We start from the raw sequence: 144179 nt of genomic DNA, 5'->3' as shown, positions 1-144179 counted from the left end.
AGATATATACCATTGCAGAGAGTGAGACTGGATTTAAAGACACAGTAGATGGGTGAAAAATGATTCAGCAATCAGAGATATATACCTGTGGAAGAGAGGAGAGTTTGATGTTATATCCATTCAATGTCAAACTGCAGTTTCATACTTCTCAGAATATTATTATACTTAGCAGAATATTATGCTAAGCAAACAAAGAATGCAAGCAACCTGGAATGCAAGCATCCTATACTATCACTAAATTTATACCCAGAGAAGACAAGAGACCAGGCCCTCATTTAGCTCATAAAACAATTAATCTAGGACACTTAACACATGTGGATCAAGTTCTGAACAGAGAAAAAGAAACTCATTGAGGGGCAGAGATGAACATTAAATCAGGTAGGACAGAAAAAGGTCAAATGTTACAGAAAGAAACAGACACATGCAATACTAGGGCAATTAACAGATATATACCATTGCAGAGAGTGAGACTGGATTTAAAGACACAGTAGATGGGTGAAAAATGATTCAGCAATCAGAGATATATACCTGTGGAAGAGAGGAGAGTTTGATGTTATATCCATTCAATGTCAAACTGCAGTTTCATACTTCTCAGAATATTATTATACTTAGCAGAATATTATGCTAAGCAAACAAAGAATGCAAGCAACCTGGAATGCAAGCATCCTATACTATCACTAAATTTATACCCAGAGAAGACAAGAGACCAGGCCCTCATTTAGCTCATAAAACAATTAATCTAGGACACTTAACACATGTGGATCAAGTTCTGAACAGAGAAAAAGAAACTCATTGAGGGGCAGAGATGAACATTAAATCAGGTAGGACAGAAAAAGGTCAAATGTTACAGAAAGAAACAGACACATGCAATACTAGGGCAATTAACAGATATATACCATTGCAGAGAGTGAGACTGGATTTAAAGACACAGTAGATGGGTGAAAAATGATTCAGCAATCAGAGATATATACCATTGCAGAGAGTGAGACTGGATTTAAAGACACAGTAGATGGGTGAAAAATGATTCAGCAATCAGAGATATATACCATTGCAGAGAGTGAGACTGGATTTAAAGACACAGTAGATGGGTGAAAAATGATTCAGCAATCAGAGATATATACCATTGCAGAGAGTGAGACTGGATTTAAAGACACAGTAGATGGGTGAAAAATGATTCAGCAATCAGAGATATATACCTGTGGAAGAGAGGAGAGTTTGATGTTATATCCATTCAATGTCAAACTGCAGTTTCATACTTCTCAGAATATTATTATACTTAGCAGAATATTATGCTAAGCAAACAAAGAATGCAAGCAACCTGGAATGCAAGCATCCTATACTATCACTAAATTTATACCCAGAGAAGACAAGAGACCAGGCCCTCATTTAGCTCATAAAACAATTAATCTAGGACACTTAACACATGTGGATCAAGTTCTGAACAGAGAAAAAGAAACTCATTGAGGGGCAGAGATGAACATTAAATCAGGTAGGACAGAAAAAGGTCAAATGTTACAGAAAGAAACAGACACATGCAATACTAGGGCAATTAACAGATATATACCATTGCAGAGAGTGAGACTGGATTTAAAGACACAGTAGATGGGTGAAAAATGATTCAGCAATCAGAGATATATACCATTGCAGAGAGTGAGACTGGATTTAAAGACACAGTAGATGGGTGAAAAATGATTCAGCAATCAGAGATATATACCATTGCAGAGAGTGAGACTGGATTTAAAGACACAGTAGATGGGTGAAAAATGATTCAGCAATCAGAGATATATACCATTGCAGAGAGTGAGACTGGATTTAAAGACACAGTAGATGGGTGAAAAATGATTCAGCAATCAGAGATATATACCATTGCAGAGAGTGAGACTGGATTTAAAGACACAGTAGATGGGTGAAAAATGATTCAGCAATCAGAGATATATACCTGTGGAAGAGAGGAGAGTTTGATGTTATATCCATTCAATGTCAAACTGCAGTTTCATACTTCTCAGAATATTATTATACTTAGCAGAATATTATGCTAAGCAAACAAAGAATGCAAGCAACCTGGAATGCAAGCATCCTATACTATCACTAAATTTATACCCAGAGAAGACAAGAGACCAGGCCCTCATTTAGCTCATAAAACAATTAATCTAGGACACTTAACACATGTGGATCAAGTTCTGAACAGAGAAAAAGAAACTCATTGAGGGGCAGAGATGAACATTAAATCAGGTAGGACAGAAAAAGGTCAAATGTTACAGAAAGAAACAGACACATGCAATACTAGGGCAATTAACAGATATATACCATTGCAGAGAGTGAGACTGGATTTAAAGACACAGTAGATGGGTGAAAAATGATTCAGCAATCAGAGATATATACCATTGCAGAGAGTGAGACTGGATTTAAAGACACAGTAGATGGGTGAAAAATGATTCAGCAATCAGAGATATATACCTGTGGAAGAGAGGAGAGTTTGATGTTATATCCATTCAATGTCAAACTGCAGTTTCATACTTCTCAGAATATTATTATACTTAGCAGAATATTATGCTAAGCAAACAAAGAATGCAAGCAACCTGGAATGCAAGCATCCTATACTATCACTAAATTTATACCCAGAGAAGACAAGAGACCAGGCCCTCATTTAGCTCATAAAACAATTAATCTAGGACACTTAACACATGTGGATCAAGTTCTGAACAGAGAAAAAGAAACTCATTGAGGGGCAGAGATGAACATTAAATCAGGTAGGACAGAAAAAGGTCAAATGTTACAGAAAGAAACAGACACATGCAATACTAGGGCAATTAACAGATATATACCATTGCAGAGAGTGAGACTGGATTTAAAGACACAGTAGATGGGTGAAAAATGATTCAGCAATCAGAGATATATACCATTGCAGAGAGGGAGACTGGATTTAAAGACACAGTAGATGGGTGAAAAATGATTCAGCAATCAGAGATATATACCTGTGGAAGAGAGGAGAGTTTGATGTTATATCCATTCAATGTCAAACTGCAGTTTCATACTTCTCAGAATATTATTATACTTAGCAGAATATTATGCTAAGCAAACAAAGAATGCAAGCAACCTGGAATGCAAGCATCCTATACTATCACTAAATTTATACCCAGAGAAGACAAGAGACCAGGCCCTCATTTAGCTCATAAAACAATTAATCTAGGACACTTAACACATGTGGATCAAGTTCTGAACAGAGAAAAAGAAACTCATTGAGGGGCAGAGATGAACATTAAATCAGGTAGGACAGAAAAAGGTCAAATGTTACAGAAAGAAACAGACACATGCAATACTAGGGCAATTAACAGATATATACCATTGCAGAGAGTGAGACTGGATTTAAAGACACAGTAGATGGGTGAAAAATGATTCAGCAATCAGAGATATATACCTGTGGAAGAGAGGAGAGTTTGATGTTATATCCATTCAATGTCAAACTGCAGTTTCATACTTCTCAGAATATTATTATACTTAGCAGAATATTATGCTAAGCAAACAAAGAATGCAAGCAACCTGGAATGCAAGCATCCTATACTATCACTAAATTTATACCCAGAGAAGACAAGAGACCAGGCCCTCATTTAGCTCATAAAACAATTAATCTAGGACACTTAACACATGTGGATCAAGTTCTGAACAGAGAAAAAGAAACTCATTGAGGGGCAGAGATGAACATTAAATCAGGTAGGACAGAAAAAGGTCAAATGTTACAGAAAGAAACAGACACATGCAATACTAGGGCAATTAACAGATATATACCATTGCAGAGAGTGAGACTGGATTTAAAGACACAGTAGATGGGTGAAAAATGATTCAGCAATCAGAGATATATACCATTGCAGAGAGTGAGACTGGACTTAAAGACACAGTAGATGGGTGAAAAATGATTCAGCAATCAGAGATATATACCATTGCAGAGAGTGAGACTGGATTTAAAGACACAGTAGATGGGTGAAAAATGATTCAGCAATCAGAGATATATACCATTGCAGAGAGTGAGACTGGATTTAAAGACACAGTAGATGGGTGAAAAATGATTCAGCAATCAGAGATATATACCATTGCAGAGAGTGAGACTGGATTTAAAGACACAGTAGATGGGTGAAAAATGATTCAGCAATCAGAGATATATACCATTGCAGAGAGTGAGACTGGATTTAAAGACACAGTAGATGGGTGAAAAATGATTCAGCAATCAGAGATATATACCATTGCAGAGAGTGAGACTGGATTTAAAGACACAGTAGATGGGTGAAAAATGATTCAGCAATCAGAGATATATACCATTGCAGAGAGTGAGACTGGATTTAAAGACACAGTAGATGGGTGAAAAATGATTCAGCAATCAGAGATATATACCATTGCAGAGAGTGAGACTGGATTTAAAGACACAGTAGATGGGTGAAAAATGATTCAGCAATCAGAGATATATACCATTGCAGAGAGTGAGACTGGATTTAAAGACACAGTAGATGGGTGAAAAATGATTCAGCAATCAGAGATATATACCATTGCAGAGAGTGAGACTGGATTTAAAGACACAGTAGATGGGTGAAAAATGATTCAGCAATCAGAGATATATACCATTGCAGAGAGTGAGACTGGATTTAAAGACACAGTAGATGGGTGAAAAATGATTCAGCAATCAGAGATATATACCATTGCAGAGAGTGAGACTGGATTTAAAGACACAGTAGATGGGTGAAAAATGATTCAGCAATCAGAGATATATACCATTGCAGAGAGTGAGACTGGATTTAAAGACACAGTAGATGGGTGAAAAATGATTCAGCAATCAGAGATATATACCTGTGGAAGAGAGGAGAGTTTGATGTTATATCCATTCAATGTCAAACTGCAGTTTCATACTTCTCAGAATATTATTATACTTAGCAGAATATTATGCTAAGCAAACAAAGAATGCAAGCAACCTGGAATGCAAGCATCCTATACTATCACTAAATTTATACGTTTCACTAGCAAAATATTATTAGTAATCAGAAATCGAAACCTTATTCCAAAGGGTTCACTTATGTTTTCTTGTAAATGTTGTTACTGACTTTGTTAATCTCTTTGTGTTGCAGTTCTAGCCCAGGACTGCCTAGAATACAACTATAAGCAGGCTGTTTATGACTCACATTTAGACTGTGACACAGAATGGGAAACCAGTGGACTGAAATAATGTTTTGGGAAATATCTGTACTGTTCAAAAGTATGAACCAGTCATGTATAAATATAAATGATACAGGGAATATCATGACCAATTGTGTAGAACTGAAACTATAATAATTACATGTTTGGAGTACATGTTAGAAAAGGATGTGGTCAAGGAAAAATAAAAGTTTAATTGATAATAGTCAAAAAGTCAAAAGTTATATGCATCAGGTACAACCCTTTATGATGACTTGCTCTGGCCATTACTTATTGCTGAAAAATTTCCACCTTAATGTCCATGGCTCCACACAGTGCACCTGACAAAACCACAGTCACTTGCGGTATAGGGTCCACTGGATAACAACTATGCCCACACTGTGCTTCTAAATGGTATATATCCCTCATAACACAGGTTACCACATTGTGCCCCATCCATATAATATACATATACATATATATACTGCAACGCCTTAATATCTGAATAGATAGAATATATACAGCTCCCCTGGCCAATTCAAAATATATACAGTATCCTCCTGAAATAATTATATAATATATAGTGCCACCCTCAGTTAGTTAAAGCAACACTCAACGTAAATTATGTCATATAAAGAGACCCCTAAATTTATTTTGGTATTGACTGCGGCCTCCTTGAATTAATTATATGGTTTACTGAATTATATTAAGTACTGTGTCCCTCTATTATTATATTACATACAGCACCCCAAAATTACAAATCACAACCCCACAATTAAATATATCATATAATTCAGCACCTGAGTAAGAGTGGTTTCACATTGGCATGTATGCTCCGCTTCCGTTGCCCATTCGTTGTGTTTTGCTTCTGTTTTGTTTCCGCATCCGCTAAAAAAAAATGCCCTGCCATCAGATTTTTTGCGGTCCCGTTGACTTTTAGTGTATGCCGTGATCCACATCAGTGAAAATCAACGGACAGGTTTAAAAAACAGATCAGTGAAAATAAAAGCTAGTGTGAAAATACCTATAGAAATTAAAGGAAACCTACCACTTAAAAGTGGTAGTTCTAACCAACAGATACATGACACCAGCATATTTTCATTTTTATTATCATTTTTCAAATATACATAACAGACAAGTTATCATGCACATATGATAGGATATCAACAGTTTAGATCTTCCATTTGCGAATCAGAGTGCAAGGTCTAACAGTATAATATATTTATAGTAGTAAAACAAATACCAAGGACGGCATCAACACTATGCCTAACCGATCTAGAGGGGTTGGGGAGAGGGGTACAGACAAAAGACAATCATACATACTCACTATAATAACAATTGACACTGGGGTAGAAACTAAAGGGGTGACCATATCACTCTCCTCCTCCTGCTCGTTCTTCTATCCAGTAGCGATCCCAATGTTCCCATGTTTTGTCGAATAATGGGATACGATTATTCAGGGAGGCAGTCAGATATTCCATACTGCGAGTTTCCCTTACCCTGGAGAGAAGGTCCATTCGGGAGGGGGGGGCTTGCCTTTTCCAGAATCAGGCACCTTGCAGCTGTGAGTATGTGCAGGCTCAGTTTTGTGGTCGCCTTGGCCATGGGCTGAGGAGAAACATTCAGCAGGTAAAATAATGGGGAGAGTGGAATGTCCACCGCTACGACCTCTCAGAGGAGAGCCTTTACCTCCTGCCAAAAAGGCTGCACTGATGGACACGTCCAGAAGATGTGTTGAAGAGTTCCCCCAGCTGAGCCACATCGCCAGCAAATATCCGGCGTGTCTGGAAATAGCCTGTGTAACAAGGATGGGGTATGATACCATTGCAACATCAATTTGTACTGGTTCTCCTTATGTGTAGCACACAAGGAGGTTTTAGCCGCTCTATTCCAAATCAGTTGCCATGTGTCTAGAGATATTGGTCCCCCCACTATGCTCTCCCATTTGGCCATGTATGGGTGTGCGATAGGTTCATCTGAGCTTGGGTGTAATAGCATCATATAGATGTCCGATATAAGACCAGAAGTGTGGGTAGCGGTTTTGCAAATGTGCTCAAATGTGGTGGGCATAGGTTGGTTCTTAAGTTGAATTTGTATGTAAGTCGAAACTGTATATTTTATAATTGTAGTTCTAGACAAATTTTTATTTTGCCCCACTGACAATTGGAGTTTCAAACTTTTTTGCTGTAATTGGACGAGGATTATCAATAAAGCTTCATTACAGATGCCTTACAGCTGATTATTGTATTCTGAGACTGTAGTAAAGCATCCAGAGAGCTTCACCAGAGGTCAAAGGGGTCAGAGGGGTCTGTCTGTGACTATGGGTCATCTTTAAGTCGGGTGTCCTTAAGTAGGGGACCACCTGTATAGCCAAGTCCAGATTTACCTGAATATCCTAAAACAGATAAATCTCAGAAGAAGAAGTGGCCAGAAGAATAGATAAACTATACACACCACATATAGGTTCAAACCAAAAGGTACATAAAAATAATAAGCAGATCAATCCAGAGTGGGTAGTAAATAAGAAAGGTAATAATGAGGTAGCATGGAAGGGGAAATTTGACAGTCATCAGGTACTGTATGTTGTGTCATCATGTGTCAGGATCATGCTATCAATCAGTTACATGTGCTACAGTAAAAGCAGGCAGCGATTGCACAGCGATTGGTCACATGATGACATCATATGAATCAGACCCCTACCAGAAATGCTCATTCGTAGGAATGTGGTGGTAGTGGTGGCAGCATCATGAAATCAAAGTTATTACTCTATATGTGATTCAGGAAAGCTGACAATGAGTCACAGAGATTACATTATATCTAACTGAAATTGTGCAGGAAACTGAAATGATGAAACACAGAGTGATCTTAAACAAGGGTTTTGGAATGTGTGAGCGGTGTGTATGTTACTAACCTGTGAGCAGCAACTAAACTGTAAAACATCTATGAATTACATGGGAATATGACCAGATAATATAGTATACAGTATCATTGGGCTTCAATATCTGTTATTGCCTGAAGATCCCATTGAAGCTTTATATAATAGTATCTCTTGGTGTGGCCTTGTGGGGGATTAATGAGACAAGTGATGTGGAATGCATATGTGTTCCAAGTACAAGGCGTGGACCATGATGTCAGCGCAACTGTTTAGCTCATTCAGGAAGACAAAACCAGCAGAAACTTTCCTGTACATGGACCTCCGCTCTATGTCACCAATTACTTATATTCAGCCTGCATGACTGATCCTCTGCCCAAATGCCCTGGAGTCATATGCAAGTTGTGACTACCTTTGTTTTGTACCCGTGGTACCCCAGTGTTTTCACGTATAATTTGGTTGGCAATTTGAATTGTCGATACATAATGAAATGTACTCTACATGAAAATATGACTCCCCACTGGATGGAAGGAAAACTTTAAGTAGAACTATACTTACCACTATTTTTGTCCTCTCATCATATACTGCAGAGGGCGGTGACTGGCCACAGCAGACTTCTCCGCGCTGCAGTCGTGTAAACAAATACCGAAAGGGAATGACCAGAGGGCAATGCTGAAAGTGACATCCGGGAGAGTGGATAAGTATAGCTATTTTTCTTAAAATTTTTATTCCCTCAGTTTCCTCTTATAAAACCATTTTCCTGTTCAATTGTTAAAACAACAATCATTTATCAGCAGCTATCCATAAAAAAACAAAAACTAGCCACATAAGGGTATAATTATAGTCTGTTACCAAAAAACTTTTTAAATAATTGGAAATGCCTATTTCTCAAGGGGATTTTCTAATATACTTGAAAATAATAGCACAATGACCAAGTGTTGCTCACATCTCCTAGTGTTGACCCAGGGCTAAACAAACCTACACATCCACTACACATACACCTATTTAGAAACTAAGCCAATTTACACATAACGGTCGATAAAACAAATTTGATCTTTATTGAAATTGTATAAAAAACATAATTACAAAAACACAATCTGCAGGTACATATGGGAGTGGTGGTGAGAAACCATCACATCAGAATGTGATGGTTTCTCACCACCTCTCCCATGTGGTAGTGATCTTCTTATATTTGTTATCCTCTAAAAATCTGGCGGGTGTTTCCAGAGCCCCTCAGTACTGTAACTTCACAGGCTGTTACAATGAGCAGAGCAGGTCTCCCCTCCCCCTGCACCTCTTGCAGCTAGATTACTCAGGCAAAGGTATGGAGGAGAGGGTTGGGCGAGATATGTTCTGCTCATTGTAAAAGCCTGTGAATCAGCAGCACTGAGGGGCTCTAGTAATGCCCCCAGAACCATTTAGTCTTAAAGGGAACCTGTCACCAGGGACCTCATTTTCACTAAAGCCAGGTTGCAGAAGCCCATCACATCTGCAGTGCAAAAATGCCTCTCTGCCTTCTCTAAGCATTTGCATTACAATATAATTATGTGTTAAAACTTACCTTGCACCCTGACAAAATCCTGGGGTAGTCACAGGGGCTGGGCTTTGGTTTGGATGCATCTGAAGAAACAACATGTGACTTGTCTGTGTTACTCACTCCTCAGCTTTTGGCCCCTACCTTTGTGCTCCTGTACAGCTCCCCCCACCACCACTGATGTCATATCACTCTGTGAAGGAGCAGGAGGAGGAGCTGTACAGGAGCACAAAGGTGGGGGCCAAGATCTGAGCAGCCTGCAGCACAGACAGGTCACTTGTTGTTTTTTGAAATGCATCCAAAGCAAAGCCCAGCCCCTGTGACTTATCCATGATTTTGTCACGGTGCAAGGTAAGTTATAACACACAATTATACTGTAATGCAAATACTTAGAAAGGGAGAGGCATTTTTGCACTGCAGGTGTAATAAGCTTCTGCAACCTGTCTTTAGTGAAAATGAGGTCCCTCGTGACAGGTTCCCTTTAATTTTAAAAGTTGATTTTAGAAAGAAGGAGACCATGGATAACAAATATAAGAGTAAGTGTCCTTGGTTTATTCATGCTTGATTTTGATGGTGGATTACCTTTAAACTACTAGAAGCAGCCTGCAATGCCATCTAAGTGCGGGATCACATCCCATATGGAAAATAATACTCAGATTCTCAAAAGGCCCAGAGTTGTTTTGTTTATAATTAGAGATGATCGGACCCAATGTTCGGGGTTCGGCTGTGCGACCCAGACATAATGCCGGATTGGCGGCCAAATAGACACTTGGGCAATTTGACGCCCCTTGCAACTAGCCATGGCTATCTTTTTTAATAAATATATAACAGTGGATCAAATGTTATTTCATAAATACAGAATCACATATTAAGCAGCTCCTTAAAGTCACTGCCTATAATCAGAATTGTGTGTTATAGCGAGCCGTGCACCTGTGAGACATCACATGACCATGAACAGACATCTCTCCACTGGAGCAAGCAGAGATCTAAAAAAAAAAAAAAAGCATGAGGAATTGGTACAGAAAATATATTATATAACTTTTTATTATAAAAACATGAACCTTTATTTGCTAAAATTGCACAACCCCTTTAACTTGCAAATAGTTTATTTATTTTGGTGGCGTTTATGGTGCCAAGGTATTCCATGGTACCACACCTAAGATCATATACAATCAAATAATCATTAACATGTGTGTAAAGTAACATAGTTCTACAGCATTACATTTTTAAGAGGTCTATTATAATATTTATAGAATTTTCGGACCATGGGAAGGATGTATACTTTTCAGCATGAAGGCTTCATTTTCTGTGTTTGTTATTTCAGAAACCAGTATGTTCCATTCTGCTGTGGTTTAGGATATAAATGACTGAACTTTATAGTTCTGGCGATGGGCCCGTAATATGACTCTCAGGGGACACAAAACAAATAAACAATTGCATATTCCACATTCTGGGGCACATCTGGGATAGAAGTGGTGATGTCACATACATGGAATTGAAGCCTCTGGAAGGTGCAGTGTTATTTTATAATGTTGAAATTCCACAGAGACCACCGGGCCTCACTACCTCATTGAATTCATGTATCCTTCACTTTTCATATACACAGGGGCCAAGTCATGTGAGGAATGTATACTGCAGCATATGTCTGGCAGTAATTACATTCCGCAAGAGTTGGCGCTCTGTACTCATGAATTTCATTCCCTTTTTAGGGGGAAATATCATTTTGGCTATGAAGTGTATTGGGCAGGTCTAAGGCTGAATTGTTAAAAGAACAAGTATGTACAGTATAACTTTATCTTGTGATGCATAACAAAGCAATGGAAGTAAGATCTTATGTCATAGTGAGAACGCTATAAAATGTTAAAAAATGTCACATTACCATGGGGTTTATCATTTATCTGGAGTCTACCAGCTCATACATTACTCCTCAAGTTAAATGCCATTTTATATGCTGTTATTTCCGAAGCAGTGTACGGGCTGTCCCCGAATTAGGAAATCAGACGACTTCTAGTTACTGACAGACCCCTCTGCCCGATGTGGCCTCTGGTGAAGCTCTCTGAATGCTTTACTATAGTCCCAGACTGCAATAATCAGCTCTTAGGTGTCTGTAATGAAGCTTTATTGATAATCCTTGGTTCCATAATAGCACAAAATTTTGAAAATCCCATTTCACGGGGACAAAAAAATTGATTCAAACAGGGTTCAGCGATAGCAATGTGTAAACACAAAGTACTTGAGCACTTTCTCCACAGGAGGACGTACCACTGACAATACTCACAAAAGATGGCCAGCACACGTGATTTTGATTTTCCAAGTTTTGTGATGTTCTGCCCAACCTTTTTAATCTATAATATCGTATATTTTGTGGTAGTAATAAATGTGAAGATGCATACAGACGAGAAGGACAATGTACAACGACACGTGCATGCCTTCTGCTTTGTGACAAGAAAAGAGAATACATGCACCATCAGGTACAACCACATTCCTGGTGAAAGTCCATGTGCAAACATTTTCTCAACATTTTCTAGATTTCGTCAATTTTATTTTAAATGACAGATGTCTGGAAAACAGGAATTCATTTTTGGTAAGGTTATGAAGTACTTTTTGTGGGCGATTTGGTTAGTTGTGGTCCTCATTTTAGACAAAAACACATATACACATTTTTCTGCTGCTAAAACATAATTACTGTATATACTTGTAGGCCGAGACCCCTAATTTTGACACAAAAAAAAAAGGAAAAACCTTTTGACTCAAGTATAAGCCGAGCGTGGGAAATGCATTGGTCACAGCCCCCTGAAGTATATAGCCTGCCACCCCCCCCCCCAGTATATAGCCTGCCAGCCCTCTCGAGTATATAGCCTGCCAGCCCCTGCTTGTAAGAATAAAAAAAAAGTTAACTCACCTTCCGATGCTCCCCGGCATCCAGGCGGTCTGACCTCGGCTCCCAGTCCGTTGCAGGCACCATGACGTCAGCCGCAAGCGTCAGCGTGCGGCTGAAGTCATCGAACATGAAGTCATGTCGGACAATCGATGGATGCCGGGGAGCATCAGTAGGTAAGTTAACTTTTTGGGTTTTTTTTCTTGACTCTAGTATAAGCCGAGTTAGGAGGTTTCGGCACATTTTTTGTGCTGAAAAACTCGGCTTATACTCGGGTACATACGGGTAGGTTTTACCTGAGTTCCAGTGCCTGCCATAATATCTTGTATATAAAGGGATCATTGTTTTGTCTGTTTAGTAAGCACCAGATATCTGGCACTTGGACACAGTTGAATGGTAAAATATGTTTATATGTTTTATCACATCTTTGCCTTTATTCTGTTTTTTATAATATGAAACGGTAAACATGACCTTTACTAGATACATATTAAAATATGAATAAGCCCCAATGAACTTGGACAACCAATTTTTATGGACAATAGGTAATTTGTACAATATATGTAGAGTTGTACCTGTCCTCCACATAGAGAATAGCTGCATATTTACTGAAAATGCTTGCATAATGTTTAAAAAATAATATTTTTTACACCAAACAAACCCAATATCATGTCTTGGTGTGTAGTAAAATGTAGCCTCTGTAGATGATTGACGTAATGAGACTTCATCCTCTCTAGTCAAACTGGATGCAAATACTTTATCTGTGGATGAAAATGATATCTATTTTTAGGGTATTTACATAAGATTGGCACAAGTATATCATGTAAATGAATAGTATTTAATGCATATGTCATACCCAGATGTTATATGCAAACACTAAAGTAAAGAATGAAAATTTGGATAGAATTTTAAAAGAATAGAGCTACTTCTGCATTTATCCTCTGCCATGATGCAACCGCTTCTGACTACCATATAACAATAATCAACCACCGACAACACATTTTACAATATCAAAGACTGTTTCTTCTTCCGTCTCTTACACTTCTCGGAAAACTTCTCCTTTTCTTTTTTGTCTTTTGGCTTCCACGCTGCTTTGTATACAGAAGCTTAAACATCAAGACCTACGGCATAATCCTGCCCTACCACACCATTGGGGCCCCCTCGATCCAACATAGGTGCGAATCCTAAAAGTGGCATCTAAGACATATATTATCATAAATCTAATTAACACATCTGGAATCACGTGATAAAGTAAGAGTAAGTCTGAAGAGAAAAACAAAGTGAGTTGAAACAATCTAAAAAAAAAAAGTTACAAACTGGAATTGGAAAGTTTGTATGTTAAAACACTTCATTATATTGATTTCTCAATTCATTTTAGTGAAATTAAAAAAACTTTCCAGTTAAAACAAATAATTGGATATCACCTGTTCCATGTACGTCATTGACTCAGTAAATGTGTACGTTTTTAATATATATATTTAGACATGAATAAATCATCCCCATCGCTTACATTCATCTGTCCTCCATCTTCTACTTACAAGAGCAAGGACTTTATTTAAGTATCTGTGGTACACATCATAAACATTTACTGCATGAAATACGAGTTTGGATATGTTTCACATGCATAGTATAGTAACTTTAGTGCAGTGCTATTTTTTATTTCTTGTTTTGACATAATTTACAAGTAAGTTCATGAAGATTTCACAGGGTTTCTTCTGTACCAGCTTTAAACATCAGATAATGTTATGTCCTCAAGGTGTTTCCATGGCTTCTGTGCTGCAAACAAAGTGCTGAAGCTGAAGCCTGTGTATTGTCCCCTGACAGCTATGTTCACGCCTGCAATCCTAACCCATGTGACTACACTAAGGCCCCATGCACACAGACTTTTATCCAATATGGAACAATTATTTAAATTGGTGTCCAATGATGTCTGTACTGTCCACGTGTCTCTCACCTCCAGGTTTCTGTACCTTGTGTCATGCCTTTATCTATACAATATCATGGACACTGTCTACCTTGCAGTCATGTGAATTGCAAAAGGTCTTAAAGGAAATCAAGCATGATAAACCAGGGACAGGTACTTATACATCCAGGCACCATGACTGTGGTAATCTTATATTTGTTAACCATGGGAAGTGCACACTGTAATAGCCTGTAAATCTCTGGCAACACCCCCACAAGCTCTTCAGGCTCATTAGCAAAATTTTAAACGCTCATTTAGAAGGAAGGAGGCTATTGATAACAATTTAATAGATTACCACAATGCGCCTAAGTGTGCTAGTAAGTGTCCCTAGTTTATCATGCTTGATTCTGATGATAAATTTCCTTTAGACCACATTCACACACACGTGCCCACCGTACCGTAGCCCGGGGCGGGCACACTTCGGACATGTCCTATCTTTTCCCCAGGTATGGAACGGTACGTTGCCGCATGTGTGCGGCACTGTAGTGCTCCGTGCACCCATTCCCGGCCAATGGGGGACATATATATGACGGCCGTATATACGTCCCCCAGCGCCTGACTGAATGTAGCCTTAAACTGTAGCATCAATCCTGACATAAGGTTTTACATTTAAAATAGTTTTTTTTAGTGTTTCATTGGCAGCAGATTACAATAGGCCAATTACTTACATTATAATTAGAGGAGGGTAACAATTTCTGTTCTGTTATCAATAAGACAGGATAAGGAAACATTTCACACATGGTTTGAATCAAATAGACAATATAAAATGGACAGTGTTAAAAATCCTTAAACCATGGATACTGGTGTCAGCTGCTATTGGGATGAATGAGTTTATGAGAATGTTGTATTAAGCCACAACTAGCCAAACACTTTTACAAAAATGTAGTAAATGGCTAAATTCACACCATGTGGACCACAAAACCACAGCTTAATACATTGGGTCTGTTTTCCGGAAAATGCCAGATACCAAGCTCCAAGACTGCTTCTCTGCAGTCCCATTGACTTTGGACTCTGTATATTAGATGGTGGCTGATGGCTGCAGCAAGCGGCAGAATTTTTATATATTAAATTATTTTTATTCCATTCCCTTATAAAGAATGGCTGGACCATTATACAAGCTATTATACCTCCTGTGTCACCCCCTCATCCTCATAGACTGTAAGCTCTTGTGCGGAGGACCCTCACTCCCAGGACCGCATCTGCCAGGAGGCAGGGTGAAGTCTCTGCAGATTGCGGACCCCCTTTAGGAGCTGCATTTCGAAAGTAGCAAAATATGCTTTACATTGTTAATCATCATTATTAATGTAACACTTTCCACTTACAAATGAGTTTTCAAAGCATAATGCAGATGCATAATGTGAATGCAGTCTTACAAGCCGCAGCGGACAATCAATTGAACAATTTTTTTGTAATTTATGGATTCACTAAGGGTGCGTTCACACAAACGTTTTTAAACACATCACAAAAGCTGAGAAGAGGAGATTTGCCTATGTCAGAATAGGCATATTCCTGCATGCTTACTACGACTATGTAGTCTATCTGTGCATTGGTCTATTCATCTCCCCCAACATGTGACCCAGGTTTAGCCAACACATATTAAGGGTGCGTTCACACACTGCATTTTAATTCCATTTAGAAATGCAAGAAGCTTTTTTACCTAAACATTTGCAATCCGGTATGAACATCGGTAAAAAGTGCACATAAATGTTTCTTGTTCCCAATCACAAGCATTTAAATTTAAATTCATCTGTGATTGGCACTAGCATTTCTAAACCCACTCATAACACAGTGGGGCAGATTTATCAAGTGTCTGAAAGTCAGAATATTTCTAGTTGCCCATGGCAACCAATCACAGTTCCCCTTTAAAATATTCATGAGCACTGGTAAATTGAAAGCTGAGCTGTGATTGGTTGCCATAGGCAACTAGAAATATTCTGACTTTCAGACACTTGATAAATCTGCCCCAGTGTGTGAACGCAGCCTGAGAGGACAAAAACATTATATACTATGAGGGGGACTATGTCACTTATTGCTAGCACTTGCGATCATTTTCCCTAATCCGAAACCTTCACGCCACAGCGTTAGTTTCCCCCTCGCCTGCGCACTCGCTGCAACCAGCGAATTTTTTACATGCGAAAATTCCCCTGCAGTGTTTATTTCTACACCAAGCAAAATAATTTTTCTTCTCAGTGACAATTGGATTTTCAAAATTGTTTGTTGTGATGGGAACAAGAATTATCAGTAACACTATGAGGGCGCATTCACACGATGCGTTGCATTTTTGACGCATTCCACTGGCTTCAGCCTGGATTACATGCTAAGGCTATATTGCGTTTTAGCAGATGCAGTGGAAACGCAATGTAACCTTTGCATGTAGTCAAGGCTGAAACCAGTGGAATGCGTCATAAACGCAGCGCACGCGCGACGCAATGCATCATGTGAATGCGCCCTTAGGGTGCAGCCAAACGGGGCATTCTTAGACCATTCTCATATGCACCATGCATTTGGCTGGTTTTAATCTGTCTCACAGCTGCCTGCACTTCTAGAAATGAAGATAAAAAGGTTCAAACCAGCCAAATGCATGGTAAACATACAAAACGCATGCGTTTTCACTCCGTTTAAAAACGGTCCAAGAACGTCCCCTGTGGCAGCACCCTAATACAGACAACTTACAGCTGATCATTGCAGCCTGGGACTATAGTAAAGCATCTTAAGAGCTTTACCAGAGGTCACATTGGGCAGGGAGGTCCGTCTGCAACTAGGGGTCATCTGTAAGTCAGGTGTCCTTAAGTAGGGGACCACTTGTAGTCACTGACCTGTTACACTCAATCCCAATGCACAAAGGAAGGGGCTAGGCAGTGAATATAATCTTGAGCTGTCTAACGTTAAATTACCTGACTGGTAAAAACAATTGCTCATTGTTGTCCCTGTTTTGCACTTCCAGTTTGTAGCCCCAAGATTCAAAAAATGGATGTAGAAATACAGATGAAGTTAACGTTGACCAATATGATGGATGTACAGGAGATTAGCTAATTATGACTCTTCATAAGATTGCATTATGTTCCCAGAATGTAACACATATGAAGCATCGTGCTATTTTGCAATTTATTCAAGTTTTGTAAAGGTTAACAAAAGTTTATTGAATTAAAAATACAAAACAAATCTCCTCTAAGGGAACCTGTCACTATTGACCTCATTTTCACTATAAACAGTTTGCAGAAGACCATCACACCCTTCATTGTGTGTTTTTCTTACCTGGCTTCCTGACAAAATACTCAGTTTAGTCCCAGGGGTTGGATTTGGTTTGCATGCATTTAAAAAAAAACAAAAAAACATGTGCTGCTCACTCCTCGGCTCTCAGCCCCCACCTTTGTGCTCCTTCACAAGACAGAGCTTACAGCGTAGTAAGCTGACATCGGGGGGGGGGGGGGGGGGGAGCTGTACAGGAGCACAAAGGTTGGGGCTGAGGAGTGAGCAGCCAGCACAAACAAGTCACATGATTATGATGGTATATTTCCTTTAAAGGAAACTTATGCAGATTGATCAATATATTACTGTCAGAAACCAAATCTGAGGACAAATGCACAGGGCGTTAATTTGAAATACCCTGACAGGAACCGGTTCAGGAACTGAGAACGTTTTATTCAGCCATTAAATTCTCTTTCCGCAGTACTGTAGCCTGGCACCCAGCATACTTGGGCAAGTACCAGGGCCCAGAGAGCTGCTGGGGATAACACACGCACTGTGGAGCAATATCACAGCCGCTGTGCACATGTTCACTCTTCACTTCCTGGGAGGACTGAGACAATGCTGTGACCTGCACTGCACCCCCCCCCCCCCCACTCGTCTTAACTCGGACAAGGCACAGTACTGTACAGACACAGGCTACTGAACTATTCAGAGTCCTATGTGATGCAGTACATTATAGTTTAAGAACCTCCCCCCCCCTTACCTGTACACTTGGAGCTGCAGATAAAGCTGAAATCTGGCATCTGAGAAATCGGGACGAAGAGGTGGGGGAGGAGAACAGTGAAGATTGCTCTGTGTGACACCAGGGCTTGCTGTAGACACCACAGGGTTTGTGATGACATGTATGGATGTGTATTACAGATCCATTTATTGGGGCATATTCATCAGGGCCTCTGCGTCACATCAGTGGAGTAATTTATCAGCTTATTGGTAGCAATTGCTACTATTTTGCCCTCTCTGGCATGAGGGGGTGCGCGGGCCGGCCTGGAGTGGGCCGGCGTGGGGCGTTACTGTTACTCGCTGCTGCCGGCAACTTTTCACATGTGAAAAGTCGCCGGTTGCGTTTTTTTCTAAGCCAGGCCCCGCCTGGCGTAGAATAAACGCTGCACAGCCATCTGCCCCAATACATCAGGAGGCGGAAGCCTCATTGATAAATATGCCTCATTGAGTGTATTGTATGTGTGATAATGTGTTTATCCGTATGTGTGTCTGTCTGCAAGTATCTGTCTGCCTGTCTGTGTGTGTCTGCCTGCATGCAACTATGTCTGTCAGTATGTGTGCATTTTCCTCCATACATGTGTGTCTGTCTGCATGTATTTGGCTGCATGCATGTCTGCCTGCATGTATCTAGGTTTCCATGCATGTATGTCTATCTGCATGTATCTGTGTCTGCATTTGTGTGTTTGTATGCATGTCTGTATGCAGGAATCTGTCTACCTGCATGCATGTGCCTGTGTGCATGTAGCTGTACCTGTCTGCATGTGTGTCTGCCTGTGTATATGCCTTTCTGCGGTTGTATATTATGAGGTTCTGCAGCAGCTGAAGTGCGTATTATGAGGTTCTGCAGCAGCTGAGGTGTGTATTATGATGTATTGAAGGAGCTGAAGTGTGTATAAGGCTACATTCACACTAACGTATGGGGGACGTATATACGGCCGACGTATATACGGCCGATATACATCCCCCATACACTTCTATGGGCGCACGGCACCCTACGGGAGCGGTACGGTGCCGCAAACGTGCGGCACCGTACCGTTCCGTACCCGGGAAAAAGATAGGACCTGTCCTATCTTTTCCCGTAATACGGCGCCGTGCGCCATAGGTTGCTATGGAGAGGGGTGGGGGTGAGCTGCGCTCACCTCCTCCTCCTCTCCCCGTACACTGCCGTTGCCCGCTACGGTACGGTACGGGCGGGCAACGGCAGTGTGAATATAGCCTTATGTTGTTGTTCTGCAGCAGCAGTGATGTGTATTATGAGGTTCCACAGCAGAAGAGATTTGTATTATGACATTCTGCACCAGCAAAGTTGTGTATTATGAGGTTCTGCAGCAGCAAAGTTGTGTATTATGAGGTTCTGCAGCAGCAAAGTTGTTAATGCTGCCAAGTGAGTTCACTGCAAAGGGGCCTACTGAGGCTGTGCAGCCCACTGAAACCAACCCTGACTGTAGCTGTAGTCATATATTATAAAATCTAAACTGGCACCAGGTAAACCATGCACAGAATAAACACCAGAGTTGGAGCTGCTCTTATGTTGACCATATAATCTGGTTTATAGGTTCGCGGCAGGGAACACCTGTTTTTTAGCTTTTAAAAAAATGAATTAATATCAGAAATTCTACATAGAAGAAAACACATTGATGAAACACAGCCTATGTGCCAAGAGGGGTTTGTCTTACTGACCCTGGTATATTTATAGTATCAGAACTGATTATGTGGCCCTCATTCTAAGAAAATGAATCGTGGTACATTGCTACAATCCACCAAGCATGTAGACTAGGTTACAAGAGACAGGAAGTAAACGGCTGCTATAATTAGTACTAACTCTGTCTAAACAGTTTGTACATTTTGTCTTTAACAAAAGGCCGCAATGTGCAGACCACACACTGAAACAAGACATAATCTGCTACAATGGTGCAAACGCTACAGTCATTTCGAGAGTTAACCAAGCAGAGAATTCATTATGAAGTAGATAGGGAATAGTGCACTTACAAATGGTCTTTCATGTCTCAGGTTTCATGGTAATCATATAGGGGCATTTTGTCTCAGCGGTGAACATAACATGGCAGAACAGAAAAGAACAGGGGAGTATTTAGGTAAATGAAAAGAAATTCAGTTTGGAGTTTGGGCTTATAGGGTGACACGGTGGCTAAGTGGGTAGCACTTCTGCCTTGCAGCACTGGGGTCCTGGGTTCTAATCCCACCCAGGTCACCATCTGCAAAGAGTTTATATGTTCTCTCTGTGTTTGCGTGGGTTTCCTCCGGGTACTCCGATTTCCTCCCACACTCCAAAACATACTGTTAGGTTGTTTAGATTGTAAGCCCCATGGGGACAGGGACCAATTTGCCATGCTTTGTGCAGTGCTGCGTAATCTGTAGGTCAGGGGTCAGGGACCTTTTTGGCTGAGAGAGCCATGTACGCCACATATTTTAAAATGTTATTCCGTAAGAGCCGTACCATATGCACATGCCCCCCAGTAGATTGGTAGTCCCAGTGTTTCGGGTGCCCCTGCGATCTAGGTCTCAGATCGCAGGCACACCCGTGCCCCTATCCGAGTTCACTCAACTCACCACTTTCTGGCTGCCATCCCAACTGGCCAGGGCCAGTGCGCTGCTGATTGGTGCTGCCCACTTCCCGGGTTCCTATAAAGACCGGAGGCTCCAAGCATTCCCCGCCGGATCTTAGTGCTTCATGTCTATGAGGAAACTTTCACAGTGTTTCCTTCCCAAGTGTTGACCTCCCAATGTGACCCTGGACCTGTTCCTGATTCTGCTCCTTCGCTGCCATCTCTTGCTCCGTCCCCAACCTCACATCATTGCCGCCAGCCTTGACCGTCTGCATGTTCGTGACCATGAAACTGTCTAGTGATCCTGTACCTCGACCTTGGCTGCCACCATGGACAAGGCGCGCCTGTGGAACGACCGGGTGGTACCATGCTGCAGTAAGACCATCCTGCTTTGTGGCAGGCTCTGGTGAACACTGGGTGCCACTTGGATTCCGGTCCCTGGTGTCTGCTTACATCATTGTCCGCGGTGGTCCAGGGGGTTCACTACTCCAAATCCTGACACCCGCCACATGCCTCCCAGTAGATGGGTAGCTACAACACATACTCCCAGTATATAGGTAGCCGCCGCACATGCTTCCCAGGAGATAGGTAGTCACAGCACATGCTTCCCAGTAGATGGGTAGCCTCAGCACATGCTTCCCAGTCGATGGGTAGCCACAGCACGTACCACTAGTCGATGGGTAGCCACAGCACGTACCCCCAGTCGATGGGTAGCCACAGCACGTACCCCCAGTCGATGGGTAGCCACAGCACGTACCCCCAGTCGATGGGTAGCCACAGCACGTACCCCCAGTCGATGGGTAGCCACAGCACGTACCCCCGTTGATGGGTAGCCACAGCACGTACCACCAGTCGATAGGTAGCCACAGCACGTACCCCCAGTTGATGGGTAGCCACAGCACGTACCCCCAGTCGATGGGTAGCCACAGCACATACCCCCAGTCGATGGGTAGCCACAGCACGTACCCCCAGTCGATGGGTAGCCACAGCACGTACCCCCAGTCGATGGGTAGACACAGCACGTACCCCCAGTCGATAGGTAGCCACAGCACGTACCCCCAGTTGATGGGTAGCCACAGCACGTACCCCCAGTCGATGGGTAGCCACAGCACGTACCCCCGGTCGATGGGTAGCCACAGGACGTGTACCCCCAGTCGATGCGTAGCCACAGCACGTGTCAACCAGTATATAGGTGGTCACAGCAAAAAATAAAGAATATTCACTTACCAGCGCTCCCTGCAGCCAGCTCCTCATCGCTCCCACGCTCTTCTCTTTGACCCAGGCGATGGCGCCTGGGTCATACAAAGGACGTAGGCTGCGGTAACATTGCTGCCTGTGTCCAGTGATCAGTCTAAGAGACACACACAGCATCACTATTTATTAGATTTGTCTGAGAGCCAGATGCAGCCAACAAAAGAGCCATATCTGGCTCCCGAGCCATAGGTTCCCTACCCCTGCTGTAGGTGATATATAAATAAAAGAATTATTATTATAGTAAACATATTCATGAATTTAGTGCTCGCCATTATTCCTGCTTCTGAATTATTAGAAAGCAAGGTGTAACCATTCCCCTTGTCAAATGGTGTATCTGTGTGTAGTCTGGCATTGGAAGGGGGCCTCGCTATGATGAATATATCACATTCCACGAGGGACAGAATTATTAAAAACAAAAATGTAATGAATATTGCGTTCTTTCCTTTATTATCATTTCATTGATCATAGGGGGAGATTTAACAGAAGTCTCTGAAAGCAGAACTGATCTCCAGTTGTCCATGGAAACCAATCAGAGCTCAGCTTTCATTTTACCACTGCTTAAAGCTGAGCTCTGATTGGTTCTCATAAGCAGCTAGTAAAGTTCTTCTCTCAAACACTTCTGATAAATCTCCTTCATAATGTTTATGCCCACTCAGCCACTTACTGGGTAAAGCCCCATGCACACAAACGTGTGCCAACACCTGTAAGAGTATCAACACCTGCTAGCATACAGCGCCACAGAAGTGCATTGTGTAGGGTACGGTGAGCACATACGTGTCACCATACCATGCCATTGTCAAAAACAAGGTGCAGCCTGCTGTAACTTTTGCCGGAAATATGGCGTGGCTGCCAGGGGAACGGTGAGGAGCGCTACCCCTTCCTTTCTCCAGACAAATGTATGCTATGCCCGAGCGTAGCATACGTTTGTGTGCATGAGGCCTAAGACAGGTGACCACTCTGACCAGTGATTAGTTGATGGCGAGGACCATTGATTTTTTTTTTTACTTATTACCCAAGGATAACAGGAACTGTAAAAAATGTTATTTAATTAGTTATTACAACTGTATACTGCTGTATCTGTACTAAATTATGTATATTTGAGGGGGAGAAAGAAGGCAAACAAGGCATTCTGTGTGGTCAGCAGATTGACATCCATGTGGTTGTTGAAACCTTCTGTGGAATTTCATGTGAGATTTCTCCCTTGAGAGTGTTTCACATAAGGAGTAAGGTTTGTTTTGGAACAGCATGTCCCAGACAGTTAGTGGTCTCCTCAAAAGGTTACTCAATGACATAATAGTGGGAGCGTGGAAATGTCATGTTTCTTCTACACTGGCCAAATGCATTGATGGTTAAAGTTGTCCACATGGCAACATATGTTCAACTACATCCTATAATAAATAAAGCAATAAAATGACTTTACTTCTTTTTAACCCTCCTCCTCAGTGCTGATGGTCCATATCCCTTGCCACCCTGTATAAAGCGGAAGTGATGTGCCGTATTTGACCCCTTTCCGCAATCGACCTTTTTCGTTTTCGCGTTTCCATTTCTTGCCCCCCTTTCTTAATTTTCTGTGTACAGAGCTTTATAAGGGTTTGTTTTCTGTATTCTTACACATTTTACTTCCTATTGACAACATTCAATTTTCCATGCTGTGTTCTGGGAAGAAGGGAAAAAATTCTAAATGCAGTGAAAATGACCAAAAAACACTTTTGAACCATTTTCTTCTGAGCTGTGAGCTACACTGTGAGCTACATATGATACCTCGTCTTTATCTTATGATCAGTGGAATTATGGGGATACCAAATTTATGAAAGTTTTATTAAGTTTTTAAAAAAATGAAAACTTTTGGGTGTGCAAAAAAAATTACTTTACATACTGACGATAATTACATTTTCATACTTTTGGGGTATGGAGCTGTGTAAGATGTCATTTTTTTGCAGGACGTTCACAGTAATATAATTTTTGCTGGCGGCATGTAAAGGGATAACACCACCAATTGGTGCCAGCATGTAAGCCCTCTCCATATACCTCTCGCCTTGTGTGCTATTATGTTGACTTGCAGCAAGGGGATAAGGCATAACCCTTTGGGTGCGGTCACAGGTACCGCTAGCGCTGCATTTACAAATGCAGCTCTACTTTACGGGGATGGGCCCTTCTCCCGATCGCATATGCATTTCTACACAAATGAAAATGATCGGTAACCGGAATAGTAACCAGAATAGTTTTGATGCAAGACACCGAGTTCTGGTAACCAATCGCACGCCTTTCAATAGAAACGCATATACCAGAGGGCTGAGGCGGCCCTGTCGCTAGAACTGTACTGCTAGTACAACATTGCTGTAATGTAAAGACACATATTTGAAGCAGATATGATGCTAGTTACAGTTAGGCATCCAGTATAAGATTAGGCATTACCTACAATATACAGACAGTCCCCGGGTTACGTACAAGATGGGGTCCGGAGGTTTGTTCTTAAGTTGAATTTGTATGTAAGTCGAAACTGTATATTTTATAATTGTAGTTCCAGACAAAAAAAATTTTGGCCCCAGTGACAATTGGAGTTTAAACATTTTTTGCTGTAATGGGACCAAGAATTATCAATAAAGCTTCATTACAGACACTTTACAGCTGATTATTGTAGTCTGGACTATAGTAAAGCATTGAGAAAGCTTCACCAGAGGTCAGAGGGGTCTGTCTGTAAGTATGGGTTGTCTGTAAGTCGGGTGTCCTTAAGTAGGGGACCGCCTGTACTAAAATTCCGCTACTACTAAGCAAGAGCTTATACTGCATGACTCTCCACAGTTTGTGACTTACCGTATATACCGGCGTATAAGACGACTTTTGAAGACAGAAAAATCTTCTGTCTTCTCTGGGGTCGTCTTATACGCCGGTAATCGTCTTATACGCCGGTAATGACGGCGTATAAGACGATCGCGGTCGGATCGCGCTGCATGGAGAGGGCTCACGGGCTGAGCCCTCTCCATAGCCGGTAAGTCTTTGCTGCATATTGCAGCAAAGGCTTACCGGTAACACCCGCGATCGGTGCTAGCACCGATCGCTGGTGTTTTCACAGCGTTGGCTGCCGGCAAAGCTGCCGGCAGCCTCAAACAGTGGCGTACCGATCGCGGTACCGAGGCCCGCACCTGACCCCTGTGCTGCGCTGATAACTCGGCGCAGCACAGCGGGCAGATGTTTGTGACAGCCGCGGGCCTTTCCCTTACAGCGCACGGACTGTTCTGCATCTGGTCCGTGCGCTGGATCAGGAGGGCCCGGAGCTGTCACAATTTAAAATTTGAACGGCCCCCGATACGCCCCCGTCCCACCCACCTTCCCACCCACCTCATCCATCGACGCCGGCACAGGCTTAATGACGCGCCTGCCTGCGCCGGGTCTGCTGAGGTCTATGACCCGGCACATGACCTGGCAGACGCGTCATCAGCCGTCGCCTGCGCCGATCTTTAGAAGAGAGAGAGGGCGCGAAGAGGAGCGGAATAACTAGGTAAGTTTTATTTTTCATTTTGCTTAAATCTATGGGGCCCTGTTTCTATTTGGGGGGGGAGGAGGCATAGGTGAAAGTTAGGAAATGGCTATTTGGGGGGGGGGAATATTACCTATGGGGGACATTAATCACGGCTACTGGTGGGGGGTACATTGATTATGGCTACTGCTGGGGGTGGGGACATTGATTATAGCTACTGCTGGGGGTGGGGACATTGATTATAGCTACTGCTGGGGGTGGGGACATTGATTATGGCTACTGGTGAGGGGGGACATTAATTATGGCTACTGGTGAGGGGGGGACATTAATTATGGCTACTGGTGAGGGGGGACATTAATTATGGCTACTGGTGAGGGGGGACATTAATTATGGCTACTGGTGAGGGGGGGACATTAATTATGGATACTGGTGAGGGGGGGACATTAATTATGGATACTGGTGAGGGGGGGACATTAATTATGGCTACTGGTGAGGGGGGGACATTAATTATGGCTACTGGTGAGGAGGTGTTCAATGTTTTTATGCATACCGATGGTAATGTTGTTGTTGTATGCCTTATGTTTATGAGCGACACTTTTCCTGCTATATACCTGCATGTCATAAGAATTTACATTAAAAAAAGGACCATGCTAAATTCAAATCTGCTTTTTTTCTAATTTTTACCGGTGTTTTGTATGCGTTGGAAAAGGGGTAGTCTTATACCATGAATATATCTTAAACTCTATATTTTAACAGGAAAGTAGGGGGGTCGTCTTATACACCAGGTCGTCTTATACGCCGGAATATACGGTACCTAATACAATTGCTTAGTTAGCTATGGCTGGGCTGTACCTACTTAGGCCATACCTATATATGCATCCACCAGTCCGTTTATCCAGATATCACAGTATTATCAAACAAATAATCATACAGCAGCTTTTATATTATCCATGCCACAGAGAGGAATGAGTGGGAAAGGGGAAGTGGATGACCTGAACCATAAAGAGCGGGAAAGCCCCATGTTAGATTTATTAGCCTGAAAATAAAACATATAAAATGAATTATAATTAAATTGTAATGTCAGTCAAGAGAAAGGGAAAAAAATGTCTGAAAAATGCTATTGCATTTGCAATAAGGCATTGAGTCAGTACTAAATGAAAAAAAATGCAAAACCATCTGAGAGCGAGTAAAAATGTGACTCATATTAAATTACAGGCAGTCCCCGGGTTACATACAAGATAGGATCCGGAGGTTTGTTCTTAAGTTGAATTTTTCTGCAAGTCGAAACTGCATATGTTATAACTGAAGTTCTAGACAATTTTTTTTCTTCTGTCCCAGTGACAATTGGAGTTTCAAAATTTTTGCTGGGACCAAGGATTATCAATAAAGCTTCATTACAGACACCTTACAGCCGATCATTGCAGTCTGGGACCTTAGTAGAGCATCCAGAGATCCGTCTGTAACTATGGGTTGACTGTAAGTCGGGTGTCCTTAAGTAGGGGACCGCCTGTATAATGTCAAAGTACAGCGCCACAAAGAGGACCTGTTCGGCTGACGGCTGGAAATGAAGAAAAAATTTAAAAACATAAACTTTTAGATGTGAGTGCAATCACCATTACAGGTTCCCTTTAACTATAATTTGTCAAATGATATCAAAATGGTAATGCTACTCAAACATACACATACATATACTAAAAGGTGAATAAAAACAATGTTTAGGTTATTTGTAGCTATAATCTTCTTTTACTTTTTGTTTAAATCTCTGTAACCAGATCTCATCCAGTTTTTTCTATGAAAAGAACAAATTTGGGAACCATTACCAGAAAGAAATCATATACATTTAGATACATTGTGCAAATCAGGCAACAGTTCCCAGAATACGCCACTGCTGAGCTTAGGGATTTTTTACTCGCAGTTTGAACTTTGTGTCTCCAGCGTGTGGTAATAACATTACACGTAACAGGGCTGGGCAGTGACAAAGCAGCCGATGGATTCCACCGTGTCATGTAACCCTTGCCTTGCTGCCTGGAACGTAAGTTACAGCTTGGGAATACATGTTTTACTCTGGCCCTACCCTTTGACATGACTATGGCTTTTGTTTAAGAAAAACAGCTTGCCAATTATCTGGAGAATGTAATACTTATATAACCTAAAAGCGTTTGGGGAAAAACCAAACTTCCTGTAACCTGAACACCTGTGTAATATGTATAGTATAGCATTCGCTAATATAATACTCCTAACATTGTACATTGCTCCAGGACATATAGTTCACTACATGGAGCACATCTAGCGCTCTCTTATAGGAAATGTATTTCTATAAAATAATAGAACGCCATCAACTTCACAGACTGATTGGAGAAGACCACAGCACCGGAAGGGTAAAGTTCCAACGATTTCTTTATTTACAATTCATCCAGGTAAAAAAAGTTGCGACGTTTCGATTCACATTGAATCTTTATCAAGCATAACAGACATGGTCAAGACAAACATATATATAGTAAAAACATATGTGACATCATTTCCCCCAGTGACGTAATGAGCGATCAAAAACATGAAATTTCATTAAAAAGGTGATGTTAGAAATCTCCCATAATTAATACAGGTTATATATGTGAGTTTCAAGTGAAATTTTTATATTATACTTCACAATACCAGACATTATATGCATATACAAATACTCCACATGTGAACTTCATTATCGGACACCCCCCCTCATTTTCGAGCCAGCTATCTTCAGTGCGCATGCGTAGTTGGCATGGTTGCCATAGCAGTCTAGTTCGTCATGTGATCTGTTCAAGTTGGACGTCATCATCCTTTCCGATCATGTGATCTCCTCCGGGATTCCGAGACCAGAAGGCAGACGAGGATTCTAGGTAAGTATAATGAACGAGCTATATAGCATAGATACGATTTGAGGGATTAGTCTGCATAGGTGGGTACATTTAAATAAATTACAGCACAGGCCCAGATCTACCCATAAGTCCATAGGGTACCTTTAAATCTCACAGAAGAATATTTCCCTAATTATGGACCAGCCACATGTAGGTAATAAAACGATATATCTAAATGGATCCCCACAGAAAAACAAAAAAACTTATGTTGTTAAAGAAATAACTCTAGGTTTTTCGAAAATGAGGGGGGGTGTCCGATAATGAAGTTCACATGTGGAGTATTTGTATATGCATATAATGTCTGGTATTGTGAAGTATAATATAAAAATTTCACTTGAAACTCACATATATAACCTGTATTAATTATGGGAGATTTCTAACATCACCTTTTTAATGAAATTTCATGTTTTTGATCGCTCATTACGTCACTGGGGGAAATGATGTCACATATGTTTTTACTATATATATGTTTGTCTTGACCATGTCTGTTATGCTTGATAAAGATTCAATGTGAATCGAAACGTCGCAACTTTTTTTACCTGGATGAATTGTAAATAAAGAAATCGTTGGAACTTTACCCTTCCGGTGCTGTGGTCTTCTCCAATCACTATGTTTCCATGAGGTTTTGTTGAGCACCAGAACCCCGGACTACGTGCACCTTATATCTGAAATATTACAGATTTTTGGATTGCTGCCTCCTCTCCTCTTGTATCAACTTCACAGACATCATTTGACTTCTTTTAAGGTGTTCATCCCCTATTGTAAAAAAAAAAAAAAAATGCCGTTCTATCCATAGACCACTGCTACATATAGTAAAGCAAGTGAGTTGGGTAGATCTGGTCGTGTAACTTATATCGTGAGTCATACTCTTCAGGAACAGAGAGGACGCATATAGGCCAATAATTTTATCTTTATCTTATTTTTCCAATGAAGTAAATATTAATAAAAGAGTACTGTAAAGGTCACATGTACTATACTTTTCCCCTTTTAATTAGCAAAATTCATATACAGAGGAAATAGTTGCTTAACTTTTTCCGATCACATTTTTGATTACACACAAAGTCCCAATTTCTTCGCAAGACTCATGTTTTCAGGTGTGCCTGCCACACTGAAAAAAAGCTTTAAAGGAGGGAATGTGAACGATCACAATCCAACTGATTTACTATAATTTATGTCAGAAACAGGCGTTTATGGTATATATCAACTGTACACCATAGCTGTGAAAAATGTTGTTGTTCTTGGAGCATTCACTACTTAAAGGGGTATTCCCATTTTAGCAAATAAATGTTACGGTTTGTAAAATGAAAAGTTGTCCAATTTTCCAATATACTTTCTGTATCAATTCTTTACAGTATTCTAGATCTCTGCTTGCTGTTCTGCTATAGAAATCTTCTAAGTTTAGTTCCAGTGGACAGAAATCTGACCAAGGTCACACAGTTCGTTATAACACTGTCAGTGGTAGTGTATCCCCTGTACCACCACGGACGATGATGTAAGCTGACACCTGGGACCGGAGTCTAAGTGGTACCCGGTTTTCACCAGAGCCTGCCACAAAGCGGGTTGGACTTGCTGCAGCATGGTACCACCAGGTCGTTCCACAGCCGCAACTTTGTCTGCGGTGGCAGCCAAGGCGAGGTACAGAATCGTAAGGCAAACTCAAGGTCGGGGAAATGCAGTAGGTCGCGACAAGCAGCATGGAATCAAAGTCAGGGATGTAGCAGAAGGTCAGGACAGGCAGAAGGGGATCAGAGTCAGGAACAGAATCAAGGTCACAAAGGGAAATCACTATACACACAGAGTACATAGGAACAAGCTTTCTCAATGGCAACAAGGAACAAAGATCTGGCAGGGAAGACAGGAATGGGTTGAGAATTTATCAGAATTGGCAGCCTGCCAGCGCCAATTATCGGCGTGCTGGCCCTTTATATCTCTGGAAGCAGCCAGAGCCAGCAGTGGAACGCAAAAGAAGTAAGCATAGTGGCGGGGGGCCAGTGACACTTATAGGAGATGGGTACGTCTGCGAACCCGGGTCTTGGGTCACAGGAGCACCTGTGACAAACACACAGCTCGGATTACTCTCTATGATACTAACGAACTGTGCATCTGTGTGACCATGGTCAGATTTCTGTCCACTGGAAGTAAACTTAAAACTTTCTAAAATAGGACAGCAACCAGAGATCTAGAAAACTGCAAAGAATTGATACAGAAAGTATATTGTAAAATTATATAACTTTTCATTATACAAACAATAACATTAATTTGCTGAAATGGAAATAGCCCTTTAAGGTGAAACACTATACTCTATTTTTGTGTTAAGCTTGTATGGAGGGGGCCCATTTGCTACGCTTTGCATTACAGCCAAACTGATCCTTGCCATGGAATTAATGATGTCCTTCCTGCTGCTTTTACAGACTAGAATAGACTGGTGAAAAGTGACGCTTCCCACCTAAAGGCCTAAATTGGATCTGGTCCTGGAAAACACACATCCATGTAAACACTTATGACTGGTGAACAGGTGATAGAAATACTAAAATAAGTTGCTGAAAGAAGAAGTGTAATGATCCGGAGCAGAACAATACTTCCAGTTCTGTTCCTGTATAGAAAGAGACACCTTTGGTTCCCACACAGATTACAGAGGAGGGGAGGGAGGCAGGAATTGCATGATATTTCCTATTGCGTACAAAAAAAAAGCACATTAAGTTCTGATGGCAAATATAAAGGAAACGGGAACTGTGATGATATTTAACCTTTCAGTAAATGCAAAGTGTACACTTTGTGCCTGTATGAAGACTAATGTGTTTACACAATCACATGAGTGTACAGCTGCCTCACTATAGCTTGGATGCTAGATAGAAGTATATGTAGCATTTCTACAAGTTTATCTTATTGGAGTTAATGCTTAACCAGTTATGGACACTGACAAACAAAAGAATATTTACATATCCTGTTTCCAGATCCAAAAAAATGTAATGGTTTACATATTGAGCCCAACCATCCTTTACTATTAGTATTCCCGTGGGCATGAAGTTTAGATGGCTGTGGCTTGTCTCTCCTCAGAGCAAAAGATGAAGACATGTTAAGATTGAACAGCTGGATTCTTCTTTCACCTGATATTTTCTATTGGCTAAAGTTATCAGGTTTAGTGTTAATCTAGAGCAGTGGTGGAGAATTTATAACACTGGTGCCAGAATTGGCACTCAGAGCTCTCTCTGTGGGCACCCAGGCCATCAACTTGAACAGTTCACCAGACAGCATTCAAGGCAACCTCCTGCAGTCCAAGGAAGTCCAGGCCATGCCGAGTTAAGTGCTGTTTTAAAGCGTCACATCCTGGGCTGCCCGAGATTAAAGGAGGAGGGAGAAGGTGTGGACATAGCAGGATTATCATTGTAACTTCTGTTTCAGGTCCAGCAATTCTTAAACCGAATTTCTCCTCCTTTCTACTGCATTGGTGTCTGGAAAGAGCCAATTCATTGCACTTTAGACACTCGGTGTGTAAAAGGTCCACCATCACTGATCTAGTTGGTATAATCATATATAGGCGTATCATGGCCTTACGATAAATCTCCTAATACAGTGATGGCGAACCTTTCAGATACCGAGTGGCCAAACTACAACCAAAATCTACTTATTTACCATGAAGTGCCAACATGGCCACCAATACAGTTGAAAGATGGTGGGTCATCATTGTAGCTTCTCTCCAGGAAGAATGGTAGGTCCAGCAGGATGACCTCCAAAGACAATGCAGTTCAGTCAACACCTTCTCACTTTTCCTGCAGTTTCAAACAGCCAGTGAAGTGTTGCTTTAAAATGGCACTGAGAGCAGCATCTCTTAAGTTGCTTAGGAATGCAGGAAGATTTGGTGGATGTGGTCCTGTTTGGTGAAATTGGGGCGATGGCCTGAGTGCCCACAGGATGGGCTGCGAGTGCCACCTCTGGCACCCGTGCCATAGGTTCGCCACCACTGTCCTAATGTATAATCTGGAGATGAGATGGTTTCCTTTCACATGAGGAATGGACATGGGAAAGTAAACCTATTAGCTTATTCATTCTTTCAAATGTATGCTTATGCCTAATGTAGTTGATTTTTGTGATTTCTGTGCATGAATTACCGTATATACTTGTGTATAAGCCGAGTTTTTCAGCACAAAAAATGTGCTGAAAAAACTCACCTCGGCTTATACACGAGTCAAGTAAAAAATTTTAAAAAACTCCGGTGTCCGCCACATCATAGTGTGTGCCCGCCGCAGATCGCATGGACGCGACTCTGCCGGCGAAAGAAGAGAGAAGAGGAGCTGCCGGGACCCGCACCACAGATCCGGACACCGGAAGGTGAGTATTAAGTTATTTAATTTTTTTGGCAGGGGGCTGGCTGTATACTACATGGGGCTGGCTGGCTGTATACTACATGGGGACTGGCTGGCTGTATACTACATGGGGACTGGCTGGCTGTATACTACATGGGGACTGGCTGGCTGTATACTACACCCTCGGCTTATACTCGAGTCAATAGGTTTTCCCAGTTTTTGGTGGTAAAATTAGGGGTCTCGGCTTATACTCGGGTCGGCTTATACTCGAGTATATACGGTATTACTTTGACACTTCTCATATTATTTCACTATGATGTAAGGACTCCCATCCCTGATACTGCTCAATCTGTTGAATACTGCCTGCATGTGGTTTTCATGGAGCGGGGACGGTGTGTGTTGCCTGGCCTAAAGGTCTTAATGCTTTAAAGTGGCCCTTTATTGCTCACTAAAATGTACTGACTTTGCTAAATGAAGCCAGTCATGACCTAAACCTCCTGAAAGCTCCATAAAGATGCATGTTCAAACACCTCTAGTAGAGGATTTATGACAGAAAATGATAGTTGTGCTTAAAGTTGCTTTTTGTCCACGTCTGACAAAATATTTGGGGTGAACATTAATTAATAAGTATTGCCATCTTCACTAGTCTACTTAACCCCTTAAGGACGGAGGGTTTTTCGGCTCATTTCTCGCTCTCCAACTTCAAAAATCCATAACTTTTTCATTTTTCCGTGTACAGAGCTGTGTGAGGGCTTATTTGTGCGTAACAAATTTTACTTTCCGGTAATGTTATTTATTTTAACATGCCGTGTACTGCGAAGCTGAAAAAAAATTCCAAATGTGGAAAAATTGAAAAAAAAACGCACGTGCGTCACGTTCTTGTTGGCTCAGTTTTTACGACTTTCACTCTTCGCTCCAAATAACACGCCTACTTTATTCTTTGGTTCGGTGCGATCGCAGTGATACCAAATTTATGTAGGTTTTATTGTGTTTTAATACATTTTCAAAAATTAAACGAATGTGTACAAAAAAGAAAAAAAAAATTTTGGCATCTTCTGACGCTAATAACTTTTTCATACTTTGGCGCACGGAGATGTGTGAGGGGTCATTTTTTGCTAAATGAAGCGACGTTTTCATTGCTACCATTTTGAGGTCTGTGCGACATTTTGATCATTTTTTATTTCATTTTTTATGTTATGTAAAAAGGTGTAAAAGTCGCATTTCGGACATTTGGGCGCCATTTCCTGCCTCGGAGGTCACCGCCGGCCGTAACCGTTTTTATATTTTGATAGATTGGGCATTTTGGGACGCGGCGATACCTAATATGTTTGTGATTTTTACTGTTTATTATGTTTTATATCAGTTCTAGGGAAAGGGGGGTGATTTGAATTTTTAATATTTTATACATTTTTTTTATTTTTTAAACTTTTTTTTTTCTTTTTTTTTTCACTATCTTTTAGACCATCTAGGGTACATTAACCCTAGATGGTCAGATCGCTGCTACCATATACTGCAATACTTCTGTATTGCAATATATGGCATTTTTGCAGCACATTCATTACAATGAGCCATCGGGGGGGGGGGGGTTAATAGCCGCGAACGGTGCTAGCACCGACCGCGGTTATTAGCGGCGGGGGTTTTATGCAATATGCAAAAACCCCCACCTTTGTATGAAGAGGACTCAGCCCGTGAGCCCTCTTCATACATCCCTTATACCTCTGCGCCGTAGAACTACGGCGCAGAGCGTTAAGGGGTTAAAGGAAACCGACCACTTCAGATAGGGCTTATAAGCAGCAGATGCCGTCTAATGCTGTCAGTCAACAGCTGTCTAATGTGTGTGGCCACCTTAAAGGAAACCTACAAATTCTGATAGGGCTCAGGGTGAGCTGGTGCCGGCGCTTATCTTCGTTATGTTTTTAAACTGTTTTAAAGCGTTTTAACACAATTAATGTTTATATCCGAAGTAGCTTCCCCACACCGAGGTCCGCGCATGGTGCGCCGAGCACGGACCTCGGTGCGGGGAAGCTAGTTCGGATATAAACATTAATAAAGTGTTAAAACGGTTTAAAACAGTTTAAAAACATAACGAAGATAAGCGCCGGCACCAGCTCACCCTGAGCCCTATCAGAATTTGTAGGTTTCCTTTAAGGTGGCCACACACATTAGACAGCTGTTGACTGAACACTTATGAATACAACAGCTAGTGAAATGTCACTCAGTGACATGTGTATGTGTTCTTATTAAGGAAAGTAACTATTCTGATAGCACTTCTCATCCTCAAGACCAAAGGATTGGGCATTTTGAAATTTTTTGTCTCCGACAACGATCGTTGGTATAGAGTCAGGAGGGTACTTAAAATCATTGGGTATAGTCATTTAGTGAGCATATCCAGATTATGCTATGGGGGGCATACATTGGCGCTGCGGAGAGGAGCAGGGGGATGAGCGCAGCTCACCCCCACCCCTCTCCATAGGCATATACAGCGCACGGCGCCATATTCTGGAGAATGATAGGACATGTCCTATCTTTCTACGGACTACGGAGCGGTACGGTGCCGCACATGTGCCGTGAGCCCATAGAAGTGTATGGGGGACGTGTGAATGTAGCCTAAGACTTGCCAATGGGTTGTATACTACAACTTTCTCTAAACTGAGCCGGTAGCTCGATGGTTTTCTCTGCTTACAGCTATGGAAAAACACAGGAATCGGACAGAAAGCATACCAAATTCTTTAGGTACAGAGTTTATATCCGTTAAACATACTTGGAAAGTTTTTTTTCTAATGCTGTAATCCTTTATTATGTTACTTTAGGATCAATTAATTGTTAATCTCTTATTTTTTTACCACCTACTGGCAGGATTACATGAATGTAATTTCTTTTTCTCTGGGAGGCTGAAATTGCAGAAATAACTATTGTGTTTGTAGATTTCCACAGCTATCCCTGCATTGTAGCTTACTGCTATTCCTCATGTATGGATTCCTCCAGGCATAGCTCAGACACGACAAAGATCTCTATTGAGTGGAATGACCTCACTCCTGGACTAAAGTGCCCTCCTGATATTTTAGTCAACAGCTCTTCTCCCATGCTCAGAACACATCTCTCTTTACTCCCTTTCTACACTTAAAGGCTATGTTATTTTTAGTCATGACTCTCAGCTGTCCCTGTGTCATTTAAGCAGACCGGCCTGCACTAGTCCATTTGTTTAGGCCGGATATCTTTGGATCCATTACAATAGCAGTCATGTAAAAGCGAGGCACAAGTCAAGTTGTTTTCTCTCGTCTGTCACTAGAGATCTAATGTTATCCTTTTTTTATGTTTACCTGTCAACCCAGGGTAAATACATTGCAAGGTTAAAGCCACAGGCACCCCCTTATGTTGTCCTATGATACGGACAGTGAAGGACTTCATCATTTCATCATCAGAAATGGGCAGCCACTTTTTTTTGTACATTAGTTAATTGATGATTATCTACTTAGCTATTTTAAGCAGCGTGTTAATAGTAAACAAATACGTTAGCCTCTTTGATGACTATGGATTATGCCTCTTCTCTGTTATTCCTTCATCAAATTAATACATTTACAACTGGATGTTACCATTACACTTATTTAAACTGTGAGTGCCTGCATACTCTGATCCGTGTCAGACTTTGCGTGGACAGATTACTATGGACAAGAGAAATATGATAATCCATACACAGTCCATAGTGTGTGGGTGGGCAGCGACAGGTCCGTGCGCGATGGTCGTGCACACACAATGATGTCAGCAAGTGGGTAACATCATAGTGTGTGCGTGCGACTAGTACGCATGAACCTGTTGCTGCCCGTCCACAGGAATCAAGAAGAGGACCTGCAGGGTTTATACTTGAGTATATATGGTAAATATGCAGAGGCTACCACAGATCCCAACAAACAACACACACCAAAAAAAATATGTATTTTATGCTTTATAATTACATGAATATGGCCTAACTTGCCTTAGTGGGAAAACCCCTTAAAGGCTCAGCCAGTTTATTTTTTTTAATCTGACCAGTGTCTCTTTGCGCCGTAATAACTTTTTAACACTTTAACTTATCAAACTGATTTTGAGAATGTTTTCTCGTGACACACTGGGGCAGATTTACTTACCCGGTCCATGCGCGATCCAGCGGCGTGTTCTCTGCGCTGGATTCGCGTCCAACCGGGATTCATTAAGGTAGTTCCTACGCCATCCACCAGGTGTTGCTGCGCTGAAAAGCATCGGAACGCGCTGGAGTTCACCGAGACGGGCTGAGTGAAAGTAAGTGCAAGCTCCACGACAGATTTTTTTTTTTAAATGCGGCGGTTTTTCCGAATCCGTCGGGTTTTCGTTTGGCCACGCCCCCCGATTTCCGTCGCGTGCATGCCAGCACTGTTGCGCCACAATCCGATAGCGTGCGCCAAAATCCTGGGACAATTCAGGGGAAATCAGCGCAAATCGGAAATATTCGGGTAACACGTCGGGAAAACGCGAATGGGGCCTTTAGTAAATGACCCCCATTGTAGTTTATATTAGAAGTATAATTTTGCTGATTGGTCAGGTTTTTTGGAGGTAAAAATTCAACATTTAAGGAAAAATGTGAAAAAATGTACAATTTTCTGACTTTCAAAAAAATCATACCACAAATTTTTTTTGGGTAGAAAACTTTTGCCATTTAAACAAATTTATGAATTTTAGAAGATTTATAGTTTTAGTACCAAGTTGTCAAATTGCGTGAACCACTTCCTCCTCTAAACAAGTGTGCACTACTACCTCCTCCGCACATAGCCTGCACTACTCATACTTCTGCTATCAAAACCCGCTTACAATTGCGGTTGGGGGGGGGGGGGGCGGAGATAAAACGGACAATGGGGGGCATAATGTTTGTGCAACAGTACCTATAGGATAGATCATACGTATCTCTCCAACACCACCAAACGCAGAATGGTGGCATTGAGGAGCGGCGGATATGTCCTGAATAAAATTTCATGACATGATCTAGATCAGTCATCAGACTTACATCACTTTAAACTAGCCAATCTGCACTGTGATGTCAGTGGGTGGGTGTCGCCTTGCGATCCCCATCCGCTCCTTACACTTGTCATCCTGAGACGGGGTGATGACAGAGAAGCAAGAAGCGCTCGCATCTTATATATCAGACACTGAGCGCTAAGTGACTACTCTTAGCGTCCAATATATCGGGTGTGGAGCGCTAAGGAGTTAAAACACTATTAAAATGGAAAGGAAACACTGAATTTGATGAAAAGGAAGGTATAAGGAAAGTGAAATACCAATTAATGTACATAGTGATAAAGAGGGCCTTGGGAAAGGTTCTCCTAATCGGAAACTTCTGGAGATTACCTGCAGAGATGAGGCCCTGTAATTGTTACATTCATAAAAGGTAGAACAGTACATGTTATAAAAGGTAGAGCCCATATATGTATATAACAGTAAATGTTAGAGCAACGCAGCTAAACACTGACACATGAAGAGGGAATTATTATTAACCAGAAGTGACAATGAGCTCACCATCACAGGTGTATGGCTGGATGCCCATAAGTCAAGTACTGTACAAGCAGTGACAACTTTACAATCCACTCTGACTTCAGGCTCTGGAGAGTACAGTATATCATACTGTAAATATCATATATCATCTAGCTTACAAACCACTAAAAATTATTGCTCAGCTCCCAAAGCGGTCTCCGAAAAGTAAGAGCATGCAGAATACTCGTTAGAACAATTATTTATGTGATTTCCAGGTGTAAGCACTTAGGCTGTGTTATCCTTTATGTGGCGACAGCACGGTGAACACAAAAACACAAATTGTTGGGGGTGATTTTAATTTTTAGCAAGGCTGTCATGACAACCGATCGCTGATGCCCGATGATGTACAGGGAGCGACAACCAAAAACAAGATGGTGGTGGCCACACGCCACTAGACTTTGTCTGCTGGCGGTGCCAATAAAAGAGTTCTCTCTCTTGCGGGTGTTAGAGGTAGGTGTTTGCTGCAATCTACAGCAAACCCCATGTCCGTATGGCAAGGGCTCACCACGTGAGCCCTCTTCATACAGCATTAACAGCTTTGCCTTTGAGCCATACTATTATGGCATGGGGCGTTAAGAGGTTAATAGTAGGATCCTTCACAAATAGATTACTCAGCCTTCAGAAAAAGAAATCCCAAATCTTAGCACACTATCATTTACAAAACCACCCGACCCTCTTCAACAACATAAATTTCATAATGTGTAAAGCTTATGGTCACTGTGGTCTCCAGTTCTATCAATCTTTTTCCTACTTTTTTTGCTTTCAAGGTGATTTTCAGATCTCCTTTGACCCTTTAGACTCTCCCCATTTGTTCTCCTCTCCATGATTTGGATTTGGTTTATCTTGCCGCTGTGCTGTTAAGCTTCTTATTATGATATGAGGTTAAAGGCGTATGCTGATTACTTAGATTAAACAAAAAAAAAAAACTAAAACACTGCATTTGACTTATTTTAGCTCATTGCTTTTTGCCATTTTGCCAGTATTTACTTAGCTTGTATCCCCCTGCCCAAGTCCAGAGATGCTAAGGCTACTCAAATCTTCAAGACGGCACCGTCACTTCTGTTTTATACTGTCCAGAAGCTCTGAAAACTACATCTCCCATGTGCCCCTGCTGCCTAGCGATGTGTGTGCATTCCCACTAGCCAATGGTACATGCACAAAGCAGCACAGTACAGTTCAGCTCTCTCCACTAGCATGTCCTCTCTTGCTCTGGCTGACTGACGAGTGATGGAAGCAGATCTAGGTCGTACTGGGAAGATGCCCAATTCGCATGTGCAACGTTCCTGCCAATGCGAATGGCAGAGAAATTGCGAATAAGCCCTTTTTCTATGCAATACACATAGAGGTAATTGAGCAGTGGTAGATTCTGCCTGGATAGGCAAGGGTTAAAAGAATGTTAATGTCATCATCCAATGATGTTCCACCTTTTGTAACTAGAGTGTGATTGGAGGAGGAGACCACCTGATTAGGGAGTAACTAAACCCTTAGTCAGGGGAGGAGTTAGCTCTCTTGGATCCAACTTCTGACAGAGAAGCATCTCTTAGAGCACATGCTCTGCACACAAGCCTGCTAGGCCTCAGCTCAGCAACTTCACATAGAGTGACACAGGACAATCAGGACAAAGCTGCAGCTTCCAGGATTGGACACAGCTACATCCCAGCCTGCCCCTGCATCCAGGCTGGTGACACAACTCCTGAGGTTCCTCTCCAAAATCACTCCAGTACTGCATTTCAAACGATTCTGTACAAAAAACTGTAACTTAAGTTACTTTTATGCACAACATTGCCTACGTCTGGTCCCTGCTACAGCGGTATCACCACCAAGGCGCCCCATCCATCTACCAGGGACACATACTAAAGACTTTAAGGGCTGCCCCATGGAGAACCAGCACCACAGCCTCTCCTTCCATATCATTTCTTGCCAACACCACCTGCTGGAGACCTGCCAGGCTGTAGGACAGCCCTCCGGTCCCCATACCAAGCACCGTGACATTAGCGTGCCTAGGCCGCAACCGCCAGCCACTCCGGTATTCCGGGCCCTGGCTGTCTCCAGGCTCTGAGAAAAGGCTAGGCCCCGGTGGGGGATGTTGCACATGTACGACCATGGGCAGAGAGAAACTACAGGTCATAACTATGGGAAATTGTGAAGAAACATTGGCCAGGGTGTTCCACAAAAGTAACATTTTTACAAGAAAATACTTGGAAACATGTAATAACACTGTATTATGAGCCCACTCATGTAGTTTAGGCTGGGTTCACATCACGCTATTTTTATATGCTAAGGGGAAAGCAACCGACTAGAGATGGGCAAATCGAATCGGAATCTGTTCCGAACTTCATCACGATTCCGAAATGTGCAGTGATTCGTGGGAACTAAGTTTTTTCCCCCCCTTTATAAACTAAATGGGCTCGAGCACAATGTGTTACATGGGGCAGAGAACTGGAGAAAGGAACACCCTCGATCACATGTGCAGACATCAAAGACAATCAGCGACTGGCAGGCTTCTGTGATGTCACACAGTCCTATAAAAACAGGCAGCCATTTCCAATCTCGTCATTTTACACTGCATGTGCTGTCTGTAGCGTTTGCTTGTGCTCAGTAGCTGCTGGGTTTTGTTGCTAAAGTAGATATCAAGAAATCTGTGTCAAATCCACATAGTTGCTGGGGTGATTTTTTTTTTCTCAAAGTCCAGGGTGTCAGTTCTTGTGGTTCTGTGTCAAATCCGTGTCAAATCCACATAGTTGCTGGAGTGATTTTTTTTCAAAGTTCAGAGTGTCAGTTCTTGTGGTTCGGTATACCCTCCCATTTCAAGTGCTTTTTGTTGATAAAGTAGACAACCGCTGCTTCATGCACTAGGCCAGAAAGAAGAGATGTGTAGAGTGGCACAGGAGGTTATGTTGCACTTGAAAGTAGTCAGGTGCGCATACTGAGACCGTTGAGGAGAATAGCAGTGACAGTGAAACACAAATCGATGATGACGTAGCCGATCGCACTTAGGAACCTGGTGAAGCCAGGGCTTCATCATCATCATCATCATCGGGAGAAGATGGTGTCAGCTTGCGTGAGCAGGCAGGCAGCAAATTCGCTACTGTGGTTGTGAGTCAGCAGGGTGGTAGCAGTGCGAGGACGGGAGCCAAACGGCCGCGGGGTACAAAACACGCTTCACAGGTCCAGGTAAGCAGTGGCACAGGCACTCAGCGGCGTTAGTAGTCACTCAGTGCATAGTGTTGGCGGTAAAGTCACCACCTCGGCGGTGTGGCAGTTTTTTGTTAAGACACCAGAGGAGCGTGTGTATATGTAGAATCTGCGGGCAGAAAGTGAAGCCTGGCCAGGGAGCTAACGGTGGCACCACGGCCCTGCATCAGCACATGCAGCGTCACCATCCAGTGGCCTGGGAAAAACGTGTCTCAGATGTGACAGCAGTACCTACTGGTACACATGCCATTTCAGCCAATCAAGGCTACAGCACCTCTGCCGAAGGAAGCTGTTTGCCTTTGACATCATCTCCCGGTCCAGTTGCTCCTGCTCCTCGCTACGCATGGCGGCAGCAGTCGTTGCATGAGGCCATTACAGAGAGACAACTGTATGCATCCAGCTACCCTAAGGTGCAGAGCTGACCTTGCTCCTGTCCGAGTTGTTGGTACTGCAGTCCCTCTCTTTCCAAGTCGTGAACTCTGCGCCCTTCAGAGAACTAATAGCTTGTTCCGAACCGAGGTGGAGAGTTCCAAGCCGAAATTTTATTTTCAAAAAGGCAGTACCAGCTCTTCACAAATATGTAGAACAGAAGGTGGGCCAGTCCTTGAGCTTATCAGTTTCTTCCAAGATGCACGGCTGCGCAGACGCATGGAGCTGTAACTACGGTCAGGGCCAGTACATGTCTTTTACGGCCCACTGGGTGGATGTGCTTCCCGGCCAGCCACACCAACAACTTGAACAGGAGACGTTGTCAATCTGCTGCTCCTGTGCCAATGTCCACCTCCTCTTCCACAAGTCTAAGTGCTGCTCCATCATACCACATGTGCAGGCCACAGTGTTGTCACAGAGTTCTACACCTGGTTTGCCTAAGCGAACAAAGTCACACAGGGGAGGAACTGCTCCGCGTCATGCAAGAAGAAATCAATGTGTGGCAACTGCACCGAACATGGTGTCTGCGCTGCACCGAAGGAGGGATGGTCCATGCGTCCTGCGTCCATCTAAAAATTGCCAGGAAACTGTGCATGCACTTCATCCATTCTTACAAAGCCAAGCACACCCTCCTCAAGTTGCAGTGACAGAACGGCCTCCCCCAACATAGACTGATATGCAATGTTTCCACCCGTTGGAATTCCACCCTCCATATGTTAGACCGCCTGTATGAACAGAGAAAAGCCATTAATGATTTTTTGATGATGTTTTCTCAGGCCCTTTGAAGAGGCCATGTTATAAGTCAGTCGCCAGGACTACGGGATAAATAACTTTATTCCACTGCTTCATGTCCTGGAACTCATGCTACAAAATCTGGCTGGTCAGGGCACTGGAGAAGTGGCAACTATATCTCATGGCCACATGAGTCCAGTGGGGGCTGAACTGGAGGAGGATGAGTACATTGGAGCACAAGCAGAGTCTGGTGCAATTAGTGGTTATTCTACTCAGGTGACAGGAGAGGAGGAGCAGGAGCATCCGGAGGAGGTAAAAGACGAGGCAGATGACCCAGAAGCACCGTGGCAGTATACAGTGGAGATGGAGGCCTGGAGTCCGTCAGAGTCACTTGCGCAAATGGCCCGCAGAATGCTGCTTTGACTAACTACTTTGACTACAGTCATCCCTGTGTCAACATTCGGCACAGGGATGACTTTTGACTCTCCACCCTCTTGGACCCTCGCTACCGGTCCAAAATGGGTGCCCTTTTTCTAGCTGCAGAGATGGAGGAACAACTGGCGTAAAATTGAGAAATACTGTGCATACAGTTGGCCACTGCCTGTGTGTGCCATTGTCCATCCTCTGTCTGGTCTGACCAGGGGATTCCTGTCAGTCATCACTCATGTACTACTACCACAGTTGCTGTGGGGAGATGGGGGGGTAGGAGCAGTAGCAGCTCCATCAGCAGCAGCTTAAGTCTGGAGTCCTTTATGAGCAGCTTCCTTCACCCGCCTAGTGAGGAGGGTAGCCGCCACCAGCAGCAGGACATGGAGCAGTCCCATCTTTATCAGGGACTGGAATTGTTACCCACCTCTACACTCTGTCATTGTGCCACTTTCTGACCTCCTGCTGCTGCTGGCGCCACCTCCACACCCTGTGGCCTCCTGCTGCTGCCGCCACCTCCGCGCTCTGTCATTGTGCCACACTGTGGCCTACCATGTTGCTGCCACCTCCATAATTTATCATTGTGCCACTCTGCGGCCTACTCATGTTGCTGCCAACTAACCGCTGTCTCCCTGGAACACCCTGTGATTTCCATATTGCTGTTTTCACCCTCCAGCACTCAATGACGTTGCCACTATGTTTGGTTTTCCCCTTCATTTCATCTGTCAGAAGGAATGAAAAGCCTCAGGATTGATAGCCAAAAGCAGGTCATCTCTGTTTTGGATCAATTCCTGTTTGTTTTTGGCTTTAACAATACTGATGGATTATTGACCGATAGAAAGCGGACACTGACTGATGAAAAGAAGGGCAAAATGATAAGTGACGTCAATGCAATATTACTGCTGACACCCCCTCCACTCTTTTGGCGGGTTTCTACATGTAGCAGCGTTTAACAGAACAGCTTCTGTCGTAATCTATGGAATCATCTGATTTGAGTGTAAAAAGAGTGCACTCTTTGACGTTATAGTGGGATCTTGGCCCTCCGCTCAGTCCTTTCGGGCTGGCACAGACGTTACCTTGTCAGGCTGCGTTCCCGCGTCACTTATTTGGCCAAATTGGCAACTGTAAGTGCTCATGGAATTGAAGAGTAAAGCAATTCTACGGGCAGCGGCTGTCATGTGTGTGTCATACTAAAACACAGCATTGTTGGAAGCCCAAACCACGCTCCCTATGCATATTTAAACATGGCACAACGTTCTACAACACCCTACAGGCTCTCTGCAGCCAGAAAATACCTGTTTTATAACGTTAATCGCCATGATTCGAGTCAAATTTTGTTGGAAAATTTGCCTATCTCTACCCCCATCTTGTGCAGTGACCTGATCAAACTATAAGCTGTTAAATGTTGTACAAAATAGCAGGTATCCCTTACCAATTATTATCCTTTCTCGTTAAATGTAGGAGATTCACATATTGTTTTGGTTTGTTGCATCTTTTATTTAGTATCCAAATTGCAGATCTTCCTGTGTAAACATAGGATGTGCTACCAACAATATTGGAAACCAAGTTTCATAGTTAAGGTACAGTTATTCATAGGGTTGTTTGTCTCCTATTAACTGCCCAGTGTAACTGAATGATTTTGTAAAGACTCAAATTCTGTTTAGTTCCATTTTTTCTTCAATCCTTTTTTACATTCTAAGCTTATACAGCAAGTCTCTCTGATCATGACTTGTTGCTATCGCTTCCTTTCCATACTTATGATTGAAATGTGATGTATACCATAGTTTTAAAGGGACTTTCCCCTTTGTGTTACAGCATCTTACCTCAGGTCTTGGTGTGTTTTGAAAACGGATTTCACAGAGACGCCATTGACATAAGCAAATTTTTTTTTCTTTCCCACGAGTCAGTCTGATATTACGTTAGTTCCCCTTTTATATGGTTTATGCTAAAACGCATGTGATTATTGGACTATTATGCAGTGACTTCACCATGTTTCCCAGACAAGACCTTTGGAAACTAATGGTAAAATGACAAGTCTAAAAATAATAGTTAGCAAATACTTTGAAGACAATGAAGATGTTTTGATAAAGTTATAATAAAAAAAAATGTTTAAAAAAAAGTTTGCCAACAGTGACAAGAAAAGTAGATGGAACAGTTGCTGCTCATAGGTGTAAACAGTCAGAACATATGCTATTTAACCACTTTTTGGCTTTTTCACCCAGGCCTTTCGCTCTGCTGTGAATCTTGGAGCTCTGTGTGCGTGTCAGGTTTGGTTTGTGTGATGGATGGTCAAACCAATTAGGAGCTGGGAGACGTTGAGGAACTCACTTCTCATTTCACCCAGGTGCTAGTTATACTGGTCTCTTTAGGGCGCATTCACACGATGCGTTGTGTCGCGTTTTTGACGCATTCCACTGGCTTCAGTCATGATTACATACTAAGGTTACATTGCGTTTTAGCAGATGATGTAGAAACGCAATGTGATGAAGGCTGAAGCCAGTAGAATGCATCAAAAACGCAACGCACAAGCGACGCAAAACTTCGTGTGAATGTGCCCTTATTGTATTGTTCTAGTTATTGTATTGTGAAATTGCTGTGTATTCCAACCTTGCTACTTTCTTGACTATTCATTGCTTAATATTTCAGTACCTTGCCGTCATCCTTGCTGCTATCTGTACTTCGCTTGTCTGTCTGTTTCTCTGTTTATTTTCTGAGCACAATTCTAAGTTGCCTTTGGGCGAACCCAGAGCCAGAGCCTGGCCAGTAGGCAAGGACAGACATTGTGGATAAGCACAGGGCCTGCACCTTTTTCTTTGTCTTAACATTCTCCACAAATATCTACAAGAAGACATAAAGGGGGATATTTATCAGGACCTCTGCACACCGCCAGTGGCGCAGAGGCCCTGAAATAATTGCAAATGCTAGCTTATTGCTAGCTCTTGCGATTATTTTCCCCAATCCGCCACCTTCACGCCAGTGGGGCATGAAGGGGGGGGCGCAGCCGGACGAGCGGGGGGCACTCGCTGCTGCCGGCGACTTTTCATACGTGAAAAGTCGCCGGCTGCGGTTTTTTCTATGCCAGGCCCTGCCTGGCGTAGGTTAAACGCTGCGCTGCTGGCAGCCCGATACATCAAGAGGCAGAAGCTTCTTGATGTATCGGGCTGCGAATTTGCAGCGGCGGGGCTATCATACGCTCATGCGCCAGCGTATGATAAATATCCCCCAAAGAGTCAAACAATATCACCAGGCATAAATCAATCAATCAAATGTCTCAGGTAGAAAAGGTTCTCTTAACTGGGTTCATAATGGCACTTTTTATTTCCTCATGTTTGAGAAGCAGAATAACAAAAATGACAGCAGTGCAGCATCCACCAGACGATGGACACCAGTGGCATCCGAAAAAACCATTTGTCTTTTATTTTATAAAATTGAATACAATTTTTTCACAGAATCTGTACTAGAAGCTTCTCACTCTGCCTCTGATGCAGGTGTAAAATCCAATACGAGTAAATAAAGTATACCTTACCCCAGGGGCATTGCTAGGGTCCATAAGAGATCCAGGGTATGGGCTGCGATGCATTTTTATTGAATGTTCAGTAGTGTCCATTCGTGTACCCTCAAATGAGCTTTCAAAACTAGTGTCCCCCAGAGGTCCTAAACAGCGAATTAAAAGAAAAAAAAAATACTACTTACTTGCCTTTCTACCCGCTTCTCCACTTCTTGTCGAGATGAGATGACATCATTATACCACGTCTCTGGCTCCCAGCACTATTGCCAGCTGCTTGGAGCAGGAGACGCGGTGTAATGACGTCATCATGTCTCCTGCTCACTGTAGTGAAGAACGGAGCAGCTGGCTCCGTTCTACACTCACTACAGTACTCGCCTCGATCTGCATCTGGAGAAGACGCAGATCGAGGCGGGAATTGTGGTGATGTGCAGACAGCACGATAAGTGCCCCGCTGATCCGGGGCACAGGCCAAAAAATCCAGGGCACGGGCCCTGGATCTTTTGGCCTAGCGACGCCCCTGCCTGACCCTACAGCGCACAGTCAGTAAAACAGAGAACTGATAATGAGTAGCAGTTTTACCATAATCCATTATTACAGTAAATGCTCTCTGAAAGCTAAGCAAGTAGACTCAAACTATTGTTGGGTTTGTAGTCATGTTTTAAACAATTTCTACTTGAATGAGACCGATTCAGGATCCTGGGAAGAACCATTCACACATTTTCACATTGTGAAAAATATAGACTTATTTTATCATTAGAGGGTTAACTGGAAGCATGAGGAAGTGACATCAACATACCACATATTTGCATCACAAGCGTAAAATGGGTTTATTTACATCCCGTAAAAATGAGACCTAGGGGAAGTAAAAGAAATCAGAGCAGAGTACAGTAATAACATGTACATCACCCATACATCATCATGTTGCCATTATGGGTTACCTTATAACGTTATGATTCTATAACTTACGACAACTTCAAAGACCACATTTTGGACAGATATTTAAACGATTGTAACTTAACAAATCCGGCCATTATCATGGTCAAGTGTTATGTACAGTATGTGTATGACTAATACAGTTACGGCAAAAACATTTCCACTATGGCTTACAAAAGGAACTTTGGGTTTGAATATTGAAAGAAGCCTTTAGAGAATTGTGAGTCATAGAATTAACTCTTCTTGTTCATATTTGTCACTGTCTCCATTATCATTTACAGTTACTTTTTGTGGGATTTTTATGGTAACTATTAAAGGGGCATTACTGGTTTTAAAAACTGCCAATAGAAAAGTACTGAATGAGCTCCTGTGGCTTTCTCTCATAGTGTGTTTGGAGTGCAGTCTTTCTAGTGAATGGGACTGAGCTACAATTCTAGGTAACAGTCTTAGAACATTGTATGGTGGCCTCTATAGAAAGCGAGTGTTGCAATCTACAAACGAATTCGAGTATTTTTAGTGCTTTTTTTTTTTTAACTTAGGGCCCATCTTTGTTATCCTCAACAGATCGGGGGGGGGGGGGGTCTGACAAAGAAGCAGCTCATCGAAAAAACCATGTTGCTTTGGTAAACATGGTGGAATTTTTCATTGTAGCAGATGAAGTACTTTGTGTTGTGTGGCTGTTCCCTCTCCGGCAGCTTAGTTCTATTCACTTGAATGATACAGGGCTGCTAACGGTTCACATGGTAAAAATATGTGACATCATTCTGTTAATCAGTCCCCAACTGAGAAAACATAAATATAATATTTAAAGGATATATACCATCAAAATCACACAACGTATGGTCCCCCATAGACGGCAATGTCCACACAGAGCAATACAGTGTCATACAAGTGCAGCACCGTACCGCTCCAAACAGGAGGAAAAGATAGGACATGTCCTAACTTTCCCTGTGTTATGGCCCGTAAACCATGCTTTTCTATGGAGAGGGGAAAGGTCACTCCTCCTCCTCTCCATGGCACCAGACGTATGACTGCCCAGCTACAGCCTGGCAGGTATACGACTGTACATTGTTGTATTTTGCTCCATCACAAATGTATATTATTGATATCTCACCTCAGCAACATGAAATATACTAGTACGTCACATGTCTGTTAAGGTGGTATGGAGAGGGCTCATGGGGGACAGTCCCCTCCTACTGTTTAAAGGAAACCTACCATGAGGAATCTACTATCAGAAGTAGATCTCATGGTAGATTCCTCCTGCCTGCCTCTGCCCTAATCTGTAATGTAATAATCCTGGAACCTAATCTAACTTGTTAAAAAATAGTATTTAGTAATATGTAAATTAACTAAGCCCCAGTAGCTGCTTCAGTTAATTTACATAGAACTAAAATAAAGTTTTTCACCTTGTTCCAGGATTATTAAATTACAGATAATGGCAGAGGTAGCCGGGACGAATCTACAATCAGATCTACTTCTAATCGAATACTCAAGGTAGGTTTCCTTTAACATTTAGACGCCACTATCAGTATTGCTATGCAAGCTATGAGATCATTTGATCTAATATGGTCAATTATTCTTGAATAGTAATAGCTGTTGTTCTTATGCCATTATTCTGATGTAATATTATGTTGATTTGTAAGAATTTAAGGGGTTTTCAAGGAATTTTAGTAACAGGAATCTGTAAGTGGCTGGGAAAGAAAGGAAAACAAACCTTGCTCTGCCTCCACTAACCAGAAGAGCTGGAGTCACGTGGTAACCGGATCAGAAAAAAAAAAAAAAAAAGCTTTCTCCCCCCCTCCCCCATCTCAGTTTTCATAATTTTCATGAGATTTCTGTCACTGCTCCTTTATACAATTACAACAGTTTTTGTACTACAAATTGCTGTTTCACATTTCAGTATTTGACACTAATAATCCATCTGTGGCATTAAAACTAAGCAGGGCAGTAGATGATTCTGAATCTCTTCCTTTATGCTCCATCCACATTTTTGTAATGAAAATATAAGGTACCCAGAATCCAGTTTGCTACAGTTTTAAAAGGGGTTGGGGTAAAAAGAAAAAAAGAACACATAATTACCCCAGCTTGGTTCTTGGTTACTTCCAGTTTCAGGAGGTCACAGGACCAGCTTATTCAATGACTGCAATCCAATGACGACAGAAGTAACCCCCGTACCTGAGGAGGCCACTCATTGGATGAACTGGTTTAGTGACACCCTTGAATTTAGATTTTGGGTGCATAGCCCAGAAGTGAAAGTAACAGAGTTACAATATTTTATATATTTATTTATATATATATATTATATAGTTAATATTTTCTTACACCTGCCCTCTGGGGTTTCCCAAGGTAAACCCCTATAAGCCTTAAGGGGATAAGTAGCTGCTATGCATCTCTGACTACTTATCTTTACAATCCTTAAGGATCTATGTATTGTATTGTTCTATGTAGTGTAATAATATAGTATACATTTGTTTGGGACACACAATATGATATAACTACCTATGCCCACTTCGACTACACACAGTACGGTACTGTGCCAGTCACAGCCAGAATGGACAACAGTACTATTTGTATTAAGATTAAAAAAATTCACTGGTTGTCATAAAGACTGACTGTTTTGGGCTTTGAAACGTAAAACCTATTACCTCACCCCCTGCTCCTTCCCATAGAAACAGGTTAGGTAACAGAAGCTCATGTCCTGCTAGATGTGTGCCCCCGGTGTGAAACCAGACATCAGTGAAGTTGGCATCTAAATGCAACATTTTCCTTTGACTCCTTAGACTCAAAAAGGAAACCATGCTTTGTGTTACATCCTGTACAAATATCTATCTACCATGTCAATATACTTTATGCTTTACTATGTTCAATGCTTTTCTCTGCACTCATTAATTATCGAAAACTATGAGGAATTTGTTTAACTTCTTTAGGACGCAGAATGATATAGATCGTCCTAATTAGTGGGAATTCCCGCATTAGGACGACCTAACACGTCCTGCTGATCATGCTGGTACTTCCAGTGTGATCCGCAGCAGAAGACCGTCTGTTACATACAGCTTGGTCCCCCTTGCCTCTACCCCACAGGGAGATCTCACCATGCAGGGCAGTTGAACCCCTTAACTGCTGCGATCGAGCACAATCACAGCAGCTAAAGAGAGAGACCGAGGAAACAAATCTTTAAGAAAAAGGAAAAGGTATTCTCCAGCGAATTAAAACAGAGTTATATTCCATAATCAATCTAAAAAAACATGATAGTGTACACACTGTCAGAAAATAGCTGACGCGTTTCGGACGGGACACCGTCCTTAGTTGTAACCATTATGTGGTTATGACTATGGATGGTGGCCCATCTGAAACGCATCAACTATTTTTTGACACTGCACACTATCATGTCTGATTAAATCGATTATGGAATAAATCTCTGTTTTTAATGAATTTTCTGGAGAACACCTTTTCCTTTTTCCTGATGATACCCACCTGAAGCAACACAGTACGATTATTCTACAGCCAACAGTCCACGCGATTGTCCTCAATTGGCGAGCTGTGCCAAAGTTTTAGTTTTTTTCTAGTGCCCTACTGGACACTATTATTACATATCTGGTGATTTGAGAGCTGAAAGCCTTTCAGAATGTGTATACATTTAAGGAGTTTTTCCTATCTGCCAGATGTCATTTCTTGTTTAAAAACAATGGGGTACAGTTTAGTGGTGGACAAGGCATTTCTTTTGCCCATAAATGCTTTGCAAATTTTAATCACAATTCACTCCTGCCAAAGTAGTAAAATTGATAGAGGGTCATAAAAATCAGCTAAGTAACTGACTCATCCGACTTATCACAATCTTACATGAAAACAACCGATAACAAATAATCTGTTTCAATTTTGATGTACCGCGTTTGAACTTATTATCCGGCAACAACCCAACGTTTATGGTGAAATCAACTAGTTTCCTACAATGACACTGTGCAGCTGGCAGCATTTGTACGGTTATCTGCACAAGCAGCCAGTGGACCGTTCATATCAGGCCCCGTCGCATCCGACCAGAGCTGGCCGCGGACTTCGGCAGTCGGGCAGGGGCCTCTGTCCGTCCGGACAGGAAGCTCCTGCCCGTCACTGTATAGTGCTTGAGCACCATTACTGCAGGTGGAGCGATGTGGCCCGAAGACAACCCCAGTGCACATCGCTCTTTGAACCTGGATGATGTCATCACGCGGCTGCGCACCCCTTCCTGTCCAGCAGCAGGAAGTAATAAGACGCGGGAGCCAGAGGTGAGTACAGGATTTTTTGTTTTAGACAGCAGTAAAAAGATTTGGGGGCCAGGGGGTAGTGGGGGAGAATATGTAATAATTAGTGGTGGGGTGGAGCATATGTAATAATTAACCCCTTACCGACATGTGACGTAGTATTACGTCACATGCCGGGTGCATGGAGAGGGCTCACCGGCTGAGCCCTCTCCATAGCTGGTAAGTCTTTGGTGCATATTGCAACAAAGGCTTACTGGTAACACCCGCGATCGGTGCCACTGAAGACCCGAGGCTACTTCGGGTTAACCTATTCATTACAATGTGCCATCAGCACATTGTAATGAATGGGAAGTAAAATCCACATATACACTGCCATACTGTAGTGTGGCGGTATATGATAGTATCATACAGACAACCTAGGGTTAAAGTACCCTAGGGAGTCTGAAAAATAGTAAAAATTAAAAAAAAAGCTTATAATTAAAAACCCAAATCACCCCTTTCCCTAGAACTGATATAAATATAAACAGTAAAAATCATAAACACATTAGGTAACGCCGCGTCCGAAAATGCCCGATCTATAAAAATATAACGGTTTTCACTGCGTTTAACCCCGTATCGAAAAATCACGCACAAAGTCGAAAATGGCACTTTTTTGCCATTTAAAAAAAAATACATTCTATAAAAAGTGATCAAAAGATCGCACAGTCCTAAAAATGCCAATATTGTTAACGTCATCAAAATCCGCAAAAAAACAACACCTCCCAAAGCTCCGTACACCAAAGTACAAAAAAGTTATTAGCACCAGAAGACGCGCTTGGAATTTTAAATACCACCATTTTGAAGTGTAATTTCACAGAAAACGTAGTTACGCAGAAAGTGTAGTTACACAGAAAATAAGCCATCACACAGCTCTGTACATGGAAAAATAAAAAAGTTAAAGATTTTTTGAAGGTGGGCAGTGAAAAATGAAAATGCAAAAACGAAAAAGGGCTGCAGCGTTAAGGGGTTAATGGTGGGGGGCAGCATATGTAATAATGGTGGTGGGGGGCAGCATATGTAATAATTAATGGTGGTGGGGGGCAGCATATGTAATGATTAATGGTGGTGGGGGGCAGCATATGTAATAATTAAAGGAAACCTACCATTTGAAGTGGCAGGTTTCAGATGGAAATACCGGGCACCAGCTCAGGCTAAGCTGGTGCCGGAGCTTATTTTTGTTAGTGTTTTAAACCGTGGTATCGCGGTTTAAAACACTTTTTAAACTTTATAGCCGGCGCAGGGAGGTACGCGCTCGGCGCTTACCATGCGCGCGGCTCTCCTTCACTTCCTATGTAGCCGCGCGCATGGTAAGCGCCGAGCGCGTACCTCCCTGCGCCGGCCATAAAGTTTAAAAAGTGTTTTAAACCGCGATACCGCAGTTTAAAACACTAACAGAAATAAGCTCCGGCACCAGCTCAGCCTGAGCTGGTGCCCGGTATTTCCATCAGAAACCTGCCACTTCAAGTGGTAGGTTTCCTTTAATGGTGGTGGGGGGCAGCATATGTAATAATTAATGGTGTGGGGGGGCAGCATATGTAATAATTAATGGTGGGGGGGCAGCATATGTAATAATTAATGGTGGGGGGGCAGCATATGTAATAATTAATGGTGGGGGGGCAGCATATGTAATAATTAATGGTGGGGGCAGCATATGTAATAATTAATGGTGGGGGGCAGCATATGTAATAATTAATGGTGGGGGGACATCATATGTAATAATTAATGGTGGGGGGGACGACATATGTAATAATTAATGGTGGGGGGGACGACATATGTAATAATTAATGGTGGGGGGGACGACATATGTAATAATTAATGGTGGGGGGGGGACATCATATGTAATAATTAATGGTGGGGGGGACATCATATGTAATAATTAATGGTGGGGGGGACATCATATGTAATAATAAATGGTGGGGGGGACATCATATGTAATAATAAATGGTGGGGGGGACATCATATGTAATAATTAATGGTGGGGGGGACATCATATGTAATAATTAATGGTGGGGGGGGGGCAGAATATGTAATAATTAATGGTGGGGGGCAGCATATGTAATAATTAATGGTGGGGGGGACATCATATGTAATAATAAATGGTGGGGGGGACATCATATGTAATAATTAATGGTGGGGGGGACATCATATGTAATAATTAATGGTGGGGGGGACATCATATGTAATAATTAATGGTGGGGGGGACATCATATGTAATAATTAATGGTGGGGGGGACATCATATGTAATAATTAATGGTGGGGGGGACATCATATGTAATAATTAATGGTGGGGGTAGTGGGAGACATTTATACAGGTCTCCATAACCAGAAACTAAAGACTTACACATTATATTTTCAGGTTTCAAATATTTCTATTGCGTCATGCAAGTTAGACAGATTATGCATAGTAGCTTAACAACTGAATTTACGCAGTCTAGCAGTACATGGTATTTCCATTACAGAGCTGCAGGCAGCCTGTGTAAATATGGTACAATATGGGCTCACAGCCTTATATACTTGAGTATATGCTGACCTGAGTATAAGGCAAGGTACCTAATTTTACCACAAAAAACTGGGTACACATATTGACTCAAGTGTAAGCCTAGGGTGGAAAACGCATTGGTCACAGCCCCCTGCCCCCAGTATATAGCCTGCCAGTCCCCTACCCAGCACATAAAAATAATAAACTGTGTATTCACCTCTCTGACAAGCCGCTTGCACTAAAATTCAGTCGCCTTTACACAAAGAATTGAGCAAAATTTCTGGCTCCATTCTCTTTGCCGATACACAATCCTGAATCAGGTGATCGTGGGGGGATAGATTGTTACAAACACCCCTTTCCCGGCGTGATGCCTACGACTAATGTTCAGACTGCAGTAACACATTCTGTATGAATTGCATTTCATTGAATACAATGCAAAACACGGATCACATGCATTTCTATTGAAATGGATTGAGTTTTGAAATGATATCTAGATGGAACATTTGAACGCAGCCTCACTCTCTTGCCCTTGTTCTTAAGTTGAATTTGTATGCAAGTCGGAACTGTATATTTTATCATTGTAATCCCAGACAGAACTTTTTTGGTCTCTGTGACAATTGGATTTTAAAAATGTTGGGTTGTCATGAGAACCAGGAGTAACAATAAAACTTCATTGCAGGCACCTGTGATAACTGTTACAGCTGTTTATTGTAGCCTAGGGATAAAGTACAATAAATTACCAATATCCAGAGGTCCGTTTGTAACTAGGGGTCGTATGTAAGTCGAGTGTTCTTAAGTAGGGGACCGCCTGTATACATTGGAAATCCTCTTAACTTATACTCACAAACATGCGTTTTGGACTATCCGTTTCAATGCCGAGCATGTGACCGCTGTTTGTAGCCTGTGTAAAGCACACTAGGTAGGCTTAGTGCCGGAACATTAAAGGGTGACTAATGCACCGCCGCAGCTCAGTACAAAATACATTAATGCATAGGTGCTGACAGATGCTTACTGGACCTTACAGAGGGCTGACAGGCCCTTCTCACATTCTGTTTACACCTGGCATGCCTGACTGGTAAGAGGATCAATATTTATTAGGCAAACAACAAAGTGTGCGCTGTATAACGGACCCTTCTTACTGCCCGCATTATATTCTCTATCAGTGTGCTGGGCACTTTGTAGGGAGAAGAAAGAGGTAAACTTCTTCAAGCCCTGAAATAACTGCAGTTACCAGCAAATCACCAGAAATTGTGATTATTTCCCATTTCACGCCAAAAGGGCGAAGGGGGCTGCTGCACTAGCTATAGCCTGCAAACATTCAGACTTGTAAGCTCACAGCAGCCTTTGGCAAACACTGAAACAAAGATACATATATGGTAATATAGTATAATACACGAAGACCAAAAGATAGTAACCCCACAGGGGTTTCCTCATATTTTCTCTAAAATTCCTGTGTTACTACTTCTCTCAATGTGCTTTTTTATTTGTTCATACACCATCTCACAGCCAATACACATCCCATTCTCCTCCCCAATCATATTTTTTCCTGTTAATTCTTGGTTACCCAAATATCATGATACATCCACCCTATGTTTATACCATACATCTCCTACCATACATATTTTCCTACCATTACGATTGCAGACACTGTCCATGCCATACAGACCTCTTCATCATTCTGCTTTCACACATATTTAGCCTTTCTTACTTATCAGGGCATTGTCCAGTAGTGGATTGGAATATATAGGCAGTTTGGGCTTTAAAAGTCTTATAGGGGGCCCATGGCCACCCAAACCAAATTTTATTTGGGAAGGACCTTCACCCATAAAATCATCTGTTCCTGCTCTCAATACATATGTACACATGAATCATTCCAGGACCTTTGAAGGTCTTCCAAAGGTCCTGAAACCACAGATTGAAAGCTGGGAGAAGGAACACATCCTCTATTCCATAGGATTCTAGTACCATATGTAGGATGTGACTTCAAGACTATTATAGTACTTACACGTCTGGATCTGCCCCTGACACTGTCCATATTGTTACATTTTCCACTAATTTGTAACAGCCACAGACATTTAGACCTACACATTATTAGTCCTCCCATCGCAGATAATACATTCAGCTATATGTCCTTTATGCATCCTTTATTACGTCTTATACGGCAATGTCTTTATTCCTTATACATATGGCCATGCTCTATAGTGCAGGCCCAGTATTCCTGCCTCCATGGAAACATGAGCACTGTCTGTACTGTCTAATACTTCTGTATCCGGAAGTATACATACCACGTTACCGCTGCGGATCCTCATTTATGGCAGTGAATTCCATTTTCTAATCCAAATTTCTACCCACATGCTCCAGTCCACAGGTTAACATTGCATTAACGGTTGCATTTTGTTAACACAAATGTTAACATCAATGCAATTAGGCAAATCTCAGCCTAAGGCTGTGGTCACACATGGAGTTTTAAACCCGTTTTTGGCCTGTTTTTAAGCAGCCCGTTAAAAAAAATTGACCCAATTTAATCAAGATAATTGGGAAAACCGGTCATAAAACCGGTTCAAAACGCCACGTGTGACCGCAGCCTCAGGGTGCTGTCACACAGTCAGTTTTTTTAAAAAGACTGAAAATTATGCATTTTTGCAGGTTTATCATGTGTTTGGCTAGTTTGAACCTCCATTTCTTCATTCGTGGAAGCAGCTGTAAAAATGTTAATACAGGATTCAAACCAGCCAAACATGCAAAACGCACCAAGAACGCAGTCTTAGCGTGCAGGCACTCTGCCACCACTACTGGTGAGACTTACAAGCTATGGGTCATTTCCATCAGATCATTGATTAGATGCTTGCAGCTATAACCTAATCAGACACTGTTTCACACGTATTAGATTTATTACACTATACTTCCCACACTAACCTATTACACTACTCACTGCCTCAGATCTGACACTATGCATGGAGACCTGATATTGCTTGTGCTTGGCTTCAGTAACGAGGCTGGAGCTTTGTGGCAGCCCTTCCCCCACACCACCTCCTGCTAGTGATGTGGGTGCTGGGCCCCTGTAGCAGCCGCTATGCTGCAGTAGAAACAGGTAGAGCAGCTTCCAGCACAATGTGTCCTGTGCCTGGCAGCCCTGGCAGGAAGCAGCCTCCATGCAGCCAGGACATATAGCAGCGCCCCACGTGTCTGCAGCAGCCGGATGTGCGCTCTCCTCCAATCACAGGCCGCCGGCCGCAGCTGCTGACGACAGTTCCTTTGTGTGTAGCCGGCAGGCTTGAAGAGGCTTCTCGTACAGGCTGCCTGGACTCCAGCATCAGCGCCCGGTGCCAGTGGGAGGCGGTACATCATGCCCTTTGACTTCAGGAGGTGAGTGGTGCGGGCACTGTCCTGCAGGGAATCCATCACCTTGTGTGCCCTATAACCTGCCAGGACCCTGGGATGGGGAGTATATGTGACTCCATTCATTCATTGTATACAGTCTCTGAATTCATATCTTGCATGTTATTCTGACACTTCTGCTGCTGACACTAAGACTAGACAATTAGACTTAAAGGGGATCTCTACTATTACTGTTTAAAAGAAGTAAACAATCATTTGAGATGTTTTGTTCCACCTACATCTGCACCATATTGAAGCCATGTCCTATAAGCTGAGGAAGGTCCCTGCATACAATATATGCAATGGGTGGTTTACCCGGGAGGCATAACAGCGGAGAACCCCTTTATGAGACATCTACCACCAGGATGAAGGACTGTAAATAGAGCACACTGGTGTGTGCCCCTCTGGCAGGGTCTGCTTTTCTTTAAGCTTAAAAAATTGGCTTTAACAATTATGCAAATGAGCCTGAGGGGCTCCAGGCTCCATGAAACTTGGAGCCCCTCATGCTTATTTGCGTAATTGTAAAAGCATTTTTTTTAAACACCTGGGCATAAGAATCTTTAAGAAGAGCGGGTCCTGCCAGAGGGGACACACACCTGTATGTCAGTGTACTTGGTTTACAATCCTTCATCCTGGTGGTAGATGTCCTTTAATATAGGACCGACACAAACTGCAGACCCTTGACAGCTTAAACATCAGTTTGTTGTCATCATTGATAATGGTCAACCCCTTTAAAATACAATAAGTAATGGAATAGTTAACACTAGTATTTACACAATGCAAATTTGTAGCAGAAAAGCTTATTTTAAAAACTGTTCCATTCAGTGGGACTGTTACTGCACAGAGACTTCAGATGATTGGGACGGCCGCAGGCATTTCAGCTACAAATATTGCAGGTGAATATACCTTTAATTCTAGTAAGGATACTTGTCTCTGCCCTCCCCTCCAATCCAGAATGTCGCTTCCTGTCACCACTGGTCTCTGTTGGCATATGGAGATTTGGTGTTGATGTCGCCTTCACAGTGGGCACCAACTGCAGCCTAACGACCACCCTCAGGCTGCAGCAGGTGCCAGCTGTCAGTGCCACATCACCCAGGGCCAATGGAAGTGTTCAGCAGATATCGCCTGAACTGGGTGTTCTGACCTGGCAGGAAAATCAGCTTTCGTCTTAATCCAGTGGATGTTCACTGTCAGCTATCCAGTGGATACTATAGTAAGTTCAGAATTTATGTCTGTGCCTGCCTTATTTTCTGCCAAAAGTGGCATACTGAAATGGTGTCAGAGGTGGGCTTTTTTATGACTTTATGCATAATAAATCTGCCCCACTGTGTTATGGCTGAGACACAATTGGGGTAGATTTATAAGAACTGCCTTAGACCTAGGGCAGTGATGGCGAACCTATGGCACGCGTGCCAGAGGCGGCACTCAGAGCCCTTTCTGTGGGCACCCAGGCCATCACCCAGCACACCAGACAGGACTCAAAGAACCTTCCTGCAGTTCCAAGCAACTTAAAAGATGCTGCTTCCAGTCATATTTTGATATTTACTTTGCTACCTGGGACTGTAGGAAGAAGCAGAATGAGTAGACAGGGCCGAATTATCTTTGGAGGACCTCCTGCTGGCCCCACAATTTTCTCTGTACATAGGGACACTGGAAAGAAGCTAAAAAGATGAAACTTTTCCATATTTCTATTGTGTTGCTGTCCTCAGGAGGCCAATATGATTGAAAGTTGTTGAACAGGGAGCAATAAGTTACTGCTTTAATTTTTGGTTGGCACCTCGCGATACATAAGGGGGGGTTTGGGTTGCAGTTTGGGCACTCGGCCGCTAAAAGGTTCGCCATCACTGACCTAGGGCATTCAGAGAAAATTTGACAGCAGCTAACCTGCAGAGGATTGCAGAAAAAGTATAGAGAACTGGATTTTTGAAAATCCCATCTACATCAAGCCCTGTGCTCTTTCCGACACTCCCATACTATTGTATGGAGATGCAGGGTCTATGCTTGTCCTGCCGCTTCACCCATTAGTAAGGGTCCTAGACCCTTAACGACAGCTTGTCATCCTGTATCCTGTGGACTTGCTACCACCCATTTAATTCAGATTTTCTCTGCAGATATAAAACTTTGCCATCTGCATTACAAAAAAAAATAGATTTATCTTCAAATCTTCAGCTTTAAATAAAATTTGTGAGGGCAACTGATGAAACAATCAATGTTGTCTTTTGCAAGCAGTCACGTTACAGCTTTTATTCCTCATGTCTTGAAAAATGAAAACTGTGCTGTGATTGCTGCTGGCAAAAGCCAATGGCAGCATTTGACCTGCATGTCCATCACATCACGATGGACAGATTATATTCCATGGAAGTAATTAGAGAAGCTTTCTATACGTACAGCAAGCAGAGATCTGCAAAACTGTGATAAATTGATACAGAAAGTATATTGGAAAATTGTATAACTTTTCCTTAAACAATAGGTCCTTTTAACCAGTAACATTTGCTTTACCCAGTTACATTAACATCTATCTTATGTATGTATCTGATCACATGAAATCACAGCATGCCTCCTTGGAGGCATAATGAGAAGTAGAAGTCCGTGGAGGCATGGGTAAAGGAACATAGATGTCACATGACATGAAGTGTTGAATGGTAATGAAGCATGGGGAGGTGTAGCTGTTTAAGGTCGTCTGATCAGGATACGTTCTCTCTGATGCCAAGTAATAGAAGATAAAGTTGATTTATTAGGATGTTAGCTAAACTGTTTTTAGCTAAAAGAAAGGTGTCAGTTAGTTTATAGGGCTCTAAGGGAGCCTGTATTTGTGAACATGTGGTGACAGGTTCCCTTTAAACACCTGTGGCGTGCAGGCAACATGAATTGACCCTCCAGAAAGCCAAGTGCTCATTTTATGCAGGAAAGCATTTGTGCATCACATGTTAGTATGCCCCAGCTATTATCTAGGTCAGTGGTCCCCAACCTTTTTTTGCCCAGGGACCGGCTGTAAACATATATTTTCTCCAGGGACCAGTAGGTGGGGGGGGATACAGTCTGGTTTCTGTTTCATAGCCAAAAATGTAAGTTTGCATGCCCCACATAACTCCCTGTGTGCCTAGCTTATATTGTCCAATTTCCTGAAGAAGCCCCCCTACCTTCTACTATCCCAGCTGAACTAAAAACAAAAAAAAATACTCACCTTCCCTGTTCCCCTGCAGCAGTCTTCTCTTCGCTCACTATCAATAGAACAGTGCATTTACATGGAAATTAAGTAATGGGAGAGAAGACTGCTGCAGGGGAACAGGGAAGGTGAGTATATTTTCTTTTGTTTGTTTTTACAGAGGTCCAGCGCGGCCTGGATCCAGGTGTTCCATGGCCCGGTCTTGGGCCATGGACTGGTGGTTGGGGAACACTGATCTAGGTGATTCCCATATGACCGTGATAATAAACCTTTTAGAGACCAAGTGCCCAAACTACAACCAATACCCACTTATTTATTGCAAAGTGCAAACATGGCAATTTAAGGACACTTGCGGACACCAATATCATTGAAAGAAAGAGGGGAAATTCAAATTATTAATGTAGCTTCTCTCTAGGGTCCACTGAACTGGAAGAATCTCATAAGCTCCAATGTTGATCCAGCCCGGCCCACATCTCTTCACTGTGCAGGAGGATACCTATAGTGCTGTCTGGTACACTATGCCAACAGCAGAGCCATAGGATATCTGCACAGAAGAATTCGGATGGCAGTCACCCTTTTACTACATTTTTGTAGAAGTGTTTGGCTAGTTGTGTCTTAAGACAACATTCTCATAGAGTCAATCATCCCAATAGCAGCTGACACCAGTATCCAATAGCCAGAAACTGAAGCTTTTTTGAAACCTATGCACTGAAGAGTTCCATTCCAGTCTTCATCCTCTGTGGATAGGGCCTAACTTGAATTTGTGTGAAAACTTCCTTAAGGGGAGGTTTTGTTTACCAATGAGACAGAGTGGGTTAAAACCTAACCCATATTTCTTTTACCAATTCTCCACCACTGCCATTCTGCTGATAACTGGGTCTTCCTGAGACTATTTTCTTGTTCTAACTTGGTACAGAAGAGATGGTTGAATGTGCTCACTAAGTCGATATAAGGGTGCAATTACGCCACTGTGCTCTGGAGAGTAGGAGAAGGTGACCCCTCCATAGAAAACAGCGGCGCACGGCCTCACACTCGCGAAAAGATGGAGCAGGCTTCTTTTCCCGGTTGTACGGGCCAAAGCGTTGCCGCACGTCTGGCACCGTACCGCTGGTGGGCCTCCATTGCCGTCTATAGGGACGTATATGTGGCCGCATATACATTCCCACAGACGGGTGTGTGAATGCACCCTAAGATGCATATCTGAACAGGAACGTTGTTTTTAAGACACAGGTCTCATTTCACAGAATGTTTTTTTTTTTTCTTCTCCCTAACTGCTGCTCATTTTGTCATAGCTGTGGAACTTTGCTGGAGGGAGTTCCCCCTTAGTATGTGTCACACAGCATCTGGGGACCACAAATATAAATTCCGGCAGTCCAATCCCCACCCAGAGAATAATAATAATAATTCTATATTTATATAGCGCACACAGATTACGCAGCGCTGCACAAAGCATGTCAAATTGTTCCATGTCTCTCTGCAGGGTCTCCTTAAAACGCATAGTGCGCTCATGTATAGTATTCTGGATGCAACCTATAGAACCAATACAAAAAGCATTTACCGTATATACTCGAGTATAAGCCGAGCCGAGTATAAGCCGAGACCCCTAATTTTACCACCAAAAACTGGAAAAACCTATTGACTCGAGTATAAGCCGAGGGTGTAGTATACAGCCAGCCTGCCCCCAAGTAGTATACAGCCTGCCTGCCCCCAAGTAGTATACAGCCTACCTTCCCCAATAGTAGTATACAGCCTGCCTGCCCCAATAGTAGTATACAGCCTGCCTGCCCCAATAGTAGTATACAGCCTGCCTGCCCCAATAGTAGTATACAGCCTGCCTGCCCCAATAGTAGTATACAGCCTGCCTGCCCCAATAGTAGTATACAGCCTGCCTGCCCCAATAGTAGTATACAGCCTGCCTGCCCCAATAGTAGTATACAGCCTGCCTGCCCCAATAGTAGTATACAGCCTGCCTGCCCCAATAGTAGTATACAGCCTGCCTGCCCCAATAGTAGTATACAGCCTGCCTGCCCCAATAGTAGTATACAGCCTGCCTGCCCCAATAGTAGTATACAGCCTGCCTGCCCCAATAGTAGTATACAGCCTGCCTGCCCCAATAGTAGTATACAGCCTGCCCCCAGTATGCCAAGTGAATAAAAAAAACAAACTTAATACTCACCCTCCGACGATACTCACCTTTGATGCTCGGCACGGCTCCCGGTCCTCGGCGGTGGCTCCCGGTCCTGGCGGCGGCTTCCGAACCTCGGTGGCAGCTCCTCTCTTCTTTCTTCACTGGCGGCTCCCGGTCTCTTTGCTTACGGGCGCACACTATGATGCGGCAGTGTCGCCGCCGATGACATCATCAGTGGCGACAGCACCGCATCTTAGTGTGCGCCCGTCGGCAGATCGCAGGGACGCGACTGCCAGCTAAATATTTTAGATCTGGACGTACATGATCCAATAGCCATTCCCTTAGCTCTCCCTTTGATCGCCTGCATTTGCTCACTTTTGGATGAATTTTATATATACTGTATTGAATCACTATTACTTGTGGTTCCACAAAATAATATTGTCCATAATTATATTTTTGGGATGTTTTGTATTGTATTTCTTAAGGATAGATTACCTTGTTCTATACAGACATATGGTATAGGTATAGCAAAGAGGAATAAAACCCATAAGTGTTCCAGGCAGTAGTTCATACAGAGTCTGCTTACTGGAAGTAGGCACAAATATGTTACATGGGACATATTGGAGAGTCGATGGACAGTAAGAAGACACTCCTGAGACCCCAGTGTTTGTGAACCACTACATAGCATGAATCCATGGAATGTTAAAAATGTGGCAAAGCTGTAGTAAGCAGTCAGGGGGTAAAATAACCTGTTTTTGGATACTGCAGAAACTTCATCTGACTGCTGGAAAGTAATGGAAGATTTTACTTTTGCCATGGGGGAGAAAATAATATAGTAGACATAATAATCTAGGAGGGGGTGTTGTTCCGGTTTTTCTTGATATGTTTCTAAAAATATATCTTCTACTTTGTTAGATTTGTTTCAGATGGTTGTAATACAATTGTATTTTCCTATATCCAATGTCAATGTGAGTCTTTGAAACCTTGGTTCAGGGAAGAAAAAGTCTGAATAAATCTATAAAATTTACCCTGAATGACCTTGTGGTTCCTTGGCGCGATCCTTCTCACCACGGACTTCTTCAAGCTCTGCGCATGTGCAGTAACTCCTTACTCCGTGCAAGCAGCAGAGCGCACGCACGTATTGTGGCAGTGAGAAGGGGCGCACAAAGGAATGACGAGGACCTTTACGTAGGGCCCAAGGAGGCTGCTCCACACCCAACAGCCTCTGCCAAAATTTGGCATATTAGTTATAGCTTAGTGCAGATTATAGAAAGTGTTAGGGCTTAGAATCGTAGTAGAAACCTACCATCAGATCTACGAACCCCTTAAAGAGGACCTGTCACCTAAATTTTTAGCTCCTAGTGCTTGATCAAACGCTGCAGTGTTAGAGTGATAGCATTACCGGAAACCTCCGGTAACGCTATCAAACACTGCGGCGGGGTGCAGTGTAATCATCGGACCGCTTGCAAAGCTTCGACATATTCATGAGGGGGCGGTCTGAGGCGGTGCCTCTTTCCCGGACCGCCCCGCTTCGCTTCATAGGCCGGCAGTCACCGCCGCTAGACACGCCCCAACCTCGCCCCCTCATGAATACGTCGGACAGCTTTGCGAGCTGTCCAACAATTACATTGTACCCCGCCGCAGTGTTTGATAGCATTACCGGAGGTTTCCGTTAACGCTATCACCCTAACACTGCGGCGTTTGATCAAGCACTAGGAGATGCTTACTTTAGTAAGCAGCTCCTAGTGCCGAAAATTTAGGTGACAGGTCCTCTTTAAGGGGTTCGTAGATCTGATGGTAGGTTTCTACTACGATTCTAAGCCCTAACACTTTCTATAATCTGCACTAAGCTATAATTAATATGCCAAATTTTGGCAGAGGCTGTTGGGTGTGGAGTAGCCTCCTTGGGCCCTAACGCTATCACTCTAACACTGCGGCATTTGATCAAGCACTAGGAGCTGCTTACTTTTGTAAGCAGCTCCTAGTGCCGATAAATTGGGTGACAGGTCCTCTTTAAGGATGAAGGATTATTTCTCGCCTTCCACCTTCAAAAATCCAGAACTTTTTCATTTTTCCATGTACAGTGCTGTGTGAGGGCTTATTTTGTTTCTGTCACATTATTTACTATGCCATGCCTTGTACTGGGAAGCTGGAAAAAAATTCCAAATGTGGAAAAATTGGAAAAAAAAACCATGTTCGCTTCACAATCTTGTGGGCTCAGTTTTTAAGACTTTCATTGTGCACTCCAAATAACAGCTCTGCTTTATTCTTTGGTTCAGTATGATCACGGTGATACCAAATTTATACAGGTTTTAAATGAAATGTATGTGTACAAAAAAGAAAGCTGTGTTAGTTGTAATTTTTTGCAAAATGAGCCGACGTATTCATTGCTACCATTTTGAGGTCTGTGCAACATTTTGGTCACTTTTTATTCCATTTTTTTATTCCACTGCTGGCAATAACTGTTTTTATATTTTGATAGATCGGGCATTTTGGGACGCGGCAATACCTATTGTGTCTGTGATTTCTGCTGTTTTATATGTTTTATTTTAGTTCTAGGGAAAAACTTTTTTTGATTTTAATACTTTTTTTTTTAACCCTCTAGGGTACATTAACCCTCGATGGTTGTTCGTTCCAACCATATACTGCAATACTACTCCAAAATAGGGTGTTTCGAGCGGCACCGTGCATATACAAATTTTCGGGTGCAGGTCTTCTCTAAGAGGTCCGACAATGACCCCAATACTACTGTATTGAAGAATATGGCATTTTTGCACAGTTTTCATTATAATGCGCCACTTGCTGTCATGGCAACTGATCGCCAATCCCTGATGACGTTGATCCGATCCAAGATGGCGCCGCCGTCTTTTAAATGCAGCCAGCAGCTTTGCCGGCGGCATAAGACGGTTGCAAGCACCAGCCGCAGTTATTAGCGGTGGGGGTTTGCAGCAATATGCAACAAACCCCACCTGTGTATAAAGATGGCTCAGCCCGTGAGCCCTTTTCATACACCCCCAGCACCTCTGCGCCGTACATGTACGATATGGAGTGTTAAGGGGTTAATAGGTAGATTCCAGATGGTAGGTTTACCTTAATATAAGTACATAAGGAGATCCTGGAGGAACCTGTCACTAAGAGAGTTCCCTGTTAGTGTAACAAAGGCTCCAGCACAGTGAAATTCAATATTGGCCCTTACCCAACGTCCATTGTCTGCTATCTAAGGGTTTGGACCTCGCTGACCTGATAAGCATGTCCAGCTTTGCAGTGCTCCTATAAGGTACTTATCATGGTAGCCTACACTTCTGCATATCCATAGTGTGCAATAGAAACGATATCAATATAACCATATAATCAATAACCATATCAATATAAGGCTACTTTCTGTAGAGTGATTGTTGTGGGTAACAGGTCGTGCTATCTCTGCTCCTTTTTCCATATGGGTAGATTATCTTGCTGACGCTCCCCTTACTGATTAGGAAGAACAAATAACACTCCATCACGGATCTAGGATATTTGCAGTTGGATGAAGAGATAAATTCTACTGTTGTTCTGATGTGGCTGAAGTACATTATATTTAAAGAAAATCTACCATTTGATGCATTATTAACCAAACATACCTTGAGAATGCTGTAGCTACACTGATAAAGGCACATATCTTTTTTTAATCCCTGTGCTCAGTGGTTTTGCTGAAAAAACTATTGTAAAAATCAGGACCTTGAGAAAGCTGGATGCCTACATAAACACATTACACACTGAGCTTCCTGAACTGTGCAGATAGAACTAATCAACCTGAGCTGGATAACTCATACACTGTGGATCACTCATAGGGGATGGTGCAGCGATTGATTACTTGGATGCATAACTAATGTGAGAGGAAAAGAGCTGAGCCAGGCAAAGGAGCGAGAGAGAGACTCATTATCATAATTTTATAATAGTTTTTTCAGCAAAACTACTCGGCACAGGGATTAAAAAGATATGTGCCTGTATCAGTGTAGCTACAGCAGTCTCAAGGTATGTTTGCTTCATAATGTATCAAATCAAATGGTAGGTTTCCTTAAAATGAACCATATTCAATATTGTCAAACATAACGTACAAGTGATGTAGAAGACTGCATAACCACTACATAATGGCAACTTGTTTCTGATACCGTAGAGGACAGGGACTGATTTGGCAAGCTCTGTGCAGTGCTGCGTAATCTGTGTGTGCTATGTTAAAGAATTATCATTATTATTAAACATGACATTTTCCTAAATATGGCTGACTTTGCCCTAGGCTGTCTCAGGATGCGGTCACACATAGGGGAAGATTTATCAAGCTGTCTGAAAGTCAGAATATTTCTAGTTGCCCATGGCAACCTATCACAGCTCCCCTTTAAAATATTTATGAGCACAGGTAAAATGAAAGCTGAGCTGTGATTGGTTGCCATGGGCAACTAGAAATATTCTGACTTTCAGACACTTGATAAATCTGCCCCATAGTGTTTGTATTGTGTTTAGAGCGCAATGCATACGTCTGGTCACATGTGTTTTCATTAAAATTGGTAATTGGCACCCAGTGTTTTGTATTCTTTAAATGGGAGACACTGGTTAATGATCACATGCGTTTCAACGGAAAAGAATATGCTGTGAGACTGAGCCCCACCCTCTGGCGCTTGCATTGCGTTAGTAAATGCTATGCAAACGCCACATTTGACTGAACCCCCAAAGGTTCCATTAGAGCAGATTATGTTCATAGGTTAAAGAGAACATGTCGACAGAATCATGAACGAACAAGTGCAGATTATTCTAATGTTAATCACCCATTCACCAGAAAATCGCATTTCAAAATCATTTGGAAATGAGCTGAAAAGAGTCTTGCTTTAGTTGGGAATCCTTTCATTATCTCAGTCTGGTATGTTTTTAAAACTAAGATTCTAATCTTGGAAACAAAGTGCGGTTTTAGGTGCTGTAGAACCCAAGGTAGCTATGACTTTTGGGTTCTTTTTTTTTATTATTATTGTTTTGATGTTTGCAACTTTTAAATTGTAAATGACTATACTAAAAATTACTTTATACCCTTCCAGGGGGATCTGTCAGTATAATGGTGAAAATGCTAGTGATGAGTTCCCCAGAGCATGGCTTTTTTTCCACCGGCAAATTGGTGAAGAAGGTCATATGGACACTGTTAAATTTGTTTTGCTCCTGGAATAGACTAAATCCCACCTCATTTGACAGTGTAAACTAATCCAAAAGGAAATGAGAACCTATTTGCTTTCCATAACGCACTGTTCCTGTGTGTACATGAGGAGGAACTCTGATCATAATGTGACTGGCAACTTTCATTTTCTAGCATCTCTTCTGCCTGTGCCACTAGTTTGTAGTCAGCTTTGTGCTGGGGACCCCCTAAGAAAAAAAAAAGTTTTTATGTTATCTGATACCTTAGTGGTCTTCCGTCCAGCTTGCTAGCAAGATGGAATTTGGCAGATATTTTGGCATGAAATGCAGATTATGAATAGCGAGTATGATAAGATCCAGGAAGTGGAGAAAGAAGCATTTTGCTCTTGTATTACAAAGGTTTTGTATTAACTTGTACTGGAGAAATGTCCTGTAAAATGCATGATCTGTATATACAAGTATATGTGTATAATTTTTTGTGGCCTTCTAGAAGACTAGGGTCACTGGTTAAGTAATGTTTTCATTCCTCCTGTGTGGAGATGTTAATACAGACAATGGTTGTATTGTAATTTGGCCGTGATGTCACTTTTTCCAGGCATCAAAGCAACAATGTGCTCTTTTCACTTCCCATCTTAAAATATTTTCTTGATCTTATTTCCTCCTATTAAAATGCTGAAGATGTCTTACTGGCTCCTCTGTCTGCGTTTCTTTGTAACCCTCTAATTTTCTGGTTTAACGATGATGGTAGTCATAGGACATCCTCATGTTCCTCATCTTCCTTGGATATCCGAGTGCATAATTACTTAATAAGTCTAAGCGACCTGGGGGAGCCGCTGTTTTCCTTGCACAAACATTGCTGTCACAGTGTTTAGTGTAACACAAGTGCCTATTGTATATATCTTGCATTAAAAGCTTCTAGATGGAAAATTGAACAGTGTAGATTTGTAATGATAGAGGGTGTCTGGCTACCCAATATACAGAGTGGTATCGTAATGTAAGCGGTTACCCGCTTCGATTTATTGTGAAATTTTTCTATGCTGAAGAGTTCCTTTAAGGGTGCATGCACAAAACTCTATCAATATCAAATTCCTTGGTTATGTAGTCTGCACTTATTTAATACACAGGAAGTCTCCTACTTAAGGACACCCGACATACAGACCCCTAGTTACAGACGGACCCGTCTGTCCACTGTGACCCCTGGCGAAGCACTTTGGATGTTACTTTAGTACAGGCGGAAATGATGAGCTGTAAAGTGTCTGTAATGAAGTTTTATTGAAAATCCTTGATCCCATTACAGCAAAAAATTTTGAAAATCCAATTGTCACTGAGATAAAAAAAAAAAAAGTCTCTAGCTTCAATTATATAATATACAGTTCTGACTTGCATACAAATTGAACTTAAGTACAAACCCAAGGAACTATCTTGTACATAACCCGGTGACTGCCTGTATAAAGATGACTGTGTATGTCCACTAAAGGAATCTGGACCGTACAGTCACCAAATTTTGCACAGCCACTCTCTGTGACTCGGGGAACGTCGTAGACTCTGCTTTGAGACACCGCTTTCCAAAATCCAATCCAATCCAATTATTAACCACCATATACAGGAGCCATTGTCTGCTGCTGTGGCAGTTGAAAGCTGAGCCGTGATTGGTTGATGTTCTGCCTCAGGTTATTAATATGAGCTCTGAACTTTAATTGGTTACTATAGGCAATGAGTAGAAGACTCTTATGAGTGTGGTAATATGAATAGGGATACAGAGATAGGGGGAGATTTATTTGAAATGTCTGAGGTAAAAGTGTTCCAGTTACCCATAGAAACCAATCGGAGATGAGCTGTGATTTTATAAACAGCTGTGGGAAAATGATTGATTTCCATGGGCAACCAGAACAGTTCTGCTCTGACACTTATGATAAATCTCCCCATAGACAAAGTGACAGTCTGGGACGGTCAGTCAGGGAGATAGATACTTATAAAAAGAAATTTTTGTTAGCTTGACCAAATAGAATATGTTAAGAGGAGTTATGTATTATACCAGGCAACGCTGGGAGCTACAGCTAGTAAGTCATATAACTTGTACAAACCGAGAATAACCAAAAAGAAACTGAGTAGTTCTTTTACTTATCTGTATAAAGCAACAAATACGATTTACCGTAATAATAAAATGGGAATAAAAAGGACAGTTACACATTTATCATATGCTATGCACAGAGCTATATGATGTTGGCCCGCCACACCTTTGGCCGTATGTGGGATTGAGGGCAGGAGCGAGGTGTTTCATGAAGGGAGAAATAATCATAATTTACTGTCGGTTCACTGATTATTTCAGGATGTGTAAACTGGTGTACAAGCCCTGAAAAATCACCCCAATAGACTGAATACAAAGAGGAGTGAAACCCATATAACTGGTGGATTATGATGACCTGGTTATATACCTTCACCTGTCTCGGCGCACATTTCACACTTCCAGATTACTTTGTAAACCACTAAAAATGATTGGTTTTAAAGCTTTTATACAAGAGTAGAAGAACACAGCAGCTTTATTCTGGACACAGAGAATCAGAATGAGCAACAATGCCAGATGTGACCTGTGGACAAGTGTGGCACTGTTTTTGGAAGCAAGGAGCCGTGTTTTCCTTCCCCTTGAAAACCCCCAAATTGGTCTCTGAAGATTTGATGAATGTTCATATCAAGTCCATTGTCCACAAGTTATTTTGGCCCAGCAAACCTACTACTTTGTGGAATTTCCTGGACTGAATCTAGAACCAATGAATTGATTGGAAAAGACATGCTGAGTTCCGTGATTCGATGTTTGGCCTTGGAAATCCCACAAGGGCACAGAGTGAGATTCTCAGACTGAGTTTGCTCCTAAGCAAGGTCTTTGTGATGAAAATAACTTCTTCCTATTGAGTGCGAAGCATCCTTGCCACCTGGCAGTAAAATGTCCAGCACCTTTACCTTTCGGACAGTGATTTCCCCCTAGGATTTCCCCCTGCGCTGCACACCCGTCCCCTCTCCATAGAGATGCACGGCACACAGTCATGCACACGGGGAAAGATAGAACATGTTTTCTCCATGTGCGGTGTCTGGAGCCTTTTGCCATCTATGGGGATGTGTATGTGGCCGTATATACGTCCCCATGAAGGTTGTGACTGTTGGCTAAGTCTGTGAATTAAGGCTCTGTCTTGTCCTCTGGGTCTCACTCATGAGATTTCAATGTGTCTTCATCTCTGCATCCAGATACAGTTATTAGTTTGAAACACGTTGGAAGGAAAAAAAACACATTACAGGCGCATATCTAAATCGATAGCCAATGTTTTTATTTAGATAAAAAGTCACCTATTAAAAAAGGGCTACGGTCATATTATTAATAATCATTTCTGCATCCAGATTGCGGCTCAAGCACCAGAGCTGTTCTGGCTCCTATTGCCAGTCCTCTGACATTGAGGTCAAGGCTGAGGTACAAGTAAATTCCTACTTCACTATGGAATTATCACCACAGCCAACCGATCCTCTGCCTTCTGAAGCACTGTTATCGTTTTGTTACCTGCTTCTCTGTGGACTATGTCTGCCATTAAAGAAAATTAGTTTTTGCAAAGATTCTTGTTGTCACCAGGGGGTCTGCTGCCAACACCACAGGCCTCCCCTTCAGCACCTGCCCGGGGATCTGTTACCACACACAGCCGGATCCCTTATCTATATCTTCCTCCTCTTATTACTTCCCCCTGCTGGCCCTCACGGGGGTGGACGAGCCCTGTTCCTATGGACCAAGCCTCTGTGACATATTCTGATGTTAGGATGCAAACTCAGCCAGCAACTCTGGTCCCTGGGAATTCGGCTGCCACCACACCGAGGTCATTCCCTAGTTGGGTGACATTACAACAGCTCTAACAGGACACAGCAATATCTTTTGTGAGTTGAATTGCCTTTCAATTGTCTTTAATGGGCATCTACCACCAGGATGAAGGATTGTAAACCAACCACACTAGCATATTGGTGTGTGACCCCTCCAGCAGGATATGTTCTTCTGTTATCTTCTTATGTCCTGGTTTTTAAGAAAACAAGGCAAACCATTCTGCAAATGAGTTTTAGGGGTCTCCAGATTTCCTTGAGCCTCTTAAAAAAAAACAAAAAAAAAAAACATGGAATAAGAGGATAAAAGAAGAGCAGACCCTACCAGAGGGGGCACACACCAGTATGCTAGTGTGCTTAGTTTACAATTCTTCATCTAGGTGGGAGATGTCCTTCAAAGTAAAGGGGATCAATTGGAATTGCCTATTTTCATACTTCATATACTTTGACTGTCACCATGGCTTTGTTCACACATTAGACGTTTGTACTGACATTCTGTCCTCAAAGGACCTAAAGAAGAGTCTCCTCCTGTTTGCCCCATCAGCTCTCATATATTATTGCCATGCATTGTGAAACCTCTTGATTTACTAACACAAATGAAATGGGGAAGTGATTGAGGTATTGTCACGTTTAACAAATGGTTACTAATGCTTGTATTCATCTGCTGTCAGAATCTTAGAATTTCCTAGCGATCACCTCATGTCTTCCTCCTAGTCCCCGGCTCAGGAAACAGGAGTGAAATGCATTCCTTCAACCCATCCTGTTCTCGGCTTCTCCGCTGGTTTGTTTGTCTGGAGGAATGGTTTGGAGCCACCACTGGGCGTCAGCCTTTAGCATGCAGGAAGCCCATTTCTTTCCCTTGAGCAGTGCCGTGATGTCATAGCTTGGCAGTCATGTAAATAGTGTGTGATGGAGGCGAGGAAACTGCTGGCATTTGCATGAGAAGCGTCCACTAAAATGTGTAAGAAAGATTTATAATACAGCCAAATCTTGGAATGTCTATATATATTCTCACTTGGAGACATAAAATAGGGAACTTTTTATTGTTGTAAAAATTTGTCCTCTGACCTATAGATCAACAGGTTTGTGAAATTGAAAGGGGATCAGATTCCGGTCCCTTATGCTTTTGTGATACTGATGAGCATCCACAAGATCCCATATCGTTGTTTTTATTTTGGAACTAGATTCTATACACTTGATGGATGCACCATCACGTTCAGTTTCTAGTGTTTACTGATTGGTTTCCACTAGACCTTGGCGCGCTGTTTTAGCATGGTGCCTCCCGCCAACGTTTGCTGTGGTTTGTATACAAAGGCTTAGTGGTGAAGCATTGTTGTGGCCGTAGCTGGTTCATGGCTGTCAATGTGACTCCTCAGCTGAGCCTCAGTATATAAACAGTGGCTGGAGGTTTACGGCAGTTGCCACACTGAACTGGAATGAGGCGGGTATAGCTTGTTTGTTATTTTATACCGCACTGGTCCCATCTACAAGAGATCCTGATCCTGGACAACCCCTTTTAGCTATTTCATTTTACATAATGTAACAACAAAGACCAGCTTCAGGAGAAAGCGGTCTCATAAGAGACAGCAGAGAATTATGAAGTCAAGGATCACCAGGATCATGGATTGTAAACCAAGTACACTTACATCCTGGTTTGTGCCCCCTCTGTCAGTATATGCTTCTCATGCCCTAATTTTTACACAAAAAGGCTTTTAGATTTATGCAAATGAGCTCAGAGCCCCTCAAGCTCAATCACTGTTAGGCCTGGAGCCCCTCAGGCTCCTACCACCACGATTCTACCTATAAACGTAGAACAGGTGGTAGGTGGATGAATGGGACGTGAGGATAGCCCTTTTTTGGGCTAATCCTCACGTCCCGGCTATCTTTTAGAAAACGTTAATCCGCTGATATGGGGCTTAGAGTAGCTGGACATGAGGCTACACGTCATGGTTACTCCACGCCCCAGTGGCCTCTTTTCTCCTCCTACCATTTCCTCTTCGGCCCTCGTCCGAGTAACCGACTGCACGGCCACAGCTCCGAGGCCGGAGGTACTGCACATGCGCAGAACGTCGCAGATGCCGGGTACTCGGACGAAGAGTGCTGCGCGCCAAAGATTAAATGGTAGGAGGAGAAAAGAGGCTACTGGGGGGTGGAGTAGCCGCGACTTGTAGCCTCATGTCCAGCTACTCCGCGCCCCAGTAGCCGCTTAAAAAAATTTACATATCAGCGGATTAAAGTTTTCTAAAAGATAGCCAGGAGATGAGGATTAGCCCAAAAAAGGGCTATCCTCACGTCCCATTCATCCACCTACCACCTGTTCTACCTTTTATAGGTAGAATCGTGGTGGTAGATTCCCTTTAAAGAAGTGTGGATCCTGTCAGAGGGGGCACACCAGTATGTCCGTGTGCTTGGTTGACAGTCCATGATCCTGGTGGTAAATGTCCTTTGAATAATTTCTAGGAAACCAGTGTCCTGGGTTTTTTTTTCTCCCACATTATTTTACAGAATTTTTTTTACAACAAAATTCAAACCTCATTACTGTAGAAATACTTAGAATACATTTGCGGTCCATTACTTTCTTTTCACATAGGTATAAAAGATGGAACTTGATGAATTTGTACAAATCTTACACTCCTTTTAAACCTTTTTGGTCATTGGCATCACCAAAAGCAGCATAAGTCTACCAACTGGAGCAACTATCTCTGCCTACCCATGTACAGAAACTGTAAATTGGAGCCTAATTGGTGACCCCATATAAGTGTTGTGCAGGATCATCGGTCACATTTATCCCAATAGGAAAAGCAGTGAAAAGTATAGCTAGACATGAAAACTTATACTAACTAAAAATTAATGAAATAAAAATGAAGAGCTCTCTCATATCTCCCCTTTCCTTCCAAGGATTTTGTTTGTTCCCATAACCTCGTACAGGCCCGCTCCAGATCAGCATCCTCTAATGGGGCTCCTCATTTCAGAGTATCAAGACCTAGCCACCTAATCTGTGGTCCTTAATAAGGGTTTGTTCCCATTACCAGACAGTAGGGTAGGAGAAAGTATGATGTTTATCTCTCACATGCTGGTTACCTTCCTGTTATAACTAAATTATGAGATTGTACAATGATAATGTTACACTTTTTTATTCCATTTCTTTTTTTCTTTGGGAGGGACCATTTAAGGATATGGACTATACATGTCAGCACTCTTTTGTGACCTTAAAATAGTGTCCGGAAGCAGATCTTTCCTGGCGGCAGTACTGGGGCTGAGTCTTTAGCTTCCATTTTCCTCTTTTGTATATGTAATATTATTATTATAGGCCCCTGGGGATCACAGCAGGTGTTGTAGCCAATACAGGCTCCTTTTCTCTAAGAAATGTATCGCCATGCTATACAAACTGGGGGGCAGGGAGGTTATCTTACGGGTCATTGCCCAATGCAGCAGAAAGTTTACTTTGCACATGGCATATAGACGGTTGTAAATATGAAATAGTTTTTCTGGCACTTTTTAAATTTTTTTTTATTCAGTTTGATCCTATGTGTACGCCTTTTCAGGTTGCAATCAGTGGGATATACTTACATCATAAGCATGCCATATCTGTGGAATTATTATTTATTATTATATATAATAAATAACGTAATAAATATATTTATTATACACACATATGTATGTATGTGTACACATACACAAAGGCCTAGAACTGGGACTAAGGTCACTTGAATAAAGGTGCACAATTGTGTATAGATTGTACCTTGGAGTGCTGCCATTTTTTTTACTAATATATATATAATGTGTGTGTGTATGAAATTCTAGAGGACAGAGCAATTGTTAGTGAATTGTAGAAATCTTGCATGGAAAGTTACTGCTTAGCTCTTTTCTTTAGCAATATAGTACCTGCTTGATTGTAGGTGAGACTACCTAGGTTTAGGCTTTAATGCAATCTAATATGCAGGCTGCAGGTAATGGCTTTGTTGCTAAAGCCCTGAAACCACCTTTCTAAGAGTGTTTATTCAATAATGGATTATCTCAAGAGGTTTAACCTCGTGGCCCACTCATTGCATACCCTGGATTAAGGCTCTTTTAACAAGCTCCAATTGTATACTGTTCTTCATTTGTGAAACACATGAGCTTAACCTTGGGATAAACTGCCTTAGCAATGGCATGTCAAAACCTTTTATTAAAGTCCCTGCAAGTCTGTGCCAAAGCAGTTCCTTTGGCTCTGAGCCCATGCTGTCCTTTATCTGGGCAATTTAATACGTTTGACGTGGAGGGAGTTGAATGGCGTGTTGGTTTTGGAAAGGGAAGTGGAAAAAGAACGCGGCATCTTGTATCCTTGCTGCTTTCTTTCTAAGATTCTTGATAAAGGTGACGTGCAACAATTGTAGAGGGGACCAATAAATGGGGAATGATCTCAGGATGTTATTATATAACAGGATTGTACATGAGCATGATGTGTGATATGCCCCACAGCTCCTGCTCTATAACATCCATTCTGGTAAATTCTATTTTTGTTTCCTAGATTCACTTTTATGCACCATATTGTTTCACATTACTATATAGGCACTAGTCCGTCACCCATAGCTGCTGATATTCCATAAAAAGTCAGAAGAAAGGATTTGCTACAACATTGAATACCAATAAGTAAGAAGTGGTCTGCCGTTATTAAATGCAAAGTATTTCAGTCACTAAAGGGGTACCCCCATGAAGACAAGATTCTTATACATACTCAGGATAACACAAAAAAAACACATTATCTAATCCACTGTTATTATCAAAAATACAGCATTTCACAGATCTCAGAGGTCACGCTACCATTTTACAGAAGGGTAATAATACTCCTCTTACTATTTTTGGGGAGTTTTTTCGCCGAGGAGGAGTATTAAAATTTTCTGTAATAGAAATTTTTAACTCTTAGCGTCTGTGAACATTGTATACAGCTATTTATATATGAAAATCCTCTTCACTGCATGCTCACCCCGCACACTCGCTACACCCTGCGCGCACACTCTACACTCTCACAGCACGCACGCGCATGTGGAGTGTGTAGAAGCTAAATAAGTGTAGCTAAACCCTGTACTCTGATAATCTAAGCACATTGTCAGCACACAGCATCTCATAGCACAGAGGAATCATGAAGTGTCTGCTCAGATAGTACCCACCCACACTCTGGAATATTATACTGACTATATAGGAGCTAAAACAGTAATAAAACTGAGTAAAATTGTAAAGTAAAGGGTTCAAATTTATCTTTATTGTGTAAACATCACTAAGGGGTTAAAATTGCAGAATTTCTTCTTTGGCAGAGTCCTTTAAGTTGTGTTTCTGATTGATTTATTTATTTTTCACTCTAGGTTTGACATCTACCGGAAGGTACCCAAAGACCTTACACAACCCACCTACACTGGCGCCATCAGTAAGTAATATACAGCTGGATCTATACTTTGCCGTCTATACTATATAATATGTTCTTTTTGGCATTTTTAAATTGTTATGAATTTTACTTGCTCTTCCCTAGCGACTGCGTTCCTGTTTTAGACTCCCTATAGGTTTTTTTTTTTTTTTGCGTCTCCTTGCTTGGCAGGAAGTGTCCATCACTCCCCACAAGAACCATGGTTTTAGTTGATATAGATCCCAAAATATTGGTGTCTAAAGTGACCACCCCCCTGGTCTTCAGTCTCTGAGACCAGGCTAATTTTTACATGACTTTGGAGGAGACTTTTCTATATAAATGGGGGAGGTTTCATATAAAATAGGGTATGCTAGAAAGGATATTTCACACCCTACTTGAGAAGGCTGGTAGTTTAGTGGGGGAGAAGTAGGTGACTGGTTCATTTTCAGTGACCGGTCACCTATTTGCTGCAAATGAAAAATCTGCAGTGTAAAGGCATTTCCGCTGCAGGTTTTTTTCAGCAACATGTAGACAACTGATGACAATCCCAGACACTACACGGCTATTCTGTTACCTGCACTTGCCTCTTACATGAGTGTTATGAATGTTCTGAAGCCTCACATAGACTTTTGACCGAATGCTCCCCAACTTCTACATACACTTCGGCTCTGCCAAAACAAATTGCTGTCAGTCGTTTCCTGAAGATTGACCCATGCATGGGCTTGCTTAAACCTTATGTTCCTTTCACTTCTTGTGGTCATATATGATCTGGCGTCCATGCTATGATGACGGAGGCAGCAACTACCCTCCACTTCCTACTGTGTGACGTTGTAACACAATTATTAATATAGCATTTTGTATGAGAAATGAGAGTTCCATCCCGGGACATTTCCTATTATTTGCTTGTTCTTTAGACCTGAATGGATGGACCCATGTGGTTCACATAGTCATGTGAAATCCTATTTCATTTTAATGAAATGTTATCCAAAGAGTAAGATGGGGTTTTATATATTCTTATAAATCTGGGAATGAGCTTTATAATTTCAGTATGAATTTGAATTCACATTCTAGTCACATGCTGGCTAAGACGTTTCTTCCCGGTATTTATTTCCTCTGACATCAATGCAGATTTGCTAAATTCTAGGGCTATCACAATGCTCTTTTGTGTCCTACACAGTATAATCTTTCAGGTCCTACTTATCCATGACCACCGGGTATTACGATTACAGAGTCTACTGCATTAACCATTTAACATGGGGTCACTGGAATGTTTGTGCTGGCTGTAATGAAATGGGCAGTATATGCAAAGTTACTCCGCTATAACAGTTACATTTACTCTGCCGTATGGTGGACTTATATAGGCCATGTATACGTCCCCCCCCTAGTCGGCATTGGGCGCACGTTCCGTACCTGGGAGAAAGATAGGACATGTCCTATCTTTCCCTGTATTATGGAGAGGGGCGAGGGTGAGCAGCGCTCCCCCCCCCCCCTCCTCCTCTCCCGGGCGCCGTTGTGTGCCCACCGTGCTACGGTATGGCAGGCACATTGTCGTGTGAATGTAGCCTAAAAGTGGGAATAAGAACTTTCCCATTGGTCGATTTCTATTCTCTTACATCATACTCGTATTGTTGCAGTGGATGTACTATACCCCCTGTACTGTTGGATCACATAAATAATAATTAGTAAACCTAATGCTAATAAAAAAAAACTTGCACAGACATATTATTTGATTAATAAATTGGCTACATCCTGGTTTTTTTTCCATTGATGGATATTTACGGCTAGATCTACAGGATGTGCCATAAATGTTTAATGCCTGTTCCATGGAAGTGGCCAGTGAGGATTGGTTTCCCCACCCCACCCACAGGAAACTTTAAATTTCAAACTTCAAATTTAATCCCTCGTCGCATCTCCCCCTCTGGACGTCATACATGTCTGCCCCACTCCTCACTGGGAGGACACCGGGCATAGCTCTACATACAGAAAGGTAAACGTTGAACTTACCCTTTTTTAGGGGGGGGGGGAAGACATTTTTTTACTGTAGAAAAACTCTTTGGGAACATGGGGAGCCAGCAAAAGGGCTCCTCATGACAGGTTCCCTTACATGAGAGGGACTATAGGACTCCCACCTCCATGGTTCAGGCTCCTTTTTTAATATAAGTTAGAAGCTTTGTCAACTTTATTGGTGGGTGGAAGTTTTTTTTTTTTTTTTTTTTATTCATTTCTCTATATGTTTTTGTTAGAGTTTTGGAAGCTAGTCTCCCATATACTACATTCAAACATGCTTAAAATTTTCCTGCTGTTTCATTCAGTTGGACTAATGGCTTTATCCGTTGAGAACACTACTACCTAGTATGTGAGCCATGAAAATGGCTAATCGGCTTTGCTGAGATTTCATACAGGCCGGAAGTCTTGCTACTTCCCTATGTTAATGAACTTAGTCTCTTAACTCCCTGTCACCTGGGACCGTAAAAAAGACTTGTAGAGCCACAAACGGCGGGAGGAATAGGACGTGCTCCGTTTTTACAGCTCAACAAATCTGCTCATATGCGGGGCCATGGGAACCATGGTCTTTTGTATAAGATTATAGAAATACATGGGGATGTGTCCAACTGTTATCAAAATGTAGCAGCTAGGCTGAGGAGGGCATTTAAAGAATAAACCTGTACTCTCCTGCTCCGGGGCTCCTGCTATCCCCTGCCGCGGTCCATCAGATCCCCGTGCCCCTGTTTGTTTACTGGGGCACGGAAGCTCAGCTCTGACAACTTCCCGGTGGCCTGGCACACCCACCTCTCCTGTTCTAGCGCTTCTTGATTAAGCTCACTGTCTATATACTATGTGATATGGACAACGGTGGGACAAAAACGTTATACAGTTATGGTTGTTGTGTGTTGTTGGTAAGGTGCATCTTAAATGGTGCCATTTTGATTGGTCTGGGAGACGCAGTTGATATCTGAGCCGTGTTTGGTTAATATGTTAAATCCACGCTGACCTTCTATCTTGGCGCCTGTTTTAACTCCTCCATTAACAATCTATATGTTTTGTTTTTTTTCTTTTATTCTTTATACAGTCTCCATTTGCTGCTGTTTTTTCATCACCTTCCTGTTCTTGTCGGAGTTGACTGGATTTATTGCAAATGAAATGTAAGTATTTACCACATATAAACCATAAAGAATATACCTTCATATACTCGAGTATAAGCCGAGTTTTTCAGCGTAAAAAATGTGCTGAAAAAACCTAGCTCTGTTTATATTCGGGTCTCTTCTTTCCGACACCCTCTTCTTCCGATGCTCCTTCTTTGGGTCCCCACATTCTCTGTTGTCGCAAACCATGACGTCATCCGCTTGCTAGCTATATGCTGGGGGGGCCTGGGCAGACTGGCTATATACTGGGGGAGGCATGGGCAGACTGGCTATATACTGGGGGAGGCATGGGCAGACTGGCTATATACTGGGGGGGGGGGGGCATGGGCAGACTGGCTATATACTGGGGGGGGGGGCATGGGCAGACTGGCTATGTACTGGGTGGAGGCTGTGACCAATGCATTTTCCACTCTAGGCTTACACTCGAGTCAATAGGTTTTTGTGTTAAAAATGGGCTTATACTTGAGTATATACAGCATGTGATATGTGGATATATTTTGCAGCCAAACAATTGTTTAGTCCATCAATATATTATCTTTATCAAATATACACACAATGTTTTTTAATTTCTCCTAAGAGCCTTCCCTAAGCAGCGGTACAAGGGTAAATCCATGTAAAGCTGTCCACACTAATGACATTGCCATTCAGGAAGACTACATGCGTAATAACTATGCGTCACATATTAATATCCCTATGGTTATAATATGAACAAACGTCCCAACAATGTCTGCAGAGTCACCAGCAAGCCTCGTCCTCTTAGATATCTAAGCCTCTAGTGGATAGCTCAGTAACAGGTAAAATACTGCAACCAAAAGCCTTTGTCAATTTCAACCCATAACTCCATCTTTAGACGATGACATCTAAGTCCATCATATTCCTTTACGTGAAAAGAGCTCATTACAGACCAAATTCACTACTTTATTAGATGTATGTTGGGGTGTATCCACCAGTATGAATAGCTGATTGACATACCCAATATGCATCTCACATCTACCAGTGAGCAAAGACACTGAAATGGGCAGAGAAATGGAATTTTACCTCAAAGATAAACCTGGATTTCTGTCTGAATGTGCTCATTTCTGAACAGATGACATATTCCTGAAAGCATTTCCTAATATAAGGTGATTGTTTTAGCCGCTACTCCTCTGCTTCCCACAGACATTCTCTGAGCTTTTGTAATGTTTTCTGGACAATTCTTTGCTTCTTATGCTGCATCATCCTAATAAAACATTCAAGATTTCTCCTTTTTCAGTGGAAAAGTCTGAAGTATCTTTAAGTACCTGGTAGTGGGTCCAGTACTTAGTAATAGGTACATAGCTTCGGGTTTCTAAACTGCTCAGTGGGAGAAGTGGGGACTTTCTGCAGTGGAAGCAAAGCACATGGTACCCAGTTTTAGTCAAAACTTGCCCAACTGAGTGGATCTGCAGGGGCGTTTCTTTTCAGGCGCTATAGCGAGGAAAAGCTAGCTTTTTGTATAATATTAAAGCTAAGAATCTCATTTTTCAGATTGTGTCTTGCGGTTCTGTGAGCAGATAAAGAAATAAGTGGGAACTGGCTTATCATCTGCAGCTCACAGAACCATTTTCACAGGACTTTGGAGGGGATTTTTTTTTTTTTTATAGGTAAACGGGCGAAATTTCAGAGGGTAGTCCAAAAAGGACATTTCATAGGGTTCAATAGGGTAAAATCTGGTGACGGTAGATTTAAGGCTAATTTGTACTTTCCCTCTGTTGGCTTAGTTTATGAAATGTGCCAAAACGTGATGTATAGGCGGTCCTCTACTTAAGAACACCCGACTTGCATACAAACCCTAGTTTTGCCTTAAGATCCAGGATTAACAATAAAGCTTAATTGCAGACATCTTTGACAACTGTTAAAGCAACCAACATTTTTAAAATTCAATTATCAGAGACTAAAAAAAATTTGGCTGAGGCTACAATAGTAAAATATACTGTTCTGACTTTAAGCACATTAAAGCACGTAGATCCATTGATGAAAAAGTCCCTATATACTTCTGTCATACAGCAAATGATCACTGTAAGACCCTCACATATACACATCCAGTTCTGGTCTATGAAGTAACTCCTTTCTAATATGAATTGGGATTACTTGAGAGATCATCTCTTTAATAATCCTTACACATAGAGAGCGGTATTGTGTGGGTCATCCATTCTCTCGTTTTTGTGTGTATTTAAATGTAGTTTCTCCTTTTAGTCATTCTTCAATCCTGTATATAATAATCCTTTCCTACTCACTCCATTCCTATCCACTGTTTCCTCATTTCTAGATTCACTGATTCACACTAGTTACACACTGATATTGCTGGAGTATCTGATTACTTATGATCCTTAGGGCATGTAAGTCACTATTGTTTCCTGGCAACCATACGAACGCATAGATACTATTAAAATAAACACACTAAATATTACATTTCTGTTGTGTGAGCTGTCGATCCTCTGAAGAATATGTAGTAACATGAAAGCTATGCTAATAGGCATGGCCTACTAACACCAGAGAATGGCTCCATGCTCCGAGTCCCTGTCACTTCCTGGGTGTTACGTGGGGATTCCAGTCTGCTTATTGTAGCTTAGATGTTCTCACTTCTGGACAAATCTACTTTCATTTTTGCGGGAACATTCCAGTTATTTAGGTCAAGAACTGAGTACCCAGAATTTCTGTTGTCACAGTTTTTATACAGACACGCGCCTGTGTGATTTACAAAGAACAACCATAACAGACCAGAAACTATAAAAAACAAAGTTAGAATTTTTAATGTTAAGTCATGGTAGCTTGCACTGTCAGGTACTTTAAAGGGAACCTGTGACATTGTAGTGCAGTCTAATGTGCTGGCAGCTTGTGATTATAACAAGCTGATCGGAGAGGGTCTCATGAGCACAGGATCCCCAGACATCCAATCTCACTAATGAGTGGTGTGGCAGGCTGAGCATGTGTCCTGTCACTCCATTCAATGTTACGGTAGTGTTGGAAATAGACAGGTACAGTGCTCAGGTGTCTCTGGCACTCCAATTCACTGAGAGTCGGGCAGTCCCGGAGATAACCAAGCGACGTGCTTGACAATTTGACACTCCTGTACAATTGAATGGTGTGGCTCAGTTGTTAGCACTACAGCCTTACAGCGCTAGGGTCCTGGGTTCAAGTCCCAGGGTCAACATCTGCAAAGAGTTTGTATGTTTCTCTGTGTTTGCATGGGTTTCCTCCCACACTCCAAAACATACTGGTAGGTTCATTAGATTGTGAGCCACATGGGGACAGGGACTAATTTGGAGAGCTCTGTGCAGCGCTGTGTAATCTGTGTGCGCTATATACATAAAGGAATTATTATTATTATTGGTGTGGTGGAGAATGCGCTCTACCTGCAGTAAGCAGGGGATAATGTTCTCCTGATTGCTGGGAGTCCGTTCTTATGATCATGGGTGTCTTAGCACTCAGACCTTAGCACTCTGTGGATGGTGCAACCCCTTAAAATCTCAGTGGAGGAGTCCTAGGCAGTCCTTCATATACATACAGAGACTGATATCATTCATTGATGGCGCCTTCCCACGACTTCACATCATAGTTAGAGTGTATATATATATATATATATATATATATATATATATATATATGTGTGTGTACACACATACACGTAGAACATAAAAAATTGTACTAAAAACATTGTATGAATCTGCTTAGCTTCTCCTACTCTATAACGTCCTGTCTATAGATCACACTGCTTTTTTTATGGTGAGCAATTTAGTTTTAAGTCCTGTAAATTGAGTTATGGTTCTTACTTTTCAAGTGTCTGAGATTTGATAAAAATTTGTAATGTTCTTTTGTCCTCCAAAGAATTTGACCAATTTTTGCGACGTGACGAGGTATATTATCCTGATAAGAGAACATTGCCTTTAATATAAAGGCATCTTGTTAAGCTGTAGTTTTGTTAGTGTAGGGGTGTACTAGGTGACATCTTTGTGAATGCTGGATTTTGCCCCAGGCATTATACTGCCTCTTCCTGCTTGCCAGCAATACACATCATGATGTAAGGAAACCCTGTAAACTTAGTCCACAATATCCCATGAACATGTAACGGGTCCTGCCATTTTTAGAGCTTCAATGACCTAGTCTAGGCCTTGAAAGTAGTCCGCTGTTAAAGACCCTTCTGTTTGCCCATCTTTCCTGCTTAGACATTATAACTATGACTTCTACCTCTTAGGAATGTTTTACTTGCTCCTTCATTGCTGAAAGAAAAACAAAGATTTTGTGTATCTTATCAGGGTAGTTATGAAGCACTTTATAAATTCTTATGCTATTACACTGGTATGCAGCTTTTGATGAGGGTGGATGCCTGGGATGCTTGACCTATTTTATACCTGGGCATTACATACCTAAGCAAGATGGTGCAGCGATCTCACATCTGTTTACGTAGGTATTCCATTTTAATTGGGGGACATCTTATTTATTTAATATTTAATCTCTCTGCTCGGTACACGAAGTACATGACGACAAATGTTCTTTTAAAATAAGATAATTAAGGCTTTAATAACCTGTGTTTATTATAGGCAGCTGTTTATTTGCTGTGAATTTTTTTTCATGGTGATTTTGCCGGTGCATAATGTGTAATACTGTGGGTGCAAACCCAGTAGGTTACAGAATGGATTTGATGGTGGGCTATTTTTAAAGGGGTTTGCCCATGAAATTATCAAATTTAATGCCCTATTATGCTTATAAAATAAAGATAATTTTTAACCCATTTCTTTACCGTTTTACTCAGTTTTATTGCTCTTTTAGCTCATCTCACTTAAATCACTAAAATGTTCGGCAACGTTTTTTAGCTGTGGTTAACACAGGACTTCTTTCTTAGTCCGACAATATACCGTATATACTTGTGTATAAGCCGAGTTTTTCGGCACAAAAAAATGCGATGAAAACTGTCACCTCGGCATATACACGAGTCAGTAAAAAAAATAAACTTGCATAATTACCTTCTGGCGTCCCCACTGCTTGTTGCGGCTCCCGATCTTTGACGCGGCTCCTCTTCTGTCTTCTTTCCTCTGTAACAGCCGGCAGAAACGCGTACATGCGATCTGACGGCAGGCGCATACTATAACGTCACCAGCGGCTGCACCATAGTATGTGCTGGCCAGCAAATCGCATGGACGCGTCTCTACCGGCTGTTACAGCGAAAAGAAGACAGAAGAGCACCCATGACGAGCATCGGGAAGCCGCAACGGAAGGTGAGTATGTAAGTTTATTTTTTGGTGGTAAAATGGTTAGGGGCCTCGGCTTATACTCGGGTCAGCTTATACTCGAGTATATACGGTATGTAGAAAAAACGAATAACCACATTTAATTAGTGTAACAAGCTGTAGGTAGCAGAGATAACGCTAGCACGTTGTGCTTTTTGTTACACTAATTGAGCGTGGTTATTTGTTTTTTTCTACATATATTAGCTGCTATCACTCCTTAAGCTGATTAGAGTAAAATTCTAGAGTGTGGGTGGGGACTCTCTAAGCAGAAACTTCATGAATGATTTAGTGCTGTGAGCTGATAATGTGGATAGATTAACAGAGTACAGGTTTATATACACTTTCATTTAGCTTCAGAACATTGTAATAGTATCTGACACTTGGAAAGAGATGAGACCGATTGGAGATGAGATGATGACCTCCATGAGGTGCATATTACAAATGACATTCTCCCCTGCTATTAGAGCCATTACATACTGTCAGATATGCTATATACCTCCCTCCCCTGGAAAAAGACCTTATCTGCCTGTAGCTTGAAACTTTACTCTCGGTAAGGTGTGTGTGTGTGTGTCCTGGAAGGCAATGGTGAGGGCTAGAGGCAGAGAGCAGCTCAGTGCAGCGTCACACAGAAGAACAATATGTCTGCTGACCCTAAACTCAGAAGATCCAGGGCCGGGTCCAGGGGCAGCTAAAATAGTTTACACCAGGACGGAGAGAGACTGGTTGGAATTATATGCTGTGCTTTAAGTTCATTGAATGCAATTAAATATCGAATTAGAAAATGTGTTATTTTGTTATCCTGAGTACATTTAAGACATAGAAGCCGCACAGAACCTAGATCAGAGCAGTCTGTGGAGCAGTCTGCATCAATAATAGGCACTCATTATATACGTTCAGTGATTGTGTTGGGCAGGAGGGAGCACCCCTACAGTTTCACTTCAGCAACAACTGACTTGACATGCATATAAGACTTGGCTTGGACAGAAAGACATGTGTAACCATAATTCAGAGGTTTAGGAAGACATGCGAGTCAGAATAATAATAATAATCTTTATTTATATAGCGCCATTATATTCCGTAGCGCTTTACAAATCATAGGGGACAAATACAAATATAATAAAACATGACAGAGCACAAACAAAAGGAACAAAAGGAGTGAGGTCCTTGCTCGCAAGAGCTTACAGTCTATGAGGTACAGTGGGGTGACACAAGGTAAAAAGCTTGTATAATGGTCCAGCCATCCTTCATATGGGAATAGGACAAAATATAATATAATAAATAGAAGTCATCAGCCGTCATCTAGTATACAAAGTCCAAGGTGAATGGGACTCCAGAGAAGCCTGAAGCTTGGTGTCTGATGGTTTATCAAACAGATGTCAGGACAGACTGAACAGGCTCCGAGTCATTCCAATATTGGTTTACAAAACGGTTTTCAGAACGCCTAAGCCAGGGTTAATTGCCATTGGCCAAGCAGTTATTGTGGCAAGAGGCCGGAAAATATGTGTTCCTTTAAGAACTAGGTAGGGCACAAACCCAAGCCCTTACAACAATGCAAGTGCTAGGATCTTCGGGGGCTGGTATAATATGAGTCCCCTTGCCTCTCACACATCGGTGCCCCTCTGAAGATTTTTCTCATTGCCTACAAATTAGTAAATATGCTGAATGGTGCACAGGTAGGGTACCACCCCTTTCAGCATAAATACATATTAACTCTGCACTTAATTCTTATGCAAAAGAATCAGTTTCTTTATTGAAACATCAGAAAGTATTCCACATCAATTTAAGGTTTTCGGATATGGATTGTTGGAGGATAAAGAGAGATCGAAGGGAGCAGCCTATGGCCGCGGTGTATAGCGTCATGTGGAATTGCGGTATAATGACTGCCATAGAAAACAAAAGCGTTTATTTTCTATTGATTACTTTCCTTACCCCTATGGAGTTATACAGTGCTATAGGCCACCTGGGCAACTTCTGGTTCATTGGTGATTTTCCAGTGGGTTGTCTCTGATAATGACCATTTTTGGGAGTTGTTATCCGTTCCCTCAGTATCGTGATCCATACTCTCACTGACGTGTTTCTCTCCACGTGTGGATGGTCTGTAATTAGATGTACTTTTTCACCATAACCTAGTTTCCATGATAATTACAACCTTATAAACTGAATATTTTATGACAATGATTATGTAAGACATTTTGTGGATTTGGTAGAACTGCTTTTTGTGAAGGTGTGGCATGTATTATCATAATAACACTCAGATGCCAGTGTTTAGGTAGTTACATAAGTGTGGGACCGACAGGAAAGGCACTCCCTCTTTTCCAGGTGCCTTCCTAATTTTAGGGTTATATAAGCCGTATCATTTTTGTTACACATTCCGTCATCCACCCTTTCATACAATTTCTGCCTGTGTAGCATGCATATTTAGAAGTCCTTCTTTTACTAGAAATTGAGCAAGGTAATGCAAGCCTCAAAAGCAACGTAAAGTGGGTTTCATTAAAATGTACAGTACAGTAAGATGCAGCAGCGTCTACTGATCCAATGAGCCCAGGCTGAAGATGTTTTATGTAAACCCTGCACGGGTGACTTGAAGTATTACATGGCACAGGTTATTATAATAATACCAATAATTCTGTATTTATATAGTGCCTACAGATTACACAGCACTGTACAAAGCATGCCAAATTGTGAGCCCTATGGGGACAGGGACCAATCTAAACAACCTACCAGTATGTTTTGGAGTGTGGGAGGAAACCGGAGGAAACCCACGCAAACATGGAGAGCACATACAAACTCTTTGCAGATGTTGAACTTGGTCGGATTCAAACCCAGGACCCCCGCACTGCAAGGCAGAAGTGCTACCCACTCGGCCACCGTGCTGCCCAGGTTCTACAATAGAAAGCAGAAAACTCAGAATTAAAAGCTCTGTACTCAAAGGATGAAGGTGGTAATGATTATTCAGCCATTCTTTTTCTGAGCCGTAATAAACCTTGTCCTCCATTAATACTTTACTTGCAAGATCCTCCAAGTACCTCCAAAGCCTAGACTTTTGGCCATTCCTAAACTCTATTAACCCAAAATATTAAAATCTGACAAAAAACCTGTGAATGAGATTGTAGTAAAGACCTGGTAGCCTGAGAAGACTGGGTTTTATTCCAGCCAAGAAATAATAGATTGATCTTTACTTGTCCTGGGTTTTCTTGGTATCATTAAAAAGTTTCTTTGATACACTCATGTATGACATGTCACCCGACCAGATGTTTTATATGTACAACTACACGCCATCTTAATTTTCATGTCCTAGATGGCATACTTTAGTTGTTACAGCATTTAGTGTACAGCCTACATATAATAAACTAATGGATGCAGCCATAATTTGCAAAATAATTATAATGTAGTAGCAATAATTACATTGGCTTGTGGAAGATAAAAGCAGATATGGATTTATGCCAAATTTTCTACATAAAAAAAAAAATTTGCAGTTTCTACCTGTGTAAATCAGTGATAACTCTGGGAACACTGCAAAAAGCTCAGCTATGGTGAACTTGGAAGAGAGTTTGTCTTGGGCGCAAAATAAAAAAATGTTGCCACAAAAAAACTTTTTAAAAAAGCCAAGCCAAAATGAAGGTTTAAGCATTCAAATCTCAACAGCTCATGTACGCTACCCATATGCTATGATAAGGGGTGTAATTTGTCCCATCATTATGTGTGCTTTCCACATTTCTATCCCTTCCAATCGATGGCCCCTTTCACACCACCTTTTCCCTGGCTTTTCTGCCATGTGTGGTGACTCTCCTATATGAGAGAGAAAATAAGGGCCATTTTTTGAGTTACCCTTTTCCCTGGATCCCCTATTTTATTTCATTCAGCTCATTCAGAGCTACATATGATGTATATATCTGTTGGACTAGCTTAATTCCTTATTGGATTCTGCTTTCATTGTCACTAGCAGTTTCACTGACCCAGATTCTTGATTTTTTTTTTTTTTCTTAATCACCTTGTAAATGATGATTGGAGCACACGTATTAATCCACCCAGAATGTTCTTATTCCAAAATAGCAGCACAAATTTAACCACCACGTTACATAATTATTTTATTAGCCATATCCATCAGATTAGCGCAGAAGATAAATTGTACTTGCCAGACTAGTAAAGCAAAGATAAATTTCCACTTACAAAGAGCTGAATGGAAATATTTATCTACTTTTATTTAGTAAGTGGTCAGGTGCTTCTTTTACCCAGCATCATGCAGCCCTTGACCCATTAAATGGTCACCTACTCTACAAAGACCAATTTGGTAGAGTGGTGGCCCCGAAGTCTCCCAAGTGAATATAGTAGGGGTGTGTGAGCTGAAGTAACGCTACATTCACTATTGTGGTATAAGTAGGAGCCCATAACATGGAGGGAGAGCACCACTTCTCCATTCACAGGGAGCACTTATTCCCATTTATCAGGGACCAGTGATGCTACATGGCTCTCTTTCCTTCATACATTCCACTTTATGTCCCCTATAGAGGATAGACACCACCAAAGGGAAGCATAGCAGATTATTTTGGGCACCATAGATCACTGCTTGTCAGCAAGGTTTCCCTATCCTCCTCATTTAGATAATGATAATCACGGATAAGTTACCTTACGCATGACCTAGCACGATGTGCATTTCTTATTATTTGTATGGATTTTTTGGAGGGGTCTTTTAGACTATTCAAATCTTGATATTTAATGCCTAAAGATTTCCAGTCTTTTGCATATTATAATTGTTGACATCTTGGCATTGTCTCTATTTCAGTGTTAATGAGCTGTACGTAGATGACCCAGATAAAGAGAGTGGGGGTAAAATAGATGTCAACCTGAACATCAGCTTACCGAACCTGAACTGTGAATGTAAGTATAAAATAAGTGTAGAATTCTCAAGCAGCATCACATTTCTTAAGATTAATTTATATAAAAATTTGAATGAGCTTTAGCCATTTCCTGAATTGCCTTATCCACTCAAACGAATGCTTGCCTAGGCCGCACCCCAGGCACTCATCTAGCAGGAGACAATGAAAGCAGAGGGACTGGCAAGGTCATACGACAAGATATAAGACATGGATCCTATATTTTTCCGTACTTGGTCACAGTGCTCAACGTGACCGGGTGCCATAGAGATCTATGGGGACCGTGATCACAGTCCCCCTTATGTTCATCTGCAGGAGACCTTAGTAACTACAAACTGGCATTCTACCACGTTGACTACCATATCAACTATATCCAAACAACTAAAGAATTCCAAAAGACAAATCTTATACCAATGGAATAAATGAACCTTGTTCTCAGAAGAAATGGCATTTTGGGTGAAAAAAATCTTTTGGCGGTAATAAGTGGTTTTCCTCATTCCTTTGTACCCAGAGTACTAAAATGTGCTAGTTTCTATTTTGTTCTTTACTTCTAAGGAGTTTCCCAATTAGTCATACCGTAAATATCTGATAGATTTGGGACCTATACATGTATGGTGTTCTCTGTGCCCCATTCCTTTTGTTGAGGTAGAATAATCTGAGACATGGCTGTGCACGGTACTGTGTCATGTCAATAGGTGTTCTTGGGATCCTAATAAAAGTGAATAAAGAAAACATTGTCCCTGCTCTACTCTTTCTTTACTTAAGTGTCAGTAAATGGCTGCGCTAGATGCAAAACTTTTTGACAGATCAGAGCCCACAGTCTTTTTGTAAAGGACCATGGGACCGATCCGATGAAAATAAGAGCATGTGCAAGCATGTGATGGATCACTCATAGACTATATTTTATAAGGATCCATAAACACCGATGCCAGACTGAAGCAAATCCACCTTGAGATTTGTCTCTAATGGCTGATTTCAGCCACGTTCGTGTGCAGATGGCCTTAATCTTGGAGACTGGCTTCAAAAGAGTTGGCCACTAATAACTTGCTCACTATGGTAAGTACAAGACCCTAATAGGGTCTCCCTTAATGTCTTCACGCTGGTAAACTTTTGTCTGAAATCCGCATGAGTTGTGGTTTATGTGACTCGTCATCAGCAGGCTTCCGACTTCCTGTGACGTCCCATATACTTCCGGCAGATGAAGGGGGCCATGCGCTCATTACTGTATGCCCCTTCCATGACAACCACTCCCTTGACGGACTTTACAGAGGTGTGCGGATGTCCTATTTTCTGATTTCAGTTGAGTTTGAATGATGTTTCCTTCCTTCTTAGTGGTGGGGCTGGATATTCAGGATGAAATGGGCAGACATGAAGTTGGCCACATTGATAACTCCATGAAAATCCCACTGAGTAATGGAAATGGATGCCGGTTTGAAGGACGCTTTACTATAAACAAGGTATAGTTGTAAACTACTAATGTCTCCTGTCTTGTGTCTGATATGTTAGTTTCTACTAGTTTTACTAAAGGCAACATCCTTCAGTGACTTGTTTAATGTATAATGCTGCTTTATAACCCCATAATGTAAACTGTGTATTGATATCATACAAATCTGTTCCGCAGCAGAGAGGACGTGGAATTCCAGACATAACTAAGTTGTGTGTTCACTGTTACTTTTGATGACATCTAATTATATGTGGGACTAAAGATGATGTCTGAATGAGTTGTTGAATATTTAATAACTTGTGGATGTGGGTTATGTGAAAGCTAATGCCATAATATGGGTGGGACACGAATTGTACTAGGACAATCGTACAACGCCCCATGGAAACTATTAAACAGTGATATAACAGTCTAGAGAGTTGTAGTGGAGCCAACTTTTCAAGTCCCTTCAAAGTCTTAATGAATCTTAATTACTACAATCTACCTGAAACCACCACATTTAAGGTGGAGATTTGGGCAATAGGGAGTGATGGCTGTCGGCCAAGAATGTATGTAGCCAAAAGCTGCTAGAGGTGTTATGGAAGCTGGCGGCAGGTTTGAACTATCAGCAGCACAAGGACATGCTACTGGTTTAGGGGCCTCATATCTGGTGACAGCTTCCCTTTAATGGAAATTTACCATCAAAGTCGGGCATGATAAACCAGGGACACTTACTCATTGAACCAGACACTGTGACTGGTAGTCTTCTTATATTTGTTATCCATAACCTTCTAAAATCAACTTGTCTAATGGAGGGCAGCAAAGTGTTACAGACTGTGAAGCTACAGCACTGAGAGGCTCTTTTAATACCCTCAGAGCCATTCTGGCTAATTAGCATATTTTTTAAAGTTTATATTTAGAAGGAAGGAAGCCTAGATAAGAAATATAAGAAGATTACCACAGTTTTGGTTCCTGGATCTATGAGTAAGTGTCCCTGGTTTATCCATGCATGTTTTTGATGCTAGATTACCTTTTCAAATGAGATTTGCTCATCAAATTTATTGATAGATGGCTAAGATCTAAATAAGTGACTTTTAAATTATGACAACCTAAATAACCCCACAACTTTTTGTTGATTAGGTGCCTGGAAATTTCCATGTATCCACACACAGTGCCACAGCTCAACCTCAGAACCCTGATATGAGCCACTTCATTCACAAGCTAAGCTTTGGGGATACTTTACAGGTAAGCATGCACATCAGTACGACTAATCCTCAGTTCAGTAACAATGATACATCCTTATGTATTAAAAATGCAGGAACATTTTATTTACTTTTTAGGCAGAACTCTAGAATTGTATGACCAGCATTTCTCAGAGAGTTTCAAGGTTTAAGGTTAATAAATGCCTTGTTGCTGCATCTTATGCCATGTATCAAAAGAAGGAAGGGGGGGGGGGGGATTGGGACAAAGAAAAAAAGTTGTGAGTGTAATAAATTATAACCTGTATTTAGATCTCTAAAATCCTGAATATATTTTCACATTAGTAAATGAAAAGAACTAGTATGGCATTATTTATGCTGCCATACTTTATCATGGCCGCATTAGGTGTATGGTAACAACTAGGGATGTAAGCACAGGTAGGGGTCCCCTTTTATTATGTCCCTCCTGTAATCGGTCAGGATCCCACTAATAATTTGTTGTGGGAATCTTAGAAGAGACAGACTGTGTATTATCTTATTATCTATGGCCATAGCTTAGGGATAGAACCAATTGAGGGACAGCACTAGTGTCAATATCCTTCCCTCTAGCAGCATCTTTTACAATCAATCATAGAAGCGTAATCTAGTAGACAGTGTCAGGACGCACGCGATCTGAGACGCTATCATCAGCAGCGCTGCAGTGAGGGGATACGCGACGCACTATACATCCAGCCGCATTTGTCTCAAACCACAGCGATCGGCTCAGGCACAGTGCCAGCTGCGATGTTAGGCAGCGACTCTGATGCCTTCTATGAACTGCTATTTTGGAATTAATTGTATTACACAGTCTGTCTCCTCTAAGATTCCCACAACAAATTATTAGTGGGATCCTGACTGATTACAGGAGGGACATAATAAAAGGGGACCCCTACCTGTGCTTACATCCCTAGTTGTTACCTTACAACTAATGTGGCCAAGATCAAGTATGGCAACACAAATAATGCCACACTAGTTATTTTCATTTATTAATGTGAAAATATATTCATGATGTTAGAGATCTAAATAAAGGTTATATTACACTCACAACTTTTTTTTCTTTGTCCCAATCTTTTCCCCCTCCCCCCTTCTTTTGATACAAGATGTCTTAGGTGGTGCACAGCGTGAGTATTTTCATAATTTGAACACACGACGTTCTCCAACTATGCATCTTATGCCGTATAACCAGTTTATTTTCCTTCAAGTTTTACCCATCCTGCTGACTTCCAGTTGATTAGGGTGGCAGTATGCCTGTCCCTCCTGACGTGGCAGTGGTTATCATGGCGGGATGTGCATGCATGTAACAAATCACTCCTGTCTTGATCTTCCAGAAGTCGCCAGGATCCGGGAAATCACTGCCAGCATGTAACGTGACCAGGACAAGCACAATATGTGTTATAATGTTAGGGGCTTGTACTTGCCCTGGTAAACTTTTTTGCCATTTAGCAAAAAATTTTAGTAAAAAGTGATCAAAAGGCTGTACAATCTCCAAAATAGTATCCACGAAAATTGAAATTGAAACATAGTAAATTTATATAGGTTTAATTGTACAGACCCAATATATAAAGGAGAGCAGTTATTTGTATCACAAAGGAAAAGATGTAAAAACAAGGCATGGCATATGGCCCAAGTGTGTTTGTTTTTTTTGGCAATTCCAATATATTTGGAATTACCGTATATACTCGAGTATAAGCCGACCCGAGCATAAGCAGAGACCCCTAATTTTGACACAAAAAAAGGAAAAACTTATTGACTCGAGTATAAGCCGAGGGTGGGAAATGCATTGGTCACAGCCCCCCCAGTATATAGCCAGCCAGCCCCATCAAGTATATAGGCTGCCTGCCAGCCCCCTCGAGTATATAGTCTGCCAGCCCCTACCGGCCTGTCGCAGGCACCATGACGTCAGCCGCAAGCTGACATCATTGTGTGTGCCGTTGCGGCTGACGAAGACTCTGACGGACCAGGACCCGATGTCGGAGCTGCGATGGATGCCGGGGAGCGTCAGAAGGTGAGTTCCCTTTTTGTTTTTTTTTCCCTTGACTCGAGTATAATCAGAGTTATGGTTTTTCAGCACATTTTATGTGCTGAAAAATTAGGCTTATACTCGAGTATGTATATTTTTCCAGCTTCCCTGTACACTGAACAAAATATAAAAGGTTGCCAGTAGAAAGAGAAATTTGTCCCGCAGATAATAAGCCCTCGTGTGTCTCTGTAAATAGAAAAATTAAAAAAAAAAAAGATATGGTTCCAGGAAAGAGTAGTGAAAAACGGAAATGGAAATAGGCTGGTAACTAAGTGGTTAAGGAAACCATGTTCCACGGAGCATTACTAAGAAATACAGAGTTCCGATAAAACTGTTGCTGTATTCTCTATGGAAATGTCATTGTTTGCCTTAATGAGGTTTTAATGTTGCTTCATCCTTTTCATGATGCAAGTGAAGGATTTCACTTTAAAATGACCATTGATCTCATTGACACTTCTGATCCACAACCTAAAGAAATCTGCATGTGCATGTTTTCAATAAACTTGATAATACAATGTTTCAAAGATTGCTATGAACCATGTAGCCTCTTAATAGTTTACTTAAGACAATGGATTAGTGTGCGCTGGAACATTTGTGTTTACTCAAATACTGGCGAGTGACTAAACCACCTGAAGCATCTGCGTCACCAGAACAATGCTGGCACCAGCTCTGTAAGGATGTGGCAAGGTCTCTTCATGTCAGCTCTCTTTTTAATGCAATCATGGTAATACGATTTTTAGCTTTCCTACATCAGTGGGAGTGAGTACAGCCTGAATGTGCGTCTTGTGTTGATGGCGTCTAGATGAGCTCAGTACATGACCTCAGAGAGTGAATGTTTATTATGCCACCTATGTTATCTAACTTTTGTACCCACCCAGAGGCGCTCCTAAGCTTCCAGGATAAATTATGTGATGTGGTACTTAAGGAGTTGGCAATCTCTTTTAGCAATCACATGCACTCTGAGAAATGTTAGACATCCTCTGTGTCTGGAATTAGGGAGGCTGAAGCTGCCCATACATATTAGAAGTTGTTTGGTGCCATTGAAACTGGCACTTTTAGCAATACGTCTGTAATGTGTATGGACAACTTTAGATGCCGTTACTTAATATAATATGAAATGTTGGTGCCCCAGATACCCAAGTTTTATAGAAAATATCATAATAATATGAATTTTGGTCTTAAATGCCACAATTCATTTAGGGTTTATAGAGTACTGCATAACAAACGTGTTATTGGCTTCTGCTTCAATATCCAGTCATCCTGTTTTAACATGTATCACCACACCAAACTTTATACTTGCTAGATGCGCCCCTCGCCACCACGCCAGACGCTGCACCGGCGTACAATTTTACTCTGCTGGGGATGCCCCTTTCCGCCCCCTTGCACACCCACTGGGCTATGAGGGTAAATAATTGCAATTCTTGGTGCTGCGCCAATAATTTATTTTGGGACTTCTATGTCGGGCAACAGGCGTACAAGCCTTGATAAATTTCCCCTGGTAAATATAGCCACTTCTAAGTTAGATGTCCTTTAATAGTCTATGTATAATATCATAAAATCAAGGATTGTAAACCAAACATGTAGACATACTGTTGTGTGCCCCCTCTGACAGGATGTGCTGTTCTTTAAGCTTCTTATGCCCTTGCTTTTGTTGAAAGACACTTAAAAAATGATGCAAATGAGCCTGTGGGGCTCCATGCTCCATTAACGCCCATAGAGCCTGGAGCCCCTCAGGCTCATTTGCATAATTTTAAAAGCCTTTTTTCCCTTAAATACTAGGGCATAAGAAGCTGAAAGATGAGCAGATCCTGCCAGAGTGGACACGCACCAGTATGTCAGTGTGCTTGGTTTAAAATCCTCGATCTGGTGATGGATGTCCTTTAAATTAAAATGCCTATGCATAGACCATTATGGTAAAGAAAGATGTGAAAAAAAAGGCAAAAATAATATACACCAAAACCAACAGTACAGTGGGGGATATTTACTATAGCTTCTCCTCCAGTTTTCTAGTAGAGAAGACCTGCAAATCTCCCCTTCTCTGTCACTTTGGAGAGTTTTCCGCTTGGCACGCCACTTTGGTTGGGGCGGGTGGTGAAAACCCTGGGTACACGCATTAACTATAGTCTCTGCCAGAAAACCACCGGAGACTATAACCAAGTATACGCCACATCAGACTTGGTCTAAACAGGTCTGACCTGCCAGAGATTGTGCTCGCAACTACAGACAAATGTACTAAGTGGCCTCAGCCTCAGAGATCCGGCCTGCAGGGTGGATTTTAATACTGATGGTTAAAACATATCTATAAAAAGGTATCAATATCAATTCCACGTGGTTCTCTCTGCTTACTGTCGCTCATTAGAAAGCTATATTTAGCATATAGTGGATATAAATCTGCCCATGGTCATGTGAAATCACACAGGTGCATTCACCCAAAATATTCCCCACTGTACCTTATGTGGTGTGTATTATTGTTGCCTCTTTTCACATATTTATCTATATACAGGCAGTCCCCGGGTTACATACAAGATAGGGTCTGTAGGTTTGTTCTTAAGTTGAGTTTGTATGTTAGTCGGAACTGTATATTCTATCATTGAAATCCCAGCCAGGTCTCTGTGACAGTTGGATTTTAAAAATGTTGGGTTGTCATAAGAATCAATATTAACACTAAAGCTTCATTACAGACACATGTGATAACTGTTACAGCTGATTATTGTAGCCTAGGACTAAAGTACAATAAATTACCAATATCCACAGGTCCGTTTGTAACTGGGGGTTGTATGTAAGTTGAGTGTTCTTAAGTAGGGGACCGGCTGTATAGAGTTTCTATAATACACAGCTCTTATTACTCATTTACTGTGATCTAATGAGCCGTGCACCTGTGTGATATAATGGTAAATGGCATTAACAGGATGTGGGAAAAGCCACCACACAATGTACCTTATTAACTTAGGATACTACTTGCGTGTAGTAATGGGTGCTTGTCTTTCAGGTTACAAATATTCACGGTGCATTCAATGCCTTGGGAGGAGCGAATAGACTAGCTTCCAATGGTATGTACATTTATTTTGGGAGACATTGATCACATTTCCACAGGGTATATGACAATTATCTGATCACTGTAGATGTTTGATAGAATTGGAGGCAAAAAATCTCTTTCCATTTATGGTCAGTGGTACTGACAGAAACATCCGTGCACATCTCAATCAGTCCCAAAGACTCTGAAGGCGCGGCAGCACTTACTCTTAACTGCAGAGGTGTAAAGAAGTGAAACATAATCCCTATTTTAATAATTAGTCGGGATCCTAGTGTTTAAATTAAGATAAATTCATCCATTAAAGGAAATCGAAAAAAAAAAATCAAGCATGATAAACCAGAAACTCTTACTTAAATGTCCCTGGTCTCCTTCCTTCTAAAAGCAACTTTTAAAATTATGCTTATGAGCCAGAAGGACTTGTGGGGTTGTTAACAGAGCCCCTCCTTACTGCTGCTGCTTTACAGGCTATTACACTGCCTTCCCTCCACCATGCCCCCTAAAGCACTTCTCCCTCTTTCTGCTTGATGATCTCATTGTAGTAGAGGAAGTTTCAGCGCCTAATAGGAGTGGGGAAGTGCTCCTGCACATTGTAATCATTACCATAATTTTAAAAGATGATTTTTAGAAGGATAACAAATATAAGAAGATTAGTGTCTGGATCTATGAATAACTATCCCTGTTATAGCATGCATGATTTTGATGGTTTTATTTCCTTTAATGGAACTATATACAGTAATCATAAAAAGTGGTGAAATCCTCATTGTGCAAAGCGCAGATTTGTTTCCATCCTTAGTAAGCCTTCTGTGATATGTTTATTTCCCACTGTAGATTGGGGACAGTACCTGCCAAGGACAGCTAGTTGTTGATAGAACCGTGTCACCTCAGTCCTCCAGGGCATAAGCTGCCTGAGATGAAACCTTGGCAGCGGCGATATGGGTTAGAAGAACCTGATGCTGAGTTATATAATGTTGCACTATAATAAATAACTAGTATAACAGCAGTATTTATACGTAAAATATATACGCAGTTTGCACTCCCACTTAATCCCTGCCATTTTATTTTGGGTGAATCAATTATAAAGGGAATATCTTAATGGGGACCTCCCTTCTTTGTTAGTCCCAGTGTGAAAAACATGTATCTACAGCGGTGATTATTGAGATGAGGGAAATTTACACTTTCACCTGTGGAAGTTATGATGGGATTGAATCGCTTATTCCATTTTATAGGTATCTGATAAAGGTTATGTTTTAAATTACACCCACATACTTAGTAAACTGACATTTTGATGGTGGTGTACACCTGTGAGTGCATCCTTTACCAATATCTGCATTTTTTTTTTTTTGAATGTGAAAAGTGGTCAGTTTTGCCCTTCAGATTCCTCGGATCAGTGATGAGACCCCCACAGATCACGAGAATGTGGAGTCCAATGGGGTTTGATGTACCTCCACTGGACCCCTCGTCACTCCCCGAGAGGAGCCGCGCAGTCGGCTTTGCATGTCTGTGCTGCCCCAATTCATCTGTATGCAACTGACGGAGATAGTGTTTTTTTTTTTTTGTTTGTTTGTTTTTTGAGAAAACCCCTTTAAAAGCAGATATTTTGGTCTTTATAGGGCTTGTGCAAACCATGTCTCACCTTTTATGGTGAAGGGGGCACCATGAATGGAGTTGGTGTTTTGGTGTGTTTAATATATTAATATATATATATATATATATATATATATATATATATATATATATATATATATATATATATTTTATATACCTACGTATGTTCTAACATTGTGATTGTTCATACAGCCTTGGCTTCTCACGACTACATATTAAAGATCGTACCCACTGTATATGAAGACTTGAGTGGGAAGCAGAAGTTTTCGTACCAGTACACTGTAGCTAATAAGGTAAGAATACAGCTGACGGCAGGAAATGCATGAGCTAGTAGCATGATGTAAGTTTTATTCTTAAACTGCACAAGAGACTGATGGAATTCTTTATTTTCTTTAAAAAGTCTGCCTACATAGCAGAACAGTAGTGTAATCCCCAGATAACCAAAGAAGGCTACTTCTCATCACATATTCACTATGGCAATGTCCGTGTACATCTCTATTTTCTCCACTCGCTTGTTAATGTAAGATAATAATAATTCATAAACCTCTTTCAATACTTTTTCTTCTAAATTCTTTAGGAATATGTAGCATATAGCCACACAGGAAGAATCATCCCTGCCATCTGGTTCCGGTACGACCTGAGTCCCATCACAGTAAAATATACAGAAAGGCGGCAACCTATGTATCGATTTATAACCACGGTAAGTAGTGATCATTGTACCACAGCTCCCTTTATGGTGGATTAACACTGCTGGAAAGCTAATGGCTTGTATGTCTAATGTTTCTATATGGTTTCCTTGATGAGAAAAGTAAAGCAAACAGAACCTTACTACAATGAAGTTTTATGTTGAGAAATCTTAGTGATTATAAACTACCTACAGGGAATATTAATCCAACTAGCCAAGACCAGGTCATTGGATATTAAGAGTCCATTTCAGAATTCTGTACGATATCTTCCAAAAGATGATGTCCAGCTACTGGAAATCTGTTTATCACTTTTTACTTCATGTAATTGTCTTTTTTGTTTTCACTGTTTTATATGGTAAATACTTGAATTTCATGTAAACTATTCACCATTCATCCTTATATACTTTAAAAACTGTTAGGATAGTATTTTAAAAAAAGATAATAACCTAGATGGCATAGGGTAGCGATGGCGAACCTTTTTTTTCTTTTGCCGTTGGGGTGTTCCACCTTTTTGCTGCGTAATAGGCGTTTTGCAACTATTTTGTGGGGGATTTTTTGGAATGTTACGCCTCAATTCGCCATGTGTTCTTACACCCTATTTGTCATTACAGTTCTTCTGTTTACAGATGTTTGTGCCCAATTTATTATACTATTGGGCCAATATGGGCGCAAGTAATTGTGCAATAACATGCCAGTCCTGACTATGCTTAGGAAAGGCAATGGTATGATTTGCACAACAAATTGCGTTTTCTTATTTTAAGTTAATTTGATGAGGTGCAAAAAAAGACTCGCAACAGGCACAAAAAGAGTGCAGGGAAGGGAGAAATAACATAAATGACCCCCCCTTATCTCTATATGGTTGCTAGAAAGACTTGCATCTGTTCTTTGTGTTCAACCACACCTGGTTTTGGCGCACAATAACTGATGGACATTACTGTAGACCTAACAGAGATGTGACCTGGCCCTCAGGTTTACACTTAACCAAGACCAACATCTGTATTTAGTTTGTATGTTCTCCCTAGTGTTGGTATCCTACTGCTACTCCAGTTTCCTCTAAAACCCTCCACAAAAGTACCAACACTGAAGACAGGAACTGATATTTATGATTTACAGTAGTGTTCCCCAAGCTTTTTGTATCTGGGGACCGACTGCACCCAAAAAATTTTCCCAGGGACCGAGCCGGTTAAAATTAAAATTTGAGTGCCCTGCAAATAGTCCATATCTAACCCCAACCCATATAATGTGCCATTTCCTATCTTTTTCCCATGTACAGAGCTTTACAGGCAGCCCTGTATTCCTCCGTGAGGCCATTGCCGTCTAAAGATTATTTCTTACTATTTCTAAATGATCAATAATTTCTGAAACCAATTCTATGACTACGGATCACTACAGGGCCAGTCACTGAGAAGAATGTCTTCTTAGACAGAAACCTCTTACATTTAATAAGCCATGTACATGTCCTTTTTTTCTTTTAAAAGTAGGTGTTATGGCATCATCTATGTATGTTTTGGCAAGTATGATGGTGTAGTGGCTATGAACCTCTTAAAATATTTAATTCTGATTTCACTATGAAAATAATGTTTTGGTCTATCCGCTTTAGTGCCAGCTATTTCTGAAAAAAGTGTTTTGTTTTTAATGTGATGCCCAATTTTTGTATAATTCTTCTCTTCCATACTGTTTGTTTGTTGGGTCAGTGGCCCTCATAGACCTCTCTATTACAAGGCAGTCCTGGGGGTAGAAGAAGTTGTGTGTGGAATTCGGCATACTGATAGAAGTTGCGTTTTCTCAGAACGCCACATTTTATTTTAAGCATAGGAACGTAGCACTTGGAACCGTAAGAACCATTTTGGCTGGGACAGATCCCAGTAATGTTATTTCAGGAATTAAAGATTCCTGTAATCGCGTCATGGAGCACTATTCCCGAAATAGGATTTTTATGATTTCAGCTTCTGCACCATGCCAGCTAATGAAAAATACAAAGTTAATAAGTAAGAGTCAAGCTAAAGAAGGTTTTCGCTTACTTCATTTGGTTACAAAAGCTACACTTACCCCACCCACACAACAAGCTCCACAAGAAAGAAGCTATTGTGTACACACAGCAGGTTCTGGTAGGAAAAAAAGATTTTTTTTAATAAACCTCATTGTTGCTTACATGACTCAGAAGATAAATTTATACTAACTACCTGAAGTGAGCAGTGGACGCCTTGTACTGTCATTGCGCTTGAACCCAATGATGTATATAGTGCGGGGGTTGCCATTTTGGCAGCGCACTGTAGGAGTAAATATAAATTTTACAAAGATTGTGGGGGGAGGGGTACTTTTTTACATTTTTAAGGTAAGGATCCAGTTTAGGCTGCTGACCAGTGTTGGGAAAGGCCCAGATAGAGTTGTTTCTGTGATCGAATGTCCAAACTTGACAGTCTCATGTTTATACATGTGGAAAGACACTTCTTTTGACCTGTAATCTTAATTTTCTTATAGCTATCCCCTTTGCAGTTGCCTCTGAGCTGCCGGGTGTAGACTTGGCTGCTGTGGAACTCCTCCATGTTCCAATCTGCATAGAACTTGGCACCTCAGTGAGTTTTGCCTGTCTTGCAAGCAATTTGGAATTCAGCAGAGGGTTTGGGCACATGATATAGGTCTATTAAATGGAGAAAAATCAATAATAAGACTCTTTACAAAGTTGTCTATATTCACCTTTACTATAGACTTAAGCAATTTTGATTGAAAAGGTAATGACCAATTAAAGGGTTTGGCCACTTAACCTCATGTTTTTGTAATGTGTGTAAGTGTGGGGGGCATGATATTATATATATATATATATATATAGCCGGTCCCCTACTTAAGAACACCTGACTTACAGACGACCCCTAGTTACAAACGGACCTCTGGATGTTGGTAATTTACTGTACTTTAGCCCCAGGCTACAATGATCAGCTGTAACAGTTATCAAAGGTGTCTGCAATGAAACTTTAATTGTTAATCCTGTTTCTTATGACAACCCAACATTTTTAAAATCCAAATGTCACAGAGGTCAAAAAATTTTTGGCTGAGGTTACAATTATAAAATATAGAGTTCTGACTTGCATACAAATTCAACATAGGAACAAACCTACAGAACCTATCCTGTAAGTAACCCAGGGACTGCCTGTAGTTTACCAATATACATTTATGAATAATTCTGCACTGCTTTCTTAGCCTCTTGTCTTTTTTAACTCATCAATCAGACATTCCTGTCCATAAAATGGCCGCAGATGGAGGGTCATGTGATCTCTGTCCATGAAAAATCGGCAGTTAGAGATCACATGACCCTCCATCTGCAGCCATTTTATATTTGGGAATGTCTCACTGATAAGGTAAAAAAGACAGGAGGCTTCACTTCACATATCAGGAAAGCGGTGCAGAACTTTTAATGGATGTGCATTGGTAAATTGCCTAATATCCTGCCCCCCATGGTTACATATACATTACAAAATACATGAGGTAAAGTGGACAACTCCTTTAAGGTGTCCACAGAGTTATCAAAAATGGCAGGTTTGCCAATGTTTATTTGCATACAGCAGTCTAATGTGTATAGAGGTATATTGGCACACTCCAATGGAAATGTAGGTGGTAGAAGTGTAGAGAAGGATCAGCTATGTTAGATTTCAGCCTTTATACATAGCAGGTCCATAGAATCTGTTATATGGACATGCCTGTATCGGAAGAATTCTATTGTAGAATCTGAAGATGTTATTAATGTTGGTAGTATTTAGTAACTCGTTAGCATTACTCGATGATTTTAGTAAATCTTTAGACAAAAAAACAATTTGCCATTGATTAAAAATTAGTCATACCAGCTTCTGGATTTCCTCTCATTCCGTAATTGAACTCGTGTGTTCTGTTTGTAGATGTGTGAAACTGTTATTTGCAAAAACCAAGTCCTATAAGAAAATATTTCCCCTCCCTAAAGGAAATGCTACCAAATGTGACATGATTCAGAGTCTCCGAAGGGAAAAGGTCATGGGGGAATTCTGTGTAGCTGCTCTGTACACGATAGATCATCTGCTTTTCTTTTATGGAGGTGACTTGGGAATCTTTTCAGACGTTTGCTTCCCATGTATCTAGAAAGTGGGACGTGGTCACCAAAAGACACTAAACCAACAAAGTCACAGTCAGTGTGAAGTTAATGGGCGCTGTCACGTACTGGAGTGTCCTCCCCTCTTCTGATCGTATAATCTCCATCTGCCAATGATCCACTTTGTCTTTAGCATGTGAACGGTCTCTCAGAGAGAGGACACTGCTCTTCCACCCAACAGATGGTGTGTGGATTACTAAAGCTGGGGTGGGGGCTGTGGAGAAACACCTGCTGTCCGGACTGCTGCCTCATTCACAATCTCTTGTTAAGTCCACGAGACCTGCAGCATATCCATTATTCACCCGTGTTTCCCAGTCAATGAGAAGAGCTGTGGGGCAACAGCGAAGGAAGAGGTGGGGGGGCTATAAACAGACGATCAAGAAACTTCTCTTTTATGTTGGAAGGAGGGACCTTTTGTAACCCCCTGCTAAAAGGAAGGCTGTAACAAAGAAAGCATACACATAACAGAGGGGTTTCCCAGGGTCCGTTAGACGTGTTGCTCCCTGGTAGGAGGGATAAATTGGTTTTTAGAAATTTAAATAATGCAGTGTATCAAAGTGTGCGGCGCTCCCAGAGATACATTCGAGATAATAGGAGCAAATAGGCGCAGTTTATTCTATAGAAATGACAAAAGGGTCCCTTCAATAAGGAGGACGTACCGTATGTATTGGCACAGGAAAGGATTTTTACACCTAATGTTAAATCAGGATTTTTAGAAAAAATGTTATCTGATTTTTTTTTTTATTTTTTTTTTTTTAAGCGAAAACAACATTTATTGCGAGTAGTTGTCGGAATTGGTTTTGTGATCTCTCTCCTGTCACACAGATACAATTATCCCATTCTCCATTACATTGCAGTAATGAGTTACCCATACATGATTACCGGTACATAGAGAGTATCATAAGAAAATATGATATGCAATTAATATCTATTTTTTTTCTTGTATTGTCAAATTACTATTTATTTTATTACTAGCAGTATTATTAGTTTGATGGATCCATATTTTTACCAGACCTACATTAATTTTTCCCACAGAATGATATTTTTAGTTATGGAGTGGCTCTAGGTAATGTATCATGCTGGTTTGTTGTGTGCTCTGTCAGGAAGGGGTGTACACGGGTTCTGAACTAAAGATGATGACCGTACAGTTTAATGATGACACATAAGCCTACACTGTAATCTCCCCACCCTAGTATCAGCATGTCTGGTTTTTAACTCCTTGCAAAGCTCTGGCGGTTCTCCACTGGACCCGTCTGAGAACTGACATGACCGCTTATTCTCACATGTCCATTGTGTGTCCTGATTATAAAGGGAGCATCTGTGTGCCTGCTCCTCTTGTCAGCTACCATGTGACAGTCTATACGTGTATTAACAGGACTGCAGCTGTATGATGATGGCAGACGGGAGCTAAACAGCGCAATATCACTGATCTTTTTCCTAAGTGTATATAGTACCTTCAACTTTCTAATTGCATGGGTTCAAGATAGCGATGTAAGCATGCAAAATGTTACATCATTTTTTTGTGACTCTTTGAAGCCAGAATTCTGAATTGAGGGCTTGAAAAGTATCCTGATATGTCTTCCTCCCCATTCTTAATTCCTCACCATTTTCAAATCTTTTTGCTGTTAGTGAATGAAACGCTGTGGTACCCATTCGGAGGCTACAAGCCTCGGCCTAGTGGTTTCAGATCCCTTGATGAAACAATGGATTCAGATCCCTTGATAGTGTTCAATCTGGGAAATATTGCTGACATATGGTTAGACATTCATCATACGTCTGCATTTGTGCACCAGCGGCTGATGAAGTCTCTGCCCCTGCGGCACTGCAGAAAACATCAGGAGGCTGCGGCCTCTTCATGCATCTGGCTGGTGGCTGCATCGGCGGACATTTCTAGGCCAGGGCCTGCCTGGTGTAGAATTGTGCATTAGCCTGCAAACTTACAGGGAATATTTGCAGGCTATAGCCTGTTCCCTGGTCGTACCCCTCCACTTCCTCTTGGGGTTGAGATGGCGTAAAAATAATCACAATTACTGGTGGTTCGCTATTAATTGTGATTTATTTCAGGGCTTGCACATAAAAAAAAACAGCATACAAGTCCTGATAAATCTCTCCCATGGTATTTATTTCATGGACTGAACATTGCCACCATACACTTGCTTTGGACTTACAGGCCATTGCCTAGACTGTACATATCTGAATCCATCTCTTAATGCAAGTTACTTTGAGAAATCTTTACTGATTTCTCAGCTTCTAGGTGTAAATAAGAAAGTTGCCATTCACTGCCTGCAAATAAATATGCTTAACATTGTGAGGAACTAAACGTGTTTTATAAATAACCCTGGGATCTGTATTTACACAAAAAAAACCTTAGGTGTAGTTCTGTGTTCCCCACTTAGCGCCTGAAGAGACCAAGCACCCAAAGTTTCCATGGCTCATGATTGGAGACTTTGCAATATATGGTACAAGAGATCAGATGACTAATGTTTAATGCCCTGTGTCATTTGGATTGACAATGAAAGACATAAAAACAAACCCCTTAAGAAAATGGTGCAACTATTTTCTTTAGCTTTTTTATTGTCTATTCCATATACAAATAAAACAAAAGCTTAATGTCTATTAATGACCTACCGTATATCAAGGAATAGCACTTTTATTATGATATTGATTCTTCTTTTTCTTTGAGTCTCTTTTAGCTCTCCCAGCTCTGTCATCAAGTTTTACCAGCATATTGCGTTATGTATGTCATACAATAATGGCTATAATGCCATCCCTAACTCAAATGGACTTGAGATGTTTGATGTAAAAAGTCTTCTCATCAGAGATGCTACAGCTAAATTAAAGCACCCAGACAATCTAACTAGTTAATACATGGCACGAAATATTGGGATTAAATATAGCGTCCTCCTGATTCATATGTCAAATACAGTGTACTGTATGAGCCACTCTTTCCATCCTGCTCAGTGATCTGTAGCTTCTGATGCTCTGTATCATATGATGTAGCTGACTGCCGGTACAGGGCAGAAATGTCTTCTGATATTGCCAAATTTATTTTATCTCTTCATCTTTGGAAAATGTGACACTGGTTATAAAGCAGAACTATGCTTCATTTCACTGCTTATGCATATATACTACAGAATGATGGGGTGAAAAGGACGAAAAAGGCCCTATGGCCCAGCTTCTAGATGTGCTGGTGTCAGCAAAGGGTAAAGTCTGAATTTAAGAAGTAATTCATACTCTACTATCACTCAGTAATTTCTATAATGTACATGTGGGAATGCAAGCTAAACTTTTTTCAGATCCTGTTTGAGTTTATAAGGAAAGCCAAAAAAGTGGACCTTTAAAGATGGTTAAAGTATATTTGTTATTTCTTTCTAGCTCCCACAATTTTCGTCAAATCGGTAGGGCGATGCTATAGTCAGTTTTTGCCTCCATTAATGTGACTATGGGAAGGTGGAAGTGAAAGGTCCTCTTTAAAACTGGCTGGAGTGATTCCAACCTTGGGACGTATTCGGACACCAGTAAAAAGGTCTGCAGCCACTATTACAGCCAAAAATCTGGTCCCAAGTGTATCTACTAGCCATATATCCCAGGAGACTAGGATGCTTCTAACTTGTGTCATTAGACCTGCTATTGGCATGCACATTGAAGTAAAAAACATATAATACAACAGTCAGGATAAGCCCTTAGGACTGTTCACTCTGTATGCTCAAAAGTACCTTTAAAATCCGCATCACATGGCACACATGTATCGGTTGTTGAATTGAAGTCCATGTGTGGAAAATGCCCTCAGAAACACCACAGCAATACAAGATTACTAGATCCTGCTGCAATGTAGTAGAAATATCTAAAAAACCACCACCAAAAAGTGTTCTGAATCCAGAGTGGAAATTCTGTCTTGCCAAATGAATGGCTCTGTAATACCAGACTGAATGGGAGCCATGCTCCAGCAGATCTGTTTTAAGAAAGAAAAGTCAGACGACACAATCACTTGGAGAGATCTGAGTGCCATACCAAACAAGGGAAAATTTGCCCCTTCTCTTCTAGGTTTAGTGTTTAGATTGTAGACAAATCCATCCCAAATACATAGAGAGAAAGAAATGTGCATTTTCCAAACACGCAGTAACTGTGTAAATACCATCATCTCTTCTGTTTATACTGCCATACTAAATCTGCTGTGCACCAGTTACTAAGAATGTCCCCAGCAGCAATGATAACCGGCTTTAAGGAGTTGGCTGACTCTTTTGAAAATCTTGCAGGTGGCTGGGGAGGTAAGTTTAAGAAAAAAAAAAAAAAGAAAGCTGTACTCTTCTCCTCCGTCGCTGCTGGTGTCCCGTCCAGCTGGTCCGTGCCCCTATTTATTTACAGGGGCACAGAAGCTCAGCTCAGTCGGCTTCCGACCATCTGAGGTGGCCGCCACACCCATCTATCTTTATTCCAGCGCTGAGACATGGGGGTGGATGGGCTTGGCCAGCCACAAGCGGAGCACGGACCAGCGAGACTGAGGTGCGGGACACCGGTAGCGACGGTTGAAGCAAGTACAACTTTCTTTTTTTGTTTAAACCTGCCTCCCCACCCTGCCTGCAAGAGTCGGATAACCCCTTTAAAGATGGAGTCCATTGTTATTACTTATACAGATGATGGAAATCTTTTTAACACATAAAATAAAGTTTAATAAGGTATTTAATTTGCCATCTTGGCTCCACCACACACTTGTGTGCTCACTCGGCCTAGGGCTATGTTGGAGATTTATCATTAGACCGGCTCCTTGGGACAGTCCTATGTCTGTCTTTGGAGCTCCACTGCTCATCAGATTCATTAAAGTGCCTTAGATCATAAGAACACTTATTAAAAGGTCCATGTGTGTCTGGGATTTGTGTTTTTAAAAAGCACGGAATGCACCAAAAGTCGCAAAAACGTTCACCAGCATGAGCTGGAGTGACTTTGCCACTTTTTTAAAAAGTTGCAAGTCATGAATCTGGCTTTGCACAGCATTGCAAAAATCCTCTACGTGACTTTTTTGCTACTTTTATACACCAAAAAACCCCAACAAAACCAATGATAAATCTCCCCCCTATGTGTCTACAGAACGGGAATATTTGTGTTCAATACTGGTTTGGTTTTCTCCTACATCATGTCATTAGGCTTCCTGAAAGTCATGCTTGATGTTAAGGGGGCTGTCTTGCAAGGTAGTTTTACTGACAAAACGACTCAATATTGTACCTGGGTTTATGGCTGTTTACATGGACACACTACAAACCCCATACATTTGCATTCCTAGGACATCTCCTCTATTGCACCTGTGTAACCAAAACTTCAGTTTTATTGTCCAGGCTTACCTTGATGATGTATCACTACATGTACTGATCCGTATTTTTTATCAGTTCTGACTGTAGGTAGTTTGTGCTTTTATCTCTAAAAGGCAGTAAAATAATTTTGGATCTCAAACTCTTTAGTAGAGTAAGTCCTATTAAGGAAAGTTCATTTAAATATGAAGAAGGTGAATTTGGTTGCGTCAGTGGACTATTAAAAGCCGTATAGTGAAAAATAGTTGTAAAACAAATGACATGACTAGCATGAACTTGTGCCTTTTAGCTCTCCAAGAATTGGAAAGGAAAAGGTCTAATAGGTTTTCTGCTTATTTCATTTAAAGGGAACCTGTCACCACAGGGATCTTTAAATGGGGACAGCTTTCAATAGACAGTAAACAGAACTTTAGCAACCTGGTTTTAAATATTCTATATATTAATTGAACTAAATAAAATGAATATATGAATTGGATACAGAACTATTGTATGGTAATGTTTACCTCCCTGGCCGCTCACCTACTGTAGTCCCTGGGATTGTACTTTTCAAAAGGATAATTTCCGGCTTCTAGTTTGAATCCAGCACTGGCCCGTCCCCCTGCTCATTATTATTCCCACTGTAGTAAATGGACTCATGCGCAGTGAGCTGCGAGGCGCGGTGAACCGCCACACTGCTCCTGGTGAATGTTGGGGTTAACCCTACGTCATGAGTGGAAGCTGGAATAGAGGGATGTTGTGGGTGGGAGGTTTGGGGGGGAGCAATAATAATGAGCAGGGGGACGGGCCAGTGCTGGATTCAAACTAGAAGCCGGACATTATCCTATGCAAAACACAACCACTGGGACTACAGTAGGTGAGCGGACAGGGAGCCAGGTACCATACAATATTTCTGTAACCAATTCATATATAGAATATTTAAAAAAACGTTTCAGAAGTTCTGTTTACTGTCTGTTGCAAGCCGTCCCCATTTAAAAAGAGCTCTGTGGTGACCGGTTCCCTTTTAAGGACAATTATGAACGTCATAACTGTATTCCAAGCTGTTGACATGCTGCCAGTTTGGGGCGCCTTAAGGCATTTTGTGTGGGCTGCCGTATTTCAGTGGCAGCTGTTTACTTCTAAGGCTGCATTCACACGTTCCGCACATTGGGGAGGAGAGTGCTACTACATAGAAAATAGAGCCTCACGGCTGTTCTTACGGCTAAAGATGATTCATCTTTTTTTGCGGCCATGGCTTTGAACGGTGTGCCCAGACGCCATAGACTGCTATGAGGTGGCGTATATCGCAGCTGGATATACGTCCCTCATACATTTGTGTGAATGCAGTCCAAAATGAAGTTATGGCCTTTGCATCATTTTCAGCTCAAACCTTGCTTAAATGACTCTTGTTCATCCTATGGCTCATCTAAAATATTTTATGCCAGTGTTTACCAGTATAGCATATCCCAAGCTCAAGGTACTGGATTGTGTGAGTATGGAAATGTAATTCTATGGTCTATTCCAACATTAAGAAAAAAAGATCTGGACCACACTTCCACACATTATACAATGATCTATTGCTGGAAGATTCTTAGTTACATCTTGATCAAATTGCATAATATCATCAAGCCATTCATTGTGACTTTGTTTTAGTGGGTCCCTGGGCCAGTCATTGCAGCAGCAAGAACCCAGACCCAGCGGTGCCCCTATAAACAGGTTCTAGAGCAGGGGTTCTGAACCTTGTTGGCTGAGAGAGCCATGAATGCCACACATTTTAAAATGTCATTCCGTGAGAGCCATACAAATACACATGCCCCACAGTAGATGGGTAGCCCCTGCACATGCCCAGCAGTAGATGGGTAGCCCCTGCACATGCCCAGCAGTAGATGGGTAGCCCCTGCACATGCCCAGCAGTAGATGGGTAGCCCCTGCACATGCCCAGCAGTAGATGGGTAGCCCCTGCACATGCCCCACAGTAGATGGGTAGCCCCTGCACATGCCCCACAGTAGATGGGTAGCCCCTGCACATGCCCCACAGTAGATGGGTAGCCCCTGCACATGCCCCACAGTAGATGGGTAGCCCCTGCACATGCCCAGCAGTAGATGGGTAGCCCCTGCACATGCCCAGCAGTTGAAAGGTATAGGATAAGTACATCCGATATCTCAATACATTGCATAGACAACAAGCTGAAGTTATATATCTCAGAAAAAGGCTACCAGTCCCTAAGCATCGTAGTTACGGAGTGCTGCACATTTTCTTCATATCTCTATTTGGGGGACTTAAGGCCCAGTCCTGTGTTGCCTGCACCCACCTGCTTAAGACGTCTTGTGTGCTGCTTGTATTTTCCTATCGTAGATATACTAACAGATATATCAATATAAAAGGCCCAAGTGATAAGGGGAGAACACACATATAACACCATAGCCCCGCGGCTGGCCAGTTTGTCTGGCTTCCTCAGGGGTGCTGTGAGATAGCGTATGTATTTTTGTTTATGGTACAGGAGATCCAATTTCCATTAGTGGAGTTCTAGAAGTACAGGTTTCTATTCATTGATGATGACTCTTTCCTCCAATTTGGAGTCCTCTTAGAAACACTCGGAAGTCAGAACAGCTTTATTTTGGAAGTGTAACCCGAGAGAAAAATATTTTTGTCCCTGTGACAAATGGATTTTTTTTTAACAAAGATTAACAATAACCCTTCAGACACCTTTTGATGACTCTTACAGCTGACCATCGCATCCTGGGCATAAAGTACCTACATCCAGAGGTTACAGTGGCCAGAAAGGTCCTTCTCTAACTAGGAGTACGGTGCCTGTTTTCAGCTTGGATATTCTGTACTGCATGTCTGGACATGTTTTCCTCTTCATCATAACGGTCCACTTTTTGGGTTGCTGATGAGACCTTTCCCACCATCTGTCACCCCACATTAAGTATTAGCACATTCTCCTTTTATTTTCAATCCTGACTCACTGTTTCCCTTACTTAGAGTCAATGTTTCCCCGGCTCTGTACAGGCAGCTCTGGTCCCACGTCACAGTGACTACTCACCCTGTGTATAGGAACCAGTGTGTCACTTGGGCACATGCTAATAGCTTCCACCATGCCCACAAGCCAATAGTGACCTTGCCGTAGATAATATTCCACATTTACTTTTTCTTTTTGTTGGGCTGTTCAAAAAGTGGGGGGTTTTTTTATAGTGTAGTCAAATTCTATATAAAAAGTATAATGATTAGCCTTTTATTTTTTACGATAGATTTAATAAAGGGGTTGTTACCTGAGGACTACCTCTGTATCTCAACCACAGTATGGCCCAAATATAGTACAACAAGAGCCAGCCATGTATTACTGTCATGCAATGCTACATTTTACCAACACTTCCCATGCCAAAAACATCAGTTATCTGGGTATGTCCAGTAAAATACACAGTAAAACAAATGTACCGTATGTTTTGGGGTTCTATTTGTAGACATCATGAGCCAACAAACACTAAGGATATTGTGCATTTGTTTTAAAGGGAAGCTGTCATCAGCAATGGGCCAAATAAGACACCACCCGTATATTGTCAAGCAGCATAATACCTTCTAGTTTCTTTTATGGGCCAGCGTATTGACATCATCGAGAAACTCAACTTTGAAGCGAGATGTAACTTGGTTGTATAAGTCAAGGAGGAGGAGAGTTTAACACTGATGTCAAGGTGGGGAGCTCTGAACGTCTCCTCCTCTGTGATTGACATCATGCATCAGACTTTAGGAAATCTGGTTAGTGATCGCTATTGATGCAGGACCTTTAAAAGTGAGATGTAAACTGTATAAAGTCAGGAAGGCGCATCACTGTAATTAAAGTTTATTTTCTGGATGAGACCACCACACTGGGCCATGAAAGAAACACAATCTGGAAGGTGTTCAGCAGCTTGGCAACATACGGCTAGGGGTTTATTAGGTCAATTTCTGCTTACAGGTTCCCTTAAGGATAGCATTTGATCAGACATAGGCTTAAGGGGTTGTCCACTTTCCGCAAATAGTTGATATTGTTTGTGTTATAAAAAGTTATACAATTTCCTAATGTACTTTAATTACTCACTGTGTTTCTAGATCTCTGCTTGCTGTCATTCTAGAGGAATTGTTTACACATGAAGAAAAGCTTCCTGTTTTATAACAAGCAGAGATCCGGAAGACCACGAGAGATTAATGCAGAAAGTTGTTTGTTTGTGCAATGAAAATTTATAATTTTTCTAATGTAACTTACCGTATTTTCCGGACTATAAGGCACACTTAAAAGCCTTGGATTTCCTTGGAAATCCAAAGTGCGCCTTATAGTCCGGTGCGCCCTATAGGAGGGCAGCGGACCCCTATAGGGCAGCGGACTTACATAGGTCCCCGCTACCGGAGACAGCAGATCTCCAGCGGGAACTGCAGACCCCGCGATCTGCTGTCTCCGGTAGCGGAGATCTATGTAAGTATTCTATTCCCCGCTCACCTTCCCCGCGTTCCGCGTGTCTTCTCGGCGTCGCGTCCCGTCGGGTCTCCGCTCCGCCCCCGGACCTCTGCCATGCCCCCGGACCCTGCGCCTTATAGTCCGATGCGCCTTATATATGGAATTATTACATATATAAGGCGCATCGGACTATTGTGCCTTATATTCCGGTGCGCCTAATGGCCCGGAAAATACGGTATTTGCTGAAAGTGGACAAGACCTTTAAAGTGGGCAATAGAGAATCTTCTGCGGTCGTCCTCAAAGCAGAAGGGAAGATTGGAAAGTCATAAAGGGGATTACTCCACCCCTATATGTATTCCTCAAATCGTTCCATACACACATTAGATAAATACATCTGAAAGCATAAATCAGTGGGCATGTTTTACAGTTCTTAATTTTTATACTTCTGTTGCGAACATTGAAAATCCAATAACTAATCTTTCTTACTTCTCTAAAATATTGAGGCACCACATGGTTTCCATTCACAAGCTTTGTCTATTTATGGCTACTTTTCTCTACAGACATGTATGTGAGGAAGGGATCATTTCAGTTGCTAAATTAGAATTCGTCAACCAAAATTAATCAGGTCACATATTTTACGTGTCGGAACGTGGGTTGTAAAACAGCTGTTGCCCTGGGGAACAGATATGTTTTCTGTAAACAGGCCAAATATACGTTGTGATGGCTGCAGAGAGGATGGTCAACCAGCTAACTAACAAAGCATGCTGGGAGTTCTAGTTAAACAGCTGGAGAGTCTCTGAACCGCTTTTAGAACTGTTCTGTTTTTATTTTGCAAGTAAGCCTTCTTCTCGTAAAGTGTTCTATGTGGATTAACATGTTGGGCTGTGGCTTTTTATATGAAGTTTTTTAAATGGCTTGTGGTCACTGATGCAAAACATTTTTTCTACACCTCAAAGCTGAACTTCTTGATTTTTAAGACTTAAGGAAAATGGCTTCTTCTCTATATATGAAATTTTCAACACGGTCCAACATGCTCTCTAGTATATTTCTTAGATTCACTCCTTAATTGATGAAAATTGGAGCACATTTTTTAAGAGCTGTCTCTGCTCAGGTTTTAACCAGCTTCCAAAGTTGATAAAATGCTGTACTGTTTCAGCTAAAAAGGTATAATCTATTGGTAACCTTTGTTATCAATAATTCACCCTTGCACTATTATTTTGGTACGCTAATCATGAAGGTTGTCTCATTCTTTTTTTTTTTTTTTATATCAAATCTTTTTTTGTTGCTTTTTTAAAACATTTTATACTGAACCACAAATTCCCAATTCCCCCTCCCACCCTCTGACACAGATACCCTCCCCCCTGGCCCGTACCGTTCCGGTGCAATTGCATAGTAATAATGGCATTACAGGAATTCAATACAATATGCATACATGGCTAATACATACATAGCATTTAGCAACTACAAAGTATCATAACCTTTACAGTACAAACACTCTACATGCTGATGCTCAAGTATATCGAGGGGAGTCCTGGCGAGTCCAGCCAAGGGCCCCAAATTTGTTCGAATTTTGTATTTGCTTTACGTTTACAATAAACATTCTTTTCCAGCCTAGGTTGTCTCATTCTGAAGGACTTGAGTTAGTAATGTGTTGGGTTGTGTCTTCCACTTCTTTACAGTTAGTTGTGTGGAGTAGTATTCTGTAATGGCTGCTTCCCTTGAATTTTCGAATGTAACTTGTGTATGTACAGTATGTAATATATATATATATGTTGTCTCTGCAGGTATGTGCCATCATTGGAGGAACATTCACTGTAGCTGGCATCCTGGATTCATGTATTTTTACTGCATCTGAAGCATGGAAGAAGATACAGCTGGGAAAAATGCACTAGAAACTGTTTCACCATCGCCTTCCAGAGTATGTGGAAGACATTGAAGGATCAGAAACTTCTATAAAAATTCCTATTCTGTAGTTCTAATACAAGACATGAATTTCATGATCTATTTTCTGGGTAAATCTGTATACAGGGATGTTTTAGAAATTCTATCAATACTCTCATTAAAGTTAGTCTATCTCATCCACCAAGAGTAGTAATGTGCTGGCAGCATGTTATAGAGAAATACATTTGTGATTGCCTACATACATCTACTATTTCAGTCCTTTGGGACATTTCCAAGATGCTCACCAGTTGAATCCATATGCTAATGAGGCAGTTGGTGCACCAAGGTCATGTTCTCAGATTAAATCACTTCCCTCTTTTTCCAGTGCCCCCCATGCTTCTCATAAGACAAATGTCTTGCCTATCTGAGGGTAGTGGGTCAACATGACCTAGGTGCATAAACTGCCTTGCTAGTGTATTGATTAAACTCTCCTTGATAAAGGTGAAATCCCAGTGCATTTCTGTATAACATGCTGCCAGCTGATTCTAATGCTAAAGGGAAAGACTCCCTTTTAATGTGTCCGTTGAGGCATCCATTTTGTGATTAGTAATCTCATAGAAGTTAGATGGCCTATGGTTACTTATGTTTCAGTAGATTCTTCTTCATGGGAGTTGATCCTATAAAATGGTTGCCTGCCCTGGTTACAACAAGTCATTGGCTTCCTATTACATATTTAGTTACATATTGGTACACATTCCAGATTATATGGTTGGTCAGTTGTAATCTGGACCCCAAAGCACTTTATAATAAAGTCACTGTGCAGTCCTGTACAGAAAGTATTTTGTGCCAAAGTAGACTTATATCATCTCATATTTTTGCCAGCTAGAGATTTTGACAAATCACATTCTTAATTGACTGTTTTTATTCTATGAGATGCATCCAATTATGCATATTTTTGTATTTATTGACATGGTCCTGGCTACGATTGATGTTGTCTGTCATATATCGTCTTATCTCCAGCATGTAACATACCCTGTCAACTGGTGACCATCAAAGATGGGCAGCAATAGGACCTGCTCTATAGTTTTCGGTTTGGGCAGTCGGCTCGTACACTGGGCCGAGCCCGTAGAAACCACAGCTAGCACACTGCCCAAAACAGCCATGGGACCTATATGAAATCCAAACTGTTATTTACAGATTGCTATAATCTTTCCATAAACTTGTTTGCTTCTTTTGATCTATCATGTGTATGTGGCCAGCAGAAAAATATTCACCTTTAGCTGCTACCCAGCCAAGAAACTCTTCCTACCATTGTCAGTATCTAGGTAACTTGGATTTATAAGTACTGACCCGGTAGCTAGTTCAGATGAAAAATGGATGTTCTATACTTCTATGCTCCCAACTCCGTTTTAATCTCATTTTTAGTCAAAAATAATCATGTATTTTGACCTGTAATCACAAAAAAACCCTATTCTCTTATGCAGAATATTGTATTAAAGCCGTTTCTCAGACCATAGCAACATAACATATTCAAAGAGCTGGACACTTTCCATATAATACAGGCAAGTGTTTGAAACTTTAATATGCTGCTTAAAGGAATTTTTTTGGGCTAAAAATATTGCATACTTAATCATAGGATAGGTCATCAATATCAAATTACTAGGGGTCTGAGGTACAATACACTACATATGTGCTGTTCTTAGATGAAGAATGAAATAGAAAATAGATGGCGTTTTCTGTGTAATGGCTGAATGAAGTCACTGCAAAGAGCTGATGTGTAGTAACCTGCTCTCCCCACTACACAGAGAATGGAGCATCTGTGAGGGTGCTGGGCGTCAAACTCCTCTAATAACGAATCAGAAAATAAGAAGGCAACAGCACCCAGTTACCCCCGAACATTTGACTAAAATGGGGTCTGTTTTGACCACATCCAAGTGGCCTAATCTGCAAAATTATATGGAACTTAATCCCTTTTAAGGAGTGTTTTTTAGTTGCCTTTAAAAGAATAGATATGGGACATTCCTACAGAATGTCAAAGTTTTTGTCTGTGTAGCCTATAGCATTTTTAATAGTGCAATCCAATAGGATAGACCAACACTTTTATATGTGTCCGTATACATAAGCCCCATCACATCACTCCTCAAGCTTTGCGTGATTGATCTTGGCATTTCTGCTCCGGGGCCAACCTTAATAAATCTGTCTACAGATGAATCTTGGGCTCTCCATAGAAGGCATCCCAAGTACATCCTGTTGGCACAGATCTGAGGATTAGAGCAGGATCATTTTCATAGTAGCTGTATCCTATATTAGGGACCAACTTAGTGCATGTCAGATGTTCTATCTATAGTTGTGTATTTGGTTACATATCTAAAAGTGTCATTCAACAACAGGGTTCATATTTACTAAACACAGCCATGCTGTACACCAGTGCCAACAGAACCGGATCACTGCATTTGGATCCTAGTCTGTCATGTAACATTCCACGCTCTGAAAACCAAGGATACCTTGAGAGCAAACATGTGAGAGCCGATGCCTCAGATGGTGCCTCATAATACCCTGAAGAATGCAAAGCATTGAAAATTTTGTCCGGAGATACAATTGTAATATACCAGTTCGGGCTTACATACAAATTCAACTTAAGAACAAACCTAAAGAACTTATTTAACACTATGACATTAACTCTGCTTTTTTAGTAAGCTGATTGGTGAGGAAGCACTTGCCAGTCTAATATTGATGGCCCTTCCTAAGGGGAAGGCATGAATGGTACGGTCCCAGAGAACCCCTTTAAACAGAACAGGTTTATATGTACTATCTATCAATCTAATAATGATCCTGCAGGCTAATGAGTTCTATCACATATGTAACACTACTACATATGTGTGCCAAGGCATGGTATTGTATGCCATGTTATTGGTTGGCATTATTAACTTCACTGTACATCTGCAGTCATCTCCTACTATTCACATAGATTCAAGTCTTCCACTGTTGACACTTGACCTAGTATGACCATGAGATGGAGATTGTCGAAGACTAAATGTTATTTGTACTGGCAGAGTTACCCATTGGGTTCTCTAGCCTTATTTGGGTGAAATCATATGCTTTTCTAGGTAAAAATGAGGGTATACTTGGAAGTTTAAGTGTTTTTGATTTTGGCTAGGTATATATGAAGGAAGTCTGAGCTTGTTTGTTCCGTAAGTGCTGTCATAGTTTTTTTTTTGTTTTATTTTTTTTTATCTACCTCTTAGATGGTGTACCGTTTAGATTATCTTTTCTTGTGCATTGCCTTCCCACCTACAGAAGACAGGATTTTTCCAATATAAGGCTGGGGTGATTTATCATTAAATGGGGTTACCCATATAGTAAAGCTGGCAGGTGAGCTCTTGGTAGCAGTACACAGGACTTCCTGTGATGTCCTTCTGACGGATTAAAGGGACCTGTATACACCCCCCTCCTTCATAACCACTCCCCTCCAAAAATAGATATGGGAGTAGTTATGAAGGAGGAGGCGTGTATACAACAGTACCTGCACAAACCCCTCCATCTGCTGGAAGGCCTGTATACACCCCCCTCCTTCATAACCACTCCCCTCCAACCACAGATATGGGAGTAGTTAGAAGGAGGAGGCGTGTATACAACAGTACCTGCACAAACCCCTCCATCCGCTGGAAGGCAGCAGGACACAGGACATTACAGGAAGTCCTGAGCCCTGCCTGTGTGACCAGCAGCTTCATCAGGTGACCATTGTGGGACATTTATACGCCAGAAAACTGACATAATGATAAATTCCCCCATTGTTTTTTTTTTTCTCAATTCCAGATTTTATATCGAACCATCTTAAAAGCATTTCTGTAGATGTAATCCTGGGACATTTAGACAACCACTAACCAACCCATGTATGAAACATTAGGCACCTTAAACATGGCGTCCTTTTACATAAAACTCTAATTTTAAGAAGAATGGGTGAAATCTGCAATAATATTGAATCTTTGATATAAATACAGATGGGAGCCTTGTTACAATTTTGATATAAAATGGGGTTTTCCATTTGCTTGCAGGATACATATATGCAATGTTTTTTTTTGTTCTTTTGGGGGAAGAATGTTACACTTTTTTCTTGTTTTTACATGTAAATGAAGGGAATGATGAAGTAGGACGCTATGGGGAAGACAGTGGAACTTTGTGCAATTTGGGTCAATTTTGTTCTGAGTTACAGAGTTTCTGTTTTTGTAAACCTTGAAATAAAAAATATTTTAAACATTTGTTGCTTGCCTTTTCATTGATCAGTGTTTCATGTTGTGCTGTCATATGTTATCCCATCTGATGGAACATTCCTTTGCCAAAATCAGCATGAGAACGGGGTCAACTTCATTTTTACTGTTAATCATATCCCCTCCTCAAAACATCTGTGCATGGTTTACAGGTCATGGCGAGATTGTAGGGAGACTGAGTCAAGCAATTCAAACATATGATAAATGCTAGCCTCAATGAGAAGACCACATTGTATTTTATCCTATATCATAGATTTCACTATTAAAAAGAACATGGTAAGACAGGTGGGCTCTGACCCCTGCCCTATTGCATAATGAATAGGGATAGAGCCCACTGAATAAAGTAAGACTTGCAGGCTGTTAAGGAGCCTGGTATTGTATCAGACAAAATAGAGAAACATGCTTCCATTTCTGTTCGTGTGAATCCTAATGTTAACATAATCTTAATGTGTTTATTCTATTGTATTCCTATGTTTATTGTACAAGCTTATTGTGACATCATCCAAGAAACTCTAGACACTATGAGAGTTAAAGAGATCCCACGCATTTAGCTTTATGTTGAAATTTGGATCAATTTCTATGCGAAATCCCCAAATTGGACGACCACTAGTCAAGAATGTGGCCTATGGCTACTTCTTGTATGTAACTGTACTTCAACAGTTCTTTATTACAGGACCTGCAAACCTAGACCAAGAGGAGGAGGAGGAGGAGAGTGGCGCTAGGCAGCACAGTATCACGCCAATAAGAGGGCAGAGGTTATGGGTCATCATCCCACCCCTACCTGGTTCCATGTACCACAGTTTTTTTTTTTAACAGCCATATGATAATCCTGTAATCCACCATGGTGTAGTCCCCCTAGTATGTTGGTTGATAAATATGGCAAAAGCTTCTGTGTAGTCTAAGGCAGGCAGCACATAGCTGCAGAGGACAGGACTCTGTGTATCATGGTGATCTGTAATACACAGGGTTCCTTATGCCTCCACTCACCCACTTTTCATTCGCCAAAGAATCATGGGGGGGGGGCAAACTCTGCCAGAATTCTTCGTAAACCTTCCTTCTTGATCATGATGACCTCCGTATAGCTCTGCTTATGGTGTTTCATGTTGTTTCGTATTTGCTTTCAATATTGTTTCTTCTATAGTACCAATACATTGTATTTTACATCCCTTTTAAGAAATAATTGTGGCAATGACATTCTATTACAGGGGTCCCCAAACTTTTTACATAGGGGGCCGTTCACTGTCCCTCTCAGACCATCGGAGGGCCGGACTAAAGTTTAAAAATAAATAGCGGTACATGTGACCGCATCCGTAATACATTGGGCCCCCCTCAATTAATTATTTAATATACTGCACCCCTTGTGAACTATTTTATATATTGGCCCAATCAATTAATTAATTGGGTCAATTAATTTTGAAATATACGGGGACCCCTCTCCATTAATTATTGAATAATGCTGCCACCCCTTCCCCCCATTAATTACTAGACTGCCCCTCATATTTATTTCATATGCTGCCCCCCACCATTAATTATTTCATACGCTGCCCCTCCATCATTAATTATTTTCTGATGCCCCTCCACCATTAATTATTTTCTGATGCCCATCCTTAATTAATTATTTTCTATGATGCCCCCTCCATCATTAATTATTTTGTATAATGCCCCTCCATCATTAATTATTTTCTGATGCCCCCTCCATCATTAATTATTTTCTATGATGCCCCCTCCATCATTAATTATTTTCTATGATGCCCCCTCCATCATTAATTATTTTCTATGATGCCCCCTACATCATTAATTATTTTCTATGATGCCCCCTCCACCATTAATTATTTTCTTTGATGCCCCCTCCATCATTAATTATTTTCTATGATGCCCCCTCCACCATTAATTATTTTCTTTGATGCCCCCTCCACCATTAATTATTTTCTTTGATGCCCCCTCCATCATTAATTATTTTCTATGATGCCCCCGGGCGCCACAATGTATTTGCTGCTGGTAAAAAAAAAACAAAACTATACTGGCAGCAGCTCCCGCGTCTTCATTCGACCGCATCGAGCACTATTCAGTGACGGGCAGGAGCTTCCTGTCCGGACGGAGCGGGCGCTCCGAGAGCTGGATGTGGCGGGGGCCGGATGAAAATGGTCCGCGGAACGCATGTGGCCCACGGGCCGTAGTTTGGGGACCACTGTTCTAATACATAGTTCTCTGCGGGGAGCATTTTCCAGAGGGTGTTATTTTATGGAACCATTGAAATAAAAGATGGTAGACCTTCTTTATTTCATGGCTTAATGTACCGCATATATAATGTATGGAGGGGTATCCAACCTCAGACAATGGGGCAGATTTACTTACCCGGTCCATTCGCGATCCAGCGGCGTGTTCTCTGCGCTGGATTCGGGTCCGGCCGGGATTTATTAAGGTAGTTCCTCCGGCGTCCACCAGGTGGCGCTGCTGCTCTGAAAAGCGACAGATTTATTTATTTATTTTTTAAATGCGCCGGTTTTTCCGAATCCGTCGGGTTTTCGTTCGGTCACGTCCCCCAATTTCCGTCGCGTGAATGCTGGCGCCGATGCGCCACAATCCGATCGCGTGCGCCAAAATCCTGGGGCAATTCAGGGGAAATTGACGCAAATCGGAAATATTCGGGTAACGCGTCGGGAAACCGCGAATCGGGCCCTTAGTAAATGACCCCCTATATGTGCACAGTTTCATCACTTAGCTTCACCTACTTTTGGCACTTCTTCAATCGTAAGAGTCCACTTTCACCAGTTTGCTGGAATGAAGCTAAGAATAGTTCTGGCATGTTATTCACCCTTCTAAGGAAGATTGGGGAAATGTAGTGACGTATTATAATCCTGGATTGTCAACTTTACTTCTATGCTGCTTAACTACTGTATTACACATCTGATATATGTGTAAAAGGCTGTCAAACCAATCCTCCTCACTCTTGGATCAGCAAGAAAAAAATGTGCAAGACTAAACAATATGGATTCCTTTGTCATTTTCTGGCATGCACTAGTGAAGTAACCCAGCTGGGAAGCTACAGTAAAGTATGTGTGATGCATTTATTTCTACTGTGAATTAGGACGGTCTGACCAAGCAGCATCGCACCAACCGTATTAAGATCTACGGCTTCACATCACTTCACTCTTTGCTATAATGTGCAACTTATATAACAAGTCTCCAAAATTATTATTGGGCCGTTTCACTTTGTGCAATATTAGCAGATGGAATGGCCATTCTACTATCCTTGCAATCCTTATAATAGGCCGCTTTAAATCATATATACATTTTATTAATAGATGAAAAATGTAAACTTTGTAATAAACATTATTAAAGAAATATGTCCCTGAATGTCTTCTTTATTCAAGTCCTTGATATAAACTTCCTGTCCTGTTCTCCACTGATAGCTGAGAGATCAAAGAACCTGATAATATATCTCATGACTTAGCTCTTTACAAACAGTCCCTGGGTCGTCTATTCTCCTCAGAAAGATGAATTATTAAAGTGCATCTGCCACCAGGATGAAGGACTGTATGCAAATTAGCCTGAGGTGCTCTTTCATCCTGGTGGTAGATGTCCTTTAAAGGAAATATTTTTTTAGGTATGGAAAGAGTTAATCTTTATCCTCCTGAGGTGGAGTCAGCTCCGAAGGCTTTCTGATTCACTGCTCACTAGAGGAGAAAGAATAGAAACACATCTTTTAAATGAAAAAAAAACTTCCTTCAAAGGTTTAGTTACTTTTTTGGTTACTAAATTCTTTACAAATTTTTCATGCATTAGTGGCACAAAAAAAAAACAACAGAATAACGGATACAGATAAGGAACAGAAACCAAATGGATCAGTTTTTAACAGAAGTGCAACAAACGTTGTGTAAATAAGGCCTATCGGAAACCTTTCTGTACAAAAACCTTTGGGCTGGTTTAGCAAGTTAACAAAATAATAAACCCAAAGTAGTCTCTGTTCCCTTCTGTGATGCCATCTAACGCGTCTCATAGATCATGATTTTAATGAGCTGCAACTTGCTTTCCTTACAGCAGATGGCGCTGTAGCCCCTTGAATAAGAAGGATGTCCTGCGAATGGTGCTACTATCTCATCTCTGTGTTGTGCTGCAAAAAACAAAAAATTCAGTTGATATAAGTATTTAAATGTCAGAAAATACCACAATGTAATATATAAGAAACAGTTTTAATGATTCACATACTATTTGTGCCATTCCTAGATGATACTGCAGGTAAATGTTCCAGTAAACATCTTCCATCTGGAAATCAAATGTCAACCCACAAGACAAAAGTTAGTGGCACCACTGCTGGTCCGGTGAGCTATCAGTCCAATATACGGCAAAGCTGGAAGAAATTTCAAAATATGGAGGGATTGGAAAAAAAACTTTGAAAGTGATTGCCAATCCCCAGGGGTACTTGTGTAGTCCAAACACTTTGATGACAGACTCAGGGACTAGCAGCGGGTGTTGCCATGTGTAGTGAGCCTAAGCTCTTGAGCCCTCTTACTGACACTATGGTGAACTTTTATCATACACCCGCGCTTCATGTGCCAGAGTATGATGTAAGCATCACCCCTCCTCCTTATGTATCTGACGCCTGGCGTACATTGCTACAGAAAATGCCCCGTGCCAGCCTACTTCGCCACTGGGCATATCCCTCCACACCTACTTGGCGAGGAGGAGGTATAAAGGGGGAAATAATGGCAAAACCTTGCAGTTCTTAAGGAATTGTGATTATTCCAGCAATTGTGTACCAGAAAACTGGTGATAAATGTATGTTGAGCCAGGAATTAATACTTGGGACTGTGATCACTTTCCCCTATTAATTATGTTTAATCCAATGTATATTAATAAAAGAAGAAAAAAACAGCATTTAAATGAAATCGAAGCAACAATTTGGTAGCGCAGGACCAGATATGCAAATCTATTTAACTGAACATAGTGAAAGTGAAATATAACTGAACAGCAGTATATAATGAATTACACGTAACAGAAGTAACCACTGTAAATCGTTGAACATGAGCAGATATGAATGACCACTATAGGGTGAGAAGAACAGGGAACAAATAACGAAGAAGATAAAACAGGAAAGAAGTGGAAGAATAAGGCCCCTTCCACACTTACGTTTTTCATGCGCGTGTTCTGCGCGTGCTTTTGACGCGCAGAACTTGCATTACACTTTGACCCATTGTAATCAATGGGCTTTTTCAGACCTGCTTTTTTTTTTCACACGCACATGCGCTTTACGTTTGCAAATCACGCGCATGAAAAACGCACTTGCAAGTCCAATGCAAGTGCAATGTGTTTTTCATGCATCAATTGCCATGGAAAAGGTAGACCTCAGTCCTGAGTCCTTTTCATGCGCGTTATCTGCGCATTGAAATTGCATTGAAAATGCGCGTGAAAAACTGAGACACTGAACAAACTCTGACTGAGAATTGCTGGAAAATCACCCAAGGCGTCCAGGAGGTCATTGTCTTGCTCGTGTTTGTCAAATCTTCCGCCACCAGCTTCTGCATCCTCTGAAAAAAACAGAGTTCTTGAACCCACTCAACCGAAGTAGGAGTTTCCTCCAGTGCAGAGGAATCACTGTGCATACTGCTGCTGTAAATGAATGGTGTGTTGTTCCAAAGTAACTGAAACCCACTGGCAGCAGGTTGTCCAGATGAAGTCTAAGGGGATGACCCTATCAGCCATAGCAAGAGAAATTGGTCATTCCAACTCTGTGATCTCTAGAATATTGTATCTTTACAACATCACAAACTCATTCAAGTTCCCCAGGAAGGCCGATCACCCTCGAAAGACAAATGCAAAAGAGGACAGGATAATGCAGATAATTACTAATTTCAACACTACAGCTGGAATTGCTCATCAGTTCAGCACTGAACAGGTTAAGGATGTTTTTCATCATACAGTGTCATAACAGTTAAGAGCATTTGGACCGCAAGCCCATCCTGTACTGACCAAACCTCTCATTAGCTGATCGAATCAAAAGGCTACACTAACCTCTGCTGAGAAGCAAGTTGTGTGGACAGAGGAGAAGTGGTATATTGTTCATTTCAGTGGTAAAAGCAAGTTTCATTTATTTGGATCTGATGGGAAACATTGTTTGTCTGCGCTGCTTACCTGTCCCTGTTCCGGATTCATGCCCTTGGCCCGTGCCCGTGCATCCCCGTCTCCTAGGGAAGTGATGGCGAACCTTTTAGCGGCCGAGTGCCCAAAAAGACACCCAACCAAGTGCCAACCAAAAATTAAAGCAGTAACTTACTGCTCCCTGTTCTTCAACAATCATACTGGCCTCCTGAGGACAGCAACACAGTAAAAAGATAATTCGTCCCTGTCTACTCATTCTCCCTCTTCCTACAGTCCCAAGTAGCGAAGTAAGTATCAAAATATGACTGAAAGCAGCAACTTTTAAGTTGCTTGGAACTGCAGGAAGATTCTTTGAGTCCTGTCTGTTGCGCTGGGGTGATGGCCCGGGTGCCCACAGAAAGGGCTCCGAGTGCCGCCTCTGGCACCCGTGCCATAGGTTCGCCACCACTGTCCTAGGGTGTGCGCTAGCTTCAGGAAATTTAAAGGGCCAGCGTACAGCTAATTGCTGCTGGCCATTTCCAAGAAATCTATTTAAAACTGCCTCTCCCATCTCACCCTGCCGTATCTTCATGCCTTGTGCCTTAGAGAAAGCTTTGTCTGATTCCCTGCGCTATTATTGTGATTTCCTGTTGTGACCCCGGTTCCGTTCCTGACGACGCTCCTTCGCTGCCTGCCTTGACCTATTGCTACGCCCCCGACTCTGATCCCGTGTTGCCTGTCCTGACCTCCTGCCTGGCCCAGACTGTGAAATTGCCTGCCGTTCCTGTACCTCGACCTTGGCTGCCACCACTGAAAAGTCACGCCTGTGGAATGACCTGGTGGTACCACGCCGCAGCAAGTTCAACCTGCTTTGGTGAAAACCGGGTGCCACTTAGATTCCGGTCCTAGGTGTTGGCTACCTCCGATCCTAACATATACTACGGTAATCCTACAAATGTTGATCAATGACTCACAAGTGCTCCAAGGGGCGTTACCAGAGCCCTTCTGCACTCCCTCTATTACGACTACCCCCAAGGAGCACTCCACCTCCACCTCACTGCTCCTTCTCTTGCTCCCCCTCCTGTTACCTCCTGTAAATCTTGCAGCAACCACAATATAAGCTGTACAGGCCCCAGAGAAGATGTATAATACTTGAAACCTCCAGACCTGACTAAATACAGCAGACCCCCTACAGTAGACAAAAATGCCAATGTATGATAAGTATCATAGCTTTACACCCTTGGCGTGTGACAGTATGAGGACTGCAGTATTCCTGTGCAATGCTGCCACCTGCTGGACAAGGACAACAATAAAACAGGATAAATAACAACTAGTGATGGGAATTCCAGTGGAGCCATCATTTCCAGATACAAGAAGACTAGCAGAACACAGATGGGTGACTATATTTTACTATCATACACACAAATACAGTAATAAACATTTACTGTAATTTGAAGCACAATCATTCCTTGTTATCTATTCACACCAGCCCCATCATAGTACATTGTGGTATATTGTGGGCTTAGGAGCTAACAATCTGCTGTAACAGGATTGAATAAATGTAAATATTGCCACGAAAGACATCTAAGGACGATACCATTCCATTCTCAGCATCAGCTGACGGTTATTAATAATTTAATATTACAAGAGGACACAGTTGTGGGATATACAAGGTATTTGTTATATGTATAAGCTCCATGGGGTATATAGGGATTTATTTTCTTCTCCTTCACAGATGCCTATAAATGTAACTGTATATTGGGTTCAAAATACTTTAGTCTAAACATAAATATTTGGGAATGTATAATTAGCTATTGCGAGCACAATTGAAGCCACCCTCAATATCATGGGCTCAGTTATCAAAACTTTCCTTAGTAAAAATGCTTTTGTTACTCATGAGCTCAGCTTTTATTTTCCATAGCTGTTTGAAAATGAAAGCTGAGCTCTGATTGGTTGCTCTGGGCACTGTTAGGCAGTGCAAGCTCCTCCTCCTCCAGCTGATAACATCATAATTGCTGTAGAATTCTGTAGAGTGAAAGCGATCAGACCAGACCGGGGGCAGGCGATTCCTCCAAGCTGGAGATCAAAAATAATCCCAGGCTCATCCTCCAAGAAAGGGGTGAACCAAGGCTTTCTGCTGCCTGAGGCGAGCCATAGAGAGACACCCCCCCCCCCCCATATATTTAATGTATCAGATACAGTGTACTGCCATGTGGTAAAAAATAGATACAGCGTGCCACCATGTAGTATAAAATGCATACAGCGTGCCGCCATGTAGTATAAAATGCATACAGAGTACTGCCATGTAGTATAAAATGCATAGAGTGTGCCGCCATGTAGTATAAAATTCATACTGCATGCCTCCATGTAGTATAAAATGCATACAGCGTGCCGCCATGTAGTATAAAAGAGATACAGTGTACGAGCATGTACTGAAAAATGCATGCAGCATGCCGACATGTAGTATAAAACTAAAATTGACATGGCACAGAAGCCCTGATAAATATCACCAATACTGCATAAAAATATATACACACACATACTGAGTATACATACAGCAAATACACATATATACACTCACCGGCCACTTTATTAGGTACACCTGTCCAACTGCTCGTTAACACTTAATTTCTAATCAGCCAATCACATGGCGGCAACAGACATGGTCAAGACAATCTCCTGCAGTTCAAACCGAGCATCAGTATGGGGAAGAAAGGTGATTTGAGTGCCTTTGAACGTGGCATGGTTGTTGGTGCCAGAAGGGCTGGTCTGAGTATTTCAGAAACTGCTGATCTACTGGGATTTTCACGCACAACCATCTCTAGGGTTTACAAAGAATGGTCCGAAAAAGAAAAAAACATCCAGTGAGCGGCAGTTCTGTGGGCGGAAATGCCTTGTTGATGCCAGAGGTCAGAGGAGAATGGGCAGACTGGTTCGAGCTGATAGAAAGGCAACAGTGACTCAAATCGCCACCCGTTACAACCAAGGTAGGCAGAAGAGCATGGCTGAACGCACAGTACCACACCGGGTGCCACTACCACCCCACCACCCCTCTCCAGCAGGAGGCGTGCCGTATGAGGCGAGAATCTCAACTCGCCTCATTGCAGGTGCGCCCCTGCTCCAAGACCTTGTTCTGTGGGGTAGGTTGTGGTATCCATCATGTTTACTTTTCCCCATTATTTTGTGTACATGACAAACATGTTTCTGTCATGGATGGGAGATGCCATAGATTTTGCCCTCCCCTACTGCAGGACATTGCAGGAACATAAAATAAACCTCCTCAGAGTGAAGGAGCTATCATCAGGAAGTGTTAAAGGCAGCAGTAGCAGCCATAGAAGGATGTGCGGGGCACACAGCATCAGGGGGCCCGACCCAGAGGTATATCTAGGTGGTGATGTGCCCCTGGCCACCCGAATGTAATGTGGCTTCCACACATGTATATACACAGCACCACCCCCAGTAACACATATATACACAGCACCACCTCCAGTAACACATTTATACACAGTGCCACCCCCAGTAACACATATATACACAGCGCCACCCCCAGTAACACATGTACAAAGTGCCACCCACAGTAACACATATATACACAGCACCACCCCCAGTAACATATATACACAGCGCTACCCCGGGTAACATATATTTACACAGTGCCAACCCCACTAACACATATATACACAGCACCACCCCCAGTAACACATATATACACAGTGCCACCCCCAGTAACAGATGTACACAGTGCCACCCCCAGTAACATATATATACACAGCACCACCCCCAGTAACATATATATACACAGCACTACCCCCAGTAACATATATTTACACAGCGTGACCCCCAGCAATACATTTATACACAGCGCCACCCCCAGTAACACCTATACACAGTGCCTGGCTATATATAGTGGGGGATTGGCTGGCTATATACAGGGGCTTGCTGGCTATATACTGGGGGCTGTCTATATACAGGGGACTGGCTGGATATATACATGAGCTGGCAGGCTATATATTGGCGGGACTGGCTGGCTATATACTTGGGGCTGTCCATATACAGGGGACTGGCTGGCTATATACAGGGCACTGACTGGTTATATACAGGGGCTGGCTGGCTTTATACTGGGGGTACTGGCTGACTTTATACTGGGGGACTGGCTGGCTATGTACTGGTGGCCCTGGATGTCTGTATACTGGGGGGGGCCTGGCTGGCTGTATACTGGGGGGACTGGTTTGCTATACACAGGCGGGGACTGGCTGGCTATATACTGGGGGGACTGGCTATATACTGGGGGGGCTGGCTGTCTGCATACTAGGATCTGGCTGGCTGTATACTGGCTGGCAATATACAGGGGCTAGCTGGCTATATAGTGAGGGCTGTCTAAATACAGGGAACTGGCTGGCTATATACAGGGGCTGGCTGGCTATAAACTGAGGGGACTGGCTGGCTATATAATGGGTCTGTCCATATACAGGGGACTGGCTGGCTATATACAGGGCACTGACTGGCTATATACAGGGGCTGGCTTTATATTGGGGGTACGGGCTGGCTATATACTGGGGGACTGGCTGGCTATGTACTAGGGGGTCTGAATGGCAGTATACTGGGGTGCCTGGCTGGCTGTATACTGGGGGGGGCTGGTTGGCTGTATACAGGGGGGACTGGCTGGCTATATACTGGGGGGACTTTCTGGCTATATACTGGGGGGACTGACTGGCTATATACTGGGGGTACTGGCTGGGTATATACTGGGGGACTGGCTGGCTATATACAGGGGTTAGCTGGCTATATACTGGGGGCTCTCTATATACAGGGGACTGGCTGGCTATAAACAGGGGACTGGCTGGCTATATACAGGGGCTGGCTGGCTTTATACTGAGGGTACTGGCTGGCTATATACTGGGGGACTGGCTGGCTATGTACTGGGGGACTTGGATGGCAGAATACTGGGGTGCCTGGCTGGTTTTATACTGGGGGAACTGGCTGGCTATATACTGTGGGACTGGCTGGCTATACACTGGGGGACTGGCTGGCTATATACGGCGGAACTGGCTGGCTATGTACTGGGGGATTTGCTGGCTATGTACTGGGGGGTTTGCTGGCTATGTACTGGGGGGTTTGCTGGCTATGTACTGAGTGTTAGGCTGTCTATATACAGGGGACTGGCTGGCTATATACTGAGGGGAATTGGAATTTTGGAATTATATTCTTTTACATTGGATGCAGTATTATAATATATTTTACTTAAGGGCAGTATTATAGTAGTTACATTCTTGTTTATCGGAGAAGGTGTTGTAGAAGATATATATATATATAGTATTAAGTTTTGTTCTTTTTAAAAAAGCATTATTCCTGTATAAGGGAGAAAGTAAAAAGAGGCAGAAGCCCACAGAGGCAAAAAACCCACAGAGGCACTGTCTCACAAAGGCAAAAGCCCACAGAGGCACCAGCCCACAAAGGCGCTAACGCAGAGAGGCACTGGCCCACTGGCACATGCTCAGAGAGGCAACAGCCCACAGAGGCACTGGCCCACAGAGGCAAAAACTCACAGAAGCATATACCCAAAGTGGCAACAGCCCACAGAGACACCGGCCAACAGAGGCATATGCCGAGAGAGGCAACAGCCCGCAGGAACACTGGCCCACAGAAGCAAAAAAGCCCAGAGAGGCACCAGCCCACAGAGACACTGTCCCACTGACATATGTGGCCACATCAGCACAAGCCCAGAGAGGCATATGCCTAGAGAGGCACCAGCCCACAGAGACATAGGCCCAGAGAGGCAAAAGCCCTGAGAGTCACCAGCCCATAGCGTCAAAAGCCCAAAGAGGCAGAACCAAATCCAGTGAATTGAATGTTTATTTTAAAGTGTTGTGAATAAGTCTTTCATTTTATCTGAGAAAGGTGTAATAACTTCTGTCTTATACATACCATTCTGACCTTTTTACTGGAAGCTCATGGACGCTTCATTATTTGTATTTTTTTTATTTTTCTAGTGCCTTTTTATGAATTTCCCATGTATTTTTAAATTGGTATTTAACATTTTATTATTATGAAATTATCGTAATTACATATTGTTTATCCCCATGTCCCCAGAATTCCAGAAGAAATAGGTGAAGGTTTGTTCCCTCCCCAACTAGTATAAATTTGTTAGTATAAAATGAATTAATTGTCTGTACCATAATGAACCTGATGAAAGTGTGGGTATGGACAAAAAGTGTTGTTCATCTGACTCCAATAAATTTACCTTACATGGAAGCAGCGCCTCTGGATGTTCTTTGCAACCGATCTACCAGTTCTACGACTAAACACATCTCCTGGGATGACTGTTCTTCTGCTGCAAACAAACAAGGTTTGCAGCTTCCTGCTCTGAATGATAAAATGCTCTTTTTTATCCATCACAAGGTGAAAGACTAATCTGCTTACCACTTTATTTCTAATCCTTCATGTATAAAACACTACACCTGAATCATGATCTCCTATACTAGCTGTTCTCCGCTCTCTCAATGGCTAACCCTTGACTCTTCTCACGAATTTCAGGAAAGTTTACATCTTACCAACCAGAGGTATTTTTTTATGTATATAGGACTTAGGAATTAGCCTAACCTGGGAAAAAGCAGAACAACAGAACAGTACATTATATAGGAAGTTCAGCCCTTCAGGGTATGAGAAACAAGTCCATCTTCTTTCTCATGTGCTGGATCAGGTGCAGAAGTCTCCTTTTCTGCAGCTGGCACAGAACGCACAGAATCTTCAGCTGCGGCAGGATTCTCAGCAGCCCGGGGAGGTCTCCACTGGAACCGATGCAGCACTTGGGATGTCTTTTGCTGGTGGTAATGGTTTATAAGCCACAACAGGCTTTTTCACTTCACTTATAGGAGAAAGACAAATACTATCTGTCGGACTTTTAGACCCGGTGGCATAGGCTGGTAGGTGGCTTCTGTCGGGGTATCACACTTTTCTAAGACATCTTTCACAGCTATGCCTCTGGGTCCGGATGAAGATGCCTCTTAGGAGGATGGATGGCCTACATCCTCCCTCAGTTACCAGTGGTGGACCGGAGAAGACCTTGGCAATGCAGGACTGCCCCGAGCCAGGGCAACTGAAGATAGGGTAATGGCGACCAAAATAGATGGTTCTCTAAAAGGTTGGGACCAGAATTCCAGTTTCCTACTTAGAATCCCCCAGGTGGCAAGGCAGCTTTAGTGAACAGGCTGTCCCCCGCCAAGATGACAGCAGCATACTTTGATCACAGCGGTGCTCCTAGACAAGCTGTGCAACACCTTCAATCCAGTGGATGTAGTGTGGCTGTCGGACTCAATTGCAGGAAATCCAAGATGGCTGATTAACATTTGCTGTTCTGTTCTTTTCTTTTTTCTCCTTGGCTAACCCGTGGTTCTTCCAATGGGAATCATTTTTCCCAGCCTTAAGATGTCAAATCACAAACTCAAATTCATTCAAAGAGCAATCAAATGAACAATTGACCACTGCAAATAATAATAATTCCTTTATTTATATAGTGCACACAGATTACGTAGTGCTACACAAAGCTTGCCAAATCAGTCCTTGCCCCCAATGGGGCTCACAATCTAATCAACCTACCAGTATGTTTTGGAGTGTGGGGGGAAACCGGAGGACCTAGAGGAAACCCACACAAACACGGAGAGAGTTTACAAACTTTGCAGATGTTGACCCTGGGACTTGAACCAAGATTCCCAGTGCTGCAAGTCTGTAATGATAACCACTAAGCCACCGTGTGAGAAGCCTTCACAGTAATTGGATGAAAAGAAAAGATTTGAAATGCACCTAAGCTCATCTCAGACAGGGGTGTTGGACAAGAAAGCTATGGTGGAGACAATTGCAGTGCTCAGATCCATTTAAAAAAATCCATTTGGAATTGACCTGTGTCTCAGTTTTATGGATCATGTGTGTTTTACCGATAATTCTACTATAGAGTTACAAAATTGGGCTGTGTCATCCGTTTCCCTGGTTCACTAAGTAAACTAGTGGGCTGGCAAATTATGTCAGTAGCTAGTCAGTCAGACTCCATTTTATTGTAGCAATGAGAGCTTTGTTAGACACCATTGCCAGTGGCGTATTAAGTGTCCCATGGGCCCCGGTCAGTTCACACGACTAGAGCCTCCCTAGTGTCCAAACCATCATGTGCCTGGATGTTAGGACTTAAGTGCTACTCTATATACTCTATATCCTTAATCTTATACTATTCATAAAAGTAATTTAATGGTGAACTTCCTACCTGCCCTTATAACTCATCTATATAGGAAAGCCTATCACATTCCCTAACTGCATGAAACCCTCCACCCCGACTACCGTCCAGACCAGATCTCCCGGTCAGTGTAAGAAATGTGGGTGCTGCCCTCATACTGTAAATAATTGCGTTTAAAGCTGAAGCTCCTAATATTACCACAAATAAAAACTGGGAAATGTTATTGACTGGAGTATATGCCCTAGAGTAGGAAATGCAGTCGCTACTCTAATAACATGTCCAGCCGCAACCGCACCTCATTAATGAAATCTCCTTCAGCAGGTACCCTCTTTACAGAAATGTCAACTGCAGAGCCCCCCTCCTAGACTAGGAGGTTCTAGGTTCTTGCCTTTGTCTCCCAGTGGCCTAGGAAGAGTAATTTTAGGGAATCTCTACGCTGGCAGTATCCCGAAAAGTTCCACAGCTACTGCCACATGTCCAACCCGACATTTGATCCTCTGTAGTTGGTGGAGCTGCCATCAGAACTTGCAGAATGGACAATGGCCAGTGCTAGCAGCAGTTCTGTTTATCTGTGAGTAGTATGCCTCCTTATTTGTGTCCCCAGAGAATGTGGTACCTTGAAAGCTGGATGCTTTCCACTGCAATCATTAGATTGGTTCTGGACTCTTTAGATTAGCTGTTTTTTTTTTTTTTTGGCTAGTTAGTGTAAGGACTCGCAAGATGATGAGGACCCGTGACGTGCTTACGAGCTTACACTTTTCAGGCTTTAATTTTATCAATAGTTTTTTTTAAGTCACATAAATTTAGAGACTGAAAAGTAAACAAATACCTCATTTAAGATGGATCATAATAAAGAAATGCTCCAAGCCAAGTAAAATCAAACTTTATGTTAAGTAAAAAATGTATTTTATACAGTTTAATTTTTTTATTAAATGAACCTTTTTTTTCTTAATAGTGAACAGTAGCTATATAGTAATATAGAAGAATATTATGAACCCTCTGTGCTGATGTAAAATTGTAATCCAGGCCCTGCAAACATCAAAGTCATGAACATTCGCAGGCTATAGCAAGTGCTCAGACGCTGGAATGCCCTGCTCTGCTCCACTTCCTCGCCGGTTGCATCCCCTTTTACGCCATGTGCATTGCCTCTTTCATTATTAAATAGTTGAAAAAAATTCACAGCAGCCAGCGTCTTTATTTCCTTTATTAATGACATAAATGTAACGGAAAGTGACTTTCTGTACACTGAAGTCAATGGGTTACAGAAAGTGAACAGAAGACTTTCCATGCACTTACCGTTAGCTTCCAAAAAGAGAGAGTGTTAACAGGTAATTTGCATCCATTTGGCATCTGTTTTTATATATCCTCATAAACTATAGACTTTGAGTGATCCCTGAAAAATGTTTAAAAGGGATATTCCAGGAATCAGCCCTATTCATATACAAATAAGTCCTTCAAATATAATCTTATATGTAATTAGTTGTTATTTAAAATTTAGCTCCCGTTAGCAGAAAAATGCTGCTGACATAGACTGTAATGAAGAATTAAAATGCTACTGGCCCTTTAATCAGTCCGTTAATTTCCTCTGCGCGGTCCGTTGCAGAGCATACACAGGACATGTGATCACCACTATGTTTGGCTGTAGTCGGTTGGTTGCACTGCATCCAGTATGGCCAGTGTTTTGGTGATGGCAGTTACACATCATTACTATGGTAACAGAGCAAGAAAACCTGTTACATCATCACTGGGAGCAGAGCATAAGAGGGAGGAGGAGTTACTGAAAACTAAAGGATCTTGGGACTTGTAGTTTCCAGTGGCGGCCATCTTGGTGAGAACTTTAGAGAGGCCATAAAATTTTGTGAATCATAAAATCTAATTATTTAAGCTCCATTTTGTGACTAATGACATTAAGTTTTGTTACATTCATTTATTTATAGCATTATGGGATCTTTGTATCAGACGTTCATATTCCCGGAATACCCCTTTAAGTCTAAGATATGCTATACTTTTTAACCAAATGGATGTGTGCACTGATCTGTTAAAGAGCTGTATGCCGGCTACTTAGTAAAGTGAGCCAGAATGAATTTCCACCTGGTTGCACCTGACAGAGGTTTCAGCTAAAATCCGGCAGTGATTATACACTCACCGGCCACTTTATTAGGTACACCTGTCCAACTGCTCGTTAACACTTAATTTCTAATCAGCCAATCACATGGCGGCAACTCAGTGCATTTAGGCATGTAGACATGGTCAAGACAATCTCCTGCAGTTCAAACCGAGCATCAGTATGGGGAAGAAAGGTGATTTGAGTGCCTTTGAACGTGGCGTGGTTGTTGGTGCCAGAAGGGCTGGTCTGAGTATTTCAGAAACTGAAACTGTTTCCAGAGAATGGTCCGAAAAAGAAAAAACATCCAGTGAGCGGCAGTTCTGTGGGTGGAAATGCCTTGTTGATGCCAGAGGTCTGAGATGATTCCAGCTTTATGACATGGTGCATTATCCTGCTGAAAGTAGCCATAAGATGTTGGGTACATTGTGCTCATAAAGGGATGGACATGGTCAGCAACAATACTCAGGTAGGCTGTGGCGTTGCAACGATGCTCAATTGGTACCAAGGGGCCCAAAGAGTGCCAAGAAAATATTCCCCACACCATGACACCACCACCACCAGCCTGAACCATTGATACAAGGCAGGATGGATCCATGCTTTCATGTTGTTGACGTCAAATTCTGACCCTACCATCCGAATGTCGCAGCAGAAATCGAGACTCATCAGACCAGGCAACGTTTTTCCAATCTTCTACTGTCCAATTTCGATGAGCTTGTGCAAATTGTAGCCTCAGTTTCCTGTTCTTAGCTGAAAGGAGTGGCACCCGGTGTGGTCTTCTGCTGCTGTAGCCCATCTGCCTCAAAGTTCGACATACTGTGCGTTCAGAGATGCTCTTCTGCCTACCTTGGTTGTAACGGGTGGTGATTTGAGTCACTGTTGCCTTTCTATCAGCTCGAACCAATCTGCCCATTCTCCTCTGACCTCTGGCATCAACAAGGCATTTCCGCCCACAGAACTGCTGCTCACTGGATGTTTTTTCTTTTTCGGACCATTCTCTGTAAACCCTAGAGATGGTTGTGCGTGAAAATCCTAGTAGATCAGCAGTTTCTGAAATACTCAGACCAGCCCTTCTGGTACCAACAACCATGCCACGTTCAAAGGCACTCAAATCACCTTTCTTCTCCATACTGATGCTCGGTTTGAACTGCAGGAGATTGTCTTGACCATGTCTACATGCCTAAATGCACTGAGTTCCCGCCATGTGATTGGCTGATTAGAAATGAAGTGTTAACGAGCAGTTGGACAGGTGTACCTAATAAAGTGGCCGGTGAGTGTATATAGTGATTGTTGGGGGCTATATGTAGTGATTTCTGGAGGACTGAATAAAGTGATTGCTGGGGGGCTGTATACAGTGATTGCTGGGAGGCTGTATACAGTGATTGCTGGGGGAGCTGTATACAGTTATTGATGGGAGGCTGTATACAGTGATTGCGGGGGGACCTGTATATAGTGATTGCTGGGAGCTGTATAAAGTGATTGCTGGGGGCTGTATATAGTTATTGCTGGGGGAGCTGTATACAGTGAATTACTGGGCTGTTTACATTGATTGCTGGGGGGGGCTATATATAGTGATTGCTGGGGGAGTTGTATATAGTGATTTTTGGGGGCAGTTTATAGTGATGGTGGGGCTGTATAAAGTGATTGCTGGGGGCAGTTTATAGTGATTACTGGGGGCTGTACATAGTGATTGCTGGGGGCTGAATATAGTGATTTCTGGGGAAGCTGTAAACAGTGATTGCTGGGGGACCTGTATACAGTGATTGCTGGGGGAGCTGTATATAGTGATTGTTGGGGGAGCTGTATATAGTGTTTGCTGGGGAGCTGTATATATTGATTGCTGGGGAGCTGTATATAGTGGTTGCTATTGGAGCTGTATATAGTGATTGCTGGGGGAGCTGTGTATAGTGATTGTTTGGGGCTATATATAGTGATTTCTGGAAGACTGTATAAAGTGATTGCTGGGGGGCTGTATACAGTGATTGCTGGGAGGCTGTATACAATGATTGCTGGGGGAGCTGTATACAGTTATTGATGGGAGGCTGTATACAGTGATTGCTGGGGAGCTGTATACAGTGATTGCTGGGGGAGTTGTATACAGTTATTGATGAGAAGCTGTATACAATGATTGCTGGGGGATCTGTGTACAGTGATTGCTGGGGGAGCTGTATACAGTGATTGCTGTGGAGCTGTATAAAGTGATTGCTGGGGGCTGTATACAATGATTGCTGTGGAGCTGTATATAGTGATTGCTGGGGGAGCTGTATATAGTGATTACTGGGGCTGTTTACATTGATTGCTGGGGAGCTGTATATAGTGATTGCTGGGGGAGCTGTATATAGTGGTTGCTGGAGGAGCTGTATTTAGAGGTTGGTGGAGGATCTGTATATAGTGGTTGTTGGGGGCTATATATAGTGATTTCTGGAGAACTGTATAAAGTGATTGCTGGGGGGGCTGTATACAGTGATTGCTGGGAGGCTGAATACAGTGATTGCTGGGGGAGCTGTATACAGTTATTGATGGGAGGCTGTATACAGTGATTGCTGGGGGAGCTTTATGCAGTGATTGTTGGGGGCTATATATAGTAATTTCTGAAGGACTGTATAAAATTATTGCTGGGGGGCTGTATACAGGGATTGCTGAGAGGCTGTATACAGTGATTGCTGGGGAGCTGTATAAAGTGATTGCTGGGGGCTGTATACAGTGATTGCTGGGGGGGCTGTATATAGTGATTGCTGGGATAGCTGTATATAGTGGTTGCTGGGGGAGCTGTATATAGAGTTTGGTGGGGGATCTGTATATAGTGGTTGCTGGGGGGCTGTATACAGTGATTGCAGGGCTCTGTATATAGTGATTACTGGGGAGGCTGTAAATAGTTATTGCTGGGGAGCAGTATATATTGATTGCTATAAATTGTCCTTGCTGGCTACCTCTAAAAAGTTGTACTGCATTAGGCAATCATACAATGACACATTGTGCCTACATGTGAATTTTAAAAAACCATAGGGACTGCTTGTGCTGCTGTGTACACAAGGATATAATGGGGTTACCTACCTAGAACAGTCCATAGCTAGAGATGGACCTGATGTTCCTGTTAGGGGTTTTGGCAGTATAACCGGAAATATTGCTGGATTGGCAGCTGATCAGCTATTATGGCAAATTGACAGCCCTAGCTTGTAGCCTGGTTGCGCGGCCGATCCAAACATGAAGTTGGGTCTGCTCATCTCTACCCATAAAGAAGGGCAAGCTGTCTGTGCCTCTACAACATAGAATCTAGTATTAATATTACCTGTAATATTGCATTGAGTGTGACACATCTCTCAAATAACAAATAACATAGCTACTTTGCATCTTCTTTTGTTTAGGTAATTCAGATGTTACCTTCCTTTATTACCCAGATAAAAAGATGTCTTCTTTTCAAGGATCGCCTGATGCCCTTGGATGAGAACTGAAGCAGGAGAATAGCAGATCTGCAAGCACAATCCTTAAAAGTCCTGTGTTCTCCTTCTCCATGGACCCACAAGCAATGGGGCAGATTTACTTACCTCGCACATTCGCGATCCAGCGGCGCGTTCTCTGCTCCGGATTCGGGTCCGAACGGGATTTAAGAAGGTAGTTCTTCCGCCGTCCACCAGGTGGCGCTGCTGCGCTGAAAGTCATCTCATCGCGCCGGAATGCACCACCTCGGACCAGGTGAAGGTAAGCGGTCCCCAAGCGACACTTTTTCGGTTTTTAAATGCGGCGGTGTTTCCAAATACGTCGGGTTTTCGTTCGGCCACGCCCCCCGATTTCCGTCGCGCGCATGCCGGCGCCTATGCGCCACAATCCGATCGCGTGCGCCACAATCCCGGGGCAATTCAGGTACAATCGGCGCAAATCGGAAATATTCGGGTAACACATCGGGAAAATGCGAATCGGGCCCTTAGTAAATGACCCCCAATGTGTTCCAGGGCAACCAGAAAGTATCCTCCTCAGAACAACCTTCAGTGAATATGGTGCCATGTTACCACTCCTCTTACTCTCAGCAGTTTTCACAACACTTGGATACTTATGGCCCACAGTTGATATGAATAAAGATGACGACTTTGAACAGCAATGTGAAGTATAATAAATTTCAGCACCGATCCTCTGGTTTTTATTGGAAACAATCAGCACGTTTGCCTGACTGACAATATTTTTGCCCCCTCCCCATACTTCAGTTGCCATCCTAGGTCATTATGCCACATCAGATATAGGTGCTTCATAAATTCATGCTCCTATATATAGTTCCCTGGAGAGAATTATAGCGTGTACAGCACCCCCAATTTATTATATATACTGCATCCGCTGTACTGATTACATACAGCACCCCCTCATTCATTTATTAAGGGTGTGTTCATATAACTTACAGCGCAAAAGGCATTAGGAATTTTTATGTAGCCCAGCACATGCCCCCCAGTGGATAGTCTCCAGCACCTGCCCCCCAGTATATAGATATGGTGGCGGCCCGGCACTGAGCTTGGTTCTAGCGCTGCATTTTTTGTACTGAAGTGGATTGCGGTGCTGTACAATTATTCATATTGCAGATGTATATTTTAATTTTGAAAAAAATTTAATATTCTCCCTTTTAGATCCAAAAAGGTTCATTTAAATATTATATGTATATAAAGATCATTTTAAATGTTGTAACTGTGTATTAGAGTAGACAGAGGTCGCACTAACATTTTTCCAGAAATAATACAGGCAGTCCCTGGGTTATGTACAAGATAGGGTCCATAGGTTTGTTCTTAAGTTGAATTTTTATGTAAGTCGAAACTGTATATTTTATAATTGTAGTTCCAGACAAAAAAAAATTTGCCCCAGTGACAATTGGAGATTCATTATTTTTTGCTGTAATTGGACCAAGGATTATCAATAAATCTTAATTACAGACGCCTTACAGCTGATCATTGCAGTCTGGGACTATTGTAAAGCACCAGAGAGCTTCACCAGGGGTCACAGTAGGCAGGGGGGGCCGTCTGTAACTAGGGGTCGTTCCGCCCCTCTCCATAGGAATACACAGCGCATGGTGCCGTATTCCGTCGAAAGATAGGACATGTCTGCAAAAGTTTGCACCGAACCGCTCCCGTACGGCGCCGTGAGGCCATAGAAGTGTATGGGGGATGTATATACGTCCCCCATACGTTTGTGTGAATGTAGCCTAAGGGTGATGCCACACATGGCGTTTTCGGTCCGTTTTTAGTTAGTTTTTTCCCAATTATCTTAATAAACAGGTTGTAAGCAGCCAAATGCATGGTAAACTGCCAAAAACGGACTAAAAACGGATGTTTAAAAACGGACCAAAAACGCCATGTGTGACATCACCCTTAGGCTGGTGCCACAAGTGATGCTTTGTCTGTGTTTGCAAACGCAGACAAAGCCGCATCCACCGGGGCGGTCCGCGGCCCGATCGCATCAGCTTTTCTATGGAAACGGCTGTGATCTGGAACGAGCCGGTGTTTTGCATTAAAGAAACGCTGATACGATCGGGCCGCGCCACCCTCTCCCCCCAGTAGGTGCGGCTTTGTGCGGGTACGTGTGTCATCACCCTAACAGCTTAATCCAGCCTACAGCATTGTTTGTAGGTGCATGCACTGTCATGGGGACAAGCAGCTCTCAAGCAACTCTGAGGGCGCGTTCACACGCTGCGTTTTGGTCGCGTTTTCATTGCGTTTGAATTACAACAGCTGATGAGAGGTAATTTGCCTAATTACATTACCGTTTACGTTTGTTAATGCAATGTTAACGCATGCGTTAACAAAACGCATGCGTCAACGCGTTCTTAACACGTGCGTTAACATCGCGTTTACGATGCATTTTGTAAATTGAAATGTTAACAGTGATATAATTAGGCAAATCACCTCTCCTCAGCTGTTGTATATGCGTTTCAAACGCGATGAAAACACAGGTCAAAACGCAACGTGTGAATGCGCCCTGAGCGCCTTCGGGGACTGCATAAGGTCATTTGACCACAGATCAGCGTTTTATAGGCCGCGGTCACACGTACCGCTAAGCATCCGTCATAACGCAACGCTAGCGCACAGGGGGAGGTCCTCGCCCCGAACGCACATGCGTTTCCAGGGAAACGCATGCGATTGTTAAGCCGACCGCATGCGGTTCTCTGGAAACGCATGTGCGTTCGGGCCGAGGACCTCCCCCTGTGCGCTAGCGTCGCGTTATGAACGGACGTCTAGCGGTACGTGTGACCGCGGCCTCACAAAGCAGCTGAGCTGCAGGAGTGAATGGACCGCAGCATGCAGCTCATCAGGGACCATGATTGTCACTGTGGATTTTTAAATACTGTTACATTAAAGAAGGAATTGTCTACATTTTAGCTGGACCTGGAACCATTTTTTGCATTGTATCTGCCCGAACAGGGTGGCCCGATCCTTTCCTGACATTTTGATGTGGTTGGAGGTGAGCTGGACTATGTATTATTGCTGTGGTGAAAATAGCCCGATGCAGATTTATATGAATCAGACTTTGTTTGAAGAGTAAATCTGCCTGTACAAGCATCATTGCGACCTCTATGAGTAGGTGTAATTATTTCTTTCACCATCTTACACAACTGACTTCTCACTGTTTGTTAAAAAAAGAGTTAAAAAATGTGAATCTCACATCTGGGTGGAGGTATTTCATCCTATTCTGCTCAAGAAAATCCAAGCACTGTGACTTTGGTAATCGTCTTATATTTGTTATCCATGGCCTCCTTCCTTCAAAAATAAATGTTCAGAATTATGCTAATGAGTCTGAGGTGTTCTGGGGGGTTTCACTGTTACAATGAGCAGAATCTGCCAAAGTTTCCTTAGGTACTGTATAAAACTTCTAATAACATATATAATAATAATAATATATATGAACACTTGAATTCTTTTATTTCTTTCATACTATCAATATGTTACACTCTAACACCTGGACATTCGGTTTATGTAATAAGTGGCCTCAAAAAGAAGTGGTCCAACTTCTACTAACTCCATCTAGGTCTTGAGATAGGTAATCTGCCCTGTAAAATCTGTGCGCGCTGTGCACTGGTGCCGCTAGGGGTCGCTACATCCCGGCCTCTCTTCCGCGGATGCT

The 144179-nt window shown here is 42.0% G+C and overlaps 2 protein-coding genes across 2 annotated transcripts in view; both read left to right on the top strand.

The window, feature by feature from the left end:
* The first annotated feature begins 57564 nt into the window (after positions 1-57564).
* Positions 57565-120673, top strand: ERGIC1 (endoplasmic reticulum-golgi intermediate compartment 1). The gene is made up of 10 exons (XM_072146172.1): positions 57565-57745; positions 77400-77461; positions 80508-80580; positions 90610-90704; positions 92033-92157; positions 93261-93365; positions 98368-98428; positions 100210-100310; positions 100595-100717; positions 116317-120673. Exons 1-10 carry the CDS (start codon positions 57726-57728, stop codon positions 116422-116424), a joined length of 873 nt encoding a protein of 290 aa, XP_072002273.1. The 5' UTR covers positions 57565-57725; the 3' UTR covers positions 116425-120673.
* Positions 120674-144129: 23456 nt separating this feature from the next.
* The window catches only part of RPL26L1 (ribosomal protein L26 like 1), a 3941-nt gene continuing 3891 nt past the window's right edge, over positions 144130-144179 (top strand). The window contains exon 1 of the mRNA XM_072146171.1: positions 144130-144179. This exon is cut by the window's right edge and continues 95 nt beyond it. The gene's annotated coding sequence lies outside the window, so the exon portion shown is untranslated.

The sequence above is a fragment of the Engystomops pustulosus genome, chromosome 4, assembly GCF_040894005.1.
Source record: "Engystomops pustulosus chromosome 4, aEngPut4.maternal, whole genome shotgun sequence".
In the NCBI taxonomy this organism is placed as follows: domain Eukaryota; kingdom Metazoa; phylum Chordata; class Amphibia; order Anura; family Leptodactylidae; genus Engystomops; species Engystomops pustulosus.
Note: the sequence above shows the minus strand (reverse complement) of the source record. Positions and strands in the feature narration are given on the sequence as shown.

Coding starts and splice junctions, on each gene's coding strand:
- ERGIC1 (XM_072146172.1), top strand. CDS start 57,726: ATGCCCTTTGACTTCAGGAG. Junction 57,746..77,399: donor ATGCCCTTTGACTTCAGGAG/GTGAGTGGTGCG, acceptor TTTTCACTCTAG/GTTTGACATCTACCGGAAGG. Junction 80,581..90,609: donor GGATTTATTGCAAATGAAAT/GTAAGTATTTAC, acceptor TCTCTATTTCAG/TGTTAATGAGCTGTACGTAG.